The sequence below is a fragment of the Schistocerca gregaria genome, chromosome 5 (assembly GCF_023897955.1).
Source record: "Schistocerca gregaria isolate iqSchGreg1 chromosome 5, iqSchGreg1.2, whole genome shotgun sequence".
Taxonomy (NCBI): domain Eukaryota; kingdom Metazoa; phylum Arthropoda; class Insecta; order Orthoptera; family Acrididae; genus Schistocerca; species Schistocerca gregaria.
The window spans coordinates 81803622-81947800 of record NC_064924.1 but is presented as its reverse complement, the minus strand read 5'-3'; the positions used below and the strand labels follow the sequence as shown (position 1 = coordinate 81947800).

The 144179-nt window shown below is 43.6% G+C and overlaps 1 protein-coding gene across 1 annotated transcript; it reads right to left on the bottom strand.

The window, feature by feature from the left end:
* Window positions 1-38989: 38989 nt before the first annotated feature.
* Window positions 38990-114401, bottom strand: LOC126272454 (cytochrome P450 6k1-like). The gene is made up of 8 exons (XM_049975332.1): window positions 114337-114401; window positions 103208-103434; window positions 99047-99285; window positions 72025-72287; window positions 60454-60644; window positions 56094-56312; window positions 48896-49147; window positions 38990-39196 (listed from the first exon to the last, which is right to left on the bottom strand). The coding sequence occupies exons 2-8, from the start codon at window positions 103425-103427 to the stop codon at window positions 39030-39032; spliced, it is 1551 nt and encodes a 516-aa protein (XP_049831289.1). The 5' UTR covers window positions 103428-103434; window positions 114337-114401; the 3' UTR covers window positions 38990-39029.
* Between the last annotated feature and the right edge of the window lie 29778 nt (window positions 114402-144179).

Here is a 144179-nt window from a genome sequence, read left to right as displayed (position 1 = left end):
CAGGGTTAGTCACCTAACGTTACCACTGAATATATTTCGTAAACCACGTCAAATACTGACGAACCGATTCCACAGACCGAACGTAATTGTTTAATACAAACTATACAAAAATGCACGGAAGTATGTTTTTTAACACAAACCTAGGTTTTTTTTTAAAAATGGACCCACGTTAGTTTTGTTAGCACATCTTAACATATAAACAAATACGTAATCATTGTCGTTAGTTGCATTGTAAAATGTTAATTACATCCGGAGATACTCTTACCGAAAGTTGACGCTTGAAACCTCCGACGTTCGGTTGCGTGTTGTAACAAACACGGTCCACGGTCGGCGAGCAGCATCTGCAGGGACATGTTTACGATGACGACCGTGTTTACGAGTGTGGCTGTAGTGCACTGTTGTGGTTTGGTCTAGCTGTCACAGTGTCCGCATGTAGCGCTTGCTGCTATTGTTATTCTGCATTCGTCTCCGCACGCAGACCAACTGTAGTACACCGTGTTACCAGACGTCTCTGATAGTGTAGTGTTGTAGGAACTGTGACCATGGTGTATTCGAACCCTGAAAAGGCGGAGATGATATCTATGGCGAGTGTCGACGAAATGCAGCTGAAGCCTGCAGGGTGTATGCAGAACGGTACCCGGACAGAGAGCATCCAACGTGCCGCACATTTGCAAAACATCTACCGCTAACTGTATGCAACAGGTATGGTCGTAGCACCCAAACGGGTCCGTAACAGGCACGTCACAGGAGAAGCGGGTGCAGTTGGTGTGTTAGCTGCTGTTGCCATGTACCCACACATGAGTACACGGGACATTGCGAGAGCCGATGGACAGAGTCAAAGTAGTGTCATGCGCATACTGCATCGTCACCGCTTTCGCCCGTTTCATGTGTCGCTACATCAACAATTACATGGTGATGACTTTAATCATCGAGTGCAATTCTGTCAATGGGCATTAACAGAGAATGCGTTGCAGTTCCACCTGTTTACCCTTGAAGCGGGTTTCACAAACCACGGGGCAGTGAATCTACGGAACATGCATTACTGGTCCGTGGACAATCCTCGCTGGCTCAGACAGGTAGAATGGTTCAAATGGCTCTGAGCACTATGGGACTCAACTGCTGTGGTCATTAGTCCACTAGAACTTAGATCTACTTAAACCTAACTAACATAAGGACATCACACACACTCATGCCCGAGGCAAGATTCGAGCCTGCGACCGTAGACAGGTAGAGCGACAGCGAGCGTGGACTGAAAATGTATGGTGCGGAATCATTGGCGACCACCTCATTGGTCCTCACTTCATTGCAGGGGCCCAAAAAGCTGCAACATACATCGCGCTTCTACAGAATGATCTGCCAACGTTGCTCGAAAATGTCCCACTGGAAACGCGTCGACATATGTGGTATCAGCGTGATGGTGCACCTGCACATTCCGCAATTAACACTAGGCTGACCCTTGACAGGATGTTCGACGGGTGTTTCATACGACGTGGAGGACGCATAAATTTGCCAGCCCATTCTCCTGATCTTACACCTCTGAACTTCTTTCTGTGGTGTACGTTAAAGAAGAATGTGTACAGTGATGTGCCTACAACCCCAGAGGATATGAAACAACGTATTGTGGCAGCTTGCGGCGACAGATGTACTGCGGCGTGTACGACATTAATTACGCCAGAGATTGCAATTGTGTACAGAAAGTGATGGCCACCATATTGAACATCTATTGGCCTGACATGTCGGGACACACTCTATTCCAATCCGTAACTGAAAACGGAAACTACGTGTGTACGTGCACCTCACCCCTCATGGTAATGTACATGTGCGTCAGTGAAAAAGATCAATAAAAAGGTGTTAGCATGTGGACGTAATGTGCTGTTCCAGTCTCTTCTGTACCTAGGGTCCATAACCGTTCCCTTTGGATCCCTACGTAATTCAGTGCTCTCCGATACACACGATCAAATAGCGGAGGAGTGGTACTCAAGCGTCAAGTTTAGGTTACAATATCTCCGAATGTAATTAACATTTTACAATGCAACAAACGGCACTGATTATGTATTTGTTTATATGTTCAGATGTGCTAACAAAACTAACGGGGTTCCATTTACAAAAAACGTAGGTTTGTGTTAATATCGTACTTCCGTGCATGTTTTTATGGTTTGTATTAATCAATTACACTAGCCCCTCTCCTCACGTTCGGTCTGTGGAATCGATTCGTCAGTATTTGATGTGGTTTACGAAATATATCTAGCGGTAATGTTAGGTGACTCACCCTGTATATACAGTGATTCTGCATTATGATCTCACACCTAACGAGCATGCGGTTCCATACATCTCTGACGCCATACCGGTGAGCAGCAATCACATATGGGTCATCCCTGTGGTACAGTACACACATAATATTATTTCTCCAGTCGTAGAGGTGTGTATCGAGCAGGGGATGAAAGTTCTATCCTGTACGTACGATGGAATTGTGAGTTATGTCGTTGGAGGGCGGAGGGAAGGGGACCAGGAGGTGGGGTGGAGGTAGCGTAGGCTTCACCTCCATTATCATTGCAGCCACTACATAAACGGGATTTATATCGTGATTCGTACTGGCCCAGTACAAATAGAAAAGTGGGCATAAGGATAAATGGCGCTCTAATGTTTGATGTAAACCATATTTCCAGAATCAGATTTTCACTCTGCAGCGGAGTGTGCGCTGATATGAAACTTCCTGGCAGATTAAAACTGTGTGCCGCACCGAGACTTGAACTCGGGACCTTTGCCTTTCGCGGGCAAGTGCTCTACCAACTGAGCTACCCAAGCTCGACTCACGCCCCGTTCTCACAGCTTTACTTCTGCCAACACCTAGCCTCCTTCGCAGGAGAGCTTCTGTAAAATTTGGAAGGTAGGAGACGAGGTACTGGGAGAAGTAAAGCTGTGAGGACGGAGCGAGAGTCCTACTTGGGTAGTTCAGTTGGTAGAGCACTTGCCCGCGAAAAGCAAAGGTCCCGAGTGCGAGTCTCGGTCCGGCACACAGTTTTTATCTGCCAGGAAGTTTTGTAAACCATATGGTTATACCACACATCTCCTGATGTCTGCTAATGTTCTCAACTGCTACCATACACCTATATTTCCAATACACTGCAGAACTGTTTCTTCCTAACTGTTGGCAGCTACTCGAGGAGACGCACAGAGTAAACCCCAACTGGCATTTGCAAATACGACGGGCGTCCAGTAAGTAATGCAACACTTTTTTTCTCGGTCAGTTTCAATTGGAAAATGCAGAATTCGTTATGGGGTAGTGTGGAATATTTCCGCTTCAGCCTCAATAGTTTCACGAAGTTCCGTTAGGTGGCAGTGCTATACATAGCATTCAAAAAAGCGTCTGCAATGGAGATGCATTAGAAACATACAGGTGTTACTGAGCTTATTTTGGCGGAAACCCAGAGCATCGCCGATGTTTATGGGCGTTTACTGAGTGTCTATGGATATCTGGCAGTGAATAAAAGCATGTTGAGTCGTTGAGCGGGGCCTCAGTCCTCATCACAACGAGGTTACACAAACCTGTCCGATATCCCGCACGCTGGCCGGACGCACACATGTTGGTACATGTGGATACTCTCATTCGACGTGACAGACGGGTCGCAATCGAATACCGCGTTGCTCAACTGGCCGTCTTAGTTGGTAGTGCTGGAACACTCGTCCAGCTGTTGGAGTACTCAAACGTGTGCGCCCAGTGTGTTCCTAGCAGCCAGACAGAAGAGCATTGAGTGCAACGAAGACCCATCTGCGCAGAACTGCTTGTGCGTTCTTTGAAATTACATTAGCGACGTCCTGTGTCCCTCGCTTTGGTGCCCTTGTCTTTCACAACTCATTGCTTGTCGTTTTTAAGCAGTACAGTCGTGGGACAAATTCTTTCTAGGTACCTCTCACATATAGCCTCTGTCTTCTGCATGCTTTCTCCTGCAGCCAGAAGAGTAGCATACCTGGTTTGGGATGGACAATAACAGTGTGTCCAGCTGCGATGTGGAGAGTGCGCAAAATAACTTGGTCTGTACCTTTGCAGATGTAGTTGTATGGGAGAGGACAGCGGTAATGGTGGGGGGGGTTTCTAGATTGAGTGACCACTTTGCATTAGGGAGGCGAAGGTGTCATACACAGATCTTGTAAGATACAGCTAGCAAGTCTGTGAATGATCATATTAACAGTATGTCAGTATGATCAATAATTTAACATGATAACTATTGATAATAAGAAATACACTTTGTTACAGGAATAAACTGAAATTGCAACAGAATGAGATATTATTTTCGTATTACTTTTGCTTTCAAAGGAACATCGTCGTTGGCAAGTTTCAATGTCTACATTTCTTTCGTTGGCAAGTTGAAATTCGCTTTTTTGCCAAATTGGGTGGTAATGCTGATGCAAATCTGAGAAAATTCTGAAGCAGTGTATTACTAAACAAAGAAAGTCAAGTAGAAAGTTTATGACAAGCTCATCCTCAGTATATAAACAAATGTGTAGTTTCTTCATTTGTGTTGTTGCAAACTCATACTAATTCTCATTTGAGTGGCACTTAACAGAATTACGTTTCTTCATTGAAAATGTGTGTCCTTACTTGTGTTCCTCAGCAGATAAAAAAGTTTTGCTGGGTGACAATATGGCAAAATACTCTCCTCTTTGTGTACTATCATTTGGAGGGAACTTGTTTGCTTATCTCAACCCATTTATGATTTACAAACAATGTGTTGAATATTTCACTTTCACAACACTGTTCATGCACATGAGTAGAAGTGGATACGCTACATGCCATTCATTTGCTCGAGTTTGAGATGAATATAGATCTGCTACCAAGTTTAAAGAAAAATTCAAAGTTATCTACAATTCATACACAGACACGTATGACCTTACATGCACTAAATGCAAACTGATAGCAATTCCTAGTTTTAGGTTTGTTTGGATGGCCATTTTCTGCAGCAACGGTTTAATCAGTTATAAGTGCTCTCTGTTTTCTTGCTTTATGCAATTAATTAAAGAGAATTTCATCCCAGACACATTTCGCTTTGTAAATAAAAGCAAACCACATCTGGTGTACAATTCTCTTTAATTATTTGCAGTAAAGTTAACTCAGAGAAACCAATAACAATTGATCCCTATTTTTCATTGTGGACTACTCTGATTTCGTGTAATGGGATATTTAGTTCAAAATATCACACTAACTATTATCATTAACGAAGCGATAGGCAGTTCTCCATGAAGCTGGCGAATGAGGCAATAAGATGTCAAAACGTATTTTCCTCTTTTTTCCAAATAGTTTGTTTAACATCATGTGAGAAAGACTGCAGAGCACCTGGCACGTACAAGCCGCCGTTTCCGTAGTGCAGACAGAGTTGGCCACTAGCCACGCTGAAGTCAGGTAGAGGATGTTTCGTTCATAACGGACGAAGTGCACAGCTTAGACCGTCGCTAGTATTTCGTAGTACCCGTAGATGATGTATAGGTAGGCGTCACATCTCTAGCTAATTAATGAAAGAAATCACGTGAACTGCCCGTCAGTCTTTCCCTACTAGCAAATAAAAAGTAAAATCACCTGCCAATTATCTGTATGCTGATCGTGGAGACACCAAACCTGTTTTCCTACTGCAGATGTTTCAGGTGCCAGAATGAATAACGTAAAGAGCGAAGGGTACAGGGAAACTACAGACCAATAACAGACAGAAACTTTCGAGTAAATCCACTGGGTGTTTGTTTTAACATGAGTCAACCAAATTTGTCGAAAACGGCGTATCGTACAAAACATTTTCCTAGGTGAAAAGTTAACATTAGTATAGGGACCATCTGCCTGTGCTACAACTGACCACCTCCTAACCACGCCTCCTACATGTACCAGGTCAACTTTGTATTTTCGAATGGGAACTCCCAGTTTTTATTGCATATCAGATTCTAAGCCAAAAAATACGCGCTGTTTATTCAGACCATTGTTTTTTATTGGTAGTAGATGGTGCTGTAATTGGCCAATATCAAATGTTCGTGTTTATGAAATTATGAACCGACGTATTTGATTCTACATTTCGTTTACCATGTAAATGTAAAGCTTTGCATTCTACTGGTTGATACTTATGTTCGAAATTTACTTTAGTGTTGCTAATTTCATTGTACACTGCAATATGGCTAGCCATTTCAGAGTCTGTTGTTAGAAACTACTGTTAGTGTGATCCAGTGTACGCGAAGTTTTTTAAAATCTTTTAATAAAAGAATGAGTGGGATTAACTTGCTAAACATGGTTAACGAGAACACTACATCTATGAATCTTTGTTATTGTCTGAACGCAACGGAGGTTCATAATATTATCATTTACATTAATCGAATCATCTTCCCACACAGAGACAGGGAGTTGTAACTAAATAAAAATTTGAAATGCAACGTAAAGGGATCCGCTGAATTCTTAGATGAATGGAAATGAAACCACTCGTGAGTGAGGCGTAAAATATATATTGTTCAACAAGCAAGGCTAGGATGAAGGAAATAAGCTTATTTTGTTTAGTTAAGCAATTATTTGTGAAATGTGCATTTAGAGCTGTGTTTGGTGAATGAAAGGTAAATATGTGGTAGGTGGTGACGCGAAATAGCTGTGTCGCGACGTAAAAACGTGTGAAGGCGGACGGCAGTTTCAGTCACAAGAGGAGTCACTTCACCTAGAGAATTGTGCTCAGTCGAGTACAATAGCCGGCAATACCCACACACCCATAACATTCACTGAATCGACGCGACGTGTTAAGCACCAGTCATCCTGACAGCATAGAACGATTCAAACTGTGACACGGCCGGCGAGGTAGCTTTCAACTCAATTGTTGTCGGTATATTACGACACCTTCATTGTTAACATTCTACGATCGGTACGAAGTGTTCCAAACTCGACAAAGTGATGCAAGCGATGCACAGAGACATTATACAGGGTGGTCCATTGATAGTGATCGGGACAAATATCTCACGAAATAAGCATCAAACGAAAAAACTACAAAGAACCAAACTCGTCTAGCTTGAAAGGGGAAACCAGATGTCGCTATGGTTGGTTCGCTAGATGGCGGTGCCACAGGTCAAACGGATATCAACTGTTTTTAAAAAAATAGGAACCCCGTTTTTATTACATATTCGTGTAGTACGTAGAGAAATATGAATGTTTTAGTTGGACCACTTTTTTCGCTTTATGATAGATGGCGCTGTAATAATCACAAACGTATAAGTACGTGGTATCACGTAACATTCCGCCAATGTAGCTGGTATTTGCTTCGTGATACATTACCCGTGTTAAAATGGACCGTTTACCAATTGCGGAAAAGGTCGATATCGTGTTGATGTATGGCTATTGTGATCAAAATGCTCAACGGGCGTGTGCTATGTATGCTGCTCGGTATCCTGGACGAGACCATCCAGGTGTCCGGACCGTTTGCCGGATAGTTACGATATTTACGGAAACAGGAAGTGTTCAGCCACATGTGAAACGTCAACCACGACCTGCAACAAATGATGATGCCCAAGTAGGTATTTTAGCTGCTGTCGCGGCTAATCCGCACATCAGTAGCAGACAAATTGCGCGGGAACCGGGAATCTCAAAAACGTCGGTGTTGAGAATGCTACATCAACATCGATTGCACCCGTACCATATTTCTGTGCACCAGGAATTGCATGGCGACGACTTTGAACGTCGTGTACAGTTCTGCCACTGGGCACAAGAGAAATTACGGGACGATGACAGATTTTTTGCACGCGTTCTATTTAGCGACGAAGCGTCACTCACCAACAGCGGTGACGTAAACCAGCATAATATGCACTATTGGGCAACGGAAAATCCACGATGGCTGTGACAAGTGGAACATCAGCGACTTTGGCGGGTTAATGTATGGTGCGGCATTATGGAAGGAACGATAATTGTCCCCCATTTTATGGATGGCAGTCTAAATGGTGCAATGTATGCTGATTTCCAACGTAATGTTCTACCGATATTACAACAAGATGTTTCACTGCATGACAGAATGGCGATGTACTTCTAGCGTGATGCATGTCCGGCACATAGCTCGTGTGTGGTTGAAGCGGTATTGAATAGCATGTTTCATGATAGATGGACTGGTCGTCGAAGCACCATACCGTGGCCCGCACGTTCACCGTATCTGACGTCCCCGAATTTGTTTCTGTGGGGAAAGTTGAAGGATATTTGCTGTTGTGATCCACCGACAACGCCTGACAACATGCGTCAGCGCATTGTCAATGCATGTGCGAACATCACGGAAGGCGAACTACTCGCTGTTGAGAGGAATGTCGTTACACGTATTGCCAACTGCATTGAGGTTGACGGAGATCATTTTGAGCATTTATTGCATTAATGTGGTATTTACAGGTAATCAAGCTGTCCCAGCATGCGTTCTCAGAAATGATAAGTTCACAAAGGTACATGTATCATATTGGAACAACCGAAATAAAATGTTAAAAAAATGGCTCCGAGCACTATGAGACTTAACTTCTGAGGTCATCAGTCGCCTAGAACTTAGAACTAATTAAACCTAACTACCCTAAGGACATCACACACATCCATGCCCGAGGAAGGATTCGAACCTGCGACCGTAACGGTCGCTCGGTTCCAGACTGTAGCGCCTAGATCCGCACGGCCACATGGGCCGCCTGAAAATCTCATTCTGGAAACATCCCATAGGCTGTGGTTAAGCCAACGATAGCGCCATCTGATTTCCCCCTTCAAGGTAGACGTTTCGTTCTTTGTAATTTTTCGTTTGACGCTTATTTCGTGAGATATTTGGCCCGGTCACGATCAATGGACCACCCTGTGTACAGTGCCTGTGTTTAGTTATTCCTAGGCTGGTCTATGACTTATAAAGACTATTAAAATAACTGGCTACAGTATTCTGCAAATAAAGTGTGCTGTACGTAACTGTTGTGGTCTTACTGTAATACTACGGCCTGAAGTTGTAGTTACGAGAATTTCTCACACTTAACGCGTCGGTGCTTAAGTTCGTAACGTTTTCTCATAAGGTTAATAAACGCAACAGATACACATAACAGATAGTTTAGTCATCAATAATATATTATCCTTTATTATTTACAACAGTCTGCCAATGCTGGGGTAACTTTTTTATTCCATCGCGTTGTTTTGAGCGAAGAATTCGTCGGAACGCATTTTCATGCGGAAAGGATGTTCTTTGAAGGTTGTTCGCTAGAGAGCGGAAAAAGTGAAAATCTGAGGGCGCAAGATCATGAGAATAAAGTAGGTGCGGATTGACTTCCCAATCCAACTCCTGTAGAGTGTTTTTTGTCATTCTAGCAGAATGCGAGAGGGCATTATCGTCGAATAGCATCACTTCACGCATTCTTCCTGCTCGGTGTTCCTGGACTGCATCTGCAAGACGACTCAGATGTTGACAATATCAGCAGTGATGGTTACACCTCAGGGGAGCAATTCGTAGTACGCCACACAGTCGCTGTTACACCAGATGCATAACATTATCTTTTGTGGATCAGCGCAGGTCTTTGTACGAGAAGTTGCTGCTTCGTTTGGGCTCACCCACTCCTTTCTTATGTAATCGTAAGGTCACCATTTCTCATCAACAGTAACCATGGCCGTCTTTAAACTGTTAGAGGCCCTGGGAACATTAGGATAATGGGGCTCTTATGACCCTGACAGGGCACTATTTTGTTGGAATAGAAAATACAGTAGATAAGCGAAACTCTAGATATATTTTTATTTCTTTACAGTCATATTAAATGAATAGATAATATAATCCACAAAAGTAGCTCTTTTTAGCACTCGCAGGTTAGTGTTTAAAAATCTATGTTGATTGAAGAGGTACCCTTCTAGATTTGAGATGGACAAAATCGTTAATCACTTCTTCAAAATCTATATTTTTGAGCATATCACATTCTGTGGACATCAGCGATAAACTGGTTAACCTCTCTTGAAGCACTCTACTTCTTAATTCATTTTTTATTCTCTTCAATTTGGAGAAGGTGCGTTCGCACTGCAGTTTGTTATCATTATGCTTAAAAAGATTCTCAATGTGATTACTATACGTGGAACTGTGTCTTCAATTTTGTTTTCTTTCAAAATATGATATATTTCCAATATACTATTAGTTTCTCCATTTTTCCTATGAACAATTCTGTTAAATGCTGACATTCTGTTCCCAACTCTTGCTCATTAACATCTTCATAATAAATTTGAACATAATAAATTTTCAACTTTGTCTCAGCTCTCGGAATTCAGAATTTTCAAGCGAAAAAATAAACCAAAACGTTGACTACTGTTTTCATACGAACTTAATCGCTGTTTTAGATGACCGCTCAGAGTATCAATTACAAAAAGAAAGATTTCTACTTTAAATTTATCTTTTCCATTCAGTTGGACTGACGGTGCAGAGCCATCAAAAAAACTCTGGCGTGAGCTTCTACGTTATGTTCTTTGAGATAGGTCCTTGTAGTCAGAGTCCGGGTTTCCTTCTTTGGCGGGCGATGAGGTTAATGACAAAATCATGAAGTGAAACGAATACATTAGTTGCAAGGTGTAGTGTTACTGTTTCTTTCTGAAGATAATTACTTATTTTGCCTGTTCTTTCCAATACATAACTCTAAATTTCCGTTAGTATAATAAATTTCTAACTTTCCCATTTTTAAGGACAGACTAAGGGCTTTGTCTCTAGTTTCTCTTTCCTGTTCTATATCTCCTGCGATGGACGTGAAAGTTTCTACAATTTCTTTACGACGTTAATGCAAGGTGCTTACTGCATCAGCTCAGGCTGACCATCTGGTTTGTGAAACACTTTTAACAACTTTTTTTTTGAACCTAAATGTTCTGTCAGTATATTCCATCGGTGGGTAGAGCTTGACAAAAATTTGTACACTTTCTGAACCATTTCAAAAAACTTTGTTGCCTCTGATACACACTCAGTAGCTTGGACACCTACCAAGTTCAGTGAATGTCCTGCACATGGTACAAAGGTGCAAATCCACATTTCTCCTCGATTCTTGCTTGTAGAGCAATATACTTCCCCTACATATTTGAAGCATTGTCCTAGCTTTGTCCTGTCCAATTTTTATGGGAATTTCATGATTCTCCAAAGAATTCAAGACGGTTTTCGCTAAATAGTCGGATTTATCGTCTTTAATAGGTATAAATTTCACGAACTTTTCAACAGGAACACATGAGACAGATCGAGCCTACTTTCAACACTAATGGAAAAATATTTTGCTAATTTAACTTCATTTATAATTCTTTTAGGCTCTGTTTTCCCATTACACCAATAAACTCATTACAGATATTCGTTGATAAATAAGAAGTATTACCTTGTCGAGGATTCCCAAAAGTTTGTAAGTGATGTGCAAGAAATGGATCGAATTCACTCAATAATTCATCACATCTCAATTAATTTCCATTGATGAGAGATCCTAGGGTTTCATTGTCACCGTGAAGTGGAAGGGCTCCCGATGCCAAAAATTTTACAACAGCTACAATCAGTTTAAGTACATTTCTCCAGTAATCCTCTCCTTTTTGATGTTGAGATAATCAGCTTGATAACCGGCTTTACTTCGTGACAGATAAGTCATCATAGATTGCCTAAGTGCTGGGCTGTTTTAATGTCTTAACATTATTTCATTATTGTGCTTCCAATCATTACTTCCACTTGTAGAGCATAGATTTACATCAGAAGGGTTAAATAAGCAGCACGAAAAACAAGTACAGAGTTTTTTGAAGGCGAGTGCTACAACCATTTTCTTTCGACGCTTTCATTGTTCTTTAATTCGAGAATAAATAATGCTTTGTTGAAATACCTGGTTACTAATTTATTACCATCTTTGTAGGTTCTGGATGCCTTGGAAAAGTCGTAATTTTTGATTTGGAAATATACAGGTCCCTCATGAATGAAAATTTTGGGGTCTGAGCCTGTAAAATGTTCATGAAAATAAACAGCGGGATAGTGTGATATTGCTTCTGGGTTGGAAAACTGTTGTTCAACTGACAGTTCTCGGTATTGGTGATGTCACCAAAGTTGTTGCACATTCGTCTTAGGGACCGCTTTCTGATTCAATCTCTTTTCCTAAATTGGTAGAAATCTGAAATTAGTGTAGAACGTGAACATTCAGAAACTCCCGCAATTTGTTATCGACACGACACATCATGTGGTAAATTTATTATTTGATTGCTACTTAAAGAAGTTTCTCCAGTAGTAATAGTAGTAGTAGTAAAATATGCTGTTAAGTTTGGTACCTTTTCAATTACTTCATTCTGATGCGCAGCTTTTTTCCTTTTTGCAAATACTCTAGGATATGACCTGTTCGACATTTTATAGTGTAATTCAGTATTTACTTTTACACCGAAAATAGTCGCTAATACAAAACAAAACGGACAAACGACGATTTAATCAAAGACTACCTAGAGCACAGTAACAACTAGAAACACAACAAACATCGCAGTTCCTGGCTGCCTCCGCTGCTCTCACCCCTGTAATGAACTCAAAAAGAAAAATATGTCGGAAATTTTTACTTACTCCATTTTGTAGCGTCCAAATCTCCACTCACTATCTCCAAGTGACGAAATAACAACATGCAAACTGTAATAGCAACAGTGTACTACAAATAAAAAATGACAATCAGTAAATAAACCCATAGCAAGGGAAATCCCAACATGCAAAACAAAAACTCTACGAGCTTAAGCACTAACCTAGTCAATCCTGATGCAAGTAACAACGATTATTACCAGATGAAGAGAAAACTGCACCCTAATATAAGTTTTTATTGACGCACACGTAGATATTTCATGAGCGCAGCTATTCTAATACGAGTCTGCCTACTTTTTCAAGTAATCCACCGAATATGAACGTCGTCATAACCTGTATGGAATCCTCACCTAATAGGTATCCGGTTCACTAATTCCGAGTAACTTTGCAGGATGGTCCCGGGCAGCACGACGTCGCGTCTGCAGTCCTGCACCTGGTGGGTCGCGTGGAATACCCACGTCACCAGTCCCCTCCAGCTGAGACTCTTAATTAAAACACTGATAAACAACTTCATCCGAGCCTTTTAAGGGGGTTAGGTCGTCAAAAGGGCCGACTTGGAGCTGGACAGGCAGCTCAGGACGCTTTAATTTCCACTGTCCATACTTTTACAAATAAATTCATAAAACTTTATCAGCATAAGCAGGAAGGATTCACAATCATAGCAGTGGAAGTTCAAAAACATAAAACAATAATTTTCACAAGTGAAATATCATCATTTTTTTCCCTGCATTTGTTGCTATAGGTACACTTTCCTTTATAAGTAAGAGAGATTCTTACATGAATTTTGCATAGCATACAAACCATACTTACAGGAGTATGAAGCTCTAGAATTTATTTAATTTATTAAAAAATGAATGAGCTGATACATTTTAAACTTCATGTTTAGAAAAAACTCAAATTTTATAATTAATTATCTCAATTTTTACCACAATTTTTAATAGATTTGGAAAATTGTAGAGGTTCATACACCTGGAAGTAGGGTTTATATGTTATGCAAAATTCGCGGAAGAACAGTATACCTATAGCAAGAAATGTAGTCAACAGTAAGTGAAAAAATGATGATATTTCACATGTAAAAATAAGTTATTTTATTGTGTTTTTGAACTTCCACTGCTATGAGTGTGAATCTTGAATCCTTCCTCGTCATGTTGACAAAGTTTTATGAATTTATTTGTAAAAGTATAGACAGTGGAAATTAAAATGTCCTGTGGTGCCTCTCCTGTTTCAAGTCGGCCGGTTTGGCATTCTGCCCCCCCTCCCCCCCTTAAAGAAAAAAATACAACATAAGCGAAATTTAATGATTTGCGTTTCAGTTTTATGTGTTAAATGCCTAGAAGAACTGAGTGTAATGAAAAATTATTCTCTGTGGCAGTTACCCAACTGTTGTCCCTTTATAAAATTTAAAACTGTTGATCGTAGTGAACAAATTGAAAGGCAATCTTATCTTTAATCCATGTGTGTCCGATTATAAGAATAGTGAAAACTTTATTTCTACCTATGGATGTACTCTCATTCAAACTTTTGCTCTATTCAGGGTACTTAGTATTTATCATTCCTGAACATTTGACATTAGTGAAAGACTTTTAAGTTTGATTTAGTAAGGTAAACATTATTCCCTTGTTTGAATCAAAGCGGACTGTATAAAGACATATCAGTATCTTTTGTTGTTTTTCCTGGGCTATTAAAATTACTTTTACCAAGTATAATTATTATATTCTGAGTCGCTGAATTCATAGTTTTCCAAAATGTGGAGAAGGGTTTATAAATTACATCTTTGTGAAGTGGTGCTTATCATTTGTCTATATTTGTTATTTTATCACTTGCTTCGTTTCCTTTCCTCCTTCTAAATGTATTGGGAAATAATTACCTATTTTATACCGTTAATGACTTTCGTTTTATTATTTCTTAATATTAATGTCTGTTTTATGTTATTAACAGATTACCGAGTGGAAAAAATGGTTCAAATGGCTCTGAGCACTATGGGACTCAACTGCTGTGGTCATTAGTCCCCTAGAACTTAGAACTACTTAAACCTAACTAACCTAAGGACATCACACACATCCATGCCCGAGGCAGGATTCGAACCTGCGACCGTAGCAGTCGCACGGTTCCGGACTGTGCGCCTTGAACCGCGAGACCTACCGAGTGGAAATACGGCAATAACCGGACTGGGCGAACTTCACGTAGCCGCCATTGCGACCATGTCACCAAGATAACAACGAATTATAATAATTGTTTAGAACCTGCACTTTACTTAATTAAAAGGCGAATTATAGTTGTTGTTGTTGTCTTCAGTCCTGAGACTGGTTTGATGCAGCTCTCCATGCTACTCTATCCTGTGCAAGCTTCTTCATCTCCCAGTACCTACTGCAACCTACATCCTTCTGAATCTGCTTAGTGCATTCATCTCTTGGTCTCCCTCTACGATTTTTACCCTTCACGCTGCCCTCCAATGCTAAATTTGTGATCCCTTGATGCCTCAGAACATGTCCTACCAACCGATCCCTTCTTCTGGTCAAGTTGTGCCACAAACTTCTCTTCTCCCCAATCCTATTCAATACTTCCTCATTAGTTATGTGATCTACCCATCTAATCTTCAGCATTCTTCTGTAGCACCACATTTCGAAAGCTTCTATTCTCTTCTTGTCCAAACTATTTATCGTCCATGTTTCACTTCCATACATAGCTACACTCCATACAAATACTTTCAGAAATGACTTCCTGACACTTAAATCAACACTCGATGTTAACAAATTTCTCTTCTTCAGAAACGCTTTCCTTGCCATTGCCAGTCTACATTTTATATCCTCTCTACTTCGACCATCATCAGTTATTTTGCTCCCCAAATAGCAAAACTCCTTTACTACATTAAGTGTCTCATTTCCTAATCTACTGTAATTCCCTCAGCATCACCGGTCTTAATTCGACTACATTCCATTATTCTCGTTTTGCTTTTGTTGATGTTCATCTTATATCCTCCTTTCAAGACACTGTCCATTCCGTTCAACTGCTCTTCCAAGTCCTTTGCTGTCTCTGACAGAATTACAATGTCATCGGCGAACCTCAAAGTTTTTATTTCTTCTCCATGGATTTTAGTACCTACTCCGAATTTTTCTTTTATTTCCTTTACTGCTTGCTCAATATACAGATTGAATAACATCGGGGAGAGGCTGCAATCCTGTCTTACTCCCTTCCCAACCACTGCTTCCCTTTCATGTCCCTCGACTCTTATAACTGTCATCTGGTTTCTGTACAAATTGAAAATAGCCTTTCGCTCCCTGTATTTTACCCCTGACACCTTTAGAATTTGAAAGCGAGTATTCCAGTCAACATTGTCAAAAGCTTTCTCTAAGTCTACAAATGCTAGAAACGTAGGTTTGCCTTTCCTTAATCTAGCTTCTAGGATAAGTCGTAAAGTCAGTATTGCCTCACGTGTTCCAATATTTCTACGGAATCCAAACTGATCTTCCCCGAGGTCGGCTTCTACTAGTTTTTCCATTCGTCTGTAAAGAATTCGAGTTAGTATTTTGCAGCTGATTAAACTGATAGTTCGGTAATTTTCACATCTGTCAACACCTGCTTTCTTTGAGATTGGAATTATTATATTCTTCTTGAAGTCTGAGGGTATTTCGCCTGTTTCATACATCTTGCTCACCAGATGGTACAGTTTCGTCAGGACTGGCTCTCCCAAGGAAGTCAGTAGTTCCAATGGAATGTTGTCTACTCCTTGGGCCTTGTTTCGACTCAGGTCTTTCAGTGATCTGTCAAACTCTACACGCAGTATCGTATCTCCCATTTCATCTTCATCTACATCCTCTTCCATTTCCATAATATTGTCCTCAAGTACATCGCCCTTGTATAGACCCTCTATATACTCCTTCCACCTTTCTGCTTTCCTTTCATTGCTTAGAACTGGGTTACCATCTGAGCTCTTGATATTCGTACAAGTGGTCCTCTTTTCTCCAACGGTCTCTTTAATTTTCCTGTAGGTAGTATCTATCTTACCCCTAGTGAGATAAGCCTCTACATCCTTACATCTGTCCTCTAGCCATCCCTGCTTCGCCATTTTGCACTTCCTGTCGATCTTATTTTTGAGACGTCTGTATTCCTTTCTGCCTGCTTCATTTACTGCATTTTTGTATTTTCTCCTTTCATCAATTAAATTCAATATTTCTTCTGTTACCCAAGGATTTCTACTAGCCCTCGTCTTTTTACCTACTTGATCCTCTGCTGCCTTCACTACTTCATCCCTCAAAGCTACCCATTCTTCTTCTACTGTATTTCTTTCCCCTGTTTCTGTCAAGTGTTCCCTTATGCTCTCCGTGAAACTCTGAACAACCTCTAGTTCTTTCAGTTTATCCAGGTCCCATCTCCTTAAATTCCCACCTTTTTGCAGTTTCTTCAGTTTTAATCTACAGTTCATAACCAATAGACTGTGGTCAGAGTTCACATCTGCCCCTGGAAATGTCTTACAGTTTAAACCTGGTTCCTAAATCTCTGCCTTACCATTATATAATCTATCTGATACCTTTTAGTATTTCCAGGGTTCTTCCTTGTATACAACCTCCTTTCATGATTTTGAAACCAAGTGTTAGCTATGATTAAGTTGTGCTCTGTGCAAAATTCTGCCAGGCGGCTTCCTCTTTCATTTCTTAGCCCCAATCCATATTCACCTACTACGTTTCCTTCTCTCCCTTTTCCTTCACTCGAATTCCAGTCACCCATGACTATTAAATTTTCGTCTCCCTTCACTATCTGAATAATTTCATTTATTTCATCATACATTTCTTCAATGTCTTCATCATCTGCAGAGCTAGTTGGCATATAAACTTGTACTACTGTAGTAGGTGTGGGCTTCGTATCTATCTTGGCCACAATAATGCGTTCACTATGCTGTTTGTAGTAGCTTATCCGCATTCCTATTTTCCTATTCATTATTAAACCTACTCCTGCATTACCCCTATTTGATTTTGTGTTTATAACCCTGTAGTCACCTGACCAGAAGTCTTGTTCCTCCTGCCACCGAACTTCACTAATTCCCATTATATCTAACTTTAACATATCCATTTCCCTTTTTAAATTTTCTAACCTACCTGCCCGATTAAGGGATCTGACATTCCAAGCTCCGATCCGTAGAACGCCTGTTTTCTTTCTCCTGATAACGGCATCCTCTTGAGTAGTCCCCGCCCGGAGATCCGAATGGGGGACTATTTTACCTCCGGAATATTTTACCCAAGAGGACGCCATCATCATTTAATCATACAGTAAAGCTGCATGCCCTCGGGAATAATAACGGCCGTAGTTTCCCCTTGCTTTCAGCCGTTCGCAGTACCAGCACAGCAAGGCCGTTTTGGTTATTGGTAGAAGGCCAGATCAGTCAATCATCCAGACTGTTGCCCCTGCAACAACTGAAAAGGCTGCTGCCCCTCTTCAGGAACCACACGTTTGTCTGGCCTCTCAACAGATACCCCTCCGTTGTGGTTGCACCTACGGTACGGCTATCTGTATCGCTGAGGCACGCAAGCCTCCCCACCAACGGCAAGGTCCATGGTTCATGGGGGGGTTGGGGGCGAATTATAGTATCGCACTTGAAATGTTTCAAACTTTAACGGTCGCGAAGATACGAAGCCAGGCCAGTGGAGGACACGCAGTCCATTGAAAGAAATTAAATGAAAAATATTCTTGTTACTCAATTGGAACGAAGTCAATCCACATTTGCACAATTGTGAATTACTTGGCACACAGCACTCTTGCTATAGGAAAAAAATAGAAATACATTTTCCCTGTGTTCCTAGCTTCAGTAGTGGTACCCCAGGTACGACGACAGTGTGCTATTATATAGGAATCAAAGATAATTTTGTGTAACGTTTTTAATGAGGCCATGTGTACGTGAATGGCACATTGTGATTCATTTTTGGACACGTGTTCAGGGAAGGAAATGGATTACGAATAGTAAATACAAGGAGCTATTTAAAAAAGACGTACTGCTGTTCACGTCTTTATGACGACTAATTTTATAAGAAAGGCGATCATGCTTGTTAATGCTTAAAAACATTTTCTTGAAATATTTTTTATTTCGCTCTGGACAAGAAGTAGCCACAGGTCGCCAAAATGAATGGTACACCGTATATATAACGAACCGTATGTGCACGCTGTTATTATTTCATACATGAAGTCGTCTTTGTACGAAATGCCGGTAGAAACAAAAGAGAAGCAGTTTTGTATGGTCCCACCTACTTACCTCATCGTACAATAGAAGACAGCAGGGATATCTAAGAAAATGTGTAAAACCATTATTTATTATAGTAATACGTACAGTGAGCCTGGCCGTAACTTACAACAGTTGTGTTGCTGTTGCTATGAGTAGTAAGACGTTTAAGTCAATAAGCAACAAGGAACCAATTCGGACCATAAGGAAGTCTCAGAGCACTCTTCTTATGATTCTCATAAATCCGCTTGATTTTAACTCTTATTCCTTTAGGACAGATTATACTTGCAGTTCAAATGGTTCAAATGGCTCTGAGCTCTATCGGACTCAACTTCTGAGGTCATCAGTCCCCTAGAACTTCGAACTACTTAAACTTAACTAACCTAAGGACATCACACACATCCATTCCCGAGGCAGGATTCGAACCTGCGACCGTAGCGGTCGCGCGGTTTCAGACTGAAGCGCCTAGAACCGCTCGGCCACTCCGGCGGGCTACTTGCAGTTCTGTTCAGCACAGCCAGATGGGAGACTGGACCGAAGACTATAATGATCACTTGAGTTTAAACGATCTTGTTATGCTGTAGTAGCATTCTACTTGGTGCAACTACCTAGTCGCCGTTTTTTGGGAACTGCTGGTGATGAAGCATCGATATTGGCAGACTCTCCAATTGTAGAGTAGTGAGGTTGCAGTCCGAAAGTTTTCATCTAAGAAACAACAGTTTTTTAAACCCAGGTGAGTGTTCATAATTTCACTGAGACAATAATTCCAACTACCGTGAATCCAACTGTAGTAAGTACATATTCAGCACTATATTTGCTTTTATTGCACAATACTTCGTAAGTTGAAACCTTCCCGTCTAATATTGGATGAACGTTTGCTTGCTGACTGAACGCTGCGTCTCTTAAAATCTTTTAACTGCTGCTCTGTCAAGACTACCTGCTGATTATTACGACGAAACATAAAATGTGTTGTCGCCGTGGCCCTCAGTCGTTACCTGAAATTATTAAGACTGATTCTTACCTTTAATTATTTATACTGGATCGCCATCTGACTGCTACAGCAAACTGTGGAATGAATATACTTACTTCTCTTTAACATAATTATAAGCTGCTGGTGGAGTTTCATAATACTTTGTGACTGGAATTCTTTAAGTTGAAGTTAATTTAGATTTGATAAAAGCTGAAGCTCAGTTTAGACTTTTCTTTTAAGATAACAATAAATTCCGTAAAACATTTACGTGAATGATTTTGGGATAGAAAATTCTTAATGCATTTAATCTGGTAGAAGTTAACTATATTCTGAGAACGATCTTGACAAACAATTACAAGGGGTATAGTTCTTTACAAAAATTCTTAAAAAGTAGCGTTGCGCTACATACCTAATTTTCCATCAAAATTACATAACTATATTCTGAGAACGATCTTGACAAACAATTACAAGGGGCATAGTTCTTTACAAAAATTCTTAAAAACTAGCATTGCGCTACATATAGCGAGTGGCTGGCGAGCACACCGCTTCTTTCAAAGTGTTAATTCATACCTCGCTTACAGCGACCTCCTCTCATGTCTCGCTAGCTACGACTGCCTCGTCTCACATCTTACTCGCAACTGCTCGCTTCCAACGCTCAATGCTACAAAAGTGCGGTCTCGCCGCCAACAATGGTTTTTGGTGCAGACAATCCCTGCTACCATTACAGATGTATTACTGCGCGCTGTTTCCCGCTCTTTCTCAAAATGTATCTATGCGCGGTTTCCCGCTCTTTCTCAATAATACACAATGCAATTTAATTAACAAAACAATTTAAATAAGAAACAGTTCAGATAATTACATGCTAAAACAGTTTAAATACGCCAATACATAATTACATATGCCGCTACTCGGCTTTCTTAAAATTTTACTACGTTGTTGAGTCATATGGACTCAACATAAGTAGTAAAATTTTAAGAAAGCCGAGTAGCGGCATATGTAATTATGTAATGGGCGTATTTAAACTGTTTTAGCATGTAATTATCTGAACTGTTTCTTATTTAAATTGTTTTGTTAAGTGAAACCTTCCCGTCTAATATTGGATGAACGTTTGCTTGCTGACTGAACGCTGCGTCTCTTAAAATCTTTTAACTGCTGCTCTGTCGAGACTACCTGCTGATTATTACGACGAAACATAAAACGTGTTGTCGCCGTGGCCCTCTGTCGTTACCTGAAATTATTAAGACTGATTCTTACCTTTTATTATTTATACTGGATCGCCATCTGACTGCTACAGCAAACTGTGGAATGAATATACTTACTTCTCTTTAACATAATTATAAGCTGCTGGTGGAGTTTCATAATACTTTGTGACTGGAATTCTTTAAGTTGATGTTAATTTAGATTTGATAAAAGCTGAAGCTCAGTTTAGACTTTTCTTTTAAGATAACAATAAATTCCGTAAAGCATTTACGTGAATGATTTTGGGATAGAAAATTCTTAATGCATTTAATCTGGTAGAATTTAACTATATTCTGAGAACGATCTTGACAAACAATTACAAGGGGTATAGTTCTTTACAAAAATTCTTAAAAAGTAGCGTTGCGCTACATACCTAATTTTCCATCAAAATTACATAACTATATTCTGAGAACGATCTTGACAAACAATTACAAGGGGCATAGTTCTTTACAAAAATTCTTAAAAACCAGCATTGCGCTACATATAGCGAGTGGCTGGCGAGCACACCGCTTCTTTCAAAGTGTTAATTCATACCTCGCTTACAGCGACCTCCTCTCATGTCTCGCTAGCTACGAGTGCCTCGTCTCACATCTTACTCGCAACTGCTCGCTTCCAACGCTCAATGCTACAAAAGTGCGGTCTCGCCGCCAACAATGGTTTTTGGTGCAGACAATCCCTGCTACCATTACAGATGTATTACTGCGCGCTGTTTCCCGCTCTTTCTCAAAATGTATCTATGCGTGGTTTCCCGCTCTTTCTCAATAATACACAATGCAATTTAATTAACAAAACAATTTAAATAAGAAACAGTTCAGATAATTACATGCTAAAACAGTTTAAATACGCCTATTACATAATTACAAAGTTTGTGTGAATGATACAAAAATATCGGAAGCTGTAGGGCTAATAGCGGTAACTGACATGAGGCAATGCTGGTCAGTTTTTTTCCTCATTAACATTACCAGACCTTAAAACATCTCATCTGTCTGTGTTTCACAGGTTTATAAATCGCGTTAGAACAGCTGATAAAACTGTGTGCATCTAGGAACAATTACAGCCGCATATGAAAACTGTCAATAAATCATCTCTTATTAGCAACTAAGGAGGACTTCAGAATACTAAAGGTTGCGTTTCAAAGGCAATGTGGTCTTGTCTTAAAATGTAAGACCTATTTCACGCTCGCCGATATTTTACATCTATATTCGTACCTTGCAAGCTAAGGTACGGCACAAGGGGGACAGTATCTACATTGATCAGCCAGGATATTATGACCACCGACCTACTACCGACATAAACCCGTCCGGTTGATAACTGCGTCGCCTAGAGAGGAATGCCTGCTAGTCAGACACATGCACGATGCACGTAATCAGTGAGTATGCTGTCCAGTGTAGAATGGGAAACGCGCGAGATCTATATAAGTTTGACCGAGGGAAGATGTGATGGCCCAGAGGCTCGGCACGAGCGTTTTGGAAACTACACGAGTTGTCGGATATTCGAAGAGTGCTGTGGTGAGTCTTCACCGCGTGAAGAAGCGAATGTGAAACCACTTCCAGACGTCGTTGGGTTGGGCGGCCACTCCTTATTGCACATGTCGAACGTCGTAGGCTGCGCAGACTGGTAAAACAGATCAGGTGGCGCACTGTGACGAATCTAACATCAGACTTCAACGCTGGGCAGAGTACAAGTGTGATTGAAAAGCCGTGCACCGAACACTCATAACGCTGGGTTTCCGCAGCCGATGACCCACGCATGTGCCAATGTTAACACACTACATCGCCAACTACGGCTTCAATGGGCACGTGAGCATTGGCACTCGACATTGGCACCATGGCAGAGCGTTGCATGGTCTAATGAATCCCGTTATCATCTTCATAATGCTGGGGAGTGTGCGAATCTGTCGTCTTCCAGGGGAACAGCTCCTTGGCACTCGTGCTATGGGGCGGAGACAAGATGGCGGTGGCTCCATTATGCTCTGGGGAGCACTTCCATGGGCATCTATGGATCCAGTGGAGCTCGAGAAAAGCCCCTTGAGGGCCCAAGAGTATCGTACACTGGTTGCACACCACGTTAACAAGCAGCACGGTCTAGGGCGTCCTGTCACGGTTCGCGCGGCTCCTCTCGTTGGAGGTTCGAGTCCTCCCTCGGGCATGGGTGTGTGTGTTGTCCGTAGCGTAAGAAAATGTTCAAATGTGTGTGAAATCTTATGGGACTTAACTGCTAAGGTTATCAGTCCCTAAGCTTACACACTAGTTAACCTAAATTATCCTAAGGACGAACACACACACCTATGCCCGAGTGAGGACTCGAAGCTCCACCGGGACCAGCCGCACAGTCCCTGACTGCAGCGGCTGAGACCGCTCGGCTAATCCCACGCGGTCGTAGCGTAAGTTAGTTTAAGTTACAGAAACTAGTGTGTAAGCTTTGGGACCGATGGCCTCAGCAGTTTGGTCCCATAAGATCTTACCACCACGTACACCCTTTCGTGACGATCACGTTTCCAGACGGCAAGGGCAGTTTTCAACAAGATAATGCACCACATCACAAGGCCAAGAGTGGGATGGATTGATTCAAGGAACACAGTGGCGAGTTCCAGTTGATGTGCTGGCTCCCAAACCTGCCAGATCGGAACCTGATCGAACACATATGGGATGTTATTGAACGTGGCGTCAGACCTCATCGCCTCCATCCCCGGAGTTTACGGGAATTAGGTCACTTGTATGTGTAGATATAGTGCCAACTCCCTCCAGCGGTCTACCAAAGCCTTATAGTTTCCATACCACGACTCTTCGCCGCTGTTATGTGTGCCAAAGGTGGACATACGGGTTGTTAGGTAAGTGGTCATAATATTTTGGCAGTAGACACTAGGACCGTTTTGTTGTCAGTCGCAGATATATCGGTTCTAAAACTATCACGATAGAGATTCGCGAAAAGAACTCTGTCTTCCCTCCAGGGATTCCCAGCTAAGTTCACACATCATATCCATAATAGTCACGTGTTGATCGAACATACCGGTAAAAAATCTAACAGCCCAAGATTGTGTAAATAACTGAGATCTACTCTTTCAGTCCTGAAACATTAACAGTGACCTCCAAATTGCCATTGATGCTTCTGCAAACATCTCATGTAGGCTTAATAATGCACCACTGGTAATATCAAAATCCCAACTATAAAACTTCAGACTAGTCTCTTGTCTCAAGTAAAGTTTTTAAAAAAATAACCCAGTTGCTGTCTAGCAATTCCAGTAGAAGTAGTTTCACCATTGTTTGATTGCAGCACTTGGGTATAAAAAGTAACTCAAAAGTGTCAAGATCTAAACATCAGTTCGACCTGTTCAAAACTACATCAACTAAGGAAAAACTTAAAATAATAAAACAGAAGAAGAAAAGAATAAAAAAACAAAGTGGAAGAAGTAAAACGGGAGAAATACCGTGTGAAACCAGGCGTATCTGACAGTGACGATTCAGAAGAAAATGGGGCAGTTTGTTTTTGCTTTGAAGAGTTGGAATATGCGGAGAAATATATTATTTCAGCGCATGTTTTGCGGAATGTGGGCCCATCCAGCATGTAGCCAGTTTCACCGTGCTGGATGGTTACAGATGTGACTCGTGCGATAGGACACAAAGACATCATATCGTAAATGCGCTCTTTAGCTGAAGTACACGTCAACGAAACTCTGTTGGGCGTAGTCGCAACGTCGTTGGTTTTATAGCACCATGACACGGTCACGTGCACAGAAGAATTTCATTAAAATTAAATCTGATAGAAAACTTTTTTCTTACATAACATCGCATAACTTGATGATTTAGTAATAATCATATTGTAGCCTTCCATGTAAAATAAATAAAGCAGTTTAACGGCATTACCTAACTGATGTAATGAACATGACGTTGAATGCTACTGAATGCCATTACCCCAAGATGTGGGGTATGCCAGTGTACGCTTCACATTTATCAATTCTTTTTAACTGGTAAAATTTACAAGAAATATTTGAAAGTTCTGTTTTGACGACAACACGATTCTTTACGTAAATGAAGTGGGATCATCAAAATATCTTTCCATTTATAAGAATAATATGGATGTTTCAGAAGTGACCACCATTTCCAAGTCTTCCCTACTAACTGTTATTTTAATGTGAATGTTTCCTCTGACGTCACTGTCAATATCGCTTTGCGAAGCTGTGTGACGTACAGTGTTAACATCAAACTGATAAAAACTTTTCAGGAAATTAATAATTGCCTCTTAAACATTTTTAGTACGACACAACAGTTCCAAAGGTCAGTGTTGCCGCTTTGGGGAAGGGAACAGAAAGTTTAAACTAATGAACCCCTTCCCTTTTCAACAGACCGATGTTTTGAATGCTGCGAGATGATTTATCATAGAATTTTGGACTACTTGCTGTGTAAGTGAGGAATTAGTCAAAAGTAAAGAAAGATACAAAGGGCGTCAAAAAGTTTTGGACAATGGTTGTTATTTTTTGCAGGAGGAGAATGAAATATTTTGTGAACATACTTGGAACATTTAGCCATACATTGATACATTGAACCTACTCAATGTAGCCTGCATCAGCTGTGACGCATCTGACCCAACATTTTACATGATGTAAATGCAATTTGGTATAATTCTGGGGAGTGACTTTCTACGCCATCGCTTGACACAGGAAATAAGGTCTTTCTCACTATCAAATGTTTTACCGCACAGGTGGGCCTTCAGACGACCAAAGAGGGGAAAATCAGATGGTGCCAAGTCCGGACTGTAGGGAGCATGAGGAACAACTTTCTAACCAATTTTCCTGATTTTCTCCTGCGTCATAAGGGCCGTATGTGGTTTATCATTGTCATGGTGTAGTCCGATGAGCTGATCCTGAAGCTGTGGTCTGTGGGCCATAGTTTCCAAAAAGTCAATGAAAATGACACCGCATTGATACCAGAAGAAAGAGGCCATCATCTTTTGGCCTGTTGTTTGTGAAAGTCTTGGTTTCTTTCTCCGAGGGGAACCTGGATGACGCCACTCCATGGATTGGGTTTTTCTCTCAGCTTCGGACAAAAACAACATGTCTCATCCTGGATAATGACGACGTCAAAACACTGTTTCCACTTTTCAGTAAAGGTCTTCATGAGACCCTCGCACACATTCTTCCTCATCGTTTTCATTTTTCTTGTCAATAATCTAGGCACCCAACGTGCACAGATTTCTCTGTACCCTACTGACTGTACCACACTATGCAATGATAAACGAGTCATTTCAGCAAGCTGTCGTGTCGTCACACATGTCATTTTGGATGATTTGACCAATGGTCTCCTTATTCACATCATTCACTGCCGTCGATGGTCCAGCGCATCGTGGGTTGTCCAGTAGAGAGAAATCACTTTTTTTGAACCTCTACAACCACCGCTGGACACTGCTACGATCCTCCCCATAAACAGGGAGGAGCTTCCTATGAATCGGCGTGGCAGAGTCATCGCCGATCTTCAGGAGTAACTCCGTCACCAACCGTTGTCGCAACTTTACATCTACTTCACGGTCCATTATGGCTCACTGTAAATAAAGGAAAATTCCTTTACATACCAACTTATAGCTAAATGTTCCAAGTATGTTCACAAACAATTTTATGCTCCTCATGCAAGAAAAAAAGAAAAAAAAGAAAAATAGAGACGACTGTGCAAAACTTTTTGAACGCCCTTTGTATAAGCATGAAATCATTAAGTTAAAGCAAGGTTATTAAACTGGAATGACCGATTAGGAGTTGCATTCCGCTAACTCGTGTCAGATTTCTAAGCTCCTCGTCCAGGTCTTACCGTTGTGAGAAGTATAAGAAAAGTATCGCTCGATTATACTATGGGAAAAGACAATGACGTGCTAATTTGCGAAGAATGGTTGTGCACCCCGAGAGTTGACGAAATAGAACGTCACTGTGTGAAACGAAGCTTTGTTTCATTCTTGCTTTCCAAACGCTGTGATTGATAGTAGACTGATGGCAAGGCTGTAGCATTCAGTGTAATTTTATATCTTATTTATGGACAGTAATAAAAATTTTTCATTAGACGTCTATCAGAATATTAGATGGAGGAAACCGTGCTGGGAGATGTATGTTTTTTCACAGTCATCTGTGCATGGTAATTTTTGGAAAGAAGGAAATCTTGGGACTAGAAATGCTCAGTCACAGCTTCTGCTAAAGAAGTACACTCGTCCCTTTATACGAGGGACGTTTCATTTGGATTTACACTTTATTTTTTCCCATCATTCATGGTGCGCCGTTTGACCCGTCATTACAGTTGCAGGTATGTAGTACACTGGCCTAACTATAGGTGCCAGCACAGTCACTAGAAGCGTAATCCCTGCACATAACACCCAGCTATGCAACTGCTGTCATTAGGTGAAAAATCGAGGACTGCGCTGGAGGGTGTAAACTCAGATCTTAAAACAATTGTTTTTCTTCCGAATGGTATTTAGTTCCTTATTTACTTTATCATTCAAAAATATTTCGTTTGTACGACGCATGTATCATATAATCAGTATAGCAGTGTGGAGTAGTCCGTAGTTGTCGGCTTTGCTGTTCAATGTTGATCGGAGGGAAGGGCCTCAACAATGCGTAATATCCCGAAGCGGCTGGAGCCGTTGCGTAGCATTCTTTCGGTGGAAGCTGTCGATAACGTCTTTTGTTCATCCGTAACCGTTGCTCTGTAATAGCGGGGAAATTGAACAGTGCGCTATATTTTGTGAGTACTTAGTTTACACTACAAGAAAGGAACGTTTGCAAAGTTTGAGGGAGCTACATACTGACCGACGGCTCGAGCTCTGGAAGAGAGAAACATCATCGCCTGAGGTATGAGCTGGTGATTTTAGTCACACCGTTGTGCATTAACTATGTAACTATAGTTAGCTTAAGGTGGGTGTTTTTATTTAAATGCTTACGTAGGGGGGATGTAATGCAGATTCAAGCTTTTCGGTGGACATTAGTATTGAGAGGAATTGGCGATACAAAACGTAGCTTTGGCAATGCCGTAATGGTAGTGATTGCCGTGACGTCAGTCCTTGGCACGTAGTTTTGACTGCATTTCTTTATTTGTTGATATATTTTCGACGGTTACGATGAAAATAGTACTTTTAATGTCTTCTGTGTATAAAAAAAGAATTACTGTCGGGAGATAACACACTTTGTCAGTCTATCAGTTTTTGTTTGGTTTACATCAGATATAGTTTTTAATTGGCAGAGTTTGTAGTGTCCCCTCTACAACTTTAATGATTTTTTAAGATAAATGGTTAAAGTTCTTTTTGTGATAACTGTTTCGATTCGCTACTAATACATACATATTTTTTTAACTGCGCGCTACAGTTTCCACATAGCTCAAGTATGTTTTTCAACGTCAGTGTCGGTCTCTTTACAATACATGTTTTATATTTAGCCCTTATTGTTTATCGGCTTTCGCACTACAGATGATGTGATTTTTTTCGATACTACGTTTTAATTCCGATAAATTAACGTTCCATATGTGATAACCTTTTCGGTTTACTACTAATATTTACGTATACTTTTTATAGCTAAAGCGTAAAGTTCGCTACTACAGGGTGTTTCAAAAATGACCGGTATATTTGAAACGGCAATAAAAACTAAACGAGCAGCGATAGAAATACACCGTTTGTTGCAATATGCTTGGGACAACAGTACATTTTCAGGCGGACAAACTTTCGAAATTACAGTAAATACAATTTTCAACAACAGATGGCGCTGCAAGTGATGTGAAAGATATAGAAGACAACGCAGTCTGTGGGTGCGCCATTCTGTACGTCGTCTTTCTGCTGTAAGCGTGTGCTGTTCACAACGTGCAAGTGTGCTGTGGACAACATGGTTTATTCCTTAGAACAGAGGATTTTTCTGGTGTTGGAATTCCACCGCCTAGAACACAGTGTTGTTGCAACAAGACGAAGTTTTCAACGGAGGTTTAATGTAACCAAAGGACCGAAAAGCGATACAATAAAGGATCTGTTTGAAAAATTTCAACGGACTGGGAACGTGACGGATGAACGTGCTGGAAAGGTAGGGCGACAGCGTACGGCAACCACAGAGGGCAACGCGCAGCTAGTGCAGCAGGTGATCCAACAGCGGCCTCGTGTTTCCGTTCGCCGTGTTGCAGCTGCGATCCAAATGACGCCAACGTCCATGTATCGTCTCATGCGCCAGAGTTTGCACCTCTATCCATACAAAATTCAAACGCGGCAACCCCTCAGCGCCGCTACCATTGCTGCACGAGACATTCGCTAACGATATAGTGCACAGGATTGATGACGGCGATATGCATGTGGGCAGCATTTGGTTTACTGACGGAGCTTATTCTTACCTGGACGGCTTCGTCAATAAACAGAACTGGCGCATATGGGGAACCGAAAAGCCCCATGTTGCAGTCCCATCGTCCCTGCATCCTCAAAAAGTACTGGTCTCGGCCGCCATTTCTTCCAAAGGAATCATTGGCCCATTTTTCAGATCCGAAACGATTACTGCATCACGCTATCTGGACATTCTTCGTGAATTTGTGGCGGTACAAACTGCCTTAGACGACATTGCGAACACCTCGTGGTTTATGCAAGATGGTGCCCGGCCACATCGCACGGCCGACGTCTTTAGTTTCCTGAATGAATATTTCGATGATCGTGTGATTGCTTTGGGCTATCCGAAACATACAGGAGGTGGCGTGGATTGGACTCCCTATTCGCCAGACATGAACCCCTGTGACTTCTTTCTGTGGGGACACTTGAAAGACCAGGTGTACCGCCAGAATCCAGAAACAATTGAACAGCTGAAGCAGTACACCTCATCTGCATGTGAAGCCATTCAGCCAGATACGTTGTCAAAGGTTTCGGGTAATTTCATTCAGAGACTACGCCATATTATTGCTACGCATGGTGGATATGTGGATAATATCGTACTATAGAGTTTTCCAGACCGCAGCGCCATCTGTTGTTGACAATTGTAACTACTGTAATTTCGAAAGTTTGTCTGCCTGAAAATGTACTGTTGTCCCAAGCATATTGCAACAAACGGTGTATTTGTATCGCTGCTCGTTTAGTTTGTATTGCCGTTTCAAATATACCGGTCATTTTTGAAACACCCTGTAGCTTCGATTTACTTACGATGAATGGCTTCTTTTTTTGTTCGTACAATGTATCGAGGCATGTATACAGCTGTAGAGCTGTTTTTATGTTATTCGATTTGGTTGCATTCTGAAAAGTAGTTAATTTTGTGATATACAGTTTCCACTTCTCTTACGTACCCTCAATGTACGACGGGCAAAAACGCACTGAGGGTGTCGGTGGCTTTGTCGTGCTTGCTGAAGTCGGTAGCTCTATGCGCTGTGAATGATTAAACAAGATGGCGGAACCACTGAGAAAATACTTCTCGATAAATGTCGTTGGGATGTGGAGTGTATGAAATTTCTTGGCGGCATAATAGAATACATTGTGCGGAATGCTGTCATGTAAACCGGAATAGTCCGTTTAATTTGACCTATACGTTAGATTCCTGCGTATTCATAACATTGAAAATCCGAACATTTCTAAAATACGCCACAAAGTTTTCGAAACGATCACTATGCTATGTTACAGATGAGACCGTCACCACAGCCACTTTCCCTGCATTCACATTTGTTTCTCCGCTAACTCATAAACAAACGATAATACTGGAATACGTAACAATATTCCCAGGAATTCCAAGAAATATGATATAGAATACGAAAACCAGTAATCAGTTTTATAAACCATAATACTCAGATCAATAATCGTCAGTCTCGCGCTGTACCTGCCGAAAACAAAAGTAATCGATCAGTGTCTTCTCGCGAAACAAGTCATTAGATTCAGCGATTTTCATTGGCTACTGCGTACTATCACCAGTTTGGCTACGACCAACAGAAAAGAATTGCCAGTAGTAGCATACAGTGGTAGAGCAGTTATGATTTATTTGCGACAAGCAATTTTTTAGCATGTACTGTGTGTCGTGATGTCCACTGCAGCTGATCCACAGTCAAAGCCGATAGCTGGTGTGCAAGATCCTCTTTATCCGGACCTTTGAGAGAGATCGTAACACATAGTTCGATAAGAGGAGTATCAAAGTAACGGTTTAGATTCACAATCCTACCCAAGGCTTCAAATTTTCATGCAGTTGAATAAATAGATTACGTGAATTGCTGACTTGCATCTTGAATACATGACAGTGCACGTGTACCGGATTCAGAGTTTGTCTCCTGCCACTCGTATACATCTACGATCTGTGATCACGACAGAACGGTGAACCGTAATCTCGGCCATCCGTGGCGGGCAGGCCGGTTCACAAGCTGCAGCCAGAAGTGCAGAACCGCGTCGATCAGATGTGGTGCCAGAGCTGAAATGTCGCTGAACGAATGTGACGTCTCGTTGCACCGCTAGCCTGTAAATCGCTTCGGGACAACAAAGTAGTCTAATGGTCAAATGTGTGTGGATTCCTAAGGGACCAATCTCCTAAGGTCATCAGTCCCTAGACGTACACACTACTTAAACTAACCTATGCTAAGAACAACACACAGACACACCCATGCCCGAGGGAGGACTCGAACCTCTGGCGGGAGGGGCTTCGAAATCCGTGACATGGCGCCTCAAACCGCGCGGCCACTCCGCGCGGCTAACAACGTAGTCAGGAAGTTTTCTCAATTCTCACAGTGCTCGGCATCTTCCCACTGCTAACTGTATTTGTTATGACCTACGCGAAACCATTCCACGTACATGGAAGTGGCGAGTGTACGTGGTATGAACGTCATGTTTACCATGTTAACTGGTATGAGAGGAGGAAGTGAAAAGCGAACACCGCTTTGCTGATTGCAATTGTTGAATCGAATGTGTTCACTGTGGTTCATTTTTGCTCATTTTCCGATTACTTTCGTGACTTCTCCAAAGCTTTCCAACGATAAGTGATGGACCATAAGACAAGAAATTTTTTGAAGAAGTCTTATGTTTCTATTAAAAAACTGTTATGGACTTTTTCCAGTGAGACCGATCACTAGTTACAAAAATAACTTAGAACTCTGAAATAGTATTACGCTGCCGCATGTGCTCCGCCCGTTTGTTACTTGCTGTAGGTATAATAACACGGCATGGCTCCCTGAGTTGTTCACTTCTGACACCACGCCACGTGTGTCTGCCGTGGTTTGAAATAGTACAGACTGTATGTCTGCTATCCTGCACTTCGCAACGAGCTGTCTTGCCAGCAAAAAAGTTGTCATTACTAAATAGTGTGGCTAGCTGTGTCTGCTATAGTATAGCAGGAGAAAGTCATGGTACTACCACAAACTGATTTTAGTTAACAATGCTTTGCTAACGACTAGTTTTGATAAAAAGTACTTTTTTTAAGTCAACGTAAAAATACATTGCAATTAAAAAACGTCTTATTAGGATATTTTAAGGCATAAAACGTCAGACGAAGTTAATTGTTGTCCTGGTAAGTAGATTTATCGTACAGTTCGCACATTAATGTCAGTAAATTTGTTAAAGGAAACCTGAAAATGATGACTGATCTTCAAAGGTTGTCTGCTTAGGGAGTGCTGCTACGTATTATATTCTGACCTTCGGCTGATGCTTTGCGCCTCACGGCAAACATTACCCCCTGAAATACTCACGATTCGTCAACGAACACCAGATACAGTTAAGGGTCAGCTTCCAGCGACCTCCAGCCGACCACACGGATTTAGGTATCCCCAAATAGCTTAAGGGAAAAATCCAGGGTGAAGCTCTTGGAAATGACACGGCCGAGTTTATTCCCCATCTTTCCCTTGCATTCTTTCTATAACGACTTTGTCGTCTAGTAGATGTTAAATCGTAATCTTCAAGTGGTCCAGCTTCGACAGCAGCACGATGCGTATGTTGTTCAGTTTTGTGAAGTAGTCAAATTACCCTACTGGCCATTAAAATTGCTACGCCACGAAGATGACGTGCTACAGACGCGAAATTTAACCGCCAGGAAGAAGATGCTGCGATATGCAAGTGATAAGATTTCCAGAGGATGCACACAAGGTTGGAGCCGGTGGCGACACCTACAACGTGCTGACATGAGGAAAGTTTCCAACCGATTTCTCATACAAAAACAGCAGTTGAATGGCGTTGCCTGGTGAAACGTGATGTGGTGCCTCGTGTAAGGAGGAGATATACGTACCATCACGTTTCCGACTTTGATAAAGGTCGGACTGTAGCCTATCGTGATTGCGGTTTATCGTATCGCGACATTGCTGCTCGCGTTGGTCGAGATCCAATGACTGTTAGCAAAATATGGAATCGGTAGGCTCAGGAGGGTAATACGGAACGCCGTGCTGGGTCCCAACGGCCTCGTATCATTAGCAGGAGCGTCTGCAATGGTGTACTCAACGACGAACCTGGGTGCACAAGTGGCAAAACGTCATTTTTTCCGGATGAATCCAGGTTCTGTTTATAGCATCGTGATGGTCGCATCCGTGTTTGGCGACGTCGCGGTGAACGCCCATTGGAAGCTTGTACTCGTCATCGCCATTCTGGCGCATCAACCGGCATGATGGTATGGGGTGCCATTGGTTACACGTCTCGGTCACCTCTTATTTGCTTTGTGGCACTTTGAACAGTGGACGTTACATTTCAGTCTGGCGACATCACGGTGAACGCACATTGGAAGCGTGTATTCGTCATCGCCATACTGGCGGTTCACCTGGCGTGATGTAATTGGGTGCCATTGGTTACATGCCTCGGTCACCTCTTGTTCGCATTGACGGCACATTGAACAGTGGACGTTACATTTAAGATGTGTTATGACCCGTGGCTCTACCCTTCATTCGATGCTTGCGAAACCCTATATTTGAGCAGGATAATGCACGACCGCATGTTGCAGGTCCTGTACGGGCCTTTCTGGATACAGAAAATGTTCGCCTGCTGCCCTGGCCAGCACATTCTCCAGATCTCTCACCAATTGAAAACGTCTGGTCAATGGTGGCCGAGCAACTGGCTCGTCACAATACCCCAGTCACTACTCTTGATGAACTGTGGTATTGTGTTGAAACAGCGTAGACAGCTGTAGCTGCACACGCCATCCAAGCTCTGTTTGATTCAATGCCCAGGCGTATCAAGGCCGTTATTACGGCCAGAGGTGGTTGTTCTGGGTACTGATTTCTCAGGATCTATGCACCCAAATTGCGTGTAAATGTAATCACATGTCAGTTCTAGTGTAGTTCGCAGAAGAGCTTCTGTAAAGTTTGGAAGGTAGGAGACGGATACTGGCAGAAGAACAGCTGTGAGTACCGGACGTGAGTCGTGCTTCTTTAGCTCAGTTGGTAGAGCACTTGCCCGCGAAAGGCAAAGGTCCCGAGTTCGAGTCTCGGTCGGGCACACAGTTTTAATCTGCCAGGAAGTTTCTAGTGTAATATATTTGTCCAATGCGTACCCGTTTATTATCTGCATTTCTTCTTGGTGTAGCAATTTTAATGGCCACTAGTGTACTAATGTATTGTCAGTCGCATATTATAGCAAAAGGGTGATTGATGATCTTGTTGATGGTACAGGTATCTGGATTACACACTGCTCAAAAGAATTAGAGGAGTACATGTATGAGCGTCCGGTATGTTTAATCTATTTTGATATGGGCTGTACCTGTGGTTTTATTGGATAGCCTGAGATCTCTGCTTTCTACATCTACATCTACATCTACATCCAAATTCCGCAAGCCACCTGACGCTGTGTGGCGGAGAGTACCCTGAGTACCTCTATCGGTTATCCCTTCTATTCCAGTCTCGTATTGTACGTGGAAAGAAGGATTGTCGGTATGCCTCCGTGTGGGCTCCAATCTCTCTGATTTTATCCTCATGGTCTCTTCGCGAGATATACGTAGGAGGGAGCAATATACTGCTTGACTCTTCGGTGAAGGTATGTTCTCGAAACTTTAACAAAAGCCCGTACCGAGCTACTGAGCGTCTCTCCTGCAGAGTCTTCCACTGGAGTTTATCTATCATCTCCGTAACGCTTTCGCAATTACTAAATGATCCTGTAACGAAGCGCGCTGCTCTCCGTTGGATCTTCTCTATCTCTTCTATCAAACCTACCTGGTGCGGATCCCACACTGCTGAGCAGTATTCAAGCATTCGGCGAACAAGCGTACTGTGACCTACTTCCTTTGTTGTCGGATTGCATTTCCTTAGGATTCTTCCAATGAATCTCAGTCTGGCATCTGCTTTACCGACGATCAACTTTATATGATCATTCCATTTTAAATCACTCCTATTGCGTACTCCCAGATAATTTATGGAATTAACTGCTTCCAGTTGCTGACCTGCTATTTTGTAGCTAAATGATAAGGGACCTATCTTTCTATGTATTCGCATCACATTACACTTCTCTACATTGAGATTCAATTGCCATTCCGTGCACCATGCGTCAATTCGCTGCAGATCCTCCTGCATTTCAGTACAGTTTTCCATTGTTGCAACCTCTCGATACACCACAGCATCATCTGCAAAAAGCCTCAGTGAACTTCCGATGTCATCCACCAGGTCATTTATGTATATTGTGAATAGCAACGGTCCTATGACACTTCCCTGCGGCACACCTGAAATCACTCTTACTTCGGAAGACTTCTCTCCATTGAGAATGACATGCTGCGTTCTGTTATCTAGGAACTCCTCAATCCAATCACACAATTGATCTGATAGTCCGTATGCTCTTACTTTGTTTATTAAACGACTGTGGGGAACTGTGTCAAACGCCTTGCGGAAGTCAAAAAACACGGCATCTACCTGTAAACCCGTGTCTAAGGCCCTCTGAGTCTCGTGGACGAATAGCGCGAGCTGGGTTGCGCACGACCGTCTTTTTCGAAACCCATGCTGATTCCTACAGAGTAGATTTCTAGTCTCCAGAAAAGACATTATACTCGAACATAATACGTGTTCCAAAATTCCTTTCAGTATATGTATCTGTTGGCTGTCTTATACATTACAGTATCAGGCGACCCCTCAGAAGGAAGTGACTATTAGTGTGCCAGTGTTCTCTAGTGAGGTACATAGACAGTAATTAGTATCTGATGACATTGTATTCAACTGAGCACATGTAGTGCGACATCATAATGCAGTGCAAATGGAAAGGGCAGTCTGTTTGATCCAACAGGGATGGACCTTTCGTCGTCTTGCTGCAATATCTCGCCATATGTCGTCCATAGGTTGTTGACACGCTACACGGAGACAGATCAATACACAAGGAGAGTTGGGCGAGGCCGTCGACGCATTATAACCCCACCTGAAGACCTACAGGGTGGTCTATCTGAAGTTTCGGATGAGATTATCTCGAAAACAAAACATCGGGTAAAAATAGTGGGTAAGACAAGTTAGTAAGCTCAAAGGGGAAATCCCCCTTGGGTGGGGCTGGGGGGCAACTTTAAAATCTTATATGGAAACACCAATTTTTTATTGTAGATACGGATTCTCCATAAAAAAGTAATTAAGTTTTGTCTGAAACATTGTTTTAAACCATTGACAGATGGCGGTGAAATCGAGAAAAAAGTAAAATTGGGGAAGAACTCTGATTTATTTAGAATTATCCGAGGAAAATCAAGGGATTAGCCCAATCTGTCTAGGAAGAAAATCGGGAGGAATCAAAGCCAATTGGTTGGCCGTCGCTGATGATTTTGTAATACTTTCAGAGAACTTAGAAGAAGCGGCCATACAGATCAACGTACTGGAAAGTATCGCTGGCAAAACAGGACTCAGGATCTCGAAAGAGAAGACCCAATTCAAGACAAGTGTCAAACATGATCACAATTTCTTGAAGCAGAGATTGGACAGATTGAGAGGGTAAAAAGATTCGAATACCTCGGTGAAACTATACAAGAGAACTGACTGGAAGAAACCTTATGCATTAACTAAAAACATTTACATCAGAAAGTGCATGTCTTGGAATGCCAAAATAAAGCACTACATTGATGTGGTAAAAACAGAGTGCCTGTATGCCAGCGAATGACTCTCACTGAATTACAAGTCGGAAAAGCTGGAGATACTAGAAAGAAGAATATTACGGAAAATGGTGGGTCGAACCCAGGTTGAAACTGGCGGAAACTTCGGAGCAATAGTGAAATCTACAAAAAGGTCGAGAAAATCTCGGAGACCTTCAAAAAGAGGAGGTTATCAGAACGAACAAAGCCAGAATAATCAAAAGGTTATTCGAATACCTGTGGAAAAAGAAGACAACAACGACATGGATTAAGGAAGCTCGTAAAGTTCTGCAAATGTTCAGATGTTAAATAGGGATACATTTCGGACCAAGATTCAAAATTTGGAAGGATTTCAAGTCTAAAGAACTGAGAAGATTGGAAGAGCTTCGACGGATTAACAGAAACAACAGCACAGGGTCCATATGAAGTAGTAATGCAGAATGCAGCAGCATATTAGAACATATATTGTGTTCGAACATTACGTATTACCCCGAAGGAACCCGTCTATTGACACACAATCAACATGGGTTTAGAAAACACCGTTGTGAAACATAATTAGCTCTTTATTCACATGAAGTGCTGAGTGCTATTGGCAAGGGATTTCAGATCGATTCCGTAGTCCTGGATTTACGGAAGGCTTTTGACACTGTACCACACAAGCGGTTCGTAGTGAAATTGCGTGCTTATGGAATATCGTCTCAGTTATGTGACTGGATTTGCGATTTCCTGTCAGAGAGGTCACAGTTCGCAGTAATTGACGGAAAGTCATCGAGTAAAACAGAAGTGATTTCAGGCGTTCCCCAAGGTAGTGTTCTAGGTCCTTTGCTGTTCCTTATCTATGTAAACGATTTGGGAGACAATCTGAGCAGCCGTCTTCTGTTGTTTGCGGATGACGCTGTCGTTTATCGACTAATAAAGTCATCAGAAAATCAAAACAAACTGCAAAACCATTTAGAAAAAATTTCTGAATCGTGCGAAAACTGGCAGTTGACCATAAATAATGAAAAGTGTGAGGTCATTCACATGTGTGCTAAAAGGAACTAATTAAACTTCGGTTACACGATAAATCAGTCTAATCTAAAAGCCGTGAATTCAACTAAATACCTAGGTATTACAATTACGAACAACTTAAATTGGAAAGATGATATAGAAAATGTTGTGGGGGAAGGCTAACCAAAAGTTGCGATTTATTGTCAGGACCTTAGAAAATGTAACAGACCTACTAAGGAGACTGCCTACACTACGCTTGTCCCTCCTCTTTTAGAATACTGCTGCGTGGGGTGGGATCCTTATCAGATAGGACTGACGGAGCACATCGAAAAAGTTCAAAGAAAGGCAGCACGTTTTGTATTATCACGAAATATGGAAGAGTCTCACAGGAATGATACAGGATTTAGGATGGACATCGTTAAAAGAAAGGTGTTTTTCGTTCCGACGGAATCTTCTCACGAAATTCCAATCACCAACTTTCTCCTCCGAACGCGAAAATATTTTGATGAAACCGAACTACATAGGGCGGAACGATCAGCGCGATAAAATAAGGAAAATCAGAGCTCGTACGGAAAGATATGGGTGTACCTTCTTTCCGCGCGCTATACGAGATTGGAATAATAGAGAATTGTGGAGGTGGTTCGATGAACCCTCTGCCAGGCACTTGAATATGATTTGCAGAGTATCCATGTAGATGTAGATGAAAGAGAAAACTTTAGACAAAGAAGAAATGAAATTGTAGTGTGATCCTAAGTGGTCAATACGCAAATAAAAAAAATCATTTTGTAACACACCCACTCCTCAATTCTTTCTCTGGAGTGCGCAGACACTCAAAATCATGCTCCTCTAATTCTTTTGAGCAGAGGTGATGTACACATTGATATACGCAGTTTAGTTGCATAAAATAAATATTTGAAACATGTCTCACTGGCCGTCAGTACCAACGTTCAAAGTGACTGCACGTTTTCGTTACTCATTATTTTATCTTCGAAAATAATTACATGTATTGCAATGTACGTTAGAATGCAACAAGGCCAATCGCAAAATGGATGCAGGTTTGTTTTAAGGAAGAAGAAGGGTCATAACTGCAATTCTAGAATTTTAAAAGTTTTATTTGTCTGGAATTTTGTTTTATTTCCTCTTTTCGAGGCGGAGGTGAATACCGCTTTTCGATAAGAGTATGAAAGACCTTGAGTGGAAATCTAACTTCGATGGTGTGTGCCCTACAGTCCGCAAGCTGTACTTTGACAGGATGTACACCAGTCCGACTTTGGTCTGCAGCAGCCCCAGCCTCATACCTGAAACACAAAGGTACAGAGGTGAAACGTAGAGGCAGTGTCTTGGCAGACGTTCTATTACAACTGCGATATCAATATAATATGGTGGAACATGATATTACAAGATTTGTACGTCAAACGCCATGGTTTAACGATGGAACTGAAAACATAGTACACAACGAAAGTAACAACAACAAAAACCGCAGGTTTTCGTACACGTGGTTTGCAAGTATTAGAATGTACTTTGGCGATAGGGAATGTAATAATGAAAGCTGAATATCAAGGGTTCGACATAGAAAGATAGTAGAAACACCGCAAAGAAAACTTTATGAGTGATATTGACACTCCTAAATGCAATAGGTGCTGGCGAGTGTGGGCTGTAACTATCGTATGGCAGCGAAACTTGGTCGGTTTTCTAATGCGTTAATGCGGAACCGATTTGCGTTGGAAGAAAAAAAATCAGTTCCAATTTTGGCCACGATGTGCAACTCTTGCATTGTGAATGCAAAAAGACGTACAGGAATGTTTCTACACGTAATGGATTTGGAACGGGACGTGGGCAAAGCATAATGTTAATTTTATTTACTATCCACCGCTTACACAATTTGTTCAGTGCGAGTATCTAAGATGTCGACGAGATGCTGCATCCCTAAAACGGGAGTGATCAACAGTTGCTCGCACCATATCCGGTGGAATGCTATCCATTGTTCCTGAATACTTGCCAACTGATCACGTAGAGATCGAACGTGGTTCTGGTAAACAAGTTCCATGAGATATTTCCAAAGCGAACATCGCATGGGTTCAGATCAGGTGTCGTATAGTCCATGCATCTGGAAAACCTCTGGAGATAATACGTTCGACGAAGGCTGCGTTAAGTAGATCTTTCACTGGCTGAAGGCGTGAGCTATTTCCCCATGTTGCTTGAAAACAGTGGTTTCCACAGAGTTGCGTTCTTCCAAAGAATGAAGAATGAGATCTCGATAACATGTAGACATCGTGGTATACCTGGCAGGCCCTCTGGGTTGTTCTCTTCAAAGAAAAACGAGCAGAGAATTAAGATGATTGTGGATCGACACCGAAAAGTCACATATGGTGAGTGCAGTGGCTCTTCGTGCCCAACACACTTTTTAACAGCACCCCAAATTAGGCTCTTCTATATATCCAATGCACCCTGAAGTGTGCAATGTGTCCCATTACCCCACAAAATATTGTACGGCCACATGGCAACATCTTCGATCTGTGCCAGAAACCAAAGAGCAAATTCTGAACGTCACAGGGGATCATAATGTTTCACTTGCTGCACCGTCTGGATCTTCTACGGGTATCACTGTTAAACAGACCGCAAAACTTTGCGTACTGTTGATCGTGGGGTGGACAATTCTCGCGCCACTGCACGGGCACTACCACCATCCAGTGCACGCGATGTGTGGTCAGTTACAGCAACGGAAACCTCATCAATAATTCCCACCCCGATGGGTCGCCTTCGTTTTACTGGTGTCCACAACTCGTGGCCTACTGGCTAGCGTTGCCGCGTCTGGACCACAACGTCACAGGTTCGATTACTGGCCGGGTTGGTGACTTTCTCTGCCCGAGGACTGGGTGTTTGTGTTGTCCTCATCATTTCATCATCATTCAGAAAAAGTGACTGTGACGAGACTGAAAAGATTGGGAATTTGTACCGCACAGTTGAGTGCCCAACACACCATATATCATCATTTTACTGGTGCCACACCAAGCTCACCGTTGTTTTCAGATTTCATAAACATCGTCTTCAAACCATTTAATGATAACAGACCCGTCTTCAGGCCTTTCAGTTGGCGATATTCTCTCAGTGAAGCCCTGTAACTGCTGCCATTTACATAAAATATTTTCATTAACAAGACACGCTGTCTCTCCTCGAGAGCCATATTGTTGACTCATGACATGGTTTGCTAAATAACAGCATGGATGTCATATCGTCATACAAATAATGCATAGCGCCAGATGTACACCTGGTAGCCACAGTTGGAACTAATTTTTTTAAAGTGTAAATCAGTTCCGCATTTAAAAAAATGGTTCAAATGGCTCTGATCACTATGGGACATAACATCTGTGGTCATCAGTCCCCTAGAACTTAGAACTACTTAAACCCAACTAACGTAAGGACATCACACACATCCATGCCCGAGGCAGGACTCGAACCTGCGACCGTAGCAGTCGCGCGGTTCCGAACTGAGCGCCTAGAACTGCGAGACCACCGCGGGCGGCAGTTCCGCATTAATGCATTAGTATATGTGCCCAGTTTCGCTGCCATAGGAAAATTACAGGCTACACTGGAGCTCAGTGAGTACCAGCACTTTAATTATAGCCACCCTGCAGCATCCGGTGATCTCTCATAACCTCATTCTCGATGGTACGTTGAACTTAAAAGTTGGCTGTTACTACACAGCTTTTATATTTGTGTCTACTACATCAACATTTCAATTACTTCACATACCAGCCGTTGCAGACTCACTGGAAAAGATGCTATTCTGTATCCAGCATCAACAGTGAACGACTTGGTTCGCTAAGGGTTGTTTTTGAAGTGTACGAGAAGTATACCTTAGGTTTACAGACGAACGAGTCAATCAGATCAGCCGGCCAGAGTGGCCGAGCGGTTCTAGGGGCTTCAGTCTGGAACCGCACGACCGCTACGGTCGCAGGTTCGAATCCTGCCTCGGGCATGGTTGAGTGTGATGTCCTTAGGTTGGTTAGGTTTAAGTAGTTTTAAGTTCTAGGGGACTCATGACCTCAGCTGTAAAGTCCCGTAGTGCTCAGAGCCATTTGAACCAACGAATCAGATCGCTACTTGCTGCGCCAGCAACGCCGGAGCTGGAAGTGAAGTGGGCACTCTTGTCTGCCGTGGTGTAGTGAAAGAACTTGTTTGGTGTGTGCTTTGGTTAATCTCCAAGACGAACGTATGGTTCGTGCTTAGCTAAATACATGGTTCGCATCGCAAAGTCGGTGTAACTTTCATGTGTTGTACGTCTGTCCTACTCTTGTCTTTGTGAAGCAAAAGAAGATTTGAGCATGATTTAAGTATAGAGTGTTTGATAGGTGACCATCATATTTTTAAAAAGAAAACGGGTGGATAAACAAACGCTTACAGGTAAGTAATATGACATGGGAGAGAGGACAAATCTATGAGTCTGCGTTACCAACATGGCGGCCATTTTGAGAAACTCCATCTTAAATGCAGCTCGCAATTGTCAGCTGCAAAGGGTTGCACGTAACAGATCAAACAAATAGAGAATTGCAAGAGAAAAAATGGTTACGTCTTTAATTTGAGCATAGCTTTGTTCATTCTCGAATTATGATTGATTTTTGATTATGTGAAAGCTGATGGCGTAACCACAACCCGAACACATTGAGACTGTGACGATATCAAGAGGGGGAACAACCATGTTATAACGGAGGATTTACTCACCACCCAGCTGACCCCTCATTAAACTCATGTTGATGTGGAACCCCTCTGGAAATTCCGTGAAAACTGCTCTCTCGCAGGCAGACTATGAGCTGGACGATTTAAAATGGCTACGGATGAAGGAACAAGTTTAGGTATGGTTTTACGGTTTAAGAAATGATGCTGGGCACGGCTTCTGCGCTGTTACGGTTCATAGCCCCCCCTAGTCTCAGGAACGTGAAGTTATTTGTAGAGAGTAGACCGCAGCTGTGTAGGCTGCTGTGAGCGTTAAAAGCCTTGGTCGTCTGAGGAGAAGGAGCTCGTGCTCGCCTTCTGGTTCACGTGCCGTTGTGGGTAAAGCGGATAGCAACAGCGTTACAAGTTGCTTCACAACACGTCGAGTATATTGTGTAGCTTCCCTGTGTTGCCACCAGTATCTGCCTCGCTCTGTATAAAACGCTACGGAACACAAGAATACATAAAGATATGCTCAAATAAAAGCACCGCTATTTTTCTCTTGTAATTCTCTATCTGTTTACAAGTGGATGGCGATAATTATAATTAAATTGGAGCTACTCACGGAGGTCCAGTGTGATCTGCAATTATCGAATGGCAGCAAAATTTTGTAGATACGGTAATGCGTTACTGCTGCGTTACGCTGGAAAACAAATTACTTCTAGTTGTGGCCAGCAGGTGCAAAACTGGCGCTGTACGTCGTTTGTATGGCGGTATGACGTCCACTCTGTCATTTGACAAAACACAAATTGAGTGAACAGTATGACTATTGAGGAGAGAGACGGTGCACTGTTAGTGAAACTGTGTTGTGTGAACGTCAGCAATCACAGCGCTGCATTGAGAGAGTATCCCCAACTGAAACGTCTGAGAAGAGGCCCGATGTCATTAAATTGTTTACAGAAGATGATAATGAAATTCGAAAACTCGGGTGGGCTTGGTGCTTTACCTGGAAGAGGAAGACGAGAATTGTCCATCCCATAGCCAACAGTGTGGAATGTTTTACGATTTATTTTATACTGGCAACAATACTAGATCCAGTTCTACAAACGTCTTATCTCCAGAGGTTTTCCAGATGGATGGCCTGTAAGATTACCTGATCTGAATCGACGTGACTTTTGGCTCTGCGGTTTCTATAACAACGCGTTTACTAGCTGCACGTTTGATCTCTACCTGAAATGAAAGCCTGTAAGCAGGAACACGTTGCTCAGACTTCATTGAAACTGCTGCGAGCAACTGTTGATCACGTCGTTTTACAATATTCATTCTGAACAAATTATGTTAATGGCGGTTAATAATAAAATCAACATTATGCCTTCCTCACTTGTTTGACCTTTTCTGCCCACGTCCCGTTCCTAATCCATTAATACGGAAACATTACTATAAGTCTTTCCTTTCCTCACGGCGCTAGATTTCCGCCTGATGCCAAAACTGGAACTATTATTTTCCGGCGTGAATTGGTTCCACATTAACACATCAGAAAATCTAGCAAGTTTCGATGCCGTACGATAATTACAGCCCACATTACACCTGCATCAGTAGCTGTACATAATTATAACTACCCAGTATTTCACATGATATTTTGTCCGTTTGAAAAAAACGAGTCTCATTCAATATGGCGGCTTCCAAAATGGATGCCATGTAGTTGATATAGCCCCACAGGATCTCTCCTCCCTCTACCCCCACCCATCTCATACTACTTGATTTTCAATCTCCGTTTATAAGTACGTGTCAGCGCCTGCTGAACACTCTCTAGATTGGCATAGGTGACAAACACTTTCGTCAATATAAGAGCTTTTACTGGTATCAGGTATTCACGTATAACTGAGGAAGAGGTCCGTGTAATTGTATCTAGTGCACAGTATTTTGTCAAAGTAAAATGCTGACCATCCGAAGTTCAGAGAAGAATAAACAGAAAATATCTGCAATGTGATGGAATCAAAAATGAAGTGGACTCACGAAACGCGAAATTAAGTACTAGGAGCAATAGTCAGGAATAGAAGTCCATGGTAGACATTTACTGGAGGACGGAACATATGTTATAGCCTACAGAAACAGTTAAGTTGGCTCTTGAAATAGCAGTAGAGAGGAAAAGTTGTGGGGACAAGCCAAGACGAGTGGTTATACATTGTGCTGGATGTAATAGCTAAGCAGAGAAAAAGTACTAGTACAAGATTGTAAATGGTGGAACACAGCGTCAAAACAGTCTAAATGAAGAATGATGACTAAAAAACATTAAAAAATCATTAAAAACTTAAATACGCAATATAATGTTCCTCAATACTTCTTTTCTATTTCGTTGTGGATTGGCATTTGGCTTTCCAAACCATGATCGGAAAACTTGAGACTGAGCGGACAGTCCATAAAACATCAGAGAAAATTTCTACTTGGACAAAGCTTGTTATTTCCAAAGACGCAACTTTTTACTACCGTACACCTATACAACACATGCAAATTACAGTTCTTCAATTCTTTACGTGTACAAACCAAGAAACAATCTGCAATGATGTATTGAAAACTTTAGGCTGTGAAAATACACTCACGTATCAGCTTTTTGTGCTTGGAATGCTGTTTTCCACATTTCACCGTTACATCGTAGTGGGACTACAGGATTTTCTGTAGGTTGTGCGCCAGTTTTATGTGGGTTAACCAGGTACGGTTATAACACGAGCCTGGCTTAACATGAAATGAGGTGGAGATTGGGAAAGAAAGATTCAACATTTGCTGAGCATGCCCTGATTCAATGTCATTTTTATGATATTGAATGTGATATTGCCCATGGAGCAAATAAAGGCAGAAGACTGGCGTTAATTAAAACTCTGGCTATCAATAAACACCAATCATAGAATGATGACTTAATCCTGCATGATCAAATACAGTTCCACTATTCATCATTCCTAAAGCTGAAGCTGCCACTTAACATTTTCCCCACGATTAGTTAATATATTTGTTCTAAACTGTGTAGTTATTCCCCACTCCACACACTGCATTGACTCCTTCCTCACCTTCCCCTCCCCCCACCACTCTCACTCTTGGCTTCTTCATCACTTTTATTAGTAGTTTTCTTCACATAACATTGTATTCCGCATCGGCAATCACTTACCCACTTTGTGTATTCTTTTAGCCTTACATTCTTACGTTTTTAATCTTTGCGTGTAATGTAAGTTATATTTGATCATACCTTCTACGTTTCTGTTTCAGTATCCTTAATGACAGCCATTTTTGTATAGTTGTGAGACTTGAAGAAATATCTGAACAACTAGTTTGATACAAGATGTTTACGTCAGTCGATCAGTGGGTTTAGGAATTTACAGATATATCTTTAGTTTCTAAAACATTCAGTGTGTCATTGCAGAATATTTCTCTCTTCATGTCCTTACAACATTGAAGCACTGTAATTTGTGTTTTTCGTGTAGAAATGTAGTCGTGAAATGGTTACTGATCTTTCGAAATAACAAGCTTTGCGCAGATAGAGGCTGTCCCTGATGTTGTGTGAACTGCCTGTTTAATCTTCAATATTCAGCTAATCCGCTGGAAATCTGAAAGCCGGTTCAAAATGCAATGTAAAATAAATATTCTGCGACATCAGTATTGTGTATTCCAATTTTTTAAATGTGTTTATGTTCCTATGTTCCTTCTAAGTGTGAATGAATACATTTCATAGATAGAAAAAGAAACATAATTCATGATTAACTTGTATCTGCGTTTGAGTTATTTATACTGAAGGGCCAAAGAAACTGTTACACCTGCCTAATATCGTGTAGTAGCGCCACCGCGATCACGCAGAAGTGCCGCATTGCGACGTGTCATGGGACTCGATTAATGCCTGAAGTTGTGCTGGAGAAAACTGACGTTATGAATCCTGCAGGGCTGTCCATAAATCCGTAAGAGTACGAGGGCATGGAGATCTCTTCTCAACAGCACATTGCAAGGCATCCCAAATATGCCCAATAATGTTCATGTATGAGGAATTTGGTGGCCAGCGGAAGTGTTTAAACGCAGAAGAGTGTTCCTGGAGCCACTCTATAGCAATTCTGGACGTATGGGGTGTCCCATTGTCCTGCTGGAATTGCCGAAGTCCGTAGGAGTGCACAGTGGACATGAATGGATGCAGGTGATCTGACAGGATGCTTACGTACGTGTCACCAGACAAAGTCGTGTCTAGACGTGTCAGGGGTCGCACATCACTCCAACTGCACACGCCCCACTCCATTACAGAGCCTCCACCAGCTTGAACACTCTCCTGCCGACATGCAGGGCCTATGGATTCATGAGTTGTCTCCACACCCGTACACGTCCATCTGCTCGATACAGTTTGAAACGAGACTCGTCCACTCAGGCAACATGTTTCCACTCATCAATAGTCCAATGTCGGTGTTGACGGGCCCAGGTGAAGCGTAAAGGTTTTTGTCGTGCAGTCATCAAGGGTACATGAATGGACCTTCGGCTCTGAAAGCCCATATCGATGATGTTTCGTTGAATGGTTCGTACGCAAACACTTGCTGATGTCCCAGCACTGGAATCTGCTGCAATTTGCGGAAGTGTTGACTTCTGTCACGTTGAACGATTCTCTTCAGTTGTCGTTGGTCACGTTCTTGCAGAATCTTTTTTCTGATTTTTTTTTGTTTTTTGTTTGATGTTTTACCGGTTTCCTGATATTCACGGTACACTCGTGGAATGGTCGTACGGGAAAATCCCAAATTCATCGCTATCCGGAGATGTTGTGTCCCATCGCTCGTGCTCCGACCAAAACACGAAGTTCAAACTCACTTAAATCTGGATGACCTGCCATTGTAGCAGCAGTAACCGATCTAACAAGCGATCTAACACTATGCGATCAAAAGTATCCGGACACCTGACTGAATCTGACTTACAGGTTCGTGGCGCTCTCAATCGGTAATGCTGGAATTCACTATGGTGTTGGACCACCCTTAGCCTTGATGACAACTTTCACCCTTGCAGGCATACATTCAATCAGGTGCTGGAAGGTTTCTTTGGGATCTCCGTTCTTCACGGAGTGCTGCACTGAGGAGAGGTATCGATGGCGGTCGGTGAGGCCTGGCACGACGTCAGCGTTCCAAAACATCCCAGAGAAGTTCTATAGGGTTCAGATCAGGACTCCGTGCAGGCCAATCCATTACAGGAATGTTATTGTCGTGTAACCACTCTGCCACAGGTCGTGCATTATGAACAGGTGCTCAATCGTGTTCAAAGTTACAATCGCTATCGCTGGATTCCTCTTCAACAACTGGAAGCAAGAAAGTGCTTAAAACATCAATGTAGGCCTGCGCTGTGATAGTGGCACACAAAACGATGAGGGGTGCAAGCCCCTTCCATGGAAAACAGGACGACACCGTACACTGCCACCTCCGAATTTTACTGTTGACACTACAAACTCTGCTACATGATGTTCACCGGTCTTTCGCCATACCCACACCTTGCCATCGGATCGCCACCGTGATTCGTCACTGCAAACAACGTTTTTCCACTGTTCAATCGTCCCATGTTTACGCTCGTTACACCAAACGGGGCGTCGTTTGGTGTTTACCGGCGTGGTGTGTGGCTTATGAGCAGCCGCTCGACCATGAAATGCAAGCTATCTCACCTCCCGCCTAAATGTCATAGTACTTGCAGTGGATCCTGATGTAATTTGAAATTCCTGTGAGATGGTCTGCATAGATGTCTGCCTATTACACATTACGACCCTCTTTAACTATCAGCGGTCTCTGTCAACAGACGAGGTCGGCCTGTACGCTTTTGTGTTTTACGTGTCCTTTCACGTTTCCACTTCATTATCACATCGAAGACAGTGGACCTAGGGATGTTTAGGAACGTGGAAATCTCGCGTACAGACGTTTGACACGAGTGATACCGAATCACTTGACCGCGTTCGAAGTCCGTGAGTTCCGCGGAGCGCCCCATTCTGCTCTCTCGCGATGTCTAATGACTACTGAGGTCGCTGATATGGAGTACCTGGCAGTAGGTTGCAGTACAAAGCACCTAATATGAAAAACGTATGTTTTTGGGGGTGTCCGGGTACTTTTGATTACATAGTGTATATAGGCGTTGCCGACCGCAGCGCCGTATTCTGCCTGTTTACGTATCTCTGTATTTGAATACGCATGCCTACACCAGTTTCTTTGGTCCTTCGGTGGTTATTGTCACCATTCTGCTGTGGGAAGAGATTGACGTAGTCCATGTTATATTCGGACCCGGAGGGAAAATATAAGGGCTGTGGAGGTCAACGTGTCAGTGAGGAACTGTACAGCTGAACAGAGAGTACTCACCTATGCATATGCGCGGCCCCTCTCCAAACGGAAGGTAGACATAGGGGTGCCTGCGGGCTTTCTCCTCCTCGGTGAACCTCTCGGGGTCGAAGCGCTCGGGGTCCGGGAAGTACTCGGGGTCCCGGTGCAGTCCCAGCGTTGAGACCAGTACGGCCGAGCCCTTCTCCAGGACGAGATCGCTGCCCGGCACCTGGTAGTCCTTGTTGCACTCCCGGTTCAAGAAAGCCAGTGGCGGGTACTTTCTTAGCGTTTCTGGAAGTGAATGAAACATCAGTTTCCTCGGCTAAGAATCGCAGCTGACAAACATGGTAACAAAATACGCGAAATTCACAAATCAGTCGAATACAAGTTACAATGCCATAAAGAAATCAGCAAGATCCAGGCTCTAGCGTATACGAGCGCAACCAGGAAGCAACGAAAAGTAGCATTAGAATTGTGTTCGTACAGTGGGGGATAATTTTAATAACGCCTTCACTTATTACTAAGAGCTGTTTACTCTCTGCATTGGCGCATGTGCCAATGTCACTGATACCTGAAACATTATAACAATTGCCCGCCGCGACACGTGGTTGCGTTGCGGGCACGTGGCATGGTAGCAAAAGTACGTAAGCAGAGCAGACACGGACGGGGGTTCATCGTCGCAAAGATACAGGATGCAAATGGGGAAATCAAATGACTTAAGCGACTCAGACAAAGGGAAGATTATTATTAGGCAGAGCCTGTGAACGAGCATCTCGAAAACGTCGAAGCTGGTCGAATGTTCACGTGCTATTGTCGTTAGAACCTGTGGAAAGAGACAAAATGGCAGTGAAGTTACCACTAGGCGCTAAATCGTTGGAAGTGTACCACTCTTCACAGAACGTGGTGTTCGGATAAAAATCGTTCAAATGGCCCATTTCAGTGGCAGTTGCCAATGTCGTGGTGTTAACACTGGCTCATCCATGGGTCGTCGACTGCAAAGGCCCGTTGTTAGGAACGTTCGGTGCTCTCTGTGTTCAGACACATTTGTACTCTGCCCAGAACTAAGGTCTTTCGAATGGTTCAAATGGCTCCGAGCACTATGGGACTTAACATCTGAGGTCATCAGTCCCCTAGACATAGAACTACTTAAACCTAAGGAACCTAAGAGTATCACAGACATCCATGCCCGAGGCAGGATTCGAACCTGCGACCATAGCAGCAGCACGGTACCGGACTGAAGCGCCTAGAACCGTTCGGCCACAGCGGCAGGCGGGGTTCGGATGTCAGCTCTGTAAAGTAGGATATATGGCGATGTGTGCGATCTCTGGCGAAACAGCACAATGCAGGTGCACTCGCAAGTGTTTCGGAGCACGCCGTTCATCATACATCGTTGTACACGGAGCTTTGCACAGACCACACCTATGTGTTCACATGTTGACCCAACGAAATCGTCAGTTACGATGGTAGTGGGCACAGGACCATCGGAATTAGACCGTCGATCAATGGATACTTGTCGGATCTTCAGGTGAATCACATTTTTGCTACACTAGGTCGCTAGTTGTCTCCACAAACACCACCATCGAGGTGGCTCGAAACGTGCAGCCCACAACGGGCGCAGCTTGGTGGAGCAGTGTTACGCGATGGGAGACATTCCCCTGCGCTTGCATGGGACCTGTGGAGTGATCCAAGCCACGCTCACAGCTGCTAACCGCCTGCATTCCTTCACGCTTTATGCCTTCCCCGACGGCGATGTCGTCTTTCAGTACTATAGTTGTCCGTGTCTCGGAGCCAGAACCGTATTACTGTGGTTTGATGAGCTCCTGTTGATATCTCGGCGACCAAATTCGCCTGGTTTAAATCCTATTGAACTCACGTGGGTCGCTATCGGGCGCCATCACCGGGTACGCAAATCATCTGCGTGTTATTTACACGAAGTGTATGCTTTATGCGTAGACATCTAATGATATATACCTCCACAAACTTCAAACTTACCAAAAAACTGTCGGATCCCTGGTACGCAGGATCAGTGATGCATTTCGTTCCAAAGACGGGCAAACAAGCTATTATGAAAGTGACCTTATCAATATTTAATGGTGATTGATCATACTGCAAAGTCATTCATTGGAGACCACTAAGGCTTACTTTTAATAGGCAATGAACAAATATTTTGGGATAATTTCTTTACGTTGCTTGGATAACTACCTATCATTACTTTAAACAATTCAAATACGAACGGTACTAGGAAAATAGCCAAATCCAATCCAACAAATGTTATTGGTACACGTGACTGGAAAGCAGAAGCTGTTCCTTTCTAACCCATGGGATGTTGTGCTAATAAATGTGGTATACAGTTGGAAAACTCGATCTTTTTGAAAAGCCCATTTCCATTTAATATGAGAAAATCACACTAATTGGGGGATAATGATGGAGCAGAATACGATAGTAGCGTTTTATTAAACTGAACTGGATTACAGTAGCTGTATGCACTGACTTTTCAATAACTTCTTATCAGATACATTTCACATGGTGCTGGTCTTCCTTGTTTTTCTCTATGCCTTCAACTAGTGCAAGGAAACAGAAAGCATGGTGCATTAGGAACAGGCAAGGAAGTGACTGAGATAACGAAAAACAGCAGCCCACCGGCACCTGCACAGACGGGCAGCCTCTAGTGTTGACTCCATGAAAATTACGATACGGGACTCCCCATGGAGGGTGCAAACTACTGTGCATTTAAACTGAGGCCTACCCTGTGGCCGAGCTGAGGCCAAGCAAGGCCCTCTGTCAGGGGAGGCCGGCGATTTCTCGTGTTCGGATGAGTGCTTTCAGAAGACAACAATCTTACGGTTTCCTAAAGAAACATGGCTTGCAGAAAATATAAGAGCTTAGCATCGGGCACTGTTTTCTACTTTCAGAGGACCTCTGATGCGAGGCTAGTTGCTGGCCCAAAAAACGCGTGATTGGATAAAATGTTTTTGATGTCACAGAGGCGCATCAGAAAGAGCAGATTTTGGGAAGAAGAAGGGCGAATCGAAAAGTCATTGGTATTTTATCGCAGCGCGTTTTTCTTGGCCTCGTTATTGTGCATGAAGGAAGCTCGCCATTGGCCGTAAGAGTGTTCATACGAGGGTTGTTTTTTAAGTAAGGGCCGTTCTCGCGTATAGTCCCATAGTTCGCGCGGACGCCACAACAAGCTACCGCGCCACTTGCCGGCATCCTTCCCGTTCACACTGATGCAAGTTGCAGCTCTATAGGTGACGTGTGCGCATCGCTGCGCTACTTTATAATGTTTACGATTATTGAATCGCCCGCCGCGTGTGTGATACGGTCAGTGATACGTTTTTTGACCGCGAGAAGCCTATCAGCTGCAGAAATTCATCGTCAGTTAACAGAAGTTTACGGCTTGAATGCAATGAGTGAAGGTAAACTGCGTCAATGGGTTAGAGAGTTAAAAAATGGCCGTCAAAACGTCCACGACGAAGAACGCTCAGGCCGGCCCTCTGTGATCACTGATGATTTGGTGGCTGCAGTCGAAACAAAGATTCGTGAGGACAGAATATTCACAATTTCCACTCTTTCTTTGGAATTTCCACAAGTTTCAACATCGGTTTTGTACAAAATTGTGTCTGCTACCTAAACTTTAAGAAACTGTGTTCTCGGTGGGTACCCAGACTCCTCAAAGAGGACAACAAAGGGAAGAGATTTGCCACTTCATTGGACTTTTTGATTCGTTACGAGGAAGAAGGGGATGACATGTTGAGTCAAATTGTCACTGGAGATGAAACATGAGTATCCCATATCACTCCCGAAAGCAAGTGACAATCGATGGACTGGCGACACACAACCTCATCCGTCAAGGTAAAAGCCAAACAGACGCTGTCAAAGCGCAACATTATGGCAACTATGTTCTGGGACCGGCGCGGTGTTTTGCTAGTGGACTTTATGCCACGAAGAACGACAATCAACTCAGATGCCTACTGTGCAACTCTAAAGGAGCTCTGCAGAGCAATTCAAAACAAAAGGCGCGGCATGCTGACAGAAGGAGTTTTGCTCGTGCACGGTAACGCTAGGCCTCACACCTCTCAAAAGACTCGGGATCTGATTGATTCTTTTGGCTGGGAAGTTTTGGACCATCCACCATACAGCCCCTACCTTGCTCCTAGCGATTTTCACCTTTTCCGGTACCTGAAACACCATCTTGGCGGGCAGCGCTTCAATGACGACGATGAAGTGAAAGCGGCCGTGAACTCTTGGCTGTCGGAGCAGGCGGCCAAATTCTTTGAAGAGGGAATTAAAAACTTAGTTGTAAGGTATGACAAGTGCTTAAATAAACAAGGAAACTATGTAGAAAAATAGGTAAAAGTGTGTAGAATCAGAAAATAAAAGTTTTTTAGAAAAGAATTTGTATCTTTTTTTAAAAATAAAAACGGCCCTTACTTAGAAAAGAACCCACGTACTTTGCTATTGCCGGGCATGTCCTGTTTGAGGGGAAGGAATAGCAGGCTGTACGGTTCAGCTAGAAATCTTGAAGTTTTCTGAGAGACGGGATGCGTGCGCAATTTGAAGTGTTCGTTCGGAGGCAAAGCCGTTCCCATTTGGCGCGCATGGTGGCGGACTAGCGCGGTCCAGGGTCCGTGTCGACGGGAGCTGGACCCTCGTCCTGTACCGCAGAGCAACGTGCAGTGTGCTTCAAGCGGACCGACACGTTATGAAGCTGGTGGTCGGATGTTTTGGCCGAAACTGCATAAAGTGACTTGCATCGCTCGAAAAGAACCAGAAGCTCGAAATGAGCTAGTAGGGACAAAATAATAGACTAACGTAATCAACAATGAATCAGCCTAGGTGAAATGGCTTTAGGAAGATGAGAAACGCAGCCGAAGGAAACTGTCTGGGCAGCCTCTAATCCCGACTGCTACTTGTCCTGCACAAGACAACCAGCACATCACGTATGCTATACAGGGTGTTACAAAAAGGTACGGCCAGACTTTCAAGAAAAATTCCTCACACACAAAGAAAGAAAATATGTTATGTGGACATGTGTCCGGAAACGCTTACTTTCCATGCTAGAGCTCATTTTATTACTTCTCTTCAGATCACATTAATCATGGAATGGAAACACACAGCAACAGAACGTACCAGCGTGACTTCAAACACTTTGTTACAGGAAATGTTCAAATGTCCTCCGTTAGCGAGGATACATGCATCCACCCTCCGTCGCATGGAATCCCTGATGCGCTGATGCAGCCCTCGACAATGGCGTATTGTATCACAGCCGTCCACAATACGAGCACGAAGAGTCTCTACATTTGGTACCGGGGTTGCGTAGACAAGAGCTTTCAAAAGTCCCCATAAATGAAAGTCGAGAGGGTTGAGGTCAGGAGAGCGTGGAGGCCATGGAATTGGTCCGCCTCTACCAATTCATCGGTCACCAAATCTGTTGATGAGAAGCGTACGAACACTTCGACTGAAATGTGCAGGACCTCCATCGTGCATGAACCACATGTTGTGTCATACTTATAAAGGCACATGTTCTAGCAGCACAGGTAGAGTATCCCGTATGAAATCATGATAATGTGCTCCATTGAGCGTAGGTGGAAGAACATGGGGCCCAATCAAGACATCACCAACAATGCCTGCCCAAACGTTCACAGAAAATCTGAGTTGATGACGTGATTGCACAATTGCGTGCGGATTCTCGTCAGCCTACACATGTTGATTGTGAAAATTTACAATTTCATCACTTTGGAATGAAGCCTCATCCGTAAAGAGAACATTTGCAGTAAAATGAGGATTGACACATTGTTGGATGAACCATTCGCAGAAGTGTACCCATGGAGGCCAATCAGCTGCTGATAGTGCCTGAACACGCTGTACATGGTACGGAAACAACTGCTTCTCCCGTAGCACTCTCCATACAGTGACGTGGTCAACGTAACCTTGTACAGCAGCAACTTCTCTGACGCTGACATTAGGGTTATCGTCAACTGCACGAAGAATTGCCTCGTCCACTGCAGGTGTCCTCGTCGTTCTAGGTCTGCCCCAGTCGCGAGTCATAGGCTGGAATATTCCGTGCTCCCTAAGACGCCGATCAATTGCTTCGAACGTCTTCCTGTCGGGACACCTTCGTTCTGGAAATCTGTCTCGATACAAACGTACCGCGCCACGCCTATTACCCCGGGCTAATCCATACATCAAACGGGCATCTGCCAACTCCGCATTTGTAAACATTGCACTGGCTGGCACGTTGATGATGAACACTAACCTGTTAATGCTACGTACTCATGTTCTTGATGCTAGTACTGTAGAGCAATGAGTCGCATGCCAACACAAGCACCAAAGTCAACATTACCTTCCTTGAATTGGGCCAACTGGCGGTGAATCGAGGAAGTACAGTACATACTGACGAAACTAAAAAGAGTTCTAACATGGAAATTAAGCGTTTCGGGACACATGTCCACTTAACATCTTTTCTCTATTTGTGTGTGAGGAATGTTTCCTGAAAGTTTGGCCCTACCTTTTTGTAACACCCTGTACAATCCGAGATGTCTCTTCTTCATGCATCCCCACGAAGCAAAGTGTAATGGCTGGCGAGTTATGGTAGGGACTTCTTCGAAGATCGAAACTGACCACTAGTTTATTGGATAGTACACCCTCCTGACAAGTTGCCCATTGAACATGTCTGGAATATGCTTACTTGATGTCCTTTTTTCTTGTTTTGGTCCATGTTACCACCTCCCAAAATATAGAAAGCAAAGAGCATGCAGCAGAAGATATTTGTTTCGCAGTAGCGAAGAAGAAGAAGCACTCATAGGTCTTAAAGTACTCATTATAGAGCCCATCTTTACTGGATCGTTTCTGTCGTAGGCCTGTTCCTGAGACGCCCTGTGTAACTAACTTTTCAAAATCATTATAAAATTTAGTGTTTTCATGAGGTATAACGTGTTTCCCTATGGCCTACAGGTGTACAGTTTATAATATTGGTTTGTATCTAGGTACGAACTGAAAACGGGAAAGTGAATGAAATAAACACAATATTCTGCAGACAAGGTGGAGCAATGGTTATATCGTTCTCGCAACACGGGACATGTTTGGAGACTGGATTCAACAAAATACGTGAAGTTGTTCCCATTGTCACTGTTTGTCTACGGTTTCACATCAATTGCTTCGATGGCTCATAACTGCGCTGTCGTGTGCCCTGATTTAAGCAACAACAACAATAATAATAGTTTGCTGAACTTACCTGACACAACTTTATCGAGATATGTCATCTTAGCAATCGATTCGTAGGTGATGTCCCCTTCCTCTTTGAGCACGGAGTCTATTTCTTCTTGCAGTTTGTTCTGCAGGCTGATATTGTGAGCCAATTCAAAGAGAGTGAAACTTATTGTGGACGAAGAAGTTTCGAAGCCAGCTGCGAAGAAGATGAACGCCTGTGCCGCCACTTCGTCCATTGTCAGTTCTGTAAGCAACATGGAAACATTCGGTAAGCAGACTAGAGCAGAGTAGCTCAATAAAATACAGGTCAGGAACAACATGTGAGCAAAATATGAAAAACTACGAAAGGGTAAAATTTCATAACAGGACTAGCAACTCTTATCATAATGATATACTATCTCTTCATATAGACGCTTTTCTAAATAAAACATTTGCTGGGTTTTCGACCACTTCCAACTCTGCACCCTTAATATGCAGTTATACTGCTAATCCAACCTTCCTACCAGAGTCTAGATTCTGTCCAAATATAGTTTTTCTTTCATCTTCTATCCATTGCTTGACTGGTGCGTCTCACATGTTATTGATAACTGATTTAAAGTTATTACTATTTGAATTCCGTACTAGTCAGTTAATAAAATACATGGCTCGTTCCATAAGTAATGCGACGAAATTCATTAAAAAAAATAATTTATTGAATATATTCGGCCGCGCGGGATTAGCCGTGCCGTCTAAGGCGCTGCAGTCATAGACTGTGTGGCTGATCCCGGCGTAGGTTCGAGTCCTCCCTCGGGCATGGGTGTGTGTGTTTGTCATTAGAATAATTTAGGTTAAGTAGTGTGTAATCTTAGGGACTGATGAGCTTAGCAGTTAAGTCCCATAAGATTTCACACACATTACAATTTTTTAAAAATATATTCATACAGATAATCAAAAATTTTCAAAATAACATGCGATGATACATTTCTGGAGGCGGTGTTTCCATGCCTGGAAGGCATCCTGGAATGCCTTTCCGGAATGTCCTTTAGAGCTGATGTAACATGTGCCTGGATGCTCTCAATCGTGTCCCAATGTTTTCCTTTCATGACTCCTTTTAACCGAGGAAACAAACAAAAAAAAAAAAAATCAGCGGGAGCCAGGTCAGGTTTGTAGGGAGGCTGGGGAACCAATGGGGTCTTGGTCCTGGCCAGGAAGTCGTTCACAATGAAGGCGCTGTGCCTCGGGGCGTTGTCGTGGTGAACTTTCCTCGTGTCCTTGATGTCGCTTCGGTAGCGCGAGACCCTCCGTTTCAGTCTTTTGAGCACTTCCAAGTAGAAAGCTGAGTTCACTGTAGTCCCAGTAGGTACGAATTCATGGTGGACAAAGCCTCTGACGTCAAAGAAGACAATGAGCATGGTTATGATCCTGGACTTGCTCATGTGTGCCTTCTTGGGATGGGGCGACGATGGGGTGTGCCACTCTGAACTCTGCCTTTTTGTCTCAGGGTCGTACTCAGAAATCCACGACTCATCACCAGTGATAACTGAGTTTAAAAAAATGAGGATCATTTTCCCGCATTTCCAACATTTCTCGGCACCGAAGCACTCGCATGTGCGTGTGTTCGTCGGTCAACACTTTAGGGACGAGTTTGGCACACACGTTTCTTATGTTCAAATCTTTGGTCACAATGCGGAAGACGGTTGTTTTTGACATGTTTAGAGTTTGTGCTATCAATTAAAGGATCAGCCGTCTGTCAGAGTTCAAACAATCGCGCACACGCGTCATATTTTCGTCGACTCGTGTGGTTGATGGCCGTCCACTGCGAGGATCGTCGGTGATCTCCTCTCGGCCTTCCATGAACGACTTGTGCCATCGGAAAACTTGTGATTTGGACAAGCAATCAGTCCCAAAGGCATGCTGAACTAATGGAAACGTTTCGGTGGCGGACTTCCCAAGTTTAACGCTAAATTTCATAGCATACCGTTGCTCTACAGAACGATCCATTGTGCCGTGTTATATAAACTAGTACGGGGTTGGCGGAAACGCACGCCCTGACTCTCCGGCAGCTCGCAGCCGAATGAGACAAAGAGCGTTTTGAAGCTGACACCCCCCTCCACTTAGCCCAGCCGGTTCCAACATGCAGTGGTGTGCCGTTACGTCAGAAAAAAATTGGTCGCGTTGCTTATGGAACGCACTCTATATTTAATCAGTGATTGTCAGAATTGAACTATCTACTTTTGTTCTAATTCCTTCTCTTTCCTAATGGTTTTTGCGTGTAACATTCCCTGTAGTTTAGCTGGGTACGCGATGAGCTAGGTTGCGCATAGAAGCCCAGGCCAGTGAGTTGGTGTCCGGCAGAACCCCTCTGGGAATTGTGGATCGCGTTTCGGAGGAAAGAGGGAGGGTATGAGGTGAAGTGATCACCTGTGGTAGGTGGTGCACGATGGACCAGCCATAGACACCAGGGAATCACGTCTTGCAGTTTTATGTGTAATGCGCCCTGCGCAGATGGGGTCCAGGTCCACATTCGTATAAAACAGGATGACGAACACCTGCACTCAAGCATAATCTTTGTTTCCAACATAGACTCATGAGCCGAAACATAATGACTACAGCCTAGCGCGAGGTTGAATGCCTCCCGGTGGTGTTGCGAGAACGTGATGCAGTAAGGAAAGAGTGTAAGCGGAAGATAGGCGACCGGGCAGTCATTACAGCGAAGATACGGGCCGCAAATGCGGAAATCCACTCATATTAACGGTTTCAACAAAGGGCACATTGTTGTGGCCCAGCGACAGGAAACGAGAATCTCTGAAACGGCGGATCTGGTCACCTTTAGGCGTACTAGCGTCGTGACAACCTATGGAAAGCGGATCAATGTTGGGCGACCACGTCTCAGCACAAAAAGGTACGAGGCCGGAGGATCGCCCAGTATGTGATCCAGGATAGGCAGCGGCATGTGACAGATCTGAGGAAAGAGTGCAACGGTCGTACAGGCACAAGCGGCTCGGAGCACACTGTTAAAGGGCCATTGTTGAACATGGAACTCCACAGGATCCCTACGTGTTCCTGGGCTGACTCAACTAGTGTTGATAAGCGTTGGTCATGAAGATAGGTAGGAATTGTAATATCTAGGGAACATAAATAGTGTTATGTGTGAAATATGTTACAAGCAGTTAGTGGCTATTACTTACTATAGCACAGTGTAGCTGTATTAGTAAACAGGTGGGTAATCATGTGTGTGCCCAAAGCTGCTGTACATTTCCTGAAACGAAGAATTTACCTGCATCGGCGGCTCCTTTAATTTTGAAGTAAACACTTTATTTCGTTATTATCAAATAACTGTTTTCAAACTCTTGGGCATTATCACGCTTCATGGGAACAAGCATTGTTTTCAGAATGAATTTTCACTCTACAACGCAGTTAACGCTAATATGAAACTTACTGGCAGACTAAATCTGTGAATCAGGCTGGCAACTGGAACCTGGGACCTTTACCTTTTGTGGGAGAATGTTCTATCGTCTGTGATACCCAGACAGAATTCACGACCTCCCATCACAAATTTTCTCCCGTCATTTCTCCGGATTCTTCTTTCGTGCAGCAGTGCCAGTACCTCAAGGTATACAGGAAAACTTATTTGGAATTTGGGAGGTCAGAAAGAGCTACTGGTGGGAGTAGTTCTGAGTAGGGGGTAGGGGGGGGGTAAGGATGTTAGGGGGGTTGTGACTCTCGCGTGCTTAGCTCAGATCACTCTGCCAGAAAAAAAGAAAAAGGTTTTTGGTTCGTGTCTCAGTCTGGCATTGAGTTTTAATCTGCAAGAAAGTTACAAGTCAGCACATTCTTCGCAGCAAAGTGGAAATTGATTCTAGATTAACGCATAGCAGTGACTGAGCCATTTCTCGGCAGTATCCTTTTTTCCAGGAGTGCTAGTCCTGCTAGGTGTGCAGGAGAACTTGTGTGGAGTTAGGATGGTAGAGGACCCACACAGCAGTGTGTGAGAAAGCAACATACGATGGAGTGGTTGGTAAAAGTTCCGCACAACCACTGTACATATGGCCACAGCTGTCTCAGATATGAAGTCCACATGTTAGCTGGAAAAGAAGCAGACAATATGCCTGTTTTGTCACCCGATCAGCAAACATGACACAATAAGATGTACTAGTGTAACTATTGAACTGGAAACACACGTGGCTTGATGAAATTGACACAGCTCCTCCTCCTTTTTAAGACACTGATGACGCCTGTGTGTTTCCGGTTCAGTAAATTAGTGAGCAAAGGCATAGCATTCCATCTCAAATAGGATCGTGCTTAGTTATGCACGTTTGTGCTGAAACCTATCTCCCAGTTTTAACTATAATTATTAATAATATTGTTAAGTGTGTACAAATTTTCTCATATAACTGAAAACTCACTGCTGATGTCTGCGGTGCCATTCAGTTCACCAGCGTCCCCCTTGTCAACGTCAACGTATCCTTTGTTTTTCAGCTGAATGAGAAGTTCCAAAAAGTCTTTTCTGCTTACGTTTTTCTCCTCTCTATAATTTACCGTCTCCCGAACCATCCGTCTGAAATAGTGACTAATAGCTGCCGCTCCACCTTTGAACCTACAAGAGAAAAATAATTATTAATGAACATAGTGATGATTTTGAAGACAGATTCAACTTTTGCAAGGCGAAACTATGGATGAAGCTATTTAGCTATTCTGTCTTAAGCTGAAATAATATATTATGTGACACAAAGCAATTAGTCAAATTTTGTATATTGTCTACCACAGAGTGAAAGACCCAGAGGACATCAGATGGCTATGAAACATCGGTCTTGTACTCACGATCGGTGTGGAGGTCAGTTATTAGAATTGAAATGCTCTGTGACATGTAGAACGGCCATCAGACTGAATTAGTGTGGTTTGCGTTTAGTGTTGTTACCAGACCCTGCAGAGTTTACGGAGGGCGTGAGCAGATACTGAGTGGTCATAGTGCAGGACACGGAGGTACCACGTGGTCGTTTGAGACGGCGCAATCGGCATGTGACAGTCTTTGAAAGGGGACTCTTTGTTATTTTTTTATTTATTTATTGTTCCTTGGGACCAAATTAAGGAGAAGTCTCCATGGTCATGGAACGAGTCAATACATGAAATTATAACACGATAGTAGAAACAGATAACATGAAATACAAGAAACGTATTCAGACGACTATTCGTAAGTTTAAATAAAGAAAATCAACAATGCAACACTGGAATTTGCTTAATTTTTCAGCTCTTGCAGGAGCTCCTCGACAGAATAGGAGGAGTGAGCAATGAGGAAACTCTTCAGTGTAGACTTAAAAGCGTTTGGGCTACTGCTAAGATTTTTGAGTTCTTGTGGTAGCTTATTGAAAATGGATGCAGCAGAATAGTGCACTCCTTTCTGCGCAAGAGTCAAGGAAGTGCATTCCACATGCAGATTTGATTTCTGCCTAGTATTAACTGAGTGAACGCTGCTAACTCTTGGGAATAAGCTAATATTGCTAACAGCAAACGACATTAGAGAAAATATATACTGTGAGGGCAATATCAGAATTCCCAGACTATTGAATAGGTGTCGACAAGAGGTTCTCGAACTTACACCACATATAGCACGAACAGCACGTTTTTGAGCCAAAAATACCCTTTTTGAATCAGAAGAATTACCCCAAAAAATAATACCATATGACATAAGCGTATGAAAATTTGCGACGTAGACTACTTTTCGTGTTGAACTGTCACTTATTTCAGATACTGTTCTAATGGTAAATAAAGCAGCATTTAGTTTCTGAACAAGATCCTGAACATGGGCTTTCCACAACAGCTTACTATCTGTCTGAACGCCTAGGAAATTGAACTGTTCCGTCTCGCTTATAATATGCCCATTCTGTCTAATCAAAATATCAGTTCTTGTTGAATTGTGAGTTAGAAACTGTAAAAACGGAGTCTTACTGTGTTTTAGCATCAAATTATTCTCTACAAGCCACGAACGTATTTCATGAACTACATTATTTGATAATGTTTCAATATTACACACAAGATCCTTTGCTACCAAGCTGGTGTCATCAGCAAACAGAAGTATTTTTGAATCACCTGTAAGACTAGAAGGCATATCATTTATATAAATAAGAAAGAGCAGTGGCCCCAACACCGACCCTTGGGGAACGCCCCATTTAACAGTGCCCCATTGGGTCTGAACATCACTGCCACTCTCAATATTGCGGAGAATTACTTTCTGCTTTCTGTTCTTAAAGAGGTGATCCAATTGTAAGCTACTCCCCTTACTCCATAATGGTCCAACTTCTGCAGTAATATCTTGTGGTCAACACAGTCAAAAGCTTCGTTAAATGAAAGAAAACACCTAGCGTTCGCAACCTTTTATTTAATCCATCCAAAACCTCATAGAGAAAAGAGAATACAGCATTTTCAGTTGTTAAACCATTTCTAAAACCAAACTGTACATTTGACAGCAAATTATTTGTATTTAAGTGCTCCAGAAACCTTGTATATACAACCTTCTCGATAACTTTAGCATGCACTGATGGCATAGAAATTGGTCTATAACATTATCCGTGTCTCCCTTTTTATAAAGTGGCTTTACTACCGAGTACTTTAATCGTGGGATTCCGTTTGGATGGTTTATCGAATCGTGCAGTATCCATATTTGTGGCGCATTCCAGTGTGATAGTGGCCTGATGTTTTACTGCATGCTAAAGCGAAACCAATCGTACTCCTCATCAAGTTTCTAATGGACCACGTCTCACCACCACAATGGAGGACCGCTGTATTGTGCACGTAAACAACGTAATCCTTCGCATCTGCGCCTGCCACCTGAGAACAATTAAAGGACTGCTACCGACATTTTTTGCCATCCCGTACCGTTTGTAGCAGACCAGCAGCATACGGCGCAGGGAATTACGGTTCTACGCATGGGCTGCCGTTAACACTATCGGGTGCGTTAGGAGTGGTGCCGTGATAGAGAAATGTGGACGGCTGGTGGATGACGTCGAACTGTGTTCAGCGATGAATCTTCGTTCTTCACTGCTGTGGATGACCATTCTCGGTGGACATGGTGACGAGAGGTCTCATAGTTCCAATGATTTCGAGAGACAGCGTTGTTTCCTCTGGCGTCGTGGTGTGGGCAGCCATCGGATATGGTGTGAGGGCACGGCTTGTAGTGACTGTGGGACTTTTGACGGCACAACAGTACGTCACGGACGTTCTCCGTCCTCGTTTGTTAACTCTAATACGACAGTATCCCGCTGGCATTTTTCAACAAGGCAATGTTCGTCATTACATGGCGTGAGTCTCTGTGAACTATCAGCAAGGTGTTGAGGCACTCTTGTAGCGAGGAAGATCCCCAGATTTTCCCCCTATATAACTTACGTGGAACCAGATCGGACGTTAAATGCAAGTAGTTCACTTTGAGAAGATTTATCAGCCCACGGTTTGTAAACGTTTCTTCATCTGTAAACAACTTCTTGCATCGAAGCTTCGCATTTCCTTGCACTTTTTGTGAATTCCATTTGGAGAATAATAATTTTGAAAGTCACTGTTATTGAACCGTTGATGGAGAAATATGTGGAAAGGGTGAAATGCTTTGAGATCTAGTATGGGAAAACATTCCTTTTCTTGATCCACTCTCACTTTTAAGTTGCCTCTTAGTGACATATACGAGGTTAATCCCAAAAGTAAGGTCTCCTATTTTTTATGAGTACATAGACCCGTTTATTTCTACAATGGTTTACATTAGTTTATACCTTGAACATTTAGCTATTATTAGACATAATCACCATTTCTGTCGATGCATTTTTGTAGCTGCTGTGGCAGTTTTTGTATGCCCATGTCATACCAGCTCGCCATAATATAATTGTTGTCTGGTACAGACAATCGACATACGCAAAGATGCACACTCTTTCCCAGAGTTTCACACACAAGTTGCCTCGTAATTGTGACTTATTTAGTTTCGTAATCGAATAAAGATCTTTCACACAAATATGTCGAACGAAATATTGTAGAAGTTTTGCATCCTTATTATGCAGACATGGAAACTCTATATCACCAAAGCAATGTAGACGCTGTTTTCATGTAAAATAATTGCCACTAGAACAGGAATTCTCGCGGTTCTAGGCGCTCAGTCCGGAGCCGCGCGACTGCTACGGTCGCAGGTTCGAATCCTGCCTCGGGCATGGATGTGTGTGATGTCCTTAGGTTAGTTAGGTTTAATTAGTTCTAAGTTCTAGGCGACTTATGACCTCAGAAGTTAAGTCGCATAGTCCTCAGAGCCATTTGAACCCTTTGATGATGGATCGCTAGATTACCTCTTTTTGCACAAACAGCCCACTGGACTTGTGAACATTCTTATCCCAGAAAGAAATAGCGAAGGAGAAACAACGCTGACAAAACTATTCTGCCGAACTCACAGAGTTGCACCGACCGAAAAGTGCTGCACCGCAATGCTAAATGAAAAGCAGCGTTGCTTCGGGTACTTCCGAAAAGGACCGAGCAAAACCGAGTGACAGGCCGGCCCTTGGCATACCCGCAGCCCGCACAAACTGCACGTGTGAAGTTTAGCATGCCCTGTCTGGCCCTGATTTAAACCCAAGACTCACAAGACTCAGATCACCTGAACACTGTAACTTTCAACCACTCTCTGACAGCTGTTACATTCAACTTTCTACACCTCGTCCTGACTGAGCACACACACACACACACACACACACACACACACACACACACACACACAGAAACAGACATATGAAGAGAGCATACATCAACAGACGTTAGTTTCCGGCATGTACACTACTGGCCATTAAAATTGCTACACCACGAAGATGACGTGCTACAGACGCGAAATTTAACTAACAGGAAGAAGGTGATGTGATATGCAAATGATTAGCTTTTCAGAGCATTCACACAAGGTTGGCGCCGGTGGCGACACCTACAACGTGCTGACAACCACAAACAGCAGTTGACTGGTGTTGACTGGTGAAACGTTGCTGTGATACCTTGTGTAAGTAGGAGAAATGAGTACCATCACGTTTCCGACTTTGATAAAGGTCGGATTGTAGCCTATCGCGACTGCGGTTTATCGTATCGCGACATTGCTCCTCGCGTTGGTCAAGATCCGATGACTGTTAGCAGAATATGGAATAGGTGGGTTCAGGAGTGTAATACGGAACGGCGTGCTGGAACCCAACGGCCTCGTATCACTAGCAGTCGAGATGACAGGCATCTTATCCGCATGGCTGTAACGGATCGTGCAGCCACGTCTTGATCCTTGAGTCAACAGATGGAGACGTTTGCAAGACAACCATCTGCACGAACAGTTCGACGACGTTTGCAGCAGCATGGACTATCAGCTTGGAGACTGTGGCTTCGGTTACCTTTGACGCTGCGTCACAGTCAGGAGCGCCTACGATGGTGTAGTCAACGACGCACCTGGGTGCACGAATGGCAAAACGTAATTTTTTCGAATGAATCGAGTTTCTGTTTACAGCATCGTGATGGTCGCATCCATGTTTGGCAGCATCGCGGTGAACGCACATTCGAAGCATGTATTCGTCATCGCCATACTGGCGTATCACACGGCGTGATGATATGGGATGCCATTGGTTACACGTCTCGGTCACCTCTTGTTAGCATTGGCGGCACTTTTAGCAATGGACGTTACATTTCAGATGTGTTACGACCCGCGTCTCAACCCTTCATTCGATCCCTGTGAAACCCTACATTTCAGCAGGATAATGCACGACCGCATGTTGCAGGTCCTGTACGGTCCTTTCTGGATACAGAAAATGTTCGACTGCTGCCCTGGTCACCAAATTCTCCAGATCTCTCACCAGTTCAAAACGTCTGGTCAATGGTGACCGAGCAACTGGCTCGTCACAATACGCCAGTCACTACTCTTGATGAACTGTGGTATCGTGTTGAAGCTGCATGGGCAGCTGTACCTGTACACGCCATCTAAGCTCTGTTTGACTCAATGCCCAGCCGTATCAAGGCCGTTATTACGGCCAGAGGGGGTTGTTCTGGGTAATGATATCCCAGGATCTACGTACCCAAATTGGGTGAAAATGTAATCACATGTCAGCTCTAGTATAACAAATTTGTCCAATGAACACCCGTTTATCATGTGGATTTCTTCTTGCTGTAGCAATTTTAATTGCCAGTAGTGTACTTTAAATCACACTTGCCAGTAAAATATCTGCAGCTAGTGACAGAAGAATAATAGTGCTGCACAACAGTTAGCGCAAGGAACATGAAAATTGTGAAGAAAAAAGTTCGTAACGTGTAAATGTGTTAATGTTTCATATCTAAAGTTATAGAGCGACCTCCAGCATATCTCCAGATGAGAGGACACGCAGATGACAGCAAAAAATTGCGAATGACTGTAAGGGATGACTCATTTACGAAAAAAATAAGCCTTTAATTATCTATACTACACAAATATCGCACATGAATAAAAAACTGTATCATTCTAGATGCCTGAAAGTGAAGGTGAATCGCATCTGGAACAAATAAAATAGACTGGAGCAAGAAACAGGTGTTGTCATGTGCAAAACGAATATTTATGAGCTATATGCGGATGATGGTCTGGAAAAGAAACTTGTCATTGAAATCAGAAGTGGATTTGGAAGAAGGAAGAAGGCTTTAGAATGAGATTCTCACTCTGCGCCGGAGAGTGCGCTGGTATGAAACTTCCTGGCAGATTAAAACTGTGTGCCGGACCGAGACTCGAACTCGGGAGCTTTACCTTTCGCGGGCAAGAGCTCTACCGACTGAACTACCCAAGCACGTCTTATGCCCCGTCCTCACAGCTTTACTTCTGTCAGTACCTCGTCTCCTACCTTCCTAACTTTACAGAAGCTCTCCTGCGAACCTTCCAAAACTAGCACTCCCGAAAGAAAGGATTTTGCGGAAACATGGCCTAGCCAAGGCGTGGGGATGTTTCCAGAATGAGATTTTCACTCTGCTGCGGAGAGTGCGCTGATATGAAACTTCCTGGTAGATTAAAACTGTGTGCTGGATCGAGACTCGAACTCGGGACCTTTGCCTTTCGCGGGCAAGTGCAAGACCTCTGGTCTGCGAAACACCAGGCAAGGGGCGGGTCTACACGATATTCAATCACTGATGATTCCCCAAGGGAACCGACAGGCTATAGGAAATGAGATCGCGGGCCGGCCGGCCACGGAGTGCCAAACTTCACGCGTGAAGCGTGTGCGGGCTGTGGGTTCAGCGAGGCTCGGCCTGTGACTCGGATTTGCTCGGTCGTTCTCGGAAGTTTCCGGAACATCGCGGACATTTCATTTAGCACTGCGGTGCGGCATTTTGCGGACGGCACAACTCTCTGACTTCGGCAGAAGCGTGGTGTCAACACTGGTTACCATTCGCTGTTTCTTTGTGGTTTGAGGACGTTCACAATTCCAGTGACTGTTTGTGCAAAGAGAGGTAGTCTATCGGTCCATCATGCCAATCTTTTAAAAATGAATGGGAAAGACAGAAGAGAGGGATAAGCATTCTCAGTTTGCATGGACAATGGGTGCTGTATATTTGCTATGAAACGAAATACAGAAAGAATTTAAAGACTTAGTTGGTGATGAATGAGCTATCTATTACAACGGTCTACAGACGAGATTCATTGTTCTGTTCATGAAGAAGGACTTTGTGCTAAATTTGGAGGCATGGAGCACTTGAAGAAATTAGAGGAACAAATAGTAAAATTCCTGAAGTGGCACTCATTATTCCATTGTTAGATGCAACAGTTTTCAATGGAAATTAATGAATGCTGTGGAGACTTCATATGTTACTATAGAGTATGTTAGTTAAGTCAAGGGGCATGCCTGAAACGATTTTCCAATTTAAAACTCGCTATTGCTGTACTTATGAAGGAAAAAAGATTGCAGAAACGAGTATTTGAACATCCGGAATGAATTGGCAAATTCACGTGGTAATTAGACTAGACTGCAGACTGCCCACAGTAATCCATTGCAAGGTAATATACATATGAAATTACACTCAAATGAACACCATTAGCTGTTTACAGGCGTTGACATACGTCAACGGGGACAGATGAAAATGTGTGTCCCGACCGGGACTCGAACCCGGGATCTCAGGCTTACATGGCAGACGCTCTATCCATCTGAGTCACCGAACACACACAGGACAGCGCGACTGCGGGGATTTATCTCTGGAGCGCCTCCTCCTCCCTCCCCCCCCCCCTCCCCCCCGAAGCCCACATTCTCAACGTGTTGTCCCGCACTACATTCGTAGTGCCCCTGCCCATTATACTCATTACTCGCGTCGCGTTGCCGACTCCCGTAAGAGTTCGGGCACTGTTTGTGCATTCGCACAGAAGAAGAAGATGGTCAAGTGGCCGGTGAGCCTTAACTAAGATGGTATCTGTTCTTTCGTACATGTCCGAAAGGACAGATACCATCTTAGTATAAATATCCATCTGATTTGATTGGTATGCATTTAAAAAGAAAATCGCGTGTTAGGAGGGGCACATTCTGAGGCAGGCAATCCAGTCTCCAAAGTTACTGACATTAAAGAAAACGCGGGATTCGAAGAATTCTTTTAGCCTTGAAAGAATTTCAGGCTTCTAAGAGTTTTTAGTATATTGCAGCCCCTTCAGCAACTGTGAAAGACTAATATTTTGAAGGATCAGCCTCAGTTGCGCTTATTTTCTGATTTCTACCAGGTTCCGGCTAAAGTAATCTAGCCTTCTTCTGAAGCATAAAATTACTATAACGTACCAGAGTAAGGCACAGTCAGCATTAAATGCATTGTATTGCATTGAAACAAGCGTTCAGTTCATAGTGCTGTGGAATGTGGGGAAAAAACCGCAGATTGGCTGTCATAAGAAGAAGAACAACACCAAAAATGCAACAGAAGCGTCATATGTAAGACACTGTCCACGGAACCTGCCACTGATGATGCCTTGCAGAAAATAAAGGCGAAACACGTATGGCACTAAAATTGTGCTTTATTCAGTTGCTGTCAGACGGTCCATAAGTAAAAATTATTAATATACCGTAATATTACACGCAACTGAGCATGACCGGACTAAAAAAAAAGTCGAGGATTAAAATTAAAACCTAAAGGACCGTGGTCCCATGTCGAAATGAAAGTGCTTAACTGAAGTCCAGCTCCGGCATCACTTCACCATGCGGTCGGTTGGCAGCGGCAACTACGTTGGCACTGACCGTTGCACGCGGAATTGCACTGAACACATAGCAACTCGTGCACATACGTAGAGTCAAGGCTGTATGTCATTGGCTGTCTGTATATCACGTGCTAGCAGCTGATAACCGTCATTGTAAGCAAACTAAGCATTATGTGGGTGAAGTCCCTATATGTATAAACTATACGCAAATTCCATTAAATGGTGGGAAATTTACTTGGTTGGGTATATGAAGTTTAAGGATAACCTTTACGACTTTCAGCATATATGGTCATCGTGTAAAGTATCCCCACCGAACATGCCTAATAGCGAGCAACTTACTTGTCTCACTTATTTAAAACCTCAATCATTAACTACAATTTAATTAGGGTATAGGTGGGCGTACAACGCCCCTGTCATCACACTTAACTAGTTCTGACCTACACAGGTCATGCATATTAATTAAAGTGTGGCGAAGGGTACATCTCCGTCATCACGCTTACGTGCTATTGGCCGACATAGGTCAAGTGTACTAACATACAATCTACAATGTACCTTTTACGGGAATATTCTTCCACAGGTAACAATGTAAGTAACGCGACATGGCGCGTAACGTTATAGTATCATAGAAAGGAGAAGTATTTAAAGCAGCTAAGTTTTACTCACGTTGCTGCATAATTGTTAAATTCAACGATAATGGCGTCCAAACTCTCGTGAAAGAGTAGAGGGCCAACTTAAATTTAAAGAGAAGCGCGAGACCTGATGTCTGAACATAGTATGCGGCAACCTGTTACATCTACCACGATATTTCTCTGCAGGTACGTGCATGGAACACGATTTTTCGATTATGACACTATACAGGGTGTTACAAAAAGGTACGGCCAAACTTTCAGGAAACATTCCTCACACACAAATAAAGGAAATATGTTATGTGGACATGTGTCCGGAAACGCTTAATTTCCATGCTAGAGTTCATTTTAGTTTCGTCAGTATGTACTGTACTTCCTCGATTCACCGCCAGTTGGCCCAATTGAAAGAAGGTAATGTTGACTTCGGTGCTTGTGTTGACATGCGACTCATTGCTCTATAGTACTAGAATCAAGCACATCAGTACGTAGCATCAACAGGTTAGTGTTCATCACGAACGTGGTTTTGCAGTCAGTGCAATTTTTACAAATGCGGAGCTAGCTGATGCCCATTTGATGTATGGATTAGCACGGGGCAGTAGGCGTGGCGCGGTACGTTTGTATCGAGACAGATTTCCAGAACGAAGGTGTCCCGACAGGAAGACGTTCGGAGCAATTTATCGGTGTCTTAGGGAGCACGGAACATTCCAGCCTATGGCTCGGGACTGGGGAAGACCTAGAACGACGAGGACACCTGCAATGGACGAGGCAATTCTTCGTGCAGTTGACGATAACCCTAATGTCAGCGTCAGAGAAATTGCTGCTGTACAAGGTTACGTTGACCACGTCACTGTATGGAGAGTGCTACGGGAGAAGCAGTTGTTTCCGTACCATGTACAGCGTGTGCAGGCACTATCAGCAGCTGATTGGCCTCCACGGGTACACTTCTGCGAATGGTTCATCCGACAATGTGTCAATCCTCATTTCAGTGCAAATTGTAAATTTTCACAATCAACATGTGTGGGCTGACGAGAATCCGCACGCAATTGTGCAATCACGTCATCAACACAGATTTTCTGTGAACTTTTGGGCAGGCATTGTTGGTGATGTCTCGATTGGACCCCATGTTCTTCCACCTACGCTCAAAGGAGCACGTTATCATGATTTCATACGGGATACTCTACCTGTGCTGCTAGAACATGTGCCTTTACAAGTACGACACAACATGTGGTTCATGCACGATGGAGCTCCTGCACATTTCAGTCGAAGTGTTCGTACGCTTCTCATCAATAGATTCGGTGACTGATTGATTGGTAGAGGCGGACCAATTCCATGGCCTCCACGCTCTCCTGACCTCAACCCTCTTGACTTTCATTTATGGGGGCATTTGAAAGCTCTCGTCCTACGCAACACCGGTACCAAATGTAGCGACTCTTCGTGTTCGTATTGTGGACGGCTGTGATACAATACGCCATTCTGCAGGGATCAGCGCATCAGGGATTCCATGCGACGGAGGGTGGATGCATGTATCCTCGTTAACGGAGGACATTTGAGCATTTCCTGTAACAAAGTGTTTGAAGTCACGCTGGTACGTTCTGTTGCTGCCTGTTTCCAATCCATGATTAATGTGATTTGAAGAGAAGTAATAAAATGAGCTCTAGCATGGAAAGTAAGCGTTTCCGTACACATGTCCACATAACATATTTTCTTTCTTTGCGTGTGAGGAATTTTTCCTGAAAGTCTGGCCGTACCTTTTTGTAACACCCTATATAGGTCACGATCAGATGGCAACTTTAGTGTCAAATACTGTGAAATTTTTAAATAATACTGGAACTTGGTTTTATTTTTGATCTGCGCTGTTGAGAAATGTGAAATATAAAACCAAGTCGGATGCAGTGCAACTGCACCGCCATTCAAATGCGACGCGTACTCAGTTTCCCCCTCTTCCCTCTCCTCACAGTCAGACAGCGCAGTGTGGCGGTGTGGGACACGTGCCGTCCAGGGTGAGCGCCGTGGCACTCGCGCCGAGACGCGGTTCGTCAGCCGAATTCTTGGCCACCCCTTCAATAGTGGAAGGAGACGGCGAGGAGATAACAGTCGGTTGTACCCCTCCTTATGCTTTATTACTGTCAGAATAATGAGGAAACGATGTCGATGCTGTTTAATGAGGTCATCTGTGTAGAAACACCAACCTTAGGAGGTTCATTATACCCGGGTTGAGGAAGCTCACGACGACGGCCAAGTAGCCGGTCACGGAGGGCTCGAACACTTTGCGCCCCCACTGGCGGAACTCGTTGTCGGGCTGGCGCTGGCTGTCGACCTCGATGCCGAAGGCGACGGAGGCGATGATGTCGGTGGTGAAGCGTGCCGCCAGCTCGCGGACCTCCACCACCTCGCCGAGCGCCGCCGGCGGCTCCAGCGCCTCCACCATCTGCTGGCCGCAGACCTGCAGCGTCTGTCCGCACCAGCCAGAGAGTTCAGCAGCCGAACTGACTTCCCGCCAACACACTTACTAGTTATACAATGAAGGCTTTCACGACCGGTTGGTACTGTTGTTGATAGTTCTTCCGGGTTATATGGCCGTGGTCCATGGAATTTTTCTATTCCTAACGTTTCGTCCAATACTACGTTGGACATCTTCAGAGGTATGGCTGGTCCTGCTGAGTCCTTCCGACTGAGTCGCAAGACTCGGCAGGACCAGCCAAACCTCTGAAGATGTCCAACGTAGTATTGGACGAAACGTTAGGAATAGAAAAATTCCATGGACCACGGCCATATAACCCGGAAGAATTATCAACAACATTTACTAGTTACTTAAGTTAAAATCTGGGGTGTTGGACCGCGTCGTATTTCCTCTAAAATAATCGACGTTTCGACCCCTCTGCTAGGATCTTCCGGTATCCACTATTGCTAGAATACTGTCAGAGACCAGTGTCGCGTTGTCTTATAAAGGGAAGCTTTACTAATGGAGAAAGAAAGCGACACCGGTCTCTGACAGTGTTCTAGCAATAGTGGATACCGGAAGATCCTGAAGAAGATCCTAGCGGAGGGGTCCAAACGGGAATTATTTTAGAGGAAACATGACGCGGCCTAACACCCCAGAATGTTTTAACTTTATTTAAAACGGCCACGAAAGCCCGCAGACTTGCACAACTAGTTATCGATCAAAACACAACACTGATGTAATACACGGATCAGGCAGAACGTTAAGACTACCGACCTACTATCGATGTGGACTCGTCCAAGTGATAGCAGCGTCACCTGGTGAGGAATGAATACTAGTCAGGGACACGTCTGGTGCATGCAGTATCAGTGAGCGTGTTCTCCGTGTGCAGAACGGAGAAGGCTCGCGATCTATCTGAGTTTGACCTCGTGACCTAGGGCAGATTGCGATGGTCTGGAGGCTCGACCCAAGCATTTTGCAAATTGCACGACTTGACCGGTTTTGGGGAAGCGCTGTGGTGAGTGTTTTCTAAACATGGCGAAACCAAGGTGGAACCATGTCCAGACGTCGTGAGGTTGGGCGGCCATCCCTCATCACATATGTCGGACACTGTAGGCTGGGCAATCTGGTAAACAGGACAGATGGTGAACTGTGGTGGAACTAACATCAAACCTTAGTGGGCCAGCGGCGGTGGCCGTGCGGTTCAAGGCGCTTCAGTCCGGAACCGCGAGACTGCCACGATCACAGGTTCCAATCCAGCCTCGGGAATGGATGTGTGTGATGCCCTTAGGTTAGTTAGGTTTAAGTATTTCTAAGTTCTAGGGGACTGATGACCTCAGGTGTTAAGTCCCATAGTGCTCAGAGCCATTTGAACCATTCGAAAGACCTTAGTTCTGGGCAGAGTACAAGTGTGTCTGAACACAGAGAGCGCCGAACGTTCCTAACAACGGGCCTTTGCAGTCGACGACCCATGGATGAGGCAGTGTTAACACCACGACATTGGCAACTGCCACTGAAATGGGCACGTGACTCTCAGCACTGGACGTTGGCACAGTGGCATACCATTGCACGGTCTGATGAATCCTGATACCCTCTTCATCATGTCGATGGGAGGGTGCGAATCCGTCTTCCAGAGGAACAGCTCCTTGACACCTATACTGTGGGAAGGAGACAAGCAGGCGGCAGCTCCATTATCCTTCGGGGAACATTCACGTATGGATTCATGGGTCCAGTGGGCCTTTTGCAAGACACCATGATGACCAAAGAGTATCATACACTGGTTGTGGGCCACGTACAAACCTTCATGACGATCTTATTACCCAACGACAGTGGCATTTTTCAACAAGATAATGCGCCGTGTGACGAGGCCAGGAGCTTGAGTAGTTAGAGGAGCCCAGTGGTGAGTTCCAGTTGATGTGCTGCTCCCCCCTCCCCCCTCCCCCCTTTCCCAGATCGCCAGATCTGAGCCTGATCCAACACATCTGGGATGTCACTGAATGTGTCGCCAGTGCTCAGCGCCCGCGTCCTCGGAATTTACGGGAATTACCTGAATTGTGTCTGCCAAGGCCTGATTGCTGCCAAAGACGGACGTACTGGCGATTAGGTAGGTGGTCATAATGTTCTGGCTGATCATTTATTCCAAATCGGTTTTCGGCTATTACGCCATCATCAGCTACAAAGGCAAGTACGCGGTGCAGTGAAATTTCGTTAGATCACAGATTTGAAACTAGTGTGTCTACAGAGTACCTCAATTTCCAAAGATAAAGACACAATAACTAATGAATTATATACAAATTACAGCAGTTGTTCATACAAGAAAATAAAATGAGCAATAAAGTTTGATGACATGTTCCAAAGGTGAGGCTGAACGAAATAATCATAGTGTAATAGGTCATAAATTACTAATAGATAACATATACTACTGAGATTAGGCAGATAAGTGAAGTAAATATGATTATACAAAGGAAAATTTTTCGACTCAACGGGAAAAATTATAGCAACTTAAATAAAAGGAACTGAGGCTTGTCAGTTACAGTATGACCTGGATGGGATTATGAGTAGTATCTGCAGTTAGACGTGGCGAGTAAGGGAATTGTGTCTGGTCGTTCAGTGCTAATCTAGGGCTGATGGACATATGTTGATTTATTTCCATTATTCCAAGATACTTCATCTACGTTTCTTATGGCTGTGATGTAATACTTCATGTTTCACCTTCTTTAAACAGGTGGTCTACCACATTAGAGTCTCTTTTCCTAGTTTCCAGCTTCTGCGGTGTTCCTTCAAGTGGGTGCATTTTATCCTGTCATACTGACCTATACACAATTTTCAGACCTACAAATGATTTTATATGTTCTACTCTTTTCCAAAGATGGAGTGCTGTCTTTACCCTTGGGGAGTTTTTTCCGTTTCAGTGGCAGGATATACAAACAGTTGGATGGTCTAGCTACGAGATCACCCCTCAACCCAGTCCTTGCTGAAATCTTCGTGGACAATTCTGAAAAACAATTATTTGAAAATAACACACTTTCTTCCAAGGTTGGGTACTGGTTTACGTACGACGTTGATGTCCTGGCTTATGGACAGGTACTACCAGACATCATCAAAAGTTCCAGGAGCAACCAAATTCTCAACACAACAGTAAGAAATTCACCATGAAGTTTAGGGGTAACTGCATAAATTATTTAGGATCTAATCGTAGACAGTGACCATATTCATACGCCCAAGATTTATAGGAAAACTACCACCACACGTATTGTAATACCTGCCAATTGTTAATATCCACTGACCAATAAACATGTTGTCTTTTATTCAGTGGTGCGTAGCTTAAATTAATATCAATCTCCAAGAGTCGAGACAATATCAATAGCCAAGAATGAAAACATCTTCCGAATGGAATTAAATGCAGTCAAACAAATACCATCATAAATGGCTACCCTCCTTCCTTGGTGCCGGCCGGAGTGGCCGTGCGGTTCTAGGCGCTGCAGCCTGGAACCGAGCGACCGCTACGGTCGGAGGTTCGAATCCTGCCTCGGGCATGGGCGTGTGTGATGTCCTTAGGCTAGTTAAGTTTAATTAGTTCTAAGTTCTAGGCTACTGATGACCTCAGAAGTTAAGTCGCATAGTGCTCAGAGCCATTTTCCTTCGTTGGTAGACTCGGTGATGCAGGAAAAGCAGAAACATCAGGTGTATCTCTTCCTTACCCTGTTTCCGACGCAGCACTTCAAAAACACAGTAAATGGTGCAAGTTCCTCATTTAGGGAAAGTTTAAATTCAGAAACATAAAAGCATCACTTTAAGTGCAAAACACTGTTGGACACTTTTGCCCAATGGTAAAGATGGCATTCCACCTTTGGGAAAGAGTGCAACATATAGAATCACTTGTAATTCGGGCAAAGTCTGTATAGGTTTCGCATTCGTGTCAGCAGCAAGTGAACACAAAGGGATCTTTATAAGCAGAGAATTGCAAGGCGAGCTGGAATTTGAAAACCACCCATCGGTGATGGTACCGGAGAATAAAACCTGGTCTTTGGAGAAATGGAAGGAAGTAGTTTTATCAGGAGAGTCTTACTTCACACTGTTTCCAACTTCTGATCGACTTGACATCCCAAGAGTCAAACATGGTAGGGGTTCGGTGAAGATCTGGGCGGCCATAACGTGGTATTCCACGGGGTTCCATGGGTACTCAGCAAAGTCGCATTACTGCCAAGTACTGTGGTTTTTGCTGGTAAGATGCATCCTATGGTACAATATTTGATCTCCAATGATGACGCTGTGTTCCATGATGACGGAGCCCCTGTTCACGCTGTTCGCACCATCCGGGGCTGGTTTTGTGAACACGAGAACGAATTGTTGCATCCCCCCTGGCCACCACGGCCAACAGATCTCAATATTTCTGAGCCTTTGTGGCCTACTTAGGAGAAAAGGGTGCATGATCTCAACCCACCAATATCATCGTTAGCTGAACTTGGCACTATTTTGCAGGAAGAACAATATACGATCGCTTTGCAAACCGTACAGGACCTGTAATTTTTCATTCTGATACGACTGGAAGCTGTTTTGCATACCAAAGAGTTTCCCAGGCCGTACTGGACATCGTAATTTGTTTTTGGTGTTTCTATACTTTTGTCCACCCAGTAAAGATCCACATGCTCTACTACAGTTTTGGCGGAAAGCAATTCGCGATTTTCTGTCGTATTCCATCGTACACTGAGAGAAGGGAAAACGACTGTCTAGTGCGGTAACAGTGGACCATCAGGAAAGAAGTGCTCAACTTAGAAAGCGCACAAGGCAGGGATGCAGTATTTCCCCTCTGCTGTTCACCCTGTAGAAGAAACGTTTCGAAAATAGAAGGAAGGTTGAACAGGTAGATTAACAATAAGCGTGGAAGAATCACAATGATAAGACTCGCTCGTGACATTGCTATCCGCACTGGAACAGAGGAAGAATTAGAGGACCTGTTGAATCTAATATAAAGTTTAGTGCATACGAAATATGGAGTGGGGATAAACGAAAGAATGACGAAATATAATGAGAAGTAGCAGAAAAGAGATTAGCGATAAACCCGATAGCGAAATTTGGGGTCACATTGTATACGATTTGAAAGAATTTTGATACATTTGATGTAAAATAAATGCATGACGGATGAAGCTTAGGTGAATACAAGAAACAGATAGTCTACTAGAATCAAAATAAACCTTAATTTGGGGAAGAAATTTCAAAGAATGTGAGCTGGAGTAGAGCATTCTGTGGAATTTAGGATAAGCGGAAGGTAAGAGGAAGAGTGCCGAGGAAGAGTGAGAAAAGTTAGGTGGGCTGCTGAGTTAACAAGTGAGCAGGTTCTCCGCGAAATCAGCATGGAAAGGAGTTTGCGGAAAACAGTGACAATAGAAAAACAAACATTATGTTTTATGACTTCAGAAGTAGATTACATGGATCTGGGCTGTAGGCGGCAAAATCGACAGAGGAGCACAGGGATTGGAATGTATCCGCAAATAGTCGAGCATGTTGTGTATAAGCGTTACTGTGAGATGAAGAGGTTGACACAGGAAAGAAAGTCTTGGCGACAGCATCGAACCAGTCACAATGCTGATGACGCAAAACTGGAAAAAATGCCGTATTCCTTGCTATCATATTCCGTGAGGGCTGGTTGAGATATGCGGCAGCAGAATTGTCGCACAGTATTCTTGAAATATAACCCTTCTGAACTTACCGAACAGAGTTACGTGATAACAACGTTGCCTTCTTCGAAAGATTTCCGCTGAAGCTCCACAGCTATCTCTGTCACACACCAGCATGCGCTTTAAGAAAGCCGGGGCTAGTGGCGCAGAGATTATAATTCCTCTCACCGTGGAGCTACAACACGGTCATGGTGATAATGGGGAGTGTATGTAAAGCTGCATCATCCACCATAACTTCAGTCTATTTAGAACCAACACTAAGAAAGGATTGGGTAGAAGAGAAGTTTGTGGCACAACTTGACTAGAAGAAGAGATCGGTTGGTAGGACATGTTTTGAGGCATCAAGGGATCACAAATTTAGCATTGGAGGGCAGCGTGGAAGGTAAAAATCGTAGAGGGAGACCAAGAGATGAATACACTAAGCAGATTCAGAAGCATGTAGGTTGCAGTAGGTACTGGGAGATGAAGAAGCTTGCACAGGATAGTGTAGCATGGAGAGCTGCATCAAACCAGTCTCAGGACTGAAGACAACAACAACAACAACACTAAGAAAGGACACTTGTTTCATCGTTTGTCTGACTGGTCAGAAAATTTATTGACCATAAATTTTTTCGTTCCTGTCAGTCTATAGATCAAATTGTGGCGTTGTTGATAATTGTTTATGGAATAGTGATTAACTGTGGTTGCATGAATGTATGATAATCTTTCGTACCTGACATATGTGATTGTGTACTATTCGCTTTCTTTTTATATTCCTTTGGGGCTAGTTAGTATAGGCTGGTATGGGGTCAGTTGATATAGGCCGAGCGGTTTGAGGAGCAATAGCACGGATTGCGCAACCCCTCCCGCCGGAGATTCGAGTCCTCCTTCGGGCATGAGAGAGAGAGAGAGAGAGAGAGAGAGAGAGAGAGAGAGAGAGTGTGTGTGTGTGTGTGTGTGTGTGTGTGTGTTGTTCTTAGCATAAGTTAGTTTAAGTTGTGTGTAAGTCTAGGGACCGATGACCTCAGCAGTTTGGTCGCTTAGGAATCCAAACACATTTGAAAATTTTCAGTTGATATAGCTATGACAATTTGCGCCACAGAGTCCCATGGAAGAAAGAGTCAGAGCCTAAATAGTCAGTATGGAGAAACAGCCACGTACAGTCAATGAGGCTGACACGGCTAAGGTTGACAACTCGGAAAAGAAAAAACTTCCCAGAAAAAGGACGATTTCAATTTGCTTCTATGGATTCCGATGACAACGTGTGAGACACAATCTATGCCAAAAGTGACGACAACTTGGCCTTCCTTAGTGACAGTTCAGAGGCTGAAGAAGCTCTCTGTGGCGAAGAGCTTTCACGCCCAGCCTCCTATCAAGACGACTGTGATGGTTCTCAGCCAATAGTTCCCACAAATTCTTGAGAAAGTCGAAGATACACCAACAGGTGAAAATCGAAGAAGAGTAACAACACATACCTCACGATGGCAAGGGCCTCCTAATCCCCCTGAATACATTTAAATAGCTTTGGTTTTGTTGAAGTGCCGTGCCAGTGGGTATCCTGCGGATTTTCGAAACCGATGGTAATGTCATTCGCGCGTCCATCACAGTCAACAAGGGAAAAACTAGATGTGGACAGATGAAAATGTTTTGATTTGATATGACCAAAAGTGAAAGTGTGTAGAACTTGAATACACCTGTTCAAGTAAACGAGCGCCAAACTCCAAAATTCGGGGGTGATTTAAAACACTGAACTAGTTCTGCCTCAATAACTGCAGGTAGCTACATTATTTTTCTTGAAGAATTAATTGTTTGTTCATTCATTTACGTTCATTCAGTTGCATGTACATCTAAGCACAAATTATTTTTGTTCAAGTTGTATTACTTTCAGAGAAATTTATTTTTTGAATAATTTATCCTTTCAAAAAGAGGCTTCCCAATGTTTTGGTAAAATAAAACATTTTTCTTCGAAAATTGTTGTGTTCTGGTTAAGTATCACTATCCGAATCAGGTTATGCCAAAACACACCTAGGGATATACCAGCAACCCGGGGTGAGGGGTTAGTTGGCACTCTTGCAAGCGTTTAGGAAAAGTGTTTTTGGGTACTTAAATAACGTATTTAATGACTGAGTCCTACACGATTTTGTAACTACAAACATAAGCTATCTGCCGTATTCATGAGAATCTCTCCAAATACTACACAGAAACGTAGATAAATCAAAAACCAAAACCTATGCGAACAGCCCTGGTCTTCCCTCCATATTTGTTGCGACCCCAGTAGAACGTCTTCGATTTTGTTCCGTGTCTGCTGCCATGTCTACTTAATAAGGACGCTGGAAGCTGGAGCATTTCTTTAGAGCTGGCCACAACTGCGGTTTGTCGGTTATACGGAAAGGTGTAAGTTAATGCAAATGAGGAGGAAGATCAAACCTGTAATGTTCGAATACAGCATTAGTTGTGTACTGCTTGAAAGAGTCACGTCGTTTAAATATCCAAGTGTAACGTTGCAAAGCAATATGAAATGGAATGAGCATGTTAGGATTGTAATAGGAAACGTGAATGATCGACTTTGGTTTATCAGGAGAGTTCATCAGTAAAGGAGTCCGCATATAGGACGCTGGTGAGACCTGTTCCACATTGCCGCTCGAGTTTTTGTGATCCGTACCAGGTCGGATTAAGGGAAGACGTCGAAGCAATCCGGATGCGGGATGCTAGATTTTTTAGCGGTAGATTAGAACAATACGTAAGTGTTATGTAGATACTTCGGCAAACGGGAATCCCTGGAATAAAAGCAAAGTTCTTTTCGAGGAAACTCTTGAGAAAATTTAAAGCTGACTGCCGAATGAATCTACTGCGGCCAACATATACTACGCGTAACGATCACGAAAATAAGATATGAGAAGTTAGGGTTCATACAGAGGTATACAGACTATCTTTTTTCGCTTGTTCTATTTGCTAATGGAACAGGAAAGGGAATGACTAGTAGTGGTACAAAGTATCCTCCGCTAAGCACCGTACGGTGGCTCGCGGACTACCCACGTAGATGCAGATGTAGATTTCCCATACAGAAGCACTGCTTTTTCACACAATCCTTCAACTTTTCTTCGATTCGCCCCTCGTACTAGTGAGTTTATGTTATTGTCTCATTTCATATTGCTTCCTAGTATTACGCCTGTTGCATACCTGTGATGATAGTATGATCGTACTTTCATTATTACTCCAAAATCTGGGAATACAGAATTTACCTTGAGACGTGGTAGTGCTGTGACTGCCACTGTCTATACTCATTGCACTCCTCGTCTGTGGCTCGACAAATGAAAATAATGAAATAAACAACTGCGCAGTTCTTCATTTGTGTCGCCATAGTGTCCGTAGTTGCTTTATAATCTTGAGGGTATTTTTGTTCTGTCGTAGGAACGAGAAAAATGCGTGATTTTTTCACCAGGCGCGTTTAGCTTAATTGAGGTAAAGCATTATCAGTGGTGGTGATTTTTCGGCTGAAATTAGTGAGAAACAGAGCAAGTATATGAGTATCTAGGTGTATGATTATTTCGTCGGAATAACTGTGAGGAAAAGCTCGACGGGATTGGAGTAGCAGATTGGTTTTAGTACAGTTGATGGACCGAAATTCACGAGTTCCAGAAGCGAGAGGGCTCTGGCATTGTCGCAGAGTGGGGAGCTGTTGGCTAAAATAACGGAATTTCGAAGGCTTGCAGACGGATACGAACTGTGTCCTCAGTGAGAATACTGCGTAGTTTGCAGCAGCGGACACCCTATATTTCCAAGCTTGTGGATGGGTCCAAGGTGGCGTACAGAATCAGAGGAAAAGTCAGGCCTGCTGAAGTTGCGAATTGTAATAGTTACGAGAGAGTTAAAAATTGTAGCAGACATCATTCTGTAGGGGTAGGACTTGGAGCTTTAGACGAATAGTATTCTAATATCAAAAAAGATTAACAGTTGTTAACGGTAACGCTTTTGGTGTCATTGTCGCCCCGGTAGGGCAGTAGCAGGTATAATGCGTCATTGTTGGGGAGAATACTGCTGTAGGCAACTGGTGTACTGCGAGAGGAAGATCCGCACTTACGGCAAAATACGTTTTGGCATTGCACATATTTCTTAGATAATATATCTGCAGCTGAAATCGTATAGGAAGTGAATGTGTTTAGCGCTTTTGGGTATCTTTGATAGATGAACAAGTCGCAGACTTCTGCAATGTCAGATAACGCGCAAAACTTATTATGCCAGTTTTAACACCATTACTACAACGTATGTAGGTATCCTCGGAGTCTTTACTGTTTCAATGAGTGCTGCTTCAGTGTTGTGAATTTATCGTCGATGATGACTGGCTGCGACCGGAAGACAGGTATATTGAGAAAGTGCCAGCATTTCCTAAACTTTCCTGGCAGTTTGGTAGCAAGACGAACTAGGCGGATACCGGGTTCATGTAGCGTAGAGTTCTGAGAGATGATTACTGTGCGTTTTGGAGGCAAGTAACTTCATCTTTCGTACCGATAGTGTCGGACCTTGAGGCAAAATTTACGTTCGCTAGAGCACTGTGCATTCTAATAGAAACATGTAGAACTTTGACCAATTATAAAGATTGTGCACCTATGAAATTAGGCCTTGACAATATATTAAGCCTTTACCAGATGCGTCTATGATTTATTTACAGGTGTGATAACTTTCGTAGAGTATTACTTTCGCAGCACATTCATATACTGATGTGCCACGTGCTGTTAGTTGTACTCTAGGTAAGATCGGTTAAGTCTGACATGAGTGTGGTGCGGTTGGACTCCGAAGATGCAGAACTGAGAAGTTGCGCCTGGATGCACTAGATCCACGCGCCACTGTTAGATTACAGATTCTTAACACAGGCAATTTGCTTGTGATACCTGGTTGGTCAGAGACAGAACTAAACTCCACCCGAACAGGCTATGAAGGCCCAACGGCACCGAACGACCCCCGTGTCATCCTCAGCCCACAGGCGTCACTGGATGCGGATATGGAGGGGCATGTGGTCGAATCACCGCTCACCCGGCCGTACGTCAGTTTACGAGACCGGAGCCGCTACTTCTCAATCAAGTAGCTCCTCAGTTTTCCCACAAAGGCTGAGTGCACGCCGCTTGTCAACAGCCTTCGACAGATCGGATGGTCACCCGTCCAAGTGCTAGCCCAGCCCGACAGCGCTTAACTTCGGTGATCTGACGGGAACCGGTGTTACCACTGCGCAGGGCCGTTGGCCTCGTAGCATACTAACGTGTTTCATTTGGTTTTGCACGGAAAAAGGTAACAATTCAAATTCATATAAAATACGAGAGGGAAGCCTGAAAAGGTGATAACCTGCTGACCTACTTCTCCTGTCCGCAGCAAGTCGTACATCAATTTATGAACAGTTATACTGTGTCAGAAAAGAACATACTTGTGAAATAATTGGTCAGTAATTGCTCTGTTTAATATTATTTAAGGAAAGCAATGTAGTAATGTACACTAATCTGTGCAGTTAATTCACAAGAGAATACCGGATCATGTGCAGGAGGAAAAATTGCAAATTGCCTTTCCAGTGGGTTCGATCGGGCGTTAACTTCAAGTTCTGTTTTAATTAGCTAGATTTTCATAGGAATCAGAAGGCAGAATCAGGCTTTAACAGAAAAAATAAGAAATGACATTTCCATGAAGATTATTAACTGATTTTCCATACACGTGCGTGATATGAACTTTGGAAAAAAAGAGGCTTACTCAGTTTTGCATTGCCAAAAACGAGCCTTATTTGACCGAAATTATGTTTCACCAAGAAATACTGAACAGAATAAAAATTTCCTAATGTCTTCTGGTGTGCGAGCTAATGAAATGGCAAAGCATTAATGTACATCATGGCTGCTCTGAAATTCGCACATAAGTGTTTGGCAGACAGTTCACTTAAGGACTATTTCTCCATCAATTCACTCCCGAATAGCGCATCGGAAAAGTAAACACCTAAATCTTTCCCTCCGAACTCTGATTTCTCGTATTTCATTAGGATGATCATTTCTCCCCGTGTACGTGGCAGTCAGTGAAACGTTTTCGCGTACGGAAGACGAAGTTGGAAACTAAAATTTGGCAAACGATCTCGCCGCAGTGAGAAACGCCTTGGTATTTAGCTGAATGGACAACCTTCAAAATTAAACAATGGGAAGACCGGGATGGAAAAATGACAATATTATGAAAAAGATAAGATTGCTACGCACCACACAGTGGAGATGTTGACTCGCAGATAGGTACACAAAAAGACTATCAAACAAGTAAGCTTTCGGCCAAAAGGCCTTCTTCCGAACCACACAACATGAACACACACAAAGTCACACACACACCCGCACCAAACGCAGCTCACACAGATGATCACGGTCTCTGGTTGCCGAGACAAGCAAAACGATAAATAACTAGTATTACTTCTATAACTGATCCTACAGAAAAGACGCCAAAAAAGACGTCATGTACGTTCATAGGTTTTCACGACGTACAAAAAGGGTTCGTTAGTGTAAAATAGTTTAAATTTTCCTCAGGAATGTTTCTGTAAAGTATAGGGAAGGAGGAGTGTTATGCAAAATGTATAAGAACCAAGGAGGAACCATAAGAGAGGACGATAAAGAACGTGTAGCTCGGATTTAAAAGGCAGCAAGCGGGGATGCAGTCTTTATCCCCAACTGTTTAATCAGTACACTGAAGAAACAACGACAAAAATAAAAGAGAGCTTCAGAAATGAGGTCACAACGACACAAATAAAAGAGAGCTTCAGAAATGAGGTCAAAATTCAGGGTGTAAGAATATCAGTCATAAGAGTCACTGATGTTTTTGCTATCCTCAGTGAAAGCAAGGAAGAACTGAAGATGTTGATTGGAATGAACTGTCTAATGATTGCAGAGTACCGACTCAGAGCAAGACGAAGGTAGACGAAACCAATAAGGAGTAGCAGAAATGAAATTTGTATTTACCATTAAAATTGGGAAGTGCGAGTCAGACGAAGTGAAGGAACTGAGGTACCTTGAAAGCAAAATAACGCGTGACAGACGAAGCGAGGGGGGCATAAAAAGCAGACTAGCACAGGTAAAGAAGGCGTCCCTGGCCTAAAGAAGCCTACTGTTATCAAACATTGACCTTAATTTAAGTCAAAATTTATTAGTACAGCACTGTATGGTAATGAATCATGGATGGTGGGAAAACTGGAACAGAAGAAAGTTGAAGCGTTTGGATGCGGTGCTTTGAAGGTACTCACAAGGGTCCGTTGTGGACTGTAACTATCGTATGGTAGCGAAACTCGGTAGATATTCTAATGTGTGAAAGCGGAACCGGTTTACGCTGTTAAAAAATAATTCCAACTTTGGCTACCATGTACAGATCTTGGACTGTGAATGCAAGAAAGACGTTAAATCGCCACTTAAGCAATTGGTTCAACATGAGCAACTGAATCGTCGGCGAGATGCTGCATCCGTAAAACGACATGATCAACAGTTGCTCACAGCAGTTCTCAAGGAATCTGATCAACGTGTTCCTAAATACTGACCTTCAGATCAGGTAGAGACCCAACGTGTCCGTGGTGATCACATACCTATAGATATTCCCAGAGCGAAAAATCACATAGATTCAGATCAGGTGCCCTGTAGTTCATGCATCTAGAAAACTACTGGAGGCAATACGTTCGTGGAAGGTTGCAATAAGCAGATCTTTCTCTGGGCAAGCGACGTGAGGTGTTGCCCCATCTTGCACGAAACCAGTAATTTACACACAGAGTTGCGCTCTCCAAATGGCTCTAAGCACTATGGGACTTAACATCTGAGGTCATCAGTCCCCTAGACTTAGAACTACTTTAACCTAACTATCCTAAGGACATCACACACATCCATGCCCGAGGCAGGATTCGAACCTGCGACCATAGCAGCACCGCGGTTCCGGACTGAAGCGCCTAGAACCGCTCGGTCATAGCGGCCGGCTAGTTGCTCTCTTCCAAAGTAAGAATCACATACTGTACAAGGAGGTCTCCGTAACGTGCAGATATCGTGGTACAACTGACACGGCCTATGTGTGTATTCTCTTCAAAGAAAAACTAGCCGCGAATAAAAGGTAATTGTGAATCCACATCACACAGTCACCTACGGCGAGTGCAATGGGTCTTCGTGAATAACATGCGGTTTAACAGTACCCGAAGTTCGGCAGTTCTGTGTAGCGTAAAGAGTGTCTCGTCATTCCATAGAATAATGCCTGGCCACATGTCATAAACATCGATCCGTTCCATAAACCGGAGAGCAAATTCAGAAGGTCGCTGCGGATCGTGAAGTTTCAGTTGCGACACAGACTGGATCTTGCACGGGTACCACTGCAAAATAGACTGCAAAACTTCCCGTACTGTTGACCAAGACCTGGACAATTCTCGTGACGCTGCACGGGCACTAGCACTACCCGGGTCAGGTGCTGCATGGTCGGTTACAGCAACAGCGACCTCGTCAGTAACTTCCACCTCCTCTTACAGGTGCCACACCAAGCTCACCCAAGTTTTCGAATTTCATTATCGTCCTCCTTAAACCATTTAATAACATTGGGGCTCTCCTCAGACCTATCAGTCGGCAATACTCTCTCAATGCAGCAATGCATGAAACAGTTTCTCTCTTCTCGATATCCATGCTGTTCACTCACATTGCGACTTGTCAAATGACAGCGTGGAAGTCATACGCCATGCAGATAGTGTACAGCGCCAGATTTGCACCTGGTGGCGACAATTGGATCTAATTTGTTTTCCATCTAAAGCGATTTCGCCTTAAAGCATTGACATATCTACGAAGTTTCGCTGCCATGTGAAAATTGCAGCCGGCACTGGATCTCCGTTAGTAGTCGCACTTTAATTATGATCATCTGATATGTTGAAAGTTGGTAGGCTCATGAGAAGGGAGACGTTTCTCCGTAGACTCGAGGAGGAGAGAAACATGTGGAGAACAATGACAAGTAGGAATGGACTGAGTGACAGAATATGTGCTGAGACATCAGGACGAATTCCCACGTTACTATAGAGAGTTGTAGAGGAGAAATAATATGGGAAAAAAGAGACTGCAAGAGCTCTAACAAAGTACTGAGTGCGTCGGGTGCGAGTGCTACTGTGAGACTTAGAGGACGGTCCAGGAGAGGAATTCGTGGAGGGCCGCATCGAGCTAATCAGAAGGCTGGTGACCAAAAAGTGAAGTTATACTGCGCGAAGAACTCGACACAGCACTAAAAGACAGAGGTGGGAACAAGGGCCCTGGAGTAGACGTCAATCACTCAGAATTACTGGGATCCTTGGGAGAGCCAGTCATGACGAAACTACACTCATGCTCATAAATTAATGATAATTGCAGAATGTGGAACCACACAACGTGGCATTACACAAAACTGGCTCCAATACCATAGGCACATAGGGAACACACACGACACAGATCTGTAGGTCCACGGTATAAGTTGAGAAAAATGTCCTGAAACACATGTACTACAAAACGCTACTGTTTCCTGCTCATGGACCCCGACATCAATATGCGATATGATCACCACGCACACATACACAGGCCTCACAACGGGTTGGCATACTCTGGATCAGGTGGTCGAGCAGCTGCTGAGTTATAGTCTCCCATTCTTGCACCAGTGCCTGTCGGAGCTCCTGAAGTGTCGCAGAGGTTTGAAGACGTGCAGCGATACGTCGACCAAAAGAGTCACTGTTCAGACTATACCTGGACTCGCCCGTGAACGTAACCTAGGACCACTGTTCCAATGACCATGTACTGTTCTCTTTGACACCAGCCTTTACGGGCTTTCCTGTGACCAGCGGTCTGTGGAATGCACCTTGCAGGTTTCCAGGCGAATAAACCATGTCTCTTCACTCGTCGGTAGATTGTGTGTCCGGAGACAACTGTTCCAGTGGCTCTTGTAAGGCCCTGAGCAAGGCTACCAGCAGTACTCCGTGGCAGTCTGCGTCCACTGATGCTGAGATATCAGTCTTCTTGTGGTGTTGTACACTGTGGACGTCCCGTACTGTAGCGCCTGGACACGTTTCCTGTGTGCTGGAATCGTTGCCATAATCTTGAGATCTCACTTTGTCGCACACGGAGGGCCCGTGCTACGACCTGTTGTGTTTGAGCAGCCTCCAGTCGCCCTAGTATTATACCCCTCATAACGTCATCAATATGTGTTCTTTGAGCCATTTTCAACACACAGTCACCATTAGCACATCTGAAAACGTCTGAACTCTTACTCGCTGCACAGTACTCTGACACGCACCAACACACCTTTGCATATGTGGACTGCTGCTACCGCCACTGTGCGACGACCGCAGGTCAAATGCACTGCATGGCTATACTCCGAAGTGATTTAAACCCGCAAACCGCCCACCATAGCTTTGTTTCACCATGTATCAGCATTATCCTTAATTTATGAGCATGAGTGTATTCCACCTGGTATGCAAGATGTGTGAGACAGGGCAAGTATCCTCACACCTCAAGAAGTACACAATAATCCCTTTTCAGAAGAAGGCAATTATTGAGAGGCGTATACTAACGAACTATATGTTTAATAAGCAATCGTTTGCAAAATACTGATACCAATTATTGGCAGAAGAATAGAAAACCTTTAGGGATTCCGACATCAGAGATCCGGAATAAAGTTGAAACACCTGTGAAAATACTGACCCTACGTATAATCCTAGAAGATAGGTTGGAAAAGGCAACTTACCTTTATAGCTTTTTTAGATTTAGAGAAAACTTTTGACAATGTTGACTGAACTATACTCTTTGAAGTTTTGAAAGTACCTGCGATAAAACACATAGAGCGAAAACTGATTTACGATTTTCATGCAAAACAATCTGCAGTTATATGAATCAATGGACGTGAAAGGGGAGGGAGAGGGTGGGTAGAGAAGGGAGAGAAACAGGGATCTGAAAGGTACCAAGCAGAAGTCTAGAAATGGAATTTAATATCAGGAAGAAGAAATGAAAACTTTGAAGATGACACTGTAATTGCCCCAAAAATGGTAAACTACTTGGGAGAACATTTGAAATGAAAGGACTATGTTGAAAAGAGGCTATGAGATGAACAGGAACAAAAGTAAAACGAGGGTAGCGGAAAGTAGACGAATTAAATTAGACGATGCTGAGACAGGTACTAAAAGCAGTAGATCAGGTTTGTTAATTGTTGTTGTGGTCTTCAGTCCTGAGACTGGTTTGATGCAGCTCTCCATGCTACTCTATCCTGTGCAAGCTTCTTCATCTCCCAGTACCTACTGCAACCTACATCCTTCTGAATCTGCTTAGTGTATTCATCTCTTGGTCTCCCTCTACGATCTTTACCCTCCACGCTGCCCTCCAATAAATACTAAATTGGTAATCCCTTGATGCCTCCTTTCAAGACACTGTCCATTCCATTCAACTGCTCCTCTAAGTCCTTTGTTGTCTCTGACAGAATTACAATGTCATCGGCGAACCTCAAAGTTTTTATTTCTTCTCCATGGATTTTAATACCTACTCCGAATTTTTCTTTTGTTTCCTTTACTGCTTGCTCAATATACAGATTGAATAACATCGGGAAGAGGCTACAACCCTGTCTCACTCCATTCCCAACCACTGCTTCCCTTTCATGTCCCTCGACTCTTATAACTGCCATCTGGTTTCTGTACAAATTGGAAATAGCCTTTCGCTCCCTGTATTTTACCCCTGCCACCTTTGTTAATTAGGTAGAAAAATAAGTGATGATGTTCGAAGCAGAGAGAAAGTATAAAATGTAGTTTGGCAGAAGCATTTCTTTAAAACGAGGATTGCGTTAGCATAAAATACAAGGTGTCCCAGAAAGGGGCTTATGCAATTTTGAACATGAATCACTGAGGCGGTAATAATGATAACCTGATCCAATTTTGATTATGTGGTGCTCTCATGACTTGTGTGTGTACTAGTTCATTTGTTTTTCTTTTGTTTATTTTCAGTTGCCAGTAATTACCCGTAAATAACAAGATGGCTGAAAACTTGTCCTTCGAACAAGGAAAGTGGATTTTTAACCGTCACTGAATATGTGAAAACGCGAATGAAGCGCAGAGGCGGTGGCGGGCAGAGTTTGATACTGTTCCATCGTCACATATAACAATAAGAAAATTACGCGGCAGATTTGGGAGGGAAGGAAGGCTGCTTGATCTGAAGAAGGCATAGTATGGCAGGAAGAAAATAGTAACGGACGAAAGTGGGATGTGGGCAGTGGTAGAAGCTTTCATAAGATCACGAAAGAAATCCATGCGGCAAGATGGGAGTGACTGAGGTGTAAGCAGATCAAACGTTCACCTCGTTTTAAAGGAAGCGAAGTAGAAACGTTACATTCCCAGGTTGCTTCACGCGATGAGTGAGGGTTATCCGATAGGCGCCCAGAATCTTGCGAATGGATTTGCGATAGTCAACATTTGACTAGTGTCATTGTTTGGGCTGATGAGGCGACGCTCAACCTCAGTGGAGGGGTATCTATTGAGAGGCCAGACAAACTTGTGGTTCCTGAAGAGGGGCAGCAGCCTTTTCAGTAGTTGCAGGGGCAACAGTCTGGATGACTGACTGATTTGGCCTTCTAACTGAAACCAAAACGGCCTTGTTGTGGTGCTACTGCGACCGCTGGAAGAAGGGGAAATTAAAGCTGTAATTTTTCCCGAGGCCGTTCTGCTCTACTGTATTGTTAAATAGTGACGACATCCTCTTGGGTAAAATATTCCGGAGGCATTATGGTCCCCCATTCGGACCCATGGGCGGGGATTACTCAGGAGGACGTCGTCATCAGGAGAAGCAAAACTGGCGTTCTACGGATCAGAGTGTACAATGTTAAATCCCGTAGTCGCGCAGGTAGGTCAGAAAATTTAAAAAAGAGGAATGGATAAGTCGAAGTTAGATATAGTGGAATTAGTGAAGTTCGATAGGACGAGGAACAGGGCCTCTGCTTAGGTGAATATAAGGTTATAAATACAAAATCAAACACGGGTAATGCAGAAGGTATAATAATGAATAAGAAAATAGGAATGCGGGTAAGCTACTATGAACAACATCGTAAACGCTTTATTGTAGCCAAGATAGATACAAAGTTAACACTTACGACAGTAGTAAAAGTTTATATGCTAACTAGCTCCGAAGATGATAAAGAGAGTGAAGAACTGAATGAGGAGATAAAAAATATTATTCAGATAGTCAAGGGAGATGAACATTTAAATATGATAGGGAACTGGAATTCGACAGTAGGAAAAGAAAGAGAAGGAAAAATAGTTGGTGAATGTAGACTGGGGGAAAGGAATGAAACAGGAAGCCATCTGATAGATGATCGCAAACACATTGTTTTAGAATCACGAAAGGAGGTTGTATATGTGGAAGAGACCTGAAAGCACCGGAAGGTTTCAGATTATTTATATAATGTTAAGATACAAATTTCGGCAGCAGATTTTAAATTGTAAGTCATTTCCAGGGACAGATGTGGATTCTGATCACAATGTATTGTTTATGAACTGTAGATTAATATTGAAGAAATTGCAGAAAGGAAAATAAGGAGCTGGGACATGGATAAGTTGAAAGAAGCAGAAGTTGTTGAAATTTTTAAAGGGAGAATTAGGCAATGGATGACTAGAACAGAGGAAAGGAACACAGTAGAAGAGGAATGGGTAGCTATGCGAGATTAAATGGTGAAGGCAGCAGAGGATCAAATAGATAAAATGGCAAGGCCGAGTAGAAACACGTGAACAACGCAGGAGATAATGAGTTTAATTGATGAAAGGAGAAAGTTTAACAGTGCAGCAAAAAAAAGCTTGTAAAAAGGAATACAAGAGTTTGAAAACATGAAACTGACAGGAAGTGCAAAAAGGAAGAGCAGGAATGGCTAGATGACAACTGTAACTATTTAGAAGCATATATCATTAGAGGAAAGACGGATATCTCCCACAGGATAGTTGAAAAGGCCTTTGTAAGAAAGAGAAGGAGCTGTATGAATATCAAGAGGACAGATGGAAAACCGGTCCTGACCAAAGAAGGGAAACTGAAAGGTGGAAGGTGTCTATAGGGGGTCCGTGCAAGGGAGAGGGAATTGAAAGCAATATTACCGAAAGGGAAGACTACGTACATGAGTTTGGGTCGGGAGATATGATACTGCGAGAAGAATTTTACGCAGCAGTGAAAGACCTAAGTTGAAACCTGGCTCCGGAGTGGATGACATTCCATCAGAACTAATGATGACCTTGGGAGAGTCAGCCATGACAAAATTATTCCCCCTGGTGTGCAAGATGTGTGAGACAGGCGAAATACTCTCAGACTTCAAGAAGGAGGTAATAACTGTGATTACAAAGAAAGCAGGTGCTGACTGGTGTGAAAGATACCGAACGTCAGTGTAATAAGTCACGGCTGCAAAATACTAACACGAAGTTTCAACTGAAGAATGGAAAAACTCGTAGACGCTGACATCGGGGAAGATTAGTGTTGATTTAAGAGAAATTTAGGAATACGGGAGACAATACTGACTCTACGACTTACTTTAGAAGACAGGCTAGGGAGAGGCAAAGCTATGTTTATAGCATTTGTAGGCGTACAGAAAGGTTTTGACAATGGAAAACCCCCTTTAAAATTCTGGAAGAAGAAGGGGTAAAATACAGGGACCAAAACTCTATTTACAGCTTGTCCAGAAACCAGACGGCAGGTAGAAGAGTCGACGGACATGAATGGGAAGCAGTGGTTGAGAGGGTAGTGGGACAGCGTTGTACCCTATCCCTAATGTTATTCCGTCTCCACATTGAGCAAGCAGGCAGTGAGACATGGTTGTGATATATCTCCAATGTTATTCATTCTACACATTGAGTAAGCAGTAAAGTAAATCAAAGAAAAATTTGGAGTACGGATTAAAGTTCAGGGAGAAAAAGCAAAAACTTTGAGGTTTAATAACATTGTAATTCTGTCAAAAACAGTAAAGGTCTTCGTGAAGCAGTTGAATAGAATGGACAGTGTCTTGAAAGGATGACATAAGATGAACACAAGCAAAAGCGAATCAAGGATAGTGGAATGCAGACGAGTTCACTTAGGGGCTGCTGAGAGAATTACATTAGGAAACGAGGTACTCCAAGTAGTAGATGAGTTTTGTTCTTTGGGCAGCAAAATAACTGATGATGGCCGAAGCAAAGAGGATATGAAATGTAGACTGGCAATGTCTAGGAAAGCGTTTCGAAGGAAGAGAAATTTATTAAAATAGAATAAAGATTTAAGTGTTAGGAAGTCTTTTCTGAAATTATTTGTATGGAGTGTAGCCATGTATGGAAGTGCAGCATGGACGACATACTGTTTAGACAAGAAGGGAATAGAAAGTTTTGAAATGTGGTGCTACAAACAATTAAAATTGCTCAAAACAGGAAAGGCCGCTGGACCTGATGGGTTACCAGTTCGATTTTACACAGAGTACGCGAAGGAACCTGCCCCCCTTCTTGCACCGGTGTACCGTAGGTCTCTAGAAGAGCGTAGCGTTCCAAAGGATTGGAAAAGGGCACAGGTCACCCCCTTTTCAAGAAGGTACGTCGAACAGATGTGCAGAACTATAGGAACGCCGATGAGTTGTAGAATTTTGGAACACGTATTATGTTCGAGTATAATGACTTTTCTGGAGACTAGAAAGCTACTCTGTAGGAAGCAGCATGGGTTTCGAAAAAGACGGTCGTGTGAAACCTAGCTCGCGCTATGCGTCCACGAGACTCAGAGAGCCATAGACACGGGTTCACAAGTGGATGCCGTGTTTCTTGACTTTCGCAAGGCGTTCGATACAGTTCCCCACAGTCGTTTAATGAACAAAGTAAGAGCATATGGACTATCAGACCAATTGTTTAATTGGATTGAAGAGTTCCTGTATAACAGAACGCAGCATGTCATTCTCAATGGAGAGAAGTCTTCCGAAGTATGAGTGATTTCAGGTGTGCCGCAGAGGAGTGTCGTAGGACCGTTGCTATTCACAATATACATAAATGACCATGTGGATGACATCGGAAGTTCACTGAGGCTTTTTGCGGATGATACTGTGGTATATCGAGAGGTTGTAACAATGCAAAATTGTACTGAAATGCACGAGGATTTGCAGCGAATTAACGCATGGTGCAGGGAATGGCAATTGAATCTCAATGTAGGCAAGTGTAATGTGCTGCGAATACATAGAAAGAAAGATCCCTTATCATTTAGCTACAAAATAGCAGTTCAGCAACTGGAAGCAGTTAATTCCATAAATTATCTGGGAGTACGCATTAGGAGTGATTTAAAATGGAATGATCACATAAAGTTGATCGTCGGTAAAGCAGATTCCAGACTGAGATCCATTGAAAGAATCCTAAGGAAATGCAATCCGAAAACAAAGGCAGTAGGTTACAAAAAAAATGGCTCTGAGCACTATGGGACTTAACTTCTGAGGTCATCAGTCCCCTAGAACTTAGAACTACTTAAACCTAACTAACCTAAGGACATCACACACATCCATGCTCGAGGTAGGATTCGAACCTGCGACCGTAGCGGTCGTGCGGTTCCAGACTGCAGCGCCTAGAACCGCTCGGCCACTCTGGCCGGCGAAGTATGTTACAGTACGCTTGTTTGCACACTGCTTGAATACTGCTCAGCAGTGTCGGATCCGTACCAGATAGGGTTGATAGAAGAGATAGAGAAGATCCAACGGAGAGCAGTGCGCTTCGTTACAGGATCATTTAGTAATCGCGAAAGGGTTACGGGGATGATTGATAAACTCCAGTGGAAGACTCTGCAGGAGAGACGCTCAGTAGCTCGGTACGGGCTTTTGTTGAAGTTTCGAGAACATACCTTCACCGAGGAGTCGAGCAGTATATTGATCCCTCCTTCGTATATCTCGCGAAGAGACCATGAGGATAAAATCAGAGAGATTAGAGACCACACAGAGGAATACCGACAATCCTTCTTTCCGCGAACAATACGAGACTGGAATAGAAGGGAGAACCGATAGAGGTACTCAAGGTACCCTCCGCCACACACCGTCAGGTGGCTTGCGGAGTATAGATGTAGATGTATATGTAGATTGTTGAACGTAAACGCAAGACAATGCCCCTGCCGAAACAAACATGTGCTCAGCTCCGATAGTTCCAGAGAATCAGAGAAGAGAAAAGGGTACGATTTGCTACTTCATACCCCTTACGAACGTTGCCGATCCAAGTAAGAGAAGACTAGAAAATATGGAATATTGCACTATAGAAGAATGCTGAAAATCAGATGTGTAGATTGAATGACGAATGAGGAGGTACAGGGTCGAATTGAGAAGAGAGAGATTTATGGCATAACTTTACCAAAAGAGGTAGTCGACCGATACGTTACTTCCTGAAGCATCAAGGACTCGTCAGTGTGGTAATGGAGAGAAGTGTGTGGGATATAAATTGTAGAGGGAAACTGAGGTTCCCATTGATGTAGGCTGCACAAGACATGTAGTGGTGAAGCGTCTTGCACAGACCAGTGTTTGGAGTTAGCTGTTCTTTTCGTTCCTTTCTCTCGTAATTACTTGCAGAATCCTCTATTTTTCTTTATGCGCCGAGTCACATTCAGTATTTGAGTTGTCTCCCATTATTCTGACTTGATCGTAACAGAATGAGGAATGCCAGTAATGGCTGTTGACCTGTTCTATGCTAACAGTTTTACGCTCCCTCTTGGCAGTGAGCCCCCCCATGAACCACGGACCTTGCCGTTGGTGGGGAGGCTTGCGTGCCTCAGCGATACAGATGGCCGTACCGTAGGTGCAACCACAACGGAGGGGTATCTGTTGAGAGGCCAGAGAAACGTGTGGTTCCTGAAAAGGGGCAGCAGCCTTTTCAGTAGTTGCAGGGGCAACAGTCTGGATGATTGACTGATCTGGCCTTGCAACATTAACCAAAACGGCCTTGCTGTGCTGGTACTGCGAACGGCTGAAAGCAAGGGGAAACTACAGCCGTAATTTTTCCCGAGGACATGAAGCTTTACTGTATGATTAAATGATGATGACATCCTCTTGGGTAAAATATTCCGGAGGTAAAACAGTCCCCCATTCGGATCTCCGGGCGGGGACTACTCAGGAGGACGTCGTTATCAGGAGAAAGAAAACTGGCGTTCTACGGATCGGAGCGTGGAATGTCAGATCCCTTAATCGGGCAGGTAGGTTAGAAAATTTAAAAAGGGAAATGGATAGGTTAAAGTTAGATATAGTGGGAATTAGTGAAGTTCAGTGGCAGGAGGAACAAGACTTTTGGTCAGGTGAATACAGGGTTATAAATACAAAATCAAATAGGGGTAATGCAGGAGTAGGTTTAATAATGAATAAAAAAATAGGAGTGCGCGTAAGCTACTACAAACAGCATAGTGAACGCATTATTGTGGCCAAGATAGACACAAAGCCCATGCCTACTACAGTAGTACAAGTTTATATGCCAACTAGCTCTGCAGATGATGAACAAATTGAAGAAATGTATGATGAGATAAAAAGGAAATTATTCAGGTAGTGAAGGGAGACGAAAATTTAATAGTCATGGGTGACTGGAATTCGTCAGTAGGAAAAGGGAGAGAAGGAAACATAGTAGGTGAATATGGATTGGGGGTAAGAAATGAAAGAGGAAGCCGACTGGTAGAATTTTGCATAAAGCATAACTTAATCGTAGCTAACACTTGGTTCAAGAATCATAAAAGAAGGTTGTATACATGGAAGAATCCTGGAGATACTAAAAGGTATCAGATAGATTATATAATGGTAAGACAGAGATTTAGAAATCAGGTTTTAAATTGTAGGACATTGCCAGGGGCAGATGTGGACTCTGACCACAATCTATTGGCTATGACCTGTAGGTTAAAACTGAAGAAACTGCAAAAAGGTGGGATATAAGGACATGGGATCTGGATAAGCTGAAAGAACCAGAGGTTGTACAGAGTTTCAAGGAGAGCATAAGGGAACAACTGACAGCAATGGGGGAAAGAAACACAGTAGAAGAAGAATGGGTCGCTGTGAGGGATGAAGTAGTGAAGGCAGCAGAGAATAAAGTAGGTAAAAAGACGAGGGCTGCTAGAAATCCTTGGGTAACAGAAGAAATATTGAATTTAATTGATGAAAGGAGAAAATATAAAAATGCAGTAAATGAAGCAGGCAAAAAGGAATACAAACGTCTCAAAAATGAGATCGACAGGAAGTGCAAAATGGCTAAGCAGGGATGGCTAGAGGACAAATGTAAGGACTTAGAAGCTTATCTCACTAGGGGTAAGATAGATACTGCCTACAGGAAAATTAAAGAGACCTTTGGAGAGAAGAGAACCACGTGTATGAACATCAAGAGCTCAGATGGCAACCCAGTTCTAAGCAAAGAAGGGAAGGCAGAAAGGTGGAAGGAGTATATAGAAGGTTTATACAAGGGCGATGTACTTGAGGACAATATTATGGAAATGGAAGAGGATGTAGATGAATACGAAATGGGAGGTAAGATACTGCGTGAAGAGTTTGACAGAGCACTGAAAGACCTGAGTCGAAACAAGGCCCCCGGAGTAGACAACATTCCATTAGAACTACTGACGGCCTTGGGAGAGCCAGTCATGACAAAACTCTACCAGCTGGTGAGCAAGATGGATGAGACAGGTGAAATACCGTCAGACTTCAAGAAGAATGTAATAATTCCAATCCCAAAGAAAGCAGGTGCTGACAGATGTGAAAATTACCAAACTATCAGTTTAATAAGCCACAGCTGCAATATACTAACGCGAATTCTTTACAGACGAATGGAAAAACTGGTAGATGCGGACCTCAGGGAGGATCAGTTTGGATTCTGTATAAATGTTGGAACACGTGAGGCAATACTGACCTTACGACTTATCTTAGAAGAAAGATTAAGAAAAGGCAAACCTACGTTTCTAGCATTTGTAGACTTAGAGAAAGCTTTTGACAATGTTGACTGGAATATTCTCTTTCAAATTCTGAAGGTGGCAGGGGTTAAATACAGGGAGCGAAAGGCTATTTACAATTTGTACAGAAACCAGATGGCAGTTATTAGAGTCGAGGGGCATGAAAGGGAAGCAGTGGTTGGGAAAGGAGTGAGACAGGGTTGTAGCCTCTCTCCGATGTTATTCAATCTGTATATTGAGCAAGCAGTAAAGGAAACAAAAGAAAAATTTGGAGTAGGTATTAAAATTCATGGAGAAGAAGTAAAAACTTTGAGGTTCGCCGATGACATTGTAATTCTGTCAGAGACGGCAAAGGACTTGGAAGAGCAGTTGAACGGAATGGACAGTGTCTTGAAAAGAGGATATAAGATGAACATCAACAAAAGCAAAACGAGGATAATGGAATGTAGTCCAATTAAATCGGGTGATGCTGAGGGAATTAGATTAGGAAATGAGACACTTAAAGTAGTAAAGGAGTTTTGCTATTTAGGAAGTAAAATAACTGATGAAGGTCGAAGTAGAGAGGATATAAAATGTAGACTGGCAATGGCAAGGTAAGCGATTCTGAAGAAGAGAAATTTGTTAACATCGAATATAGATTTATGTTTCAGGAAGTCATTTCTGAAAGTATTTGTTTGGAGTATAGCCATGTATGGAAGTGAAACATGGACGATAACTAGTTTGGACAAGAAGAGAATAGAAGCTTTCGAAATGTGGTGCTACAGAAGAATGCTGAAGATTAGATGGGTAGATCACGTAACTAATGAGGAGGTATTGAATAGGATTGGGGAGAAGGGAAGTTCTTGGCACAACTTGTTTAGAAGAAGGGATCGGTTGGTAGTACATGTTTTTAGGCATCAAGAGATCACAAATTTAGCATTGGAGGGCAGCGTGGGGGGTAAAAATCGTAGAGGGAGACCAAGAGATGAATACACTAAGCAGATTCAGAAGGATATAGGTTGCAGTAGGTACTGGGAGATGAAGCAGCTTGCACAGGATAGAGTAGCATGGAGAGCTGCATCAAACCAGTCTCAGGACTGAAGACAACAACAACATTGGCAGTAAGAGACCACAGTTCATTCAGACCTTGAGTCACGCCGCACTGGCCCTGCTTCCAGCTCATCTTGAACATGCCCTTCCAGCTCACCTTGAACATGCCCTTCCAGCTCACCTTGAACATGCCCTTCCAGCTCACCTTGAACATGCCCTTCAACTTGCCGGACGTGAACGTGGGCGTCAGCTTGACTCTCAGCTGCCTCCACTTGTGCCCTCCCAGGAGAAACAGGTTGTAGTTGAGAGGCTCTTCATCGTCGATGAAGAATCCTCTATCTACGAACGTCGAACTATCCTTCACGAGTATGTGACGTATCAGGTCTGGATCGCGAACCAGAAGGTGTGGCCGGCGGAAGGAATAGAACCCAATATAGCGTCCTCCTGCGAAAAAGAAAAATGCAGAAAAGGCAAGTGAGTGAGAGCATTGGAAGAACAGCTCACGCACTTAACTTCACATTTCAAATGCGTGACTCGTACTATGCGATACTGTGTTGATTAAATAAGGAAAACGTAATAAATTGAACACAATACATTTAATGAGTGATATTTGTATTACGCTATGTTTCGTAAATCTGTAAAGGTCTCAAGAAGGCAGCGTCGTGGTATTTCTGATTATATTTTTCCGTCTGTTCTTCTCCTCTCTCCCCCCCCCCCCCCCCCCCCCACACACACACACCTATTTAGCGTAATGCACTCCCTCCAGTGACTCTTCAATCGCCAGCTCCCATGGTCAGAGGTGGACCAACACGTTACTGACTTGCTCAATTTCTGAAGCTGTTGTCTTGAATAAATCGTCCAATTTTCTGAAATTGTAATCATTTGTCCGGCTGTTCAGGTACATCAGGTCTACCGATTTCTGTCCCATTCGGTTATTCTCTCGTGGTGCGTGTGTGTATTAAGTGTGTATTTCAGCAATGGTTCTAAGAGCCGTCGATGTTTTATGGAAAATCCTCCTTGTCTTCAGTCGTTGCGGGTGCGGTTCGTGTCCATACAGAGGATAGGTTCTCTCCTGCTGCGCTATCTTCCTTTACTTATTCGCAGCTACACTATGTGATCAAAAGTGTCCGGACACCTGGGTGAAAATGACTTACAAGTTCGTGGCGCCCTCCATCGGTAACGCAGAAATTCAATATGGTGTTAACCCACGCTTAGCTTTAATAAAAACTTCCACTCTCCCAGGTCTACATCCAGTCAGGTGCTGGAAGGAATGGGGAATGGCAGTCCGTTCGTCACGGAATGCTGCACTGAGGAGAGGTAACCATGTTGTTCGGTGAGGCCAGCCACGAATTTGCCGTTCGAAATATCCCAAAGGTGTTCTATAAGATTCAGGTCAGGACTCTGTGCAGGCCAGTCTATTACAGGGATGTTATTGTCGTGTAACCACTCCGCCACAGGCCATGCATTATGAAGAGGTACTCGATCGTGTCGAAAGATGCTATCGCCATCCCCCGAATTGCTTGTCAATAGTGAGAAGCAAGAAGGTTCTTAAAACATCGATGTATGCCTGTGCTGTGATAGTGCCACGCAAAACTACAAGGAGTGCAAATTCCATTCCATGAAAAACACGACCACACCATAACACCACCGCCGCCGAATTTTACTGTTGGCACTACACACGCTGGCAGATGACGTTCACCGGGCATTCACCATACCCACACCCTGCAATCGGATCGCCGCATTCTGTACCGTGATTCGTCACTCTACACAAAGTTTTCCCACTGTTAAATCGTCTGATTTTTACGCTCCTTACACCAAGCGATACGTCGTTTGGCACTCACCGACGAAATGTCATTGAAAGCTACGTTCACGTGTTAGGCGTATGTTAAAATATACCAAACAAGACGTGTTGCTACAGGTTAATAACGTGGCATTACAGAGGTCCGTAGAGTTTCACTTTGACTAACCTGCTGTGATCCTGCCAGTTTCCGTACAATATCGTTCCTGATGCAGACTTTCCACTTTCAGTCAATGCAGTGCCTCTTGGAAGTGAGAGATATATCAAGTACCACTCCTAGAGATGTGTGGGCCTCACAGTGTTCCAGTTAAACACTTGACCACACTTTTCAGTTGTTGTTGTTGTTGTTGTTGTTCTCTTCAGTCCTGAGACTGGTTTGATGCAGCTCTCCATGCTACTCTATCCTGTGCAAGCTTCTTCATCTCCCAGTACCTACTGCAACCTACATCCTTCTGAATCTGCTTAGTGTATTCATCTCTTGGTCTCCCTCTACGATTTTTACCCTCCATGCTGCCCTCCAATGCTAAATTTGTGATCCCTTGATGCCTCAAAACATGTCCTACCAACCGATCCCTTCTTCTAGTCAAGTTGTGCCACAAACTTCTCTTCTTCCCAATCCTGTTCAATACCTCCTCATTAGTTACGTGATCTATCCACCTTATCTTCAGCATTCTTCTATAGCACCACATTTCGAAAGCTTCTATTCTCTTCTTGTCCAAATTAGTTATCGTCCATGTTTCACTTCCATACATGGCTACACTCCATACAAATACTTTCAGAAACGACTTCCTGATACATAAATCTATATTCGATGTTAAAGTTATCACTTCTTATTTCCAGTTTTTGTTCTTGTTGCCAGCGACCGTCATCGTTACCCTTGCCGCTCCATCACAACCATTTCGGCATCAGAGGTGCTCTCTCTTCCTGTTCTGATTCTACCGACGCTGCTTTGATGGCCCTCCCCAGTGGTTTACCTTCCTTGCGACCCCCGTTCTGATTTCCACCGATTTACCACATGCTTCAAATGATGTGCCTATAGCTACAACACTCTTCTAAACAGTTTCTTTCCTTTGAAACCTTCCCGTCTAATATTGGATGAACGTTTGCTTGCTGACTGAACGCTGCGTCTCTTAAAATCTTTTAACTGCTGCTCTGTCAAGACTACCTGCTGATTATTACGACGAAACATAAAATGTGTTGTCGCCGTGGCCCTCAGTCGTTACCTGAAATTATTAAGACTGATTCTTACCTTTAATTATTTATACTGGATCGCCATCTGACTGCTACAGCAAACTGTGGAATGAATATACTTACTTCTCTTTAACATAATTATAAGCTGCTGGTGGAGTTTCATAATACTTTGTGACTGGAATTCTTTAAGTTGAAGTTAATTTAGATTAGATAAAAGCTGAAGCTCAGTTTAGACTTTTCTTTTAAGATAACAATAAATTCCGTAAAGCATTTACGTGAATGATTTTGGGATAGAAAATTCTTAATGCATTTAATCTGGTAGAAGTTAACTATATTCTGAGAACGATCTTGACAAACAATTACAAGGGGCATAGTTCTTTACAAAAATTCTTAAAAAGTAGCGTTGCGCTACATACCTAATTTTCCATCAAAATTACATAACTATATTCTGAGAACGATCTTGACAAACAATTACAAGGGGCATAGTTCTTTACAAAAATTCTTAAAAACTAGCATTGCGCTACATATAGCGAGTGGCTGGCGAGCACACCGCTTCTTTCAAAGTGTTAATTCATACCTCGCTTACAGCGACCTCCTCTCATGTCTCGCTAGCTACGACTGCCTCGTCTCACATCTTACTCGCAACTGCTCGCTTCCAACGCTCAATGCTACAAAAGTGCGGTCTCGCCGCCAACAATGGTTTTTGGTGCAGACAATCCCTGCTACCATTACAGATGTATTACTGCGCGCTGTTTCCCGCTCTTTCTCAAAATGTATCTATGCGCGGTTTCCTGCTCTTTCTCAATAATACACAATGCAATTTAATTAACAAAACAATTTAAATAAGAAACAGTTCAGATAATTACATGCTAAAACAGTTTAAATACGCCTATTACATAATTACACCTTAAAGACGGTTTTTCTTATCAAACTTGTATATAAAAATGGGGTTGACTTCAGAGTGAATTTATTCACCTACATTACAGGTTTACTTACTGAGAAGGTAGTGAAATTATGAGATGACACGGAAATGGGATCACCTTACAAAAAATGGTTCAAATGGCTCTAAGCACTATGGGACATAACATCTGAGGTCATCAGTCCCCTAGACTTATAAATACTTAAACCTAACTAACCTAAGGACATCACACACATCCATGCCCGAGGCAGGATTCCAACCTGCGACCGTAGCAGCGCGGTTCCCGACTGAAGCGCTTATAACCGCTCTGTCACAGCGCCGGCTATCACCTTACACGATGTAGGCCAGAAAGTTGTTGATGTGCTGGTGTTTTCTTTATAATTAAACAAGAGTGACTTTCGTCATCGTCCCGATAGACAAATGTTACCGCGAGGCGAGATCTGTCACAAATTGCCTACCTGGTAACTGTTTGTACAAGTCGTAAGCCCAGTCTGAAAGCGTCTTCTGGCCCAGCAAGCACTTCTGCACGTTTCCGAACGGGAAGCTCGGCTCCACATAGGGCACTCCCTTGTTCTTCCAGTATTTGAAAGCACGATCGAACCACAAGTAGAGAGCGAAAGTGGCCACCGACAGAACGACGAACAATTCTGTCATCCAGGAATCGAAGTAGAGACCCATCTTCAGTCTGGAACACAAATAAAGAAACAGCGTTATCATTCCATGCGATTAAAGTATCATTTCAACATTCAGCAGGGCGTAATTAGCAGAGCGGTTATGAAACATGTAAAGTAAAAGAGCGATACAGTGCGTAAACGAAAACTGTTTACAACGCAGCACAGTGTTGCAGGGAAAGGCAGTGGGAACGAATTCATGCAAAACGCTTGTGGCCCATCAAGCCCAGAAACAAACCTCTATCTGGCCTACAAGCGCTACGTATGCTACAGATAGTGCGCACTGCGTGACAACTACAGGCAGTGTCTTCTAGCTCTCTTATGCCACCGGCTTAATCGGCTAACTCGTTACAATTTCAATGAAACTTTCCCGTTGGGTAATGAAAGAAAAAACTAATTGCTTTTACAACTGGGCCTAAATGGTCAGGAGCACAGTAGTTTAGTACAAGGAAGGCCAAACAAACAAATAGATGTAATTGTTAATTTTATGTTATGAAAATTCACCATATTTTGATGTAAAATTTTCACAAACGTCAGTTTTACATTGCGTAGGTGCAAGAAGAATAAATTGTTGATAATCAAGGACGATTCTAGCGAGAAAAAGAAATGAAGCCGTGTTATCACGTATGCATAGTAACCTAAGTGGCTTTTGTAGGCTGATTTCAGGCTGTTGACAACAAGACAACAAGTGTTCTACATAAATCTGTTCGTCTCGACTACATCTCTGTGGTACGCTGTTAACAGTTATCATTTACGCCGTGTATAAACAGAAAATAATGAAAATTCGTTAAATTTCGTTACAGGATAAATCACTCAAATTTAGAAATTATCAGTTTAAATAAGTTTCTAGGATTATGATTTACGAACAACTTAAATTGGAGCTGTTGCATAGAAAATATTACGGGGAAGGCGATCTAAAGACTGTGTATGAACGGCAGAAAACTTAGCAGTTCGATAAATCTACTGAAGACACTGCCTAGTCTTCGTTTTCTGTCATGTGCTGTAGTATTACTACACGGTGTAAGATCCTTACCAGATACGGTGGACGGAGGATACCGAAACAGTTCAGTGAAGTGTAGCTCTTTATGTAATAGAGAGAGTGTGTCACAGAGTTGATAAGCGAGTTCAGCTGGCAATTATGAAAACAAAGGCATTTTTCGTTGCGCCGAGATCTCTTAGAAATTACTGTTACCAGTTTTCACCTAGAAATGCCAAAATACTTCATAGAGTTCCATCTACGTAGTGGAAAACCGGCCGCGATGGCCGAGCTGTTCTAGGCGCTTCAGTCTGGAACCACGCGGCTGTTACGGTTGCAGGTTCGAATTCCGCCTCGGGCATGGATGTGTGTGATGTCCTTAGGTTAGTTAGGTTTACGTAGTTCTAAGAATAGGGACTGATGACCTCAGATGTTAAGTCCCTTAGTGCTTAGAACCATCTGAACCATTTTGAACGTAGTGGAAAACAATCATCTTGATAAGGTAAGATAAATCAGAGTTCGGACGGAAGTATGTACTGTAGGTGCTCATAGAGGAGAGTAGGCGGTCCACACCTGTCCAAAGATTAATACATCAAAGAAGGAGAAACGCTGCTAACCGGAATGTTTGTGACGAAGCGGCAGTAACGGTATGAAAAGAAGCGCATCCGCTGTTGATACTCGGCTAAAGGCAATCTGAAATAAAAAGAGAACTCTTCACCCGCTCTCTGTGGACAACAGTGAAGTGGACGGCAGAGGGTACTTCCCATTGTACGAGTTATTGGGGCTTATTTACCGTCCAATCACGTTTGGAGCCGGGGAATAATGATCATTTAAATGCCTCTGCTTGCTGTAATTAATCTAACCTTAGACATAAACTTCTCTGATTTGCCTCCGAATAACAATGTGCCGGCGGAGGTTCGAGTCCTCCTTCGGGCATGGGTGTGTGTGTTTGTCCTTAGGATAATTCAGGATAAGTAGTGTGTAAGCCTAGGGACTGATGACCTTAGCAGTTAAGTCCCATAATATTTCACACACATTTGAACATTTTTAGCACTGTGCAACTTCCACAATATTTCGTTGAAACAAGTGTTCGACATCTTCAGGTGGTTATGGTCCTCGCTGGGTTCACCGGCGCATCGCGCTAGGGGTAAAGAAGTGAAGTCCCGTGACACGAACGGCTGGGAGACCTTGAATAGCTGGTTCAGCCGCCTAATTGCAAACATGTTTCCTATTCTTCGCGCCAAGAGGCACGAAGTATGGGAACAATGTGCGCAAGTGTATCCTTTAAGTGTAGGTGACTGTAATGGCTGTGTGCGTGGTGCAGTGTCATGTTCGTGTTGGAGATGATGTCAGAAGGGAGAAGGTGATACCAGGTGCTGTCACATAGTCTACCCCGCACCGATATTAACGTTCTCATTCGACGGACGGATCACCATTAGCAGTCTCACATGCTCTTACTTCATGAGCGACTCCGGAGAGGTTTGGTGTTAAAACCAGGACCTTGACGCAAAGTCTGGTGATCAGAAACTTTTCACCACCACCTCTCCTCCTCCTGCAGGCCAGATACTGGCAGTGAAAATTTCTTCCACCACCAGGATTCGAACCAGCTTACCTCTGGTTCGAGAAGCCCCACCGCACAGGCGAATTTTTTGTGTCCCCCATCTCCCACCGGATCCTACTACCGACTACCGCCACCTGAAACTTCCGAGTCGTCTTCTCGCAAATTAATGAAGGGGAGGCTCCATCTAAACAGCTTCCTCGGAGGGCAATGATATTCCTTGAGTCGTTTTCAAGTGTGCCGTCTCGTACTCGGAACGCAGCAATGGGCAGAATGATCCTCGAATAATGCGCCTGAATAATTCGCTAGTCCTGTCCGGTACAGCACATGGCGCTGGAGCGCCTCGTGAGTCGTCGTCAGGTGAAAACACGAGTCGAGATTGTTTTCGGGCGCAGCTTGTAAAACGTAACACACCGCCATGCCCCGACCTCGGCCACGGAGGCAGTTGCGCAAGTGGTGGTGCTTCGCCGCTGCTGGGACTCCACGGTGTCTCTTGGCCGCCTGAAGGTGTTAGAGTTCGCAACACCGTGTTTTTGTCCCCGATGCAATGCTGATGAACGTGGCCTTCAGGTTTGGATTAGCTTGTGCTTGTCCAGCTTTTGGTTTCTTCTACAAGGGCTGCTTGCACAGCAAGAGATGCGGCCATCTTGTTGTGACGCTGCGCTGAATTTTTCGGTCCAGCGTATGTTTCTTCATCTTCTGCGACTGCTGAGTCTGCTTTTAGAAGGTACGGGAAATCGTCCGGAAATGGTCTTGCAGACGTGGGACTTCCACGATATCGTGAAGGAGTCCAGATGGAAAACCTCTTAGTAGGTGCAGAGCCAGGTGGAGAACGCGATTCTTCTTCATGTGATCTTCGGCTGCCCTCCCCCAGACGACGGCGGCAAACTTGATGACGAGGCGGAAAAGCGCCTTGTACAGTGAGACACCGACACGTGGAGGAAGCGTCGAAGTCGGGTTCAAAAAGGGGCATAGCTTGTGTAAACGATTGGATCCCTCTTCCTGGTTGTGCAGTAAGTCGATGATCCAAAGTGATGCCGAGAATTCGGCCGTCGGCCTCCAGAGAACAGGTGTGCCACCGTTGCTGGCAGGTGGCAAATCTGCTAGGACGATACGTCGTGTGACCATCAGAAATTGATCTTGCGCAGATGAACTTTTTTTTTACAGTAATCCTATAATATAATTTCTGAAGGATCGTATTGTATCACTGCAAACAGCAAGCGATCAGCAATAATGCAGTGTCATCATAAATACGTCTCATGTATAAAAAGTGGAATACACATGACAGAAAATGTTTGTTTAGTTTCAAACAGTTTGTTGTTAGGTGTTGCGACTGACTTTTCTTTGATAATCGATTATGACATAATATCACATTTACGATGGAACACATTAGAAATCAGTCGCAACGTATTTACTCTAGTTACTAATAATGAGTCTACAACTTCTTGATATTAGTCCGCGATTACAACGAACCTGAGTAATTCCGTCTGCGTTGTTTAAAGAGTGCGCATCGCATGTTTCAGCTTTTCACATATTTGCACTCTGCAACTACGAAAAAAAGCAATGAAACCATTATGTCTGCTAAGCAGCTAATTACAGGAAAGTATTGCATACCTATCTTACAGCTTGCAGTGTTTGGTCGTCATATTCAGTAAATCATGCGATGAAACAATCTCTCTGTTTCCCGTTCGGCTCGATAATCTAAAAGGACTAAAGTGGGAGCCGAGAGGCAGCGCTAGTGCGGAATGACGTTTCGTTTCTTTTCTGGTCAAATAGAAATAAAAATAAGATAGAGCTAAAGTGGCAGTACATGTATCAAATTTCTCGATACGACTTTTTTAACCTCGTGGCGCCATCTCGTTGTTTATCTACGTAGGCGGCTGTCAGTGCTACAGTAAGACAACCGACCGCGTGAAGAAACAAGCGGCGCATTAAAAATTAACAGAAATAAAACCTGCAGGTAACAGACGCAATGTAGTATAAAAAAATAAACGGCATTGGAAGGATTTACACGAGGGAACTGAAAAACGGCTGGATCTTGCGAATCAGTAAGTGCTTCATTGGAAGTGTATGCGCCAAAGTTGTGTTACCTCAAACTCGTGAGTTTTTTAAATTATCGAAGTTCTGATGTCCAAATGTCGAAAGCAATGATGAGGATACACTAACTGGGAGTGAAACATAATAATTCCATTTAACAGAATTGAAATATGAAAACGCTCGCCTGCCGTGGGAACAGTATGTCAGTGGTGGGTCGTGCTGTTGTTACTTGTGGAGGGACTGTAGCAGCGGAACAGGAGAGCCACTCTGTAGCACAGCGCTCGCATTAATCAAATGCAGCGCAGCAGCAGACGGTGTGGTGAGTTTAATTCAGTTTCTTGTGTTTGTATTCTTTTCCACGAAAACTCTAATTAACTCTAGGTGAAAATATACGACGTCATCGTACTCACGTCGCACCAGGGGCGATTGTAGAAGTCGGTTGACATAAGATGAACATCAACAAAATCAAAACGAGGACAATGGAATGTAGTCGAATTAAATCAGCTGATGCTAAGAGACTTAGATTAGGAAATCAGACACTTAAAGTAGTAGATGGGTTTTGCTATTTGAGGAGCAAAATAGCTGATGATGGTCGAAGTAGAGAGGACATAAAATGTAGGCTGACAATGGTAAGGAAATCGTATTTTCTGAAAATAATTGTATGGAGTGTAGCCACATATGGAAGTGAAACATGGACGATAAATAGTTTAGACAAGAAGAGAACAGAAGTTTTTGAAACGTGGTGCTACAGAAGAATACTGAAGATTAGATTGGTAGATCATGTAACTAACGAGGAGGTACTGAATAGAATTGACGAGAAGAGCAATTTGTGGCACAACTTGACTAGGAGAAGGGATCGGTTGGTAGGACACGTTCTGAGGCATCAAGAGATCACCAGTTTAGTATTGGAGGCCAGCGTGGAGGGTAAAAATCGTAAGGGAGACGAAGAGATGAATACACTAACCAGCTTCAGATAAATGTAGGTTGCAGTAGGTACTTGGAGACGGAGAAGCTTGCACAGGATAGAGTAGCATGGAGAGCTGCACCAAAGCACTGATAACCACAACAACAATGATTCTTCTGATACTCGTCCAATATCTGTGGCAAGTGTGACAAAGACTAAAATATCATCAGTAACGATAAGGAACAGTCGGAATGTCACTGAAAAAAGTTAAGTTGCCAGTGGTGATATAGAACCACTTTCAGCGTTAGTAGAAATATAAAGGGTAGCCAGAACATTATGACCAACTACCTAATAGCCGGTATGTCCATCTTTGGCACGGATACCAGCAGCGACGCAACATGCCATGGAAGCAATGAAGTTTTTGTAGGTCGCTAGAGGGAAAAGGCACGACAGATGTGTTCAAATGGCTCTGAGCACTATGCGACTTAACTTCTGAGGCCATCAGTCGCCTAGAACTTAGAACTAATTAAGCCTAACTAACCTAAGGACATTACACACATCCATGCCCAAGGCAGGATTCGAACCTGCGATCGTAGCGGTCACGCGGTTCCAGATTGAAGCGCCTAGAACCGTACGGCCACCGATCGGATCCAGATTTGGCGAGATGTGGGGCGAGCACACAGTTGGAACTGGCCACTGTGTTCCTCGAACCACTTCATCACACTTATGGCGCATTATCTTGTTGAAAAATGCCACTGCCGTCGGGAAAGATGATCGTCATGAAGGGGTGTACGTGGTCTGCAGCCAGTGTACGATACTCCTTGTCCGCCATGGTGCCTTGCACTCGCTCCACTGCTCCCACTGATGCCCGCGTGAATGTTCCCCAGAGCATACTGGGGGCCGAACCGCACAGTAACCCTGGGTTCGGTGTGGGGCGTCGGTGGGGTGGGTGGACTGCTGTAGCCTGTCGTGGGGTTGTGGACCACTGAGGGCTACCGCGGGGACGGAGCCTATCCGTCGTTTTTAGGTCCCCAGTTCAATACAATACAATACTATTGAAACTTATAGCAAGTTTCTCCGTTCTAAAACTTCATTCTCGATCATCACAATATTTTTGCAACAGTATGAGTATTTCGTACGGAGCATCAAGAGTGGATGCAGTTATAGTAATTTATGAAGTTCTGTCGATAGGAAGGCAGTACAAAAAATGCACTGTGCCACTTTGATATAATCTAGGCCATCCGAAATAATAATCCATAAATAACAATTGATGACGAGATTAAATATGTCGAAAGCGGTCAACTGAAAGCAGAGAAAACAAAAAGAATGTAACAGTAGCCACGGCTCGATTAATTCCACAAGTCATACTTTTCTTTGTAAAGTATATTGAAGTATTATTTCGTGGTAGCTAAACATAATTATTTCTGTGAAACGTAATTTCCTCCCGTGGATTTCAGAGAGCCGATGAACGGTTAACCTCAACAAAACGAAATCAAGATGGTTAAGGATTCAGTAAAATCAACAATTTAAAGTTCTTAAGATTGAGGATAGATTGACGGTGTGTTTACTTTGCTGACTTTCACTCTAATATGTCCTATGGTGATCTGGGTCAACTCTGTGCTTTAATCAAGAATATTCGTAGTCCATGGACGGGCGGCATCATTGATGTGGTTCGCTACTCAGGTGTATCGGAATTCTACCTTTTGCTGTCCCTGTGCATGATTATAACCCATCATGGGCTTTGTTGCTGACAATATTGACTCATTCAGAATTAACTGCCACATTCATTCAGTAAACGCTAGACGAGAAAACTGTACATACTTGAACAGGATTTCCTATGCACTATTCAGCAGGCTTCAGTTTCAGTAGGTTTTTAGCTGACCTAACGCAGAACAGTGATATTTCATAAATATTCAAATGAAGTGGATAGGTTTCCTTGTACTACAAAGTCTTCTGTTCTGGACAGCAGTCCCTCGCAGTAGCTGAATTCTTTCCTCTGTTTTTGGTATTTATTTCTATTTTCTCTCACAATTTTTTTTCCGTCTTTAATTATTCTTTAAGGTGGATGTTCCTGAAATTGACCGAAAAAGTCAATTTTCAGTTTACTTTTTATTTATTTGTAGAATTCATGGACAATAAGTTCTCAAAGTTTCAATGATGAAACCACATGCAAAGTGCCTGAAAAATAATGAAGTGTGGGTCGCGACCTTCCTGCCATGCCTACTTTTGAAGCAAAATTTCATTATTAGCTCGGTGAACAACGGTTCCGTGGGTTACTTTGAAGCAAACTTGCACGGGATACATCTAGAAGGCTGGAATATGTACTCTGTTATTTTATAGATCGTCTGTAACTGTTTCGTGTCTTAGAAAGAATGACAAACCTGCTGCTTGGTTTATGAAGAAGCATTTCTTGTTTTGCTACATTTTCATCTGCTATAGCTGTCAGAACTGCAACATATGATGTAATTCATGTATTTAATGATGGGTTGCTGTGGAGGGTGAAGGTATTAGAGAGATAGGAAATGTCACTCAAGACATCCTGAGAAAAATAGATTTACAATGCCTCTCTGCAGCTGAAAAGTCATTTCAAGACCTGGTAAAGGAAAGAAGTCAGAAAAAAAGAAACCAGAGCAGATGTCTTGAAGGAAAAGAGAACCCTGAGTACAAATTTGAGGCCTTCTGGAGAGGTGACATGAGTAAAAACGATAGATTGAACTGTAAGTTGCATTCCCTAAAAATTATATTTTTTAAAGTTAATGTACCTTTTCCTCAAAATCTAAGAAGGCTAGAAGTATGAAATTTTGCACACTTTATAATGCCAATAAATGCTGCCTCAAGAGTAGATTTGGAAATCTGGAGCGTAAGCTGACACATCGGGCAAAGTTATTAGAATTTTGCATGACTTTTATACGCTGAAGAGCCAAAGAAACTGGTACACCAGCCCAATATGCTGTAGGGCCTCCCGATCACACAGAAGTGCCGAAACACGAGGTGGCGTGGACTCGATTAATGTCTGAAGTAGTGGTGGAGGGAACTGACACTTTGAATTCTGCAGGGCTGTCCGTAAATCCGCAAGAGTACGAGGGGATGGAGATCTCTTCTGAACAGGACGTTGCAAGGCATTCCAAATGTGCTGTATATTGTTCATGTCTGGGACGTTTGGTGGCCAGTGGAAGTGTTTAAACTCAGAAGAGTGTTGCTGGAGCCACCCTGCAGCAATTCTGGACGTGTGGGGCGTCGCTTTGTTCTGCTGGAATTGCCCAAGTCCGTCGGAATGTACAATGGACATGAATGGATGTAGGTGATCAGACAGGATGCTTACGTACGTGGTACCTGTCAGAGCTGTACCTAGACGTATCAGGGGTCCCTCATTACTCCAACTGCACACGTCTCATACCATACAGCACCTCCACCACCTCCCCTGCTGACATGCAGGGTCTATGGGCTCATGAGGTTGTCTCCATACCAGTACACGTCCATCCGCTAGATACAATTTAAAACGAGACTCGTCCGGCCAGGCAACATGTTTCCAGTCATCAACAGTCCAATGTCGGTGTTGACGGGCCCAGTCGAGGCGAAAAGCTTTGTGTCGTGCAGTCATCAAAGTTACACGAGTGAGCCTTCGCCTACGAAAGCCCATATCGATGATGTTTCGTTGAATGGTTCGCACACTTACAATTGCATGATGGTGCAGCATTGAAAAACGGAGCAATTTGCGGAAGGGTTGCACTTCTGTCACGTTCAACGATGCTCTTCAGTTGGTCCCGTTCTTTCAGGATCTTTCTCGGCCGCAGCAATGGCGGAGATTTGATGTTTTACCGAATTCCTGATATTCATGGTACACTTGTGAAATGGCCATGCGCAAAAATCCCCACTTCATCGCTACCATGGAGATGCTGTGTCCCATGGCTTGTTCGCCGACTAAAACACTACGTTAAACCTCACTTAAGTCTTTATAACCTGCCATTGCAGCAGCAGTAACAGATGTAACAACTCCGCCAGACACCTGTTGTCTTATGTAGGCGTCGCCTACCATAGCGTCGTATTCTGCCTGTTTGCATATCTGTATTCGAATACGCACGCCTGTACCAGTTCTTTGGCGATTCAGTGTATTATACTTACAGAATTAAAAAATGGTCATATTTATATACTCGAAAAACTCATGGGGAAAGCTTACTGTATCCAAAGAGATTAAACAGAGAAAATTTAGTAGAAATCTCTTGAATAATTTCTGAGAGAAAAGTATATATATATTACTATTTGAAAATAAAACTTCAAAAATTCCATGAAAAATGTAAGTATGTATAATATAAGGAAGTTAACAGCAAATGTACTAATTTCATATAAGAATAGCACAAAATTTATTGCCTTATATCGAAAATTGTGGATTTGCTGCATCTTTTGAAAAGTGTGTATTTTTCAAGAACGTTCTCCCTTCATGCTTTTGTTTATAAATTATGTAATTGGCATTCTGTAAACTATGTACTGGCCCGTTTCATGACCAACTCGCATGGTTCCACGGAGCCTGAGAAATAAATAAACTCTAACAGCAGCATTCTGTAATACAAAATTTTCCCATGCTTTGACACACGCATCACAATGAGCATTAACTAAATTCTTTAGAAAGGAAAAAAATGCAGTTCGACACATGAAAATATTCTTATTCGACATAATATCTTTACCCATTTGTGATGCAATCTCTGCCTAAACATAGTGATCTTCTGAGAAATTTGATCTCCGATTGCAAACATTGAACTGCGTGTATGGAAGCGTCGAGCTGCAGCTGCATGCCACGCGATGTTTCAGACTAAAGCGTCATTGAAAGAATGGGTTAGGTGAAGAAGGACGCAAGGTTAGATAAAATGAGGACGAAGACGTAGTTTGGAAAGGTAATGAGAAATGTCAAAATTGAAATTTTATATTTTTTTCCGGCCGGACTTGCCGAGCGCTTCTAGGCGCTACGGTCTGGAACCGAGCGACCGCTGCGGTCGCAAGTTCGAATCCTGCCTCGGGCATGGATGTGTGTGATGTCGTTAGGTCAGTTAGGTTCAAGTAGTTCTAAGTTCTAGGGGACTGATGACCTCAGAAGTTAAGTCCCATAATGCTCAGAGTCATTTGAAAAACTTGAATATTTCTTAGTTGAATGAAAATGTATGCGTACACGGTCGTACACCGTGAATTTATCCGAGATGGTGGGAAATGTATTGGAATGTGCTGACAGATCTGGTTGCGGGGAAACTTAAGAGCTCTAGATTCCCGTTCAGGCATCCGGCACGTAGATCACTACCTCGCTACTCGGTACATAATGGAAATACTGTTCATATAATCGGAGGTGGGTATGAAAGTAGAAGGTGTCAGGATACAGACATGAGGGGCAGCAGCAGGAAGGTCACAAGCTGTGCATTTACAAAGGAGACAAGTGATGGCGTGCGCGTACTCACTGGGAGAGCTGCAGATTCCGGACCCGTACGAAAACTGCCAGCACCGAAGCGCGGCTGTGCGATTTAAAGTTCACGCGGTAACGAAATTCACCATGACGCAGCACGAGCAGATATCGCCTGTTTTCCTGTCTGCCACTGCGTTCACAAAGTGTTCTCACAGCAGCCGACAGTAATCAGTGTTATACAATGTGTCAAAGTTAAGTACTCCACTGGTAATCTTCTACGTTTATCATCAGTCCATCGTTTCTTCAACGAGATGAGTGCTGGAGACCGCACTGAATCATGAAAGACCCAGAGACTTTAACCAAATTCGTCTTTTCCTTTCCTCCCTTTGATTAATTGCCCTACTGGCCATTCAAATTTCTACACCACGAAGATGACGTGCTACAGACGCGAAATTTAACCGACAGGAGGAAGATGCTGTGATATGCAAATCATTAACTTTTCAGAGCATTCACACAAGGTTGTCGCCGGTGGCGCCACCTACAACGTGCTGACATGAGGAAAGTTTCCAACCAATTTCTCATACACAAACAGCAGTTGACCGGCGTTGCCTGGTGAAACGTTGTTCTGATGCCTCGTGTAAGGAGGAGAAATGCGTACCATCACGTTTTCGCCTTTGATAAACGTCGGATTGTAGCCTATCGCGATTGCGGTTTATCGTATCGCGACATTTCTGCTCGCGCTGGTTGAGATCCAATGACTGTTAGCAGAATATGGAATCGGTGGGTTCAGGAGGGTAATATGGAACGCCGTGCTGGATCCCAACGGCCTCGTATCACTAACAGTCGAGATGACAGGCATCTTATCCGCATGGCTGTAACGGATCGTGCGGCCACATCTCGATCCCTGATTCAAGAGATGGGGACGTTTAAAAAGCAAGCATGTGCACGAACAGTTCGACGTCGTTTGCAGTAGGATGGACTATCAGCTCGGAGACCATGGCTGTGGCTACCCTTGACGCTGCATCACAGACAGGAGCGCCTGCGATGGTGTACTCAATGACCAACCTGGGTGCACGAATGGCAAAACGTCATTTTTTCGGATGAATTCAGATTCTGTTTAAAGCATCATGATGGTCGCATACGTGTTTGGCGACATCCCGGTGAACGCACATTGCAAACGTGTATTCGTCATCACCATACTGGCGTATCACCCGGCGTGTTGGTATGGGGTGCCATTGGTTACACGTCTCGGTCACCTCTTGTTCGCACTGACGGCACTTTGAACATTGGACGTTACATTTCAGATGTGTTACGACCTGTGGCTCTACCCTTATTCCATCCCTGCGAAACCCTACATTTCAGCAAGATAATGCACGACCACATGTTGTAGGTCCTGTTCCGGCCTTTCTGGATACAGAAAATGTTCGACTGCTGCCCTGGCCAGCACATTCTCCAAATTTATCACCAATTGAAAACGTCTCGTCAATGGTGGCCGAGCAACTGGCTCGTCACAATACGCCAGTCACTGCTCTTGTTGATCTGTGGTATCGTGTTGAAGCTGCATGGGCAGCTGTACCTGTACACGCTATCCAACCTCTATTTGACTCAGTGCCCTGGCGTATCAAGGCCGTTATTACGGCCAAAGGTGGTTGTTCTGGATTCTGGCTTCTCAGCATCTATGCACCCAAATTGCTTGAAAATGTAGTCACATGTCCGTTCTAGTATAATATATTTGTCCAATGAATACCCGTTTATCATCTGCATTTCTTCTTGGTGTAGAAAGTTTAATGGCTAGTAGTGTATGTCAATCACGAAGCACGTTTTATCTTCCACAGCAACATTTTTTTTCTTTTGTATTATTTGTTCTGTCCAATATGCTCCTCGTTTTAGATGTAGACGTTCGCAACTGTTATGTGGTTGCTTAAACGGCAATTCCAGAAGCACGAAAACAACTGATTCCGCACTTCCCATCGCATCACTTTCGGTTATCCTGAATGTAAAATCATATACCAAATACATTTAAAGAAGAAACTAGCAGGAAGTCTTCAACGACATGTTATGATCTTTTCTTACATTCTGCAGTCCTATCCGTATTTTGTCGAATGATCTCACGAGTAAGTTACGATTCTGAATTTGGTCTCTTGCACAATAATTTCTTGGTGAATGTCAATGCATTTTTTGTCTTGTATAGTTGCTCAGAACTAATTTCCTCAACTTTCCATAAGACATTGTTGAGAATTACTTTCCGTATCGACAGCTACACCCACACTCGACCATACGGTGCGGGGTGGAGGATACCCTGTACCACTAGTACTCATTTCCTTTCCTGTTCCATTCGCAAACAGTGCGAGGGAAAAACTACTGTCTGTAGGCCTCCATTGTTGTTGTTGTTGTTGTTGTTGTTGTTGTTGCGGTCTTCTGTCCAGAGACTGGTTTGATGCAGCTGTCCATGCTACTCTGTCCTGTGCAAGCTTCTTCATCTCCAAGTGCCTACTGCAACCTACATCCTTCTGAATCTGCTTAGTGTATTCATCTCTTGGTCTTCCTCTACGATTTTTACCCTCCACGCTGCCCTCCAATACTAAACTGGTGATCTCTTGATGCCTCGTAACATGTCCTGCCAACCGATCTCTTCTTCTAGTCAAGGTGGGCTACAAATTCCTCTTCTTCTCAATTCTATTCAGTACCTCCTCATTAGTTACATGATCTACCAATCTAATCTTCAGGATTCTTCTGCAGCATCACATTTCGAAAGCTTCTATTCTCTTCTTGTCTAAACTATTTATGGTCCATGTTTCACTCCCATACATGGCTACACTCCATACAAATACTTTCAGTGAAGTCTTTGTGCGATTTAGATCTGTACTCGATGTTAACAAACTTCCCTTCTTCAGGACGCTTTCCTTGCCACTGCTAGTCTACATTTCTACTTCGACCATCATCAGTTATTTTGCTCCTCATATAGCAAAACTCAATTGCTAATGTAACTCCTTCAGCATCAACTGATTTAATTCGACTACATTCAATTATCCTCGTTTTGCTTTTGTTGATGTTCATCTCATATCCTCCTTTCAAGACACTGTCCATTCCGTTCAACTGCTCTTCTAGTTCCTTCGCTGTCTCTGACAGAATTACAATGTTATCGGAGAACCTCAAAGGTTTTACTTCTTCTCCGCGTATTTTAATTCCTACTCTAAATTTTTCTTTTGTTTTCTTTACTGCTTGCTCAGTATAGAGACTCAATGACATCGGGAATGGGTTACAACCCCGCCTCATTCCCTTCTCAACCACTGCCTGCTTTTCATGCCCCTCGACTCTTATAACTGCCATCTGGTTTCTGTGCAAACTGTAAATAGCCTTTCGTTCCCTGTATTTTACCCCTGCCACCTTCAGAATCTGAAAGAGAGTATTCAAGTCAGCATTGTCAAAAGCTTTCTCTAAGTCTACAAATGCTAGAAACGTAGGTTTGCCTTTCCTTAGTCTAGCTTCCAAGATAAGTCGTAGGGTCAGTATTGCCTCACGTGTTCCAATATTTCTACGGAATCCAAACTCATATTCACTGAGGTTTTTTGATTCGTCTGTAAAGAATTCTTGATACTATTTTCCAGCCGTGGCTTATTAAACTGATAGTTCGGTAATTTTCAGAAATGTCAACACTTGCTTTCTTTGTGATTGGAATTATTATATTCTTCTTGACGTATGAAGGTATTTCGCCTGTCTCATACACCTTGCTGTCCAGATGGTAGAGGTTTGCCAGGGCTGGCTCTCCCAAGGCTATCAGTAGCTCTAATGGAATGTTATCTACTCCTGGGGCCTTGTTTCGAGTTAGGTCTTTCAGTGCTCTGTCAAATTCTTCACACAGTATCATATCTCCCATTTCACCTTCATCTACTTCCTTTTCCATTTCCATAATATTCCCCTCAAGTACATCGCCCTTGTATCGACCCCCAATATACTCCATCCACCTTTCTGCTTTCACTTATTTGCTTATAACGGGTTTTCCGCGTGAGACGTAAATTCTCGTATCTTATCTTCGTGATTGTAACCCAAATTGTACGATGGTGGCACTCGTTCTGCAGTCATCTTCAAATGTCGGTGCTGTACATTTTCTCAATTGTATTCCTGGAAAAGAACGTTGCCTTTCCTTCAGGGATTCCCATTTGACTTCCCGAAGCAACTACGCGATACTTGTACTTTGTTTGGACTTACCGGTAGCAAACGTAGCAGCCCGCCTCTGAATTGCTTTTACGTCTTCCTTTAACCCGACCTGGTGCGAATTCCAAACAGTCCAGCAGAGATCAAGGAAGGATAACATTTGTGTCCTACGCTGTCTCCTTTATAGCTGAGCCATACGTTCCAAATATTATCATAGTAATCCGAAGTGAATCATTCACTTTCCCTACTACGATCCCTGTATACTCGTTCCATTTCATACCACTAGTCAAGGTTACGCCAAGACACTTAATCGATGCGACAGTGTCAAGCAGCAGACTACTAACGCTATATTCAATCATTAAGGGGTTTGTTTCTCCTATTCATATGCATTAAAATATATTTTTTCATATTTACAGCTAGCTGCTATTCATCACAGCAAGTAAAATGTTTGTCTAAGTCACCTTGTATCCTCCCACAGTCACTCAACGATGGCACCTTCTCGTACACCACAGCGTCATCACAAACGGCCACAGACTGCTCCTCACCCTATCCGCCAGGCCAGTGATGTATATAAGCACTCCTTCTTCCGGCCACTAGTGGCCTACCGGGACCATTCGACCGCCGTGTCATCCTCAGAGGAGGATGCAGATAGGAGGGGCGTGGGGTCAGCACACCGCTCTCCAGGCCGTTATGATGGTATTCTTTTCTGAAGCCGCTACTATTCTGTAGAGTAGCTCCTCAATTGGCATCACGAGGCTGAGTGCACCCCGAAAAATGGAAACAGCGCATGGTGTCCTGGATGGTCACCCACCCAAGAGCCGACAACGCCCGACAGTACTTAACTTCGATGATCTCACGGGAACCATTGTATCCAATGCGGCAAGGCCGTTGCCACTGATGTATATAGAGAATAATAGTAGCCCTATCAGACTTCTCTGTGGGAGTTCTTATCAAACCCCTGTCTCTGATGAACACTAGCCGTAGAGGAAACGTACTGGATTCTATTGCTTAAGAAATCTTCGAGGGACTCACATATCTGGAAATCTATTCCGTATGCTCGTACCTTCCTTAATAATCGGGAGTGGGCCACCGTATGGAATTCTCTTTGGAACTCTGGGAATATGGAATCCACCAGTTGACCTTCATTCATACGCTACTGGCCATTAAAATTGCTACACCACGAAGATGACGTGCTACAGACGCGAAATTAAACCGACAGGAATAAGATCCTGTGATATGCAAATGATTAGCTTTTCAGAGCATTCACAAAGGGTTGGCGCCGGTGGCGCCACCTACAACGTGCGGACATGAGGAAAGTTTCCACCGATTTCTCATACACAAACAGCAGTTGACCGGCGTTGCCTGGTAACACGTTGTTGTGATGCCTCGTGTAAGGAGGAGAAATGCGTACCATCACGTTTCCAACTTAGATAAAGGTCGGATTGTAGCCTATCGCGATTGCGGTTTATCGTATAGCGACATTGCTGCTCGCGTTGGTCGAGGTCCAATGACTGTTAGCAGAAAATGGAATCGGTGGATTCAGGAGGGTAATACGGAACGCCGTGCTGGATCCCAACGGCGTCGTATTACTAGCAATCGAGATGACAGGCATCTTATCCACATGGCTATAATGAATTGTGCAGCCACACCTCGATCCTAGAGTCAACAGATGGGGACCTTTGCAAGAGAACAACCATCTGCACGAACAGTTCGGCGACGTTTGCAGCAGCATGAACTATCAGTTCGGAGACCATGGCTCCGGTTAGCCTTGACGCTCCATCACAGGCAGGAGCGCCTGCGATAGTGTACTCTACGACGAACCTGGGTACACGAATGGCAAAACGTCATTTTTTTTGGACGAATCCAGGCTCTGTTTACAGTATAATGATGGTCGCATCCGTGTTTGGCGACATGGCGGTGAGCGCACATTGGAAGCGTGTATTCGTCATCGCCATACTGGCGTATCGCTCGGCGTGATGGTATGGGGTGCCATTGATTACACGTCTCGGCCACGTCTTTTTCGGATTGACGGCACTTTGAACAGTGGACGTTACATTTCAGATGTGTTACGACCTGTGGCTCTACCCTTCATTCAATCCCTGCTAAACCCTACATTTCAGCAGGATAATGCACGACCGCATATTCCTGGTCCCGTACGGGCCTTTCTGGATATAGAAAATGTTCGAATGTTGCCCTGACCAGCACATTCTCCAGATCTCTCATCAACTGAAAACGTCTGGTCAATGGTGGGCGAGCAACTGGCTCTTGATGAACTGTGGTATCGTGTTGAAGCTGCATGGGCAGCTGTACCTGTACACGACATCCAAGCTCTGTTTGACTCAGTGCCCAGGCGTATCAAGACCGTTATTACGGCCACAGGTGTTTGTTCTGGGTACTGATTTCTCAGCATCTATGCACCAAAATTGCGTGAAAATGTAATCACATGTCAGTTCTAGTATAATATATTTGTCCAATGAATACCCGTTTATCATCTGCATTTCTTCTTGGTGTAGCAATTTTAAGTTCCAGTAGCGTAGTTCGTACTATACCATGCGAGGAAAGGGAAGCTGACTTTCGCACAAGCGATGCTTTTAAGAAACCCTTCTGATTCGTGGACAGAAGCAATTCTGTCTCAAGAATGTTTAACACATTTGAACTGAGAATACGTCGAAGAATTCTGAAGCAGACCAATGTTAAGGATATTGGTATGAAATTTCGCGGGTCTATTCTGTTACCCTTCTTTATACAGTAATCATTACTGCTTCTTTCCAGTCGCTTAGGACTTTGCGCTGGCCAATAGATTCGCGATAAACACAAGCTAAGTAAGGGTCCAATGCCATAGAGTACTCTTTGTGAAACCGAACTGGGATTCCACCCGGACCTAGCGACTTACTTGCTTTCAGTTGCTTCCCCACGCCAGAGATGCTTTTTCCTATGTCATCCGTACGGGAGTCTGTGGAATGGTCAAACGACGACGATATGTTTGTTCGATTATCATGCTGAACGATTTCTTAAATCCGACATTTGAAACTTCGTTTTTCTCTTAGCTATGTTTTACTGCCACACCAGACCGGTAGACGAGCGTCACTGGATAGAAGTCTTAGATATGTTTAGCGATTTTACGTAACTCAATGTTTACGTAGCGGGTAGCAAGAACATCTAGGCCCTTGGTATCAGGAGACGTACGCTACACACAGCAAATTTGTTAGGCGGAAATGGGTCAAAAAGCGCTTTATTTCCCCCCGAGATTCAATGCGGCGGCGAGTTCATGCATTTATCTATGCTTATGGTGGGGATCTTGAACATTTCATGTGAGAAAGAGTTTCATATAGTACACAGCTACCGTCTGTTACTGTGCGTTTCTCCTGCTTCATTCACTCTGAACAGAGATAAAAAGGAGTTCAGATATATAAATAATGTAGTCCGGAACTCATAACCTCGTAATATACTATTCTACCTGTTTGTGTGAAAAATATTGTCAGGTGTCAGGCAAATCCAACACCTTCCATGAAAACCCTGACATGATAAGCAAATCCAGTAGTATGTCACATAGCTCCGAATAAATCGTGACACTAAATTAACCAAAGTAATACGAGTAACGAGTAAACAAATGGAATACCACAGACTAACACAAGAATGCCTAAATGCATGTCGTACCTTCCCACCGTGAGACCGACGCAGTTTCGAGGGGAGAAACGAGAACAGAAGCCAAGAGCAGAACCGTGTTAAGCTAGAAGGCCCTACGATAAGGGACGGACTGGACACCCACGTCGCCAGCTAACCACTAGGGACTCACCACCCGTACGTTTTAGCGTGAGTCTTTTTTGCGTCTCAGGTACGTCAAGCACTACTTCCCCAGCCCATGTTAAAAGCTAGAGCCCTCCAGAAAAACAGTATAGATCTTACGATAACACAAAAAGGGCCACTACCACCCGCAAGTTTTAGCGTGAGCCGTTTTGGGTGTCTATTACATTAGAACCACCCCCCAGCCCATGTTAAAAGATAGAGCGCTCCAGAAGAACAGTATAGATCTTACGATAACGCTAAAAGGACCACACCAGCTGCAGGTTTAGCGTGAGACTTTTTCGTGTCCCTGTTACATTGCTCACTTTAAAAACATTGGCCCACTACGAAAAGTGTAACGTTTCTCATTGGATAGACAGAATCTTTGTAGGCGGAGCTTAAGGTTAACATTGAGACCCTGATTGGTCAGACGAAAACACAGCCAGATAGCTTTTTTAAATCTACTTCGGTAAATTGTAGTAAGGAGAAGTTAGGAGAGTTAGTTCCGAGACGGCGAGCTGGATGGCTGCTGCGCCGGCCGCTGTCGCCCTGACGCTGCCTGAACACCGACAAGGTAATGAACGCACGCGATGCCGCATTTTTGAGCGCATCAGGCTTCACTCAGAACTGCAGAAGTCTCATCTGTTACACCCCCTTTTTTGCGTAATACTAGTGTCGATCGTTAATTAAAACTCATGGTGTTCACATTTGCCACTTGAAGTAAAAATCTGAAACGCGATGATTTTTCTTTTATATAGTTATTGAGAAGCCACATCAGCCACTGTAATTTACGACAAGTTAGATAAGTAATTAAAGATAATTGAGGGTCACTGTAGACCATTTTGATAGTTTTCTCTTTTGTGAAACTTAAATTTAACCTAGATTATAGATATGATATGGCATAGGTCATGCTTCGATCGATTGTAGAACTTGGAAACCCATTCAGGGAATATTCGTTCACATTTTTGTTGAACGCAGTTGGTTTTTACCATCCTGTATTAAAACATTTCCTTTTATCAATAGTGCAATTTATAAACGATGTTTTGTGAGTAGAATAAAATTTCCAATGGTAAACTTAACTGCTTTTTCGACGTTATTTTACCAGCTAACTAAAAATATGAAAGCCTTGAACCCTTTCCACTAAATTTAGTTAGTATTAAGATTCTTTTACAGGGAGTGCAGTGGAGCTGACGCTGAGATCATTAAGTATTTGGTTATATCATCGCTAGTCTCACTGAACTCTTCTGAATTCTACATGTTATGTGTGGTCTTGCGTCTCCTTACCAGCAACTCGTCCCAGGTTCAAACTAGTCAATTCCCTAAAAAACACACTCAGGGCGTCGTTGCGCGAAAGTGGTAGGGAGACACGATATAGAACAAACAGACACCACCATGAATGTTTAGAATATGTCTCGAAAGTTTGGCTGTTTTCTATAATGTCTTAAATGTTTTACTTCTTCTTCCAGCACCGTGTTTCCCCTTAGAATCTTTTCTTTACTATCTCTTACTTCGTGGTGAATATACAGACTGAATAACTTTGGGGTTGGGTACAAAACTGTCTCACACCATTCTCAACTACTGTCTCCTGTTCATGTTCTATGGCCGGCCGCTGAGGCAGAGCGGTTCTAGGCGCTTCAGTGAGGAACCCCGCTGCTGCTACGCTCGCAGATTCGAATCCTGCCTCGGGCATGGGTGTGTGTGAAGTCCTTAGGTTAGTTAGGTTTAGGTAGCTCTAAGTCTAGGGGACTGATGACCTCAGTTGTTAAGTCCCATAGTGCTTAGAGCCATTTGAACCATTTTCATGTTCTGTGAGTTATGACCACGGCCAGGTTTCTGCACAACCTGTAACTACCCTTTCGATTCCTGTATTGAATGCTTTCTACTTTCAGAGTTTCAAAAGGAACATTCCAGTCTATATTATTAAAATTTAAACATTTTATGTGATAGTAAACTTGAGACTGCTATTTCTTAGCTGTGCACCAAACTTTGTGCCCCTATATTTTCGATGGTCACTTTTTCGTTCGATTCCCCATTCTCCTTCGTATTTTGCTCTAAAGTTTTTTGTAAAAATTTCACTTGAAGTTTCAGAATGTAATATTTTGAGGTTTTGCTAGCATGTACTATATTTTGTGTTTTGACAACTGTGTAAAGCTAACAGAGTTTTAACATGTAAGACAGAGGTTTTTCTTTATATACGCTCCACGTGAACTTTTGCGCTTCTTCGAGTTTCGCAGATACGTGTTTGCTAGCTGATTTTTCTCCGACGGTGCAGTGGTTTCGCCAAGACGTCTGAATTTAGCAGTGTGGTATCGACAGCTACGATGCCACTGCATAAGTGCATGATCGCAGGTTGGCACTGAGACACCGACACCGACGACAGGGCCCTCTAGCCGGTGCTGTGCAGCTCTACGAGCGCCGCTCCAGATTCTGCCCCATTTGATTGCGAGTAGGCGACCAAGCAACATTGTTTCTGTTTCATAGTGGCCGAGCCAATACAGATTTTACGTTTGTAACTTAATGTACAGCTTCGCATCTACGTGCTCAACTCAGCCAAAGTTAAGTAAAACGACTTCCAACTGCAGTACCAAGTGTTCTACCTCGCCTGCTCCTCCTAGCTTCCTACATTCGGCCTACCCTTCAAGTTTCAGGAGCAGACCCACGCGCCGCCTTCCAGACGGGATACAAAAAGCCGCCTGTTTCTGAATTCGACGAATAATGATTGATCGTTGAAATCTGACCCTCCCTCTTACGTATGATACGTATCGTCATTTTAGTTTTGGGAGTTTGGTTACTGTAAAAACCGGATTGGCTCTTGTTTTTGTTTAGAGTGAGTGCGTCAACAGCAAATGCTAAATCAAGATGAATTTTGCTTTGGAGACATTTGGCATTATCTATTCCTTTTGTTTCGCTGAGCTATTGTTGCATTCTCTTATCTATTTTTTTTTCCCAAAACTTTACTGACCAATGAGAAGACATGGCACCTCCTCTTCTGACATTCGACCTTTGTGATTCTTTCATACCGTTCAGAAAATATCCCAAACAAATTAATTTTTTATTTTGTTTACGTCAGACCAATTTCTTCCCCCACGCCTTCTTCTTTATCAAACTGGAATTCTCTTAGCACGTGAACGTTATCTTCCATTAATCAGTGTCAAATTTATTATCATTCTTCACATCTTCCCGTTGATGAAGTATTAACCATTTTTATAAAACTTTCTGTCGTCGGAACTTGACTGCAGCAAATGTGGTTATGAAGACTAAAAGAACCATACGCATACATTCCTCCCCTTTCCAGTCTTAACACAAAGAGAAGCAGTATATGAAAGAGAGATATTAAGAAGCACCTTTGAATAGTATTGTGTCCACATTCGTATGTGCCACAGATACGCCACCTCTGCGCAGAAGAAGGCGTCTGGGGCTACGCGTGACTTAAGCGATTTTACGACCAGCCTCAGAGCAAAGCGAAGATCAGCAGCAGCAGCTTATCATCTGTACACAGTTCGTTCACATCGTTTAGTTCAGTGCTATTTTAACTTACTTCTGAGCAGAAGTGAACAGTAGCTGACTATATAGCTGGTTTTTGTAATGCTACACATTTTTGTTGCGTGTTTTTCGATCTTTTGTCTCGAGTGAGAATACTTGCTAGCGTAGTTTTCCTCCGCAGTAGGCGCTAGCGCTTTACTTACTTAATTCCACGTCCCTTGGGATTAGTAAATACTCAGTAAACCTCTAACCTCAGGTTCTCAGAGTTTAATCTCGCGTTTTGTACGAGAGTATTCAATTAGGCAGTAGCGCAGTAGTTGCTCATCCGTTTGTTTTGAGACTAGCGACCGTTGCAATCAGCTTCGTTAGCCGCTCAGTTTGGTGCCAATTATCGCCTGTGACACGTCCCCAGGGCATCAGGCCATTAAAATTGGTACACCAAGAAGAAATGCAGATGATAAACGGGTATTCGTTGGACAAATATATTATACTAGAACTGACATGTGATTACATTTTCACGCAGTTTGGGTGCATAGATCCTAAAAAATCAGTACCCAGAACAACCACATCTGGCCGTAATGACGGCCTTGATACGCCTGGGCATTGAGTCAAACAGAGGTTGGATGGCGTGTACAAGTACAGCTGCCCATGCAGCTTCAACACGATACCACAATTCATCGAGAGTAGTGACTGGCGTGTAGTGCCAGTTGCTCGGCCACCATTGACCACACGTTTTCAATTGGTGGGAGATCTGGAGAATGTGCTGGCCAGGGCAGCAGTCGAACATTTTCTGTATCCAGAAAGGCCCGTACACGACCTGCATCATGCGGTCGTGCATTATCCTGCTGAAATGTACGGTTTCTCAGGGATCGAATGAAGGATGGAACCACGGGTCGTAATGCATCTGAAATGTAACGTACACCGTTCAAAGTGCCGTCATTGTGAACAAGAGGTGACCGAGACGTGTAACCAATGGCACCCCATACCATCACGTCGGGTAATACGCCAGTACGGCGATGACGAATACACGCTTCCAATGTGCGTTCACCGCGATGTCGCCAAACACGGATGCGTCCATGATGAAGCTGTAAACAGAGCCAGATTCATCCGAAAAAATGACCTTTTCCATTCGTGCACCAAGGTTCGTCTTTGAGTACACCATCGCCGGCGCTCCTGTCTGTGACACAGCGTCAAGGGTAACCGCAGCCATGGTCTCCGAGCTGATAGTCCATTCCGCTGCAAACGTCGTCGAACTGTTCGTGCACATGGTTGTTGCCTTGCAAATATCCCCATCAGGAATCGTACGTGGCTGCACGATCCGTTACAGCCATGCGGATAAGATGCCTGTCATCTCGACTGCTAGTGATACGAGGCCGTTGAGATCAAGCACGGAGTTCCGTATTACTCTCCTGAACCCACAGATTCCATATTCTGCTAACAGTCATTGGACCTCGACCAACGCGAGCAGCAATGTCGCGATACGATTAACCGCAATCGCGATAGGCTACAACTCGACCTTTATCAAAGTCGGAAATGTGATGGTGCGCCTTTCTCCTCCTTACACGAGGCATCACAACAACGTTTCACCAGGCAACGTCGGTCAACTGCTGTTTGTGTATGAGAAATCGGTTGGAAACTTTCCTCATGTCAGCACGTTGCAGGTGTCGCCACCGGCGCGAACCTTGTGTGAATGCTCTGAAACGTTAATTATTTTTATATCACAGCATCTTCTTCCTGTCGGTTAAATTTCGCGTCTGTAGCAATTCATCTTCGTGTTGTAGCAATTTTAATGGCCAGTAGTGTAGCTTTTCTTGTGTTTTCTTAATAGTACATGTTTGTTTAATTGCCTGCGTGTTTTGGTATTTATAAAGTTTAATCTCGCTTTTTTTGCTAGTTGTAAGTGTACATTCAGGCAGGCTGTAGCTCAGTTGTCATTTCTTCTGAACAGCCAACTACATAGTTCATTGAGGTATTAAAGTCCCTTGGCAACACGTCAGCAGAGTAGCAAGTTGCTTATTTAGGTTTCTGCCAGCTTTTAATGTTAATCTTGCTAGGATGGGTAGGAAGTGTGCCTATTGTGTGTGGACGAAGGAAGAGCTGCCCACAGTTTGCGAACAGCTGGATGTGTTTTAGCGGCGATCAGTCGCCTCCAGGCTAGCGCCTCGGGGTGTAGCGGTGGCTGAGATTCTAGAGTGTCACATGGGACACCTCAGGTGTCGCTTGTTTCGCCCAAGGGCTCTACTGCCGAGGCATCTTCTAGTGTACCCGAGGCGGTGGGCTCACAAAGTGAGTGGCAGGCAGTAACGCATTCGCGTCGCTCGAGGCGGAGGGCCAATGTGGAGGCTGGCCGTCTGGCTTCACCTTTTCTCCCGGTGAGTGAACAGGTGGCCGTTCCTTCAGTAGGGTCGACCAGGAACACGTAGACAGGGGTTAGCTACTTATTGGGAGCTCCAATGTTAGGCACGTTATGGAGTTTCTTAGGTAGATAGCTTTCAGGACTCAAAAGGCAGCCAATGTGCTCTCGGCATGTCTGATGGTGGGGCCTCATTCGAGACGTGGAGGCGGCCTTCCTGTTGCGAGCGTACAGGATGGTTCTGACTGCTGGCAGAGATGGTCAAGACTGCTGGCCCCGCATTTGGGTTGAAAGCAGAGCTCGTAATTACAGTATCATCCCCAGAGTTGATGGGGGTCCTTGGGATTGGAGCTGAGTGGAGGGTCTCTACCAAAGGTCTTGTCGGCAGATTTCTGGACCTGCGTTACCTGGTGGGGATTTGTAGGACTCCTCCTGATAAATCAAGGATACACGACACAAAGGAAGCAGCTACACGTGTACCAAAGTACTTCAGGAGCGCGCATGGTTTTTTTTAGGCTAGGTGTTAGTTTGAGGTACTCTCACGAACGCTCGGCGGTCGATACGCATACAGGGAAATCAGAGTGCGTTCAGAGTAAAGACAGTTCGACTTTAAAAATTTTGTCAGTAAATTGTCGAAGTATTCGTAAGAAGGTTCCTGAATTTACTGCCATCAGGGGAGTTCTCAAGCTCAGGTTATTCTTGGGACTGCCAAAACTCGAAGTAAAAAGCTCTGATATATTTAGCAAGGCTCGAAAGGTTTATCGGAAAGACAGATTACGCGCCATACGCTGGGGTGTGTTCATTGCGATCGATAAAAATATTATCTCTACTGAGATTAAAATTCAGTGTGATAGTGAAGTTATCTGGTCGGGCATAACAGGTATAGGTGAAATAAAGTTAATTGTTGGATGTTTTACAGATTACCGACTGCGCTGTGACAGTTCTAGAGTTATTGACAGGAAGTCTGTGGTCAATTGTGCATGAATACCCAGATCATGCAATAATAGTTGGTGGTGACGTTAACCTACCGAGTTAGACTGTGACGTGTATGGGTTCAATGCAAGGGATACAGACAGACAGTCTAGTGAAGTACTTTTGAACACGTTTTCCGAAAACTGTCTTGGGCAGCTAGTTCGGCATACCCCGCCAATGGAGGTTTCTTGGACTCTGTAGCTACGAGCAGGCGGGGCCTTATCGATGGCGTCATTGTAGAGACAGGGATTAGTGATCATGATGTCATCATAGCAACTATGGTTACGAACTGTAATAAATCAGTCAAGAGGGCTAGGGGAATGTTTCTGCTAGAACGACCAGAAAAGCAGTTGTTGGAATCACAGTTAGACAATGGACTACAGTCATTTAGTTCCACAATGATGGCCATAGTGGAATTATGGGTACAGTTTAAACAGATTGTGAACAATTCTCTGGACAAGTACGTGCCTAGTAAGTGGATTAAGGACGAAAAATATCCACCGTGGTTTAATCAAGAAATTCGGAAAATGCTGAGGAAGCAGAGGCTGTCGCACACTCGGTTCAAAAGACGATGCGCGAATGACGACAGGCAGAGATTAGTGGAGATTAGTGCGTCTGTGGAAAGATCTATGCGCGAAGCACACAGCAGTACCACCGTCATACCTTCGCTAAAGATCTGGCAGAGAACCCGAAAAAAATCTGGTCCCATGTTGACTGGTCTAGTTAGGCAGAAGAAGATAGCAAAAGGAAGGCCAAGTTTCAAACTCCACTTTTAAGAAACCGTTCACGTTCGTTGACAATCGCACAGAGTCCCGTATGGATGACATTATGATAAGCATCCCTGCCTTGGAGAAATAACTAAAAGGGTTAAAAACAAATAAGTCGCCAGGTCCGTATGGAATCCCAATTCGGTTTTACAAAGAGTACTCTATGTTACTGGCCCCTTACTAAATTAGCATTTATCGCGAATCTCTCAATCAGCGCAAAGTGCCAAGCGACTGGAAAGCAGCGCCGGTGACTCGAGTACATAAGAAGGATAAAGAAACGGACCCGCAAAATTACAGACCAATGTCCGCAACATCGGCTTTGCTGCAGAATTCTAGAGCATATTCTGAGTTCGATAATAATAAATTTCCCAGAGACCTAAAAAGCTCATGTCCACAGATCAGCACGGCTTTAGAAAGCATCGCTCGTGCGACACTCAGCTTGCTGTTTCTCACATGATATACTGAGATCTATGGGTGAAGGGCAACAGGCACATTCCTTATTTCGGGACTTCCCAACTGTAGACTGTGAACGAAGGTACGTGCGTACAGAATAGGCTCCCTGATATGTGACTGGCTCGAAGAAGTCTTATGTAACACAACCCAGTACGTTGTTCTCTGGGGTAACGTCGGAAGGTGTGATGGGACCGCTGTTATTTTCTACATACATAAATGACCTGGCACACTAGGTGGGCACCAGTCTACGGCTGCTCGCTAAAGATGCTGTGAAGTACAGGAAGCTGTCGGGAATGTACATAATGGATGTACAAGTGCAGGCGGGAGACCCGGTTTCTAGTCCCGGTCTGGCACAAATTTTCATTGTCGTTATTCCATTACACGGTTGATGGTAATTGCTTTGCCACCCTCGCCGCCCCGCCAGTCAGCCCGCACGCTATTCTGTCGTTTCTTTCGTCAGTCGACTCGACTGAATCGAGTTATCGATTAGTAGTACTTTCCTACGTAACAAGCGCGTCCGCGCCATTATATTTTATACGTTTCAGTCTGGCACATAGATAGCTAACACATATCCACGGCCAGTCTAGTGATCTCGATACGTTATTCTGTCTGGCATTTGTTTGATAAAAGTCGCGTACATTCTACCGTTTTCTTGTACAGAGAACCCTCTATACTTAGTGTTATATATATATATATATATATATATATATATATATATATATATATATATATATATATATATATACGGACTACTCGCCGAATACCAAGCTGGTTTACATTCAGAAGCAGAAATAAGGAGATTGAATAAGTAGAAAGAATGAGAAGAATAAGTAAAAAAATGAGAAGAATAAGAAGAGTGAATGAGTAAAATGTCCTAGTTGGCATCGTCTTCCATATGTGTATAATCAGTTGAAATAAAACTTTCTCAAACTTTGCATGTGACTTGATTATTTTTTATTACATTAAAAGTAAAGGTAGCTCAAGATATCTTTAGCGCCCCTCCTTGAGGTTTTTCTGTGTACGCCACTGTCCTTCGGACATGCATGCATGTTGAAGGAACACTCTATCGTAATTCTGAACAACACAGGCCCTGCAATATCACAAACTGAAATAATTTGTCTCTGAGCACTATGAGACTTAACTACTGTGGTCATCAGTCCCCTAGAACTTAGAGCTACTTAAACCTAACTAACCTAAGGACATCACGTACATCCATGCCCGAGGCAGGATTCGAACCTGCGATCGTAGCAGTGCCCCGGTTCCGGACTTGACGCCTGGAACCGTGAAATAATTTGAGGGAATGCTTTGTGCATGGTGTCAGAGCAATACTCGCAGAGCGCATCTGTGACTTACAGAAGGCTCACCTTCAACAGCACAGTGCTTTCATAGGCTCTGCCCTTTCGGAGGCATTACATCTTGGCGGGCCTCCGAATTTCGATCTGACCACGTCACCCAGTTACAGGAAGATCTTTGGTTTAATGTGAGCTCTTAACAACGGTCCAGCTTGGCTTTTTTCATTTACACAAGTCATTGCTTGATGTAGAAGACCTAACAGAGTAAATCCTAGGTCGGACTTAGGACTCAACACAGAAGCCTAAGATTTCTAGCTGGCGTAACTTATTCATTTACGCAAAGAACTTACGAGCACCTGACAGAGTTTCAATGTGGCAGGTAGCTCTACCTCAAGGAAATGGTTTGTCATACCGTGACAGTTCGGCTGGTACCGAGCGTGCTGCCGGGACAGGAGATGAGTATGAGCGCCCAGTGGGTAGAAGAGGGCCTTCCACTGTGACGATGAGGCTCTGGACCACACGGAAACGTGGCCAGAGTGGGAGGTGACGTCATCTTGTGCCCTAAGAGAACTCACACTGTCAACCACACTGTCGAGTTGTTGCTGAAGCAAGGAAAGGGCCTGTGGATGAGCCGGGTGTGGACAGTCAGAAACTTGTTGCGGCGTGGACTGGGGCCACGCACACAGCTGCGTGTTTCCATTGTCCATAAACCAGAAGTACCTCACACCGTAATGGGCACATCATCTCCTGTCGCTGTCGTACTGAGCGGATTTTCAGTCCAACCTGACCGATAGTGTTGCCTGCGTACGCTAAGGTGTTGACGGAGTGAATGTGTAAGTGAGCGGTATAGCGAAGAAAAAACAATGGTGAAGGTTTAGGGCGCCATCAGATACTGTTTTAATGGCGATTAAAAGGGCTTTATCTCTAAAATGGTTCAAATGGCTCTGAGCACTATGGGACTTAACTTCTGAGGTCATCAGTCCCCTAGAACTTAGAACTAATTAAACCTAGCTAACCTAAGGACATCACACACATCCATGCCCGAAGCAGGATTCGAACCTGCGACCGTAGCGGTCGCTCAGATCCAGACTGTAGCGCCTAGAACCGCACGGCCACTCCGGTCGGCAATGCGACGAAGTATAAGCATTTCGTTCAGCATGTGTTTCAACTAATAAAAACATTTATAATGAGCTAGCGTCAAAAACATCACAGTTCTTTACCATAGAATAATAAAAGATATCATTACATCATTTATTTAAAATACAGAGAGTAATTAAGAACAAAAGTCGGAACTAATGATCCAAATAAGACTTCATATTACTTTATATACTTATATAAAATCCGTAATGTGTGATGAATGTGTTATAGACATAATCGAAATATTGTTAAACATATCTCCTTGTTGTAACTGGGTAATTAGTATCATTAAAAACATTTCATTTAAAGAAATATGACAAAATTACGGTAGATGCAAAGTGTGTATTGCACAGGTTTTCTACGAGGTGAAAGTGATTTGTAGTAGGCTTGACGCACCAATGGGGTAGGTGGGGATAAGGGTACGCATTTTTGGTGTCACTAGTACGAGGGCGTGCTGAAAGGTAATGTCACCGAATTTTTTATGTGAAAATTCTTAAAGCTTTTTAAAAAAACAAACGTTATTAACATTTTACATCTCTATTCTTCGTGCCTACACATTTGTAGCCCTTTGCCACCAAAGGGCTCTGACGTGTTGCTTGTAGCATGGCGGTATGTAAGATAACTGTGTCGGTGCGTGAGAAACGGAGTAATAGACAGCAAATCATCGAGTAAAACTGAAGTGATATCAGATGCTCCCCAGGGAAGCGTCCTGGGACCTCTGCTGTTCCTGATCTATATAAATGACCTGGATGACAATCTGAGCAGTTCTCTTAGGTTGTTCGCAGATGATGCTGAAATTTACCGTCTAGTAAGGTCATCCGAAGACCAGTATCAGTTGCAAAGCGATTTAGAAAAGATTGCTGTATGGTGTGTCAGGTGGCAGTTGACGCTAAATAACGAAAAGTGTGAGATGATCCACATGAGTTCCAAAAGAAATCCGTTGGAATTCGATTACTCGATAAATAGTACAATTCTCAAGGCTGTCAATTCAACTAAGTACCTGGGTGTTAAAATTACGAACAACTTCAGTTGGAAAGACCACATAGATAATATTGTGGGGAAGGCGAGCCAAAGCTTGCGTTTCATTGGCAGGACACTTAGAAGATGCAACAAGTCCACTAAAGAGACTGTTTACACTACACTCGTTCGTCCTCGGTTAGAATATTGCTGCGCGATGTGGGATCCTTACCAGGTGGGGTTGACGGAGGACATCGAAAGGGTGCAAAAAAAGAGCAGCTCGTTTTGTATTATCACGTAATAGGGGAGAGAGTGTGGCAGATATGATACGCGAGTTGGGATGGAAGTCGTTAAAGCAAAGACGCTTTTCGTCGCGGCGGGATCTATTTACGAAATTTCAGTCACCAACATTCTTTTCCGAATGCGAAAATATTTTGTTGAGCCCAACCTACATAGGTAGGAATGATCATCAAAATAAAATAAGAGAAATCCGAGCTCGAACAGAAAGTTTTAGGTGTTCGTTTTTCCCGCGCGCTGTTCGGAAGTGGAATGGTAGGGAGATAGAATGATTGTGGTTCGATGAACCCTCTGCCAAGCACTTAAATGTGAATTGCAGAGTAATCATGTAGATGTAGATGTAGATGTGCTGCAATCGCGTTTCGATTTCTAAGAGCTCGTCGCCACATGGACCACCCTCTCCTTCAGCATGACAGTGCGACAGCACACGCGAGCGCTGCGACATCGGCGACTGTACGGCACACTGAGTTCACTGTCAACGACTATCGTCCAGGATGGGGTTGTAACTCCGTCAACAAGGTCGAATATTCTGCAGTAACAGAATCAAGAACGTGACCTCTCTTCGGGAGAAATGTGTTCGTCGCCAAAGTGACTGTGCTGAGAAATAAATATGTGGGCATGGAGAATGAAGTTGTATAATGTTAATAACGTTTATTTTATTTTAAAGTCTTTAAGAAGGGATTACCTTTCATCACGACCTCGTATTTTTTAAGAAAACTTTTAGCACTATTATACAAATTACACATGCAAGTTCTACATTGAGATATTGGTAAAATTGTGTAAAAGTTTCACTGTCATACAATTATTATTAGAGGAGTAATAAAAGTTTTGCTGAAGAATACTCCTACCCCATGCTGTAGGATAAGAGTACGTGGGCCTGGGACAGGAGTTCCCAGTGCCTACTGAAGAAAATAAAAGAGGATTACCAATAAATACGTGGAAAAATAAATGGGGAAGTCATTAATTTTCCGTGGATTCAAGAAGTAAACGTAATGCTCCGAGAGTAGGGATGAAAAGGCGTTTATCGTGGAAAATACAGTGGTGCACTATTGCCTGTTCTTTCTCCAATTTTTGTGATTCGAGCGAGATGCTCACTGCCTTTGCCGGCCATGAGAACGTTTTCTTAAGGTAGCCTCCGGAAACCCAGTAGCTTTCGATGCTCGCCATATTGAGTTCCCATTTTCAATAACGGTAAGAGCTTGATGGTAGAGCGGCTTTGTTAATGGCTCTCTACGTGATGTTCTCGGTATGCTTCTGAACAAAAAAGCCATTTTGGAAGAGCTGATTATATTCTAAGTGTGTTTGAGAGGTAGGTATGTCTGGAAAAACCACTACCCAACGAAAGAAAATCCGTGGAAAAGAAATATTTAAGTTCTTTAAGTTAGTTACTGAGCCATCTAAGGTAAATAAAAACCAACAAATAATGTTTGAATACAGGTGCTTCAAGTCAGTCATAAGTCGCACTCAGGATATTTTATTGACCGATTTCTTGCTAGGGTGAAAGTACTCACTATGAACTACTACTCTGTTAGACCTGCGTACTTTTACCCCATACAGATATTTTGTTTTTCTGCAATCTATAGATAACATTCACATGAAGATCATGGAGGATATTGGAAGCTTATAGCCACTACTTCCGGTACAGATTTTATCTAATTTTTAAGTAGATTTAGGTTCACCTAACACTGACTGGAAAGTACACACATTAAAAAAAAAAATTGCCTCACTGCGGTTCCGAGAGTTCCGGAACCTGTACAGAAAATTGGAATAGAGATCTACACAAACATCATTGCCGCCCTTTTTATTGTTCATGAAAACAACACTTTGCATGTTAGCCACCATACAGTGAGACCTTCAGAGGTAGTGGTCCAGACTGCTGTACACACCGGTACCTCTACTACTCAGTAGCACGTCCTGTTTCTATATTCTTCGTGGCAAACTATCCACAAGCCCATCAAGGCACTGTTGGTCCAGACTGGCTCACTCCTCAACTGCGATTCGGTGCAGATTCCTCAGAGTGGTTGGTGTGGCAAATCGCCCAAAAACAGCCTATTCCAATCTAAGCCACACGTGTTCGACAGGGTTCAAGTCTGGAGAACAAGCCGGCCACTCTAGTCGAGCGATGGCGTCATCCTGAAGGTAGTTATTCATAAGATGTGCAAGATGGGGACGCGAAATTGTCGTCCATGAAGACGAATGCCTCGCCTATACGCTGCCGATATGGTTGCACTATCGGTCGAAGGATGGCTTTTACGCGTCGTATAGCGGTTACGGCGCCTTCCATGATCACCAGCGGCGTACGTCGGAACCACATAATGCCATCCCGAAAGAGTAGAGAACTTCCGCCTTGCTGCACTCGCTGGACAGTGTGTCTAAAGCGTTCATCCTGACCGGGTTGCCTTCAAATACGTCTCCGGCGGTTGTCTGATTGACGGCATATGCGACATTCATCGGTGAAGAGAACGTGATGCCAATCATGAGCGGTCCATTCGGCATGTTGTTGGACCCATCTCTACCGCGCTGCGTAGTGTCGTGGTTGTAAAGGTGAATCTCTCTATGGACGTCGGGAGTGAAGTTGCGCATCATGCAGCCTATTGCGCACAGTTTGAGTCGTAACACTACGTCCTTTGGCTTCACGAAAAGCATTATTCAAGATGGTGGCGTTGCTGTCAGGGTTCCTCCGAGCCATAATCCGTAGGTAGAGGTCATCCACTGCAGTAATAGCCCTTGGGCTGTATGAGCGAGGCGTGTCATCGACAGTTCCTGTCTCTCTGTATTCCTCCATGTCCGAACGACATCGCTTTGGTTTACTCCGAGACGCCTGGACATTTCCCTTGTCTAGAGCTCTACCTGGCACAAAGTAACAATGTGGACGCGATTGAACCGCGGTTTTGACCGTCTAGGCATGGTTGAACTGCAGACAGCACGAGCCGTGTACCTCCTTCCTGGTGGAATGACTGGAACTGATCGGCTGTCGGACCCCCTCCGTCTAATAGGCGCTCCTCATGCATGGTTGTTTACATTTTTGGGCGGATTTAGAGACTTCTCTGAACAGCCAAAGGGACTGTGTCTTTGATAAAATATCCTAAGTCAATGTATATACAATATCCTAAGTCAATGTCTATCTTCAGGAGTTCTGGGAACCGCAGTGATGCAAAACTTTTTTTGATGCGTGTATATAAATTTTATATCGAAAACGTACAAAAGTGACCTAACCACATTTTCTCCAGCTGTAAGTGTCAGACTGCTGAGAGTTTCCAGTACAGAACTGAGGAGATGATGATGTGTGCGCTGCCTGGTGGGAGAATGGTGAACTTTGCTGTAGGGACATGAAAACTTGATGGCTATTCTTTCTTGCCACACGTGTACTTTTAACCCCACGTACAATACTATATTCTTGTAATCCCGGCTCACATATTTCTGAAAACGGATAAATTTGTCGAAATTAATGTTCAAAAAATGGTTCGAATTGCTCTGAGCATTATGGGACTTAACATCTGAGGTCATCAGTCCCCTAGAACTTAAAACCACTTAAACCTAACTAACCTAAGGACATCACACACATCCATGCCCGAGGCACAATTCCTACCTGCGACCGTAGCAGTCGCGCGGTTCCGGACTGAAGCGCCTAGAACCGCGCGGTCACCGCGGCCGGCGAAATTAATGTAAGAATTATTGAAATTAAAAAGTTTCTCTTGCGAGGAAATTCTCGCAGAATGCGAAATTATAAATGTTCATCTTGCTCGGTACTTCTAGGGGTCTGTGTTTAGCCTTTGACCTGTAGAGATAGTGTTCCAATAATTTTGTGATTAACTTACTACTTGAGAGATACTAAACCACTCGTTCGGTGATATCTGCCTTTTGTGTGACTTGTTTGTGGAAGAAATGTCATGAACGGCTTATCTGATTTAATATCTCACGGGAAAGGCGACGTTAAACAATGAGCAGCAAGGAGAGAGGAAGTCACATAAAACATATTTTGTTTGTAACTATTTCTTCCCAGTGATTAAAAAGTAACCTAACACTGTTGAATATTTACACCAAAAAGGTGTTTACTTTCCAGAATGATATTTTCACTCTGCAGCGGAGTGTGCGCTAATATGAAACTTCCTGGCAGATTAAAACTGTATGCCGGACCGAGACTCAAACTCGGGACCTTTGCCTTTCCCGGGCAAGTACTCTACCAACTGAGCTACTCAAGCACGACCCACGCCCCGTCCTCACAGCTCTACTTCGGCTAGTACCTCGTCTCTTACCTTCCAAACTTTACAGAAGCTCTCCTGCGAACCTTGCAGAACTAGCACTTCGGAAAGAAAGGATACTGTGGAGACATGGCTTAGCCACAGCCTGGGCGATGTTTCTAGAATGACATTTTCAGAAGTGCTAGTTCTGCAAGGTTCGCAGGAGAGCTTCTGTAAAGTTTGGAATGTAGGAGACGAGGTACTGGCAGAAGTAGAGCTGTGAGGACGGGGCGTGAGTCGTGCTTGGGTAGCAGTTGGTAGAGCACTTGCCCGCGAAAGGCAAAGGTCCCGACTTCGAGTCTCGGTGCGGCACAGAGTTTTAATCTGCCAGGAAGTTTCATATCCGTGTTTACATTGTTTGATATTTAACTTCGTTGCATACTAGATATTAGAGTCAGTTATGAAGACAGAGCCCATGGTGTGATGTCAATATGCAAGCAAAAGTTGTGGCCTGTTATTGCAAGGCAGTTACCAGTTAGAATGGCCCACATACAAAAGTCAGCACATTACGACCACTGCCCATCACGACGTTGGATATCGCCTGGTGGTGTTAAGGGCACGTGACAAAAGTATGTAAGCGGAGCAGGGGAACATATCGGCTGCAAAGGGATGGGAATGCATTGAGATAAGCGACTTTGACAAAGGGAACATTATTATTACGCAGTTATCTGTGAAAGAATATCTCGAAAACAGCGAAGCTGGACGATTGTTCACGTGTACTGCCATGAGCATGTATGGGAAGAGGTAGAAGGACAGTGAAACTACCACTAGGCGCCCCTCCCGTCGGGTAGACCGTTCGCCTGGTGCAAGTCTTTCGATTTGACGCCACTTCGGCGACTGGCGCGTCGATGGGTATGAAATGATGATGATTAGGACAACACAACACCCAGTCTCTGAGCGGAGAAAATCTCCGACCCAGTCGGGAATCGAACTCGGGCCCTTAGCATTAACATTCTGCCTCGCTGACCACTCAGCTACCGGGGACGGACCAACTAGGCGCTAAATGGTTGGACGTACACGCCTCTTCACAGAACGCAGTGGTCAGAGGCTTGTCTTCTGTGTAAAGCAGGGTAGACGGAGATATGTGGCATATCTGCCAAAAGACCACAATGCTGGTGCACGCACGAGTGTTTCGGAACACGCCGTTCATCGGACGCTGTTGAACATGGAGTTCCGGAGCAGACCACCCCTATGTGTTCACATGTTGCTCCAACGACACCGTCAGTTGCGATTTCAGTGAGCACAGGACCTTCGGAATTCGACAGTCTATCATGGAAACGAGTCGGCTCTTCAGATGCATCATATTTTTGCTACTCTAGGTCGATGGTCGTCTCCATAAACGCCGTCAGCGAGGTGAATGTTGACTCGAAATGTGCAGCGCGCAACAGACGCAGGCTGCTGAGAGCAGTAATGTGCTATGGGAGACATTCTCTTGCGTTTGCATGGTGCCTGTGGTAGTAATCGGGGACACGCTGACGCTTCATGTGTCTTCCCCGAAGTCGAAGCATCTTTCAGCAGTACAGTTGTCCGTGCCTCGGAGCCAGACCCGTGCTACAGTGTAGTGAACTTTCGTTGACGTCTCGGCGACCAAATTCACCAGATGTAAATCCTACGGATCCCATCTCGGTCGCTATCGGGAGCCATCACCGCGTACACAAATTAGCGGCCCGTTATTCAAGCAAATTACATGACGTGTACGTAGGCATCTACTGCCGGATACCTCCACATGGAAAAAATGGAAATGAGCGTGTGGCACCGTTGGTTAGGAGGCTCCATCCGGGGAAGTTCGGTCGCCAAGTGCAAGTAAAGTCGACACCACATTGGACGACTTGCGCGCCGGTGGTGTCGATGAAATGATGATGAGGACAGCACAAAACACAGTCCCCGAGTGGAGAAAATCTCCAACCTGGTCGGGAATCGAACCCAGGCCAGCGTGCGTGGGAGGCGAGCACGTTACCATCCAGCTGAGCAGGCGGACTTGCCTCCATAAAGTTACCAACAAACTGTCGGATCCCTGATGCGCAGAATCGGTGATGTATTTCGTTGAAAAGACGGACAAACAAGCTATTAAGCAGGTGGTCATAATGTTTCGGCTCATCAGTGCAGCGTGAGTCTGTTGTCTTCGGTCGTGGGCACGGTGGCGGTGATCAGACGGAACCTGAGAAACGAAGTCCACGACTGTGTAGTTACAGCTGCGACCTCAACTCGCGGGGGGCGTGCACACAGCGAGCACACGTGCAACGCAGCCAGGACCGAGTGGCGTCTAGCTGCTGTCCAGGGCAGCGACTCTGGATTCGTGGGACGATGCTGAACACGTGGTTCATGAACAGATGCGTCGGAACGAAAACTGACACTGCACGCGTGCCAGCGTAACGTGGACCGACGACCGCGCATCGTCCGTGGTGCATGTGGCAGCTTCGTTCAAAAACAAACGCCGGCACAACCGCCAGCTGCGGCTGCAGCGGGTCCCCTTACCCGGTCACGGAATCCGCCCTGACATCAACCCATCCTTCCACAATTAACACAACTTTCCTTTTTATCTCGACGTTGGAGTACCCTCACTCCCACATCTCTTCCTTCCATTACAATAGCTTGGATTGGCGTCCTCTCCGCCATAATTTGCACTCGATTTAGAGTAAGTCCTCAATTAATTGGTTGGGCGTATTCAAGTTCGGGTCTTCCCCTACAAATTATATTCTCTACAGCTCCTTCTGTTACAACGGAAGATATTTCATGATGTCTTAAGACATATCTATCACCATGTGAATTCTTCTTGTCAGTGATTTCCATATCGATGGATGAAAACCTCATCACTCTATTTTGAGCCTCGCCGGATTAGCCGAGAAGTCTAAGGCGGTGCATCTACATCTACATCCATATTCCGCAAGCCACCTGAGGGTGTGTGGCGGAGGGTACCCTGAGTACCTCTATCGGTTCTCCCTTCTATTCCCGTCTCGTATTATTCGTGGAAAGAAGGATTGTCGGTATGCTTCTGTGTGGGCTCTAATCTCTCTGATTTTATCCTCATGGTATCTTTGCGAGATATACGTAGGAGGGAGCAATATACTGCTTGACTCCTCGGTGAAGGTATGTTCTTGAAACTTTAGCAAAAGTCCGTACCGATCTACTGAGCTTCTCTCCTGCAGAGTCTTCCACTGGAGTTTATCTATCATCTCAGTAACACTTACGCGATTACTAAATGATCCTGTAACGAAGCGCGCTGCTCTCCGTTGGATCTTCTCTATCTCTTCTATCAACCCTATCTGGTACGGATCCCACACTGCTGAGCAGTATTCAAACAGTGGGCAAACAAGCTTACTGTAACTGTTGTGGTTGGCAGGATAGCCAACCGTGTTAGTAAAGGAGGCCAAAATGCACGCGTTTTAGCTCACGCAGGCCGGCGTGAGGTCTGGAACATGACAAGGGAATTAGAATTGAGAAAAACGGACGTAGCTGGTGGAATACTTAACTTTGATCCATTACTGACGAACGTCGCTCTTGACGGTACCTGATTTACAATATCAATAGAAACTGATCATGAAGCCTTGCTAGGTCGTAGCGAATAACGTAGCTAAAGGCTATGCTAACTATCGTCTCGACAAATGAGAGCGTAGAAGTCAGTGAACCATCACTAGCAAAGTTGGCTGTACAACTGGGGCGAATGCTAGGAAGTCTCTCTAGACCTGCCGTGTGGCGGCGCTCGGTCTGCAATCATTGATTGTGGCGACACGCGGGTCCGACGAATACTACCGGACCGCGGCCGATTTAAAGGCTACCACCTAGCAAGTGTGGTGTCTGGCGGTGACACCACATTCCTCCCCCGCAATTCGGCGTACGGTTGTGGCATAAGGCTTCCGCCCGCCGTGGGGAGGACCGCATGTTGACGTATGCGACGAGGTGGGGAGCCTAACAACAGGCGAGGCTGTGCCAACCGCACCCTGCCATTCAGACCGCGGGGAGCTAGGAAACGCCTGAAAACCTGCTCCAGGGTGCACGCCAACATGCGGTGTATGCGCCCGTAGAGATTCAGGAGGGGCCGAAGGGTCGACCTCCATCGGGCCGGGGCACCCGCCGGGCGAAGACGACATATGGTCTGGAGCGGGCAAGAGTTCCATGTCGGAGGACAACTGGTCACGGGAAGCGATCGGCGGCGCGTGACTCAGGGAGGCGCCCGGCGGCTGCAGCGAAGCGTCCACTGCGGGCGTCGCCGGCGGGAGAACAGGCGGCGGCGGAGGCGGCGGCGGCGGCGGTGGCGGCGGCGCCTCGCCATGGTGCAAAATGGAAGGCAGCGTCGGTAACACCTGGGGCTGAGGCGAGCCACTAGATGGGTCCCCGGGGCGCTGACCGGACGGCACCGCCGCTGAAAGCAGACGGCGAGCAGCAGATCCCGTGCGACGACAGAGTCGCAGCTGATTGAGATGCCGACGCACCTCACCAGAGGCCCCCAAAACCAGATACATAGCGCGGCCGAGGCAGCGAAGAATGCGCCATTGGACCCAACGCCGTGAACCTCGGTAGTGGCGATAGTAGACAACGTCGCCTGGAGCAAAAGCAGGTGTCGGCCGCTGCACAGGAACCTGATGCGGCGGACGCAGCCGGCGAGCGACCATCTCGTGGCTGAGAGCAATAGGAGGACAAAAAGAGCAATAAAGCGTCCTCCCGAGAATGCGACTATTTCAACTTTAACATTGAAACCTTCCCGTCTAATATTGGATGAACGTTTGCTTGCTGACTGAACGCTGCGTCTCTTAAAATCTTTTAACTGCTGCTCTGTCAAGACTACCTGCTGATTATTACGACGAAACATAAAATGTGTTGTCGCCGTGGCCCTCAGTCGTTACCTGAAATTATTAAGACTGATTCTTACCTTTAATTATTTATACTGGATCGCCATCTGACTGCTACAGCAAACTGTGGAATGAATATACTTACTTCTCTTTAACATAATTATAAGCTGCTGGTGGAGTTTCATAATACTTTGTGACTGGAATTCTTTAAGTTGAAGTTAATTTAGATTTGATAAAAGCTGAAGCTCAGTTTAGACTTTTCTTTTAAGATAACAATAAATTCCGTAAAGCATTTACGTGAATGATTTTGGGATAGAAAATTCTTAATGCATTTAATCTGGTAGAAGTTAACTATATTCTGAGGACGATCTTGACAAACAATTACAAGGGGTATAGTTCTTTACAAAAATTCTTAAAAAGTAGCGTTGCGCTACATACCTAATTTTCCATCAAAATTACATAACTATATTCTGAGAACGATCTTGACAAACAATTACAAGGGGCATAGTTCTTTACAAAAATTCTTAAAAAACTAGCATTGCGCTACATATAGCGAGTGGCTGGCGAGCACACCGCTTCTTTCAAAGTGTTAATTCATACCTCGCTTACAGCGACCTCCTCTCATGTCTCGCTAGCTACGACTGCCTCGTCTCACATCTTACTCGCAACTGCTCGCTTCCAACGCTCAATGCTACAAAAGTGCGGTCTCGCCGCCAACAATGGTTTTTGGTGCAGACAATCCCTGCTACCATTACAGATGTATTACTGCGCGCTGTTTCCCGCTCTTTCTCAAAATGTATCTATGCGCGGTTTCCCGCTCTTTCTCAATAATACACAATGCAATTTAATTAACAAAACAATTTAAATAAGAAACAGTTCAGATAATTACATGCTAAAACAGTTTAAATACGCCTATTACATAATTACATATGCCGCTACTCGGCTTTCTTAAAATTTTACTACGTTGTTGAGTCATATGGACTCAACATAAGTATAAAATTTGATTATAGAAAATAGTTTGAACAAAGTGTATACACAAATGCTGTCATACGAAATGATTTGTCTATCTCTAATAAAGAGAATATGTAAATAGAAAGGGTTTTAGTAGGAATTGTACATCAAGTAAAATTTGGTTCCCTTAAATTTAACAACAAGAATAAGAGTAAATGTGAAAATCAATATACAGATCATATGAAGCAATTGAAAGTTTACATTATGAAA

Excerpts from the sequence above, each read along its gene's own strand:
- LOC126272454 (XM_049975332.1), bottom strand. The coding sequence starts at position 103,427 with ATGGGTCTCTACTTCGATTCCTGGATGACAGAATTGTTCGTCGTTCTG. Across the intron at positions 56,313-60,453 it reads TGGCACCGCAGACATCAGCA|AACTGACAATGGACGAAGTG; the intron begins GTGAGTTTTCAG and ends TGTTGCTTACAG. Across the intron at positions 49,148-56,093 it reads TCTCGATAAAGTTGTGTCAG|AAACGCTAAGAAAGTACCCG; the intron begins GTAAGTTCAGCA and ends ATTCACTTCCAG.